Here is a 115,287-nt window from a genome sequence, read left to right as displayed (position 1 = left end):
ATGTAAAGTGTTTTGCACTTGGGGTGATCATTCAGATAACTGACAAATAAAACATTTTAGAGAATTTTACCTGGGCCTCGTCCTCTGCTGGGGCACTTTTCTGTCAAACAGAAGAGAGAACTCAGTAAGAATCAGTGAATTAGAGGGAGAAAAAACACTCTGAGAGCCAACTATTAACTTGGACCAAAACTTCAAACATGGACCAAAACTTTAAACACAGAAAACCAAACTTTAAACAGAACAAAGCCTTAGGCAATGCACGAAAAAGAACACTTCACAAACGTACATCACATATCTAAATCAACATTAAAAAAACAACAATAAGTACAATCGTATGGCAGGCAACTACTGTAAGGTACAGGCCTAGTGGGACTTTCCTAAAGACTTCAAACCAAACAACTGACTTGGACACAGTGCAAATTTCCATCCACACCAACACTGGCATTGTCATCCGAACAACAGCACGGCTAAAAAAGGGAAGATAGGAACCATCCGAAGAAGGAAAGAGGAATACACCAAAACAACAGAGATAGTTAAACGTCCTACAAATTAAAGGGGACAGACGTATTAATGGAGGACAGGTAGATAGGTTAGTATGGAGTCCAGGGTTGCAGAGGAAAAGTCAAGGACAACAGGAACTTCGTTTAAATCAAAAATGTTGAGAGGAGTGAGGAGGTGCAGAAGGAGCAGGAGGAGGAGGAGGAAGGTAATGGTAGAATGAGGAGATGTTACAGGAGGAGAACACACAGTGCAGTAAGATGCTGGGAATCAAGCTAAATTCTGAGGAGCCAGTTACACTCTCTTCTTCATCTTCTTGTTCTTCCTCTCCTTCCTCTTCCTCCTCTTCTTCTTCTTCTTCTTCCTCTTCATCTCCCTCTTCTTCGGCCGCGTCCTCCTCTTCTCCTTTCTCCTCTTCTTGGACCTCCTCCCCATCTTCCGCTACCTCCTGTTCTCCTTCTCCCGTGGCCTCCTCCTCTGAGTGTGCCTCTCCATTGCGCTCCTCTGCAGGGATCTCTCTTTTCTAAAACAAACAGAACAGTGAGCCACCCAGAAAAACAGAATCTCCAAACACCTGGATGAAAAGACAAAAAAAACTCAAGGCATTGTGTACACTCCTTCAGAGAAAAATGCGGTTACTTTTTCCTCAAAGTGGGAGGGGGGAGGGGGGCATTTTAAATGAGTTGAGACGACATGTGATTCCAATGTGCTGTGGAACAGGAGTTTAAAGGGCAGCATGCAGTTGAATAGGACATGAATGGTATGCTATAATAAAAACAATGAGTGCCTAAAAAAAGGACCATATTATTTCAAGCCAGGAGCAACTTCTAATGTGATAACTGTATCTACTCAGCAAATGTGAGGAAAACAGTTGTGATTCCCACTATATATTGTTCTCCTAAAGAACAAGAAGAACAAGTAATCCTGTAAAGTACGAATGCAGAAGCATCAATAAAGGTAAATATAAACCAGGAGCTACTGAATGGAAAATAAATTGCAGAGCTTTTACATTTGAGAGGAAAGAACAAATGCATCTGGTTCACCATGTTAAATGATTAACGGGTAAATGTTTGTTCAAAACTGAAAAACAGCAATGGACCCATTAAAATTCAACATACTCGCAAATGAAGTCTCTTTGGGGTTTTTTTTTTTCTACTATTAACAAACAAACATGCTATGGAAAATATGTACTCTCTTAAAATATGATAAATAAACACATTGTTATTTTTTAAAAAAAACAACCCCACATATATGTTGAGCAAAGCTGCTTAAGAAGTCAACTACATGTGAGAGAAAAAGCATGCAACTAAATCTATGTTAGCACCGACTAAACAGATTAAGACAATGAATATGAGGTTAATGGTCTCTGGAAACAAGCAGGATTATACAGGTGAAGCAACGTATGGGATGGAAAAACCACAACGTGAAGATAGGGGGTCAGAAAACTATTACTGTTGTCTCATCATCAGGCTGTTCCTCGGCGTGAGTCCCGTTCTCTAAGATCACCTCTTTCTCGGCCTCTCGCGCTTCCTGCATCGAGAGAGGTTGACTGCTTTAACATGACGTCAAGTTTGTTTTTGTTTTTTTTTCTCATTGAAATAAACTACGGAACATTAGAAAACTGGGAATAAGAAGTCAGCACGGTCTCCGTGGATACACTGTAAAAAAAACCAAAGTGTTCAGTTCTAAATGATCGTTTTCGAGGTAATCTGTGACGTTACCTCATCAAGTTTGATCCTTTCATAAATACATTCAAAACAACGTGAATACTCAGGGAGATGAAAAAAATTGCAACATTTAATTATTATATGCTTATTTAACCAACATAAATTACAATCTTAATTATTAAGTTTAATCAAAAACCACTGCGTTTCAAAAACAAACAAACACGCGGTAGTAAAAAAAGCCAACCTTAGACCCTGGTGGAGGGGGCAGACCCAAAAAGGCGTACACCTGGTTGTCCTCTTTTGCATTAAAGAATGTTTCATAATCCTGCAAAAACCAAAACACAAAAATCAAACCCCTACAATATGAATGTCGCTCACCTCCCTCTCCTCTCCCCAAAAAGTAAATCTTTCCCCCTCAACTTGAGCATTAAGATTTGTGCACTTCAGTTCCCACTGTGATTCTCACGCTCTTCATCAACTTACAACTAGATTAAAGTCACAAACAATGACGCTTGCATTCTACCCAGAAAGTTCTATCCTTCATCTAACCATATGAGTATATTCTTGACTGATCTGGGGTCTGTTAATAAATGTAGCTCTGAGATTAATTATGATTAACTATGATATTAGGGGTCTCCGGAGCACTCACCCCGCAGTAGCTCTCTTCGTTGAAGATTTGAGGAGGAAGTGGAATACCGTTGGTGGGTTTCTTCTCTTCGGGGACGTTTTCCCTCATCCACATACGGTTCTCCTCGTTGGAGGCGATGTCAAACTGTGTGAAGTCGATCTTAAGGGCTTCGAGAAAGCCTAGAACATCCTGCTGTTTCTTTTTGATCTGGCAAAAAAAAAAGGGACAGATGTACATATTACGAACACAGGTCCGCTTGATGAAGTTATTTAAGAGCTTAAAGTATGAAAAATGCATGTAGTACAACATTCTGACAGATTCAATTACTAATTCATTCTAAAGTTATAAATCACTGGACTGTAAAGGGGCATCACTGACAAAGTAATAACAGAATGTAGATTTAAGAATGAAATTAAAAAAAATTAAGATGAAGAAAATAGTGTGGTCATTCTGCACAGGTAATTGTACTGAATTAATTTAGTCTAATCTTGTCATTTCTGGAGAGTTCTGGAGTTAGGGACGCCTGCTCCTCTTAAGCAAAATGCTGGTGCAGGTTTGGAATGTGATCTCACGACAGCCGAGATATATAAGGAAACTGGCATGATACTGCTACACTGGCTTTGTTAAAGCATAAAATGGTAAGAAAAACAGTTCAGTTAGCGTTATTAAGAAGTTTTGCTTGTTGAAGAGACAGTTGTTTATGTATCGAAGGTTTAGTATAAAATACTCCACTAAATTTAGCGTGAGTTTATAAATACAGGCAACAGATTACAAAAATAAGTCAAAACAGGAGAAAACTTATTAAATCTTGCTTACCGCTGTTGAACCCGATGAAGAGGCGAGAAAGACTTTGATAACCATTTTGAGAAGCTGTGAAAACGTAAGTGAAATATAACAATTGGGTTAAGTTCTTAAAGACACAGCAAACCTCCCCCTTGGCTGGAGCGCACAGTGCATTGCATAGAGAGCACCAACCACACCATCACGGCTATTTTTGGCCCCAAACTTCTCAACTTGGCGGGATTGGTGGGTTTGGCCGAAAGGGTTTTGAAGTGACCAAATGATTGGCAGTTTCAGCTGTCTGTCGGGGGCACCAAGTTAGTCTGCGGTGACTTGCATATAAGGACGGGAGTAGTGGCTGAACAACATGTTGAACCGTGTTCAACTGTACTGAAACGGCAAGCAATAGTGTAACGGTGCACAAATAAACCATGCCCGATGTTTTACGACACAACAAAGAAACGAAAATAATTATGGTTCATCGTTGGCGATTTTGTTACGTCTTGACGGCATTCCCACCAGAGCTCTAAACATTAACGGGTATTTCATTTTATCGCTGGAATATGCCTTGAATCGGTTTGCATAAGAAATTGTAGTTGACACCCCAGTAAGAATTTACCCTTGTCCTGATGCATTCACAAGGCAGCTTCACCTCACGCACAAACATCACCAACTACAGTTCCCATAGATCATTTCGATGATAACGCGTTGCATGTCTCTAAGGTAACCAAATATATAAGTTTTTAAACTGCAACGAAGTATTCGAGACAGTTAGCTTACTTTGAAACTATATGAGAGACAAGTTTCCTCCAGTTGCACTTAAACTGACTGACCGACTATTCAGGTAGGAATACGACTGAACCGAAGATATATATAATTACCACAACTAATTGTTTAATAATAATAATAATACTACTACTACTAATAATAAAGTAATATAGCAAGACAAATTAGCTGGCTTGCTACTTAGTTAATTTAGCATATTTGTCCATTTTTAATGACTTAATTTTATTTGTAGACTAACTGGAGGTCTAATAGTTAACTAGCGCTCTCCCGTTTAGTTGTCTCCTATTTACCGATTTTACTTTTGTCGAATACTCGTGCCAGAACTACGCATTAACCATCGCTTGCATGTGTAAAGCGGAGACACAGAATTTTGGTCAGTTCATCTTAATTTTGACAAAAGATGCTTTTTTTGTTTTGTTTTCGGGAAAATTACAGATATGCCCTTAGGGCTCCTGCGCACAAGTTATGAAAACCTAGCGGATTCTTATCCTGATGGGGGCGAAGGAGATGGAAAAAGTTGTTATACTGAGTCCAGCAGTTCCTCAGATGAATCCGATCAGTCCAGAAAAACTCATCAGAACAGATCTGAAATAGACAGCCAACGGGGGTCAAATAGGTCTTCAACCCATTCAGAGTATGAAGATGACTTTGAAGACGAAACTTTTACCGACCGGTTGACCTCGAAAGCTTCTTCGACGCCTCTTCATCTTCGCAAGAAGTCATTTCAAAGAAGATTTAAAGCAAACACGAGTAAAGGTAAGTGAATATAAGATAACAGAACAGTGACTGGAATATGTTGTGTTGTTAACGTTAGTTGTGTTGAACATCGTTTTACATCGTTTGGAATGTAAACAAAGAAGCACGACAGTTATTGTAGGTGTAGCATTTCTAAAGGGACTTGCAAGACTAAAACCTTATAGTCGGATGGTGTATTTTACTAAAAGGTCGCTATGTAAATGCAAACATTTTGTGGTGGTTCAAAATAAACTGAGCATGTATTTTTGACAGACTGCAAAGTCTTATATGGTGTTTGGCACAGCAGAAGTCCAGGACTTGCTTAACTTCCATTTTCCTCTCATCCAAGCTCACATTAAGACCTGCCTGCGGCACCCGCAGAACAAGAACAGCCACTGGACCGGTCGTAGAGCCCCTCCCTTTGCCCCTGTCAAACGCCCAGAGGGACCCAGACAGCGCATCACCTCTGCACATAGGCACCGCGTCAACGAGCTCAGTAACCAGGTATGGGAGCTGAAGCAGCTGCTGACTGGGGCTTCCAGGGAGAACCAGCTGCTGCGACGTATCCAGAGTCGCCATGTGGTGGCGCTGAAACACTTCCAGGACTCTCAGGCTGCTCTGCCGCAGATCCTGCAGAAGCACGACAACGAGGTGCGCGCTCTGCGTGAATGTCTGCACAAGGCTCAGTTCCACAAGCACGCGCTGACCATCAGGCTGCGCGACACGGAGGACAGACTGATGCACACCAAAGACGCCGTACAGAAACTGCAGCTTCTCAGCCAAGACCGCAACTTGGGGGAGAGGGAAGAACTGGCCCAGCAGCTCGGTTTGATCAGCGCAGAGCTGGAGAGAAAGACTAAGAGGATCCAGGTAGCAGACAGGACGTAATCAGACAGGGGTTTTCAACCTGCGGGGCCTGTCCCCCGGGGGGTGGGGGTGGGGGTGGGAGGCGAGCACCTGTCAAGGGGAGGTGCAAGATTTTTTAGGCGCCAACCGGCAAGTGCAATGAAAAAGGTGGGGGAGGTGGAGCACGATTTCAAACCGAGACAAAGTGTGGGGGCACATGTCGAAAGAGGTTGAAAAACCACTGATCTAAAAGATAGTATTTTTTTGCTCTTAATGCTGCCGACAGGTATGTCAGTCGATTGGATTTGAGTCTGTAGGTTTTGAAACTGACCCTAAATATTGATCTCTTTATGTTTTTTCATGTTCCTTTTGTCCTTGTGCAAACAACCCCATTACAGGGAAGTCAGTTATTGACTGACTGTATAAGTTACATATAACCACATGACTGGTGATTATTCAGTTCCCAAATCAGAGAACTTACACCGTACAAAAGACAGCATCAACAAAGAATCACGGGGCAGGGGGGAATTAGGCCAGATTTACTGGTTTCTCCTTTTGTTCGTTCGTTTTTTTTTTTGTTGGTTTGTTTTTTGTATCAGGACTTGGAGAGGAACCTTGAACTGAGCACGGCATCCTTTTATCGCCAAATAAACGCTGAATCCCGGAAGACGTTGGAGGCTCGTGACATGTCCAGATCACTCCAAGAACACATAAGGCAGTTAAATCAAAAAATCAAAGTAAAGAGTTCCCACCTTAATGTTACATTCAAAATGTATTGCCTTTTGGTTTTCATTCGTTTTAAGCATGAGTACAGTTGGAAATCCTTCGAACTCACTTAGAATAGACCATACGCCTTAATGGTGCTAAACTGCACTGTTTTATTCGTTTAATTTTGTTTGGAAATTATGTCTGTTGATGCACTGCCACTATTTCCTGTGATACAGGAGAAAGAGAGAGAACTGGAGAGTCATTTTATCTATTCCCATAGAATTCCAAAAGACTTTGCCAAAAGAGGTACGCAGAAAAGCTGTTGTCCTGTCATTTCATAAAGAAATCCTGTTGATGGCCTTTTTTTTTTTTTTTTTTTTTTTCCAATAACATGTTATATATTGTGTCACTCAACTCCAAGGAAAAACAGACAGCAAATCGGTTCAGACAGGGACGCCATCGCCTCTACCTGTTGAGGGGCCGACGCATTCGCTGGAACTCCAAAAGCAGTACGACAGCAACGAGGATTCAGTGACGGAGCTGGACCAGAAAGGAAGCGCAGAAACTGCAGTTTGTATCTTTTGTGTCACGGGTGTTCCCTGCCCTTGAAACACTAGTGAGTTTTATGACAGGATGTGATCTTCGGCCCCCCGACGGCCTCTGTAAATGCTGTTTTTTGTTTTGCAGGAGAGTCTTGCTGTTTGTTTCCCCGACACACAAGATGACAGAGAAAATGACAATGAGCAGGAGTTGAGTTATGGTCATGACTCTGTTAAGGAAACAACCGCAGGTAGGGATCAAAATGTGTCATAATGTACACTACTACTGTCTGAGGTTAACTGGCTCTTCAGTTAACCTAGAGGAGGTCCTATTATTTGCATCATGTTTCTAGGTGACCGTAGACCATAGCAACCGGCATGCTAAAAAAAACAAACAAAAAAAAAAACAGAAAAAGAATAAAAACTTGGATACTGTAATGTCCGGCACAGTAAAATGAATGTTCAAACTATGGTTTTATCAAGCCTAAGGAAACTCGCGCTATGACATACACTGTGTGGGTTTGTTCCCTGTACAGGGATTTTAAGCCTCGTCCTAGATTAAATCACAGTCACTATGGATAAGCGATAAGCCTCTGATAAGCGATTCATGTGATGTCTTTGATTAGAAGAATGTAGTGATGGTGAAGAGGAATGTCATAGTGTGACTGAGGGAGTAACAGAGCAAACAGGTTGTGCTGAGATTGAGCAGACGTTGCCAGAGAAGAAGGAGACAAGCTTGGGAGACTTCTTTGGAGACCCTCCTAAAACGAACAAAAGTCCCAAGCCTCTAGTCAGAACCAGAAGGCAGTACACGTTCAAACAGACCATTCAGAACCTACACTGCGGGAGACCTGCCTACGCTCCACGGGGTCAGAACTTTACAGGGACCCGCCGAAAGTCGATGACCAGTCAGGGTAAGACGGCGGACCAGGACACCAGCGTGTACGACCCGTTCTTCACAGGGGATGATGGGAACGCGACCAGACAAGAGTCTGACCCTGTGGAGGAGCTGATCAATAATAAGAAGGTTAATCTGATGAAAGAACTTTTTGGCCAAGTCAAGATTTTTGACCAGGTACCTCAGGAGAAGAATGTACTTCATACTGAAAGCTCAGATCTGGACCACAATCCTTCCTGTCACAAAGGTCATAAGACAATAACCCGTCAGGATAAGGCAGCAGACCTGGTCACCGGCGTGTATGACCCGCCTTTCACAGGGGATGCTGGGAAAACGACCAGACAAGGGAGTGAGCCCGTGGAAGTTAATAGTAAGAAGAGTAGTCTGATGAAAGAACTTTTCGGGCTAGTCAAGATTTTTGACCAATCGGCTAAGGAGAAGGATGTCCCTCACACGTAAAAGCTCATCTCTGGACCATAGTTCCTCTTCGCAAAGAGGAAACACAAACTCAAGTCTGACTGCAAAGGAGAACTCATTCATCATTTTAGACTCATAACTAATAGCTGGAAAGACACAGAGATGCATAAAGTCACAACGATTAGACTGACTAAATGTTACGTTTTACCACTGCCTGTCACTGAGGTCTGTTTTATGGTTTGAAATTATATCGTATTAAATGTTTTATTTGCAACGTAAAACCCGAGTGTTTGGAAGGATTTTGCCCTACAAGCAGCGTATCCCAGATTTACAACTGCAAGTAGATATTCTGGTTATTTTAAGGAGCAGGAAAGGTCAAATGTTAATTTGGTGTTATGAGGAAATGCTTTTGAGTTTTGCTTTCTGGTTGGGTCCAGAGAGCTTGAGCCTGAAGCAACAAGAGTTAGATAATAAAATAATGTTTTAAGAGCAACTGTGGACCATTTTCCTGAACATACCATTTCTTTCTGAAAGTACACACTGTGGTCACATTTATCCCTTCTGAAACTTAAGTTTAAAGTTATAAATGATCTCAACACGCTGTCGGTTTGCATGGATTAAAACAGTACGTTCAGACCCATGATCTTAATCGTGTTTTAAAGAAAATATGTTTAAACTTATGAATAAATGTGTGATTCAGTGTCAGATAAAATTACTCAGCCGAGGGTGACTATCACTGCATATTCATCAGATTTATCAACGGCTACATTACAGTGTATTTACTGGCAGGTTCACTCTGTGGTTAGTGACGGCTTCGCTAAGATAAGCAGAGTGGATAGTTTGGGATTTTGACCTATTTGAGGAGTCACACAACGCTTTAAAGGTGCAAAGTTTTGAGTGCTTTCCACTGACCACGTGAAATATGGTGAAATTGTATTGATTTGTTTTTCCAAGACTTGAAATAAGGAAAGAATAAGGAAACAAGAACATTTGGAAGTATCTGTTGAGTATGTCCCAATGATCATTATTCATCTTAAAGCACGGACAGACTGTGTGATTCGTCCCCCTATGTCATAATGGGGGGGGGGGGGGGGGGGGGGGGTTTGCTAGAGGAAAGAACCAGAACAGAGACACTTTCTTTCTTAATTTATTTGCTTTCTTCACTGGCATTAAAAAAAAAAAAAAAGTATGTACCCAAAAACAATTACATTACAACCATGAGTAAACAAACAAATAACAACAATAAACCATGACAACTGACTTCTTCGGTCATCTACTGCAAGGACTGAATTTACAAGTCCTTCAGTAAAAACATTTCAATCTCAACCCCTGTAAACAGGTGTGAAGGGGCAAAGAAACACTCATTTCAATGCTATCTAGATCATCACACACAAAAAACATTATTCTCCACTTGGTCGAATACGAAAGCTTCCTCTCTAGTGCTGAAGGTACGTGCACGTGCTATGTAGTATTGAAAGGTAAGTGGTAATACGGATTTTATGCTCTGTGTCTCAGGTGTCCCGCGGCTTTCATTTCAAATGTTCAACTACTGGGCTCACGAAACATTACACTAAAATAACACCAGTCACGTGAGCATTTGCAGACGTTGTGTTCGACAAAGCAGCATAAATTAAACCTCTTGAAAGTGCAGGAACTGACTAAAAAAAAAAACCGAGTTGTTCGACAAAATGTTTCGTTCACGTACGTAATAACATCCGATGCTGGAAAAGAGATATACAAGCACTAAACTGACCGGTTCACCGACCTCACAATGTATAACGGTACGAGGTAGATAACCGCTCAGCTGAAATGTTGTAATACTGGATGAATGAGTAGTGCTAAATTCAGTTTAGCTTATAGCATGAAGACCAATCGCTACCACTTTGTTACAGACCACCAACCAGCACGTTATTCCAACACCACCTGAAAAACACAAGAGTTGAGAGAATTTGACATCATCAACCTTACACGCATTTCTTAACACTATCTTTACATTCATTCATTTACGTGCTTTGGGTTTTAAACACAAATGGCACACTATGAAAAAAAGAAAAAAAAAGCGAAGTTTCACTGGTTAAAGAATATAAACAATTTGACCTTAGGCACCAAAATGATGACCGCATGTGCTATTCTTAAATTATATACTGGCAGATATCTGCAGAAAGCGAAAAGGGAAGCGGGCTATTGCTGTTGCATGAGAGAAGGTTTGTCTTGGGTCAGTTGACATTTCCTCAAGTCATAGGGTCTGTTGTGTACAAATAACGCACACAGGGGGATCCAGTTCTTTTACTATGTTCATTTTAAATATTTACTCTACCCTCACTTGCAAGTAGACTTCAAATTCCAGTCAAGAAAAAAAAAAAATCACACTTTACCTGCAACACCAGATGGGAAAGCCACCAGTCGCTCCAGTGGGGCAATCCACTTACTGGGCACAACTGTGACTGGATCGGCGTAGTACTTCCAAATGAGAGAGATCATCAATGCCGCCTAGCCACAGTTCAACACAAACGTAACATTAATCTCCAGCTGTCACAAAGTACAACAGTGCTAACGCACCGCGGAACAGGGTTGTGCTGTTAAACCTCAATGCAAATCATTGTAATATTAGAAGACGATAATATTAGAAGACAAATTCTAAAACGCTGTGTTTTATCTTACCTGGAGAATGTAAAAAACTATATTCACGATCCACTTCATTTTGGCTTGTTGAGCAGTTCTTGACTTAACTGTTAAGAAAATATAAAAAGGGATCATAAAAGTCCGACCCACTCCATTTCGGTTTTATGACAAAGGCTTTGATTAACTGCTCTGCAGTACTCGGTCAGAGGTGGTGCAAGTAACTTGGCAATGTATTTCACAGACCAGCATCTGAAACAATACTGTCGTCTATATACTGGATTGTTTATCTGCTTATACAGTTGGAGAAACAGGAAACTCTTTCCTCAACCCCATAACAGAGGAAATTATATAGTTCCTTGATATTTCCTTATCTTTAAATGAACCAAGCGATCTTCTACAGAGTAGAACACGCTGATGCATTTTTAGCTGTGTTCAACACTTATGCAACATCTGTTCACGGATATGAGAAAATGTGTATATTTTCTGGATGGCAAAAAATAATTTCTGTCTGAATTAACACTGATAAATAACAATGTTCCTATATGTTACACTTGCTTGTCCTCATACTTTAAAATTTTTTTTAAAAAAAAAATGCTTTTTCTCACTTTTGCAAAAGGTTCAAGAGACCACCATGGGTGATGCATTTGGATAGGGTAACCTAATCTAGTAACATTTAACTATGCTAGTAATGTCAATAAGTGTATTTTGGTCTGTCTGAAATGTCTGGAGGGTCGTGTTAATGCTTGTTTAAGAACGGCAGGAGTCGGGACAGGGGTGTTAATTCAAGGGCGATTAAACGGCTTAGTGAGTGAGGGATCTCTGTGTAGTAAGAAGCACCCTGCAGTCGAGAAAGTGGCTATGGGCCTGTCCTCTTTAAGTACTCCCTAAAATTTAAGATATAATTATGTTTTTCTTAAAGTAGAACCCCTTAATTTTGCTGCTCAAGGACTTAACGATGATTTTCCACATTTGAATCAGGTGTGCCGGCTTGACTACTCGCAGAGAGGTTTTGGAAGACGTCTCGGTCTCACACGGACGCACTCTTGTAACGTACGGGGCGGTTTCCTCTTGTCGCTATAGGCTTGTAATGGCTGTCCTATGGCTGAGGATGAGAGACAGCAACAGACAGCAGCTGTGCATGGGGGGCCCCCCCACGAACACTAGGGCTGTTATCTGAGACCCACCTGCCACTTTCCACACTTGGCACATGTGATGTGCCAGTTCTCCATGAAAAAGAAAAAAAAAACAACAACTAAAGAGAAACACAGAACCGTTAAGTAAACTTTTGTTTTCCCGCCCTGTTTTGCCTCATTCGTAATCACGAGAGAAGCTGTAAAACGAAGTGGCTTTGAAACAAAACCAGTGATAAAACTGACTTTCATGTGCCCCTTCCACCTCATTTAAGGTGTCGTGATGAGTGCACATGGTGTTAAGACACTTGTAAAGAAATAAACAAAAGGGAGAGGCCAACAATCTTGTCACTAAGCCAACACGCAACTTGCGTGTGAATGCATTCTAGTTTTGTCACAAAGTCTCCTGCAACATGTTTTAAGACCGTGAATTTGAGGGTGCTTAAAATTCAAATGTAGGTGTGAATTAAAATATCTTTGTGTCTTTGTTTAAATTTCTGCTTCGAGTTCCGAAAGTTTATTCCTCTTTTTTCCTGATTCCTTGTAGTGTTGATTGTGCTTCATTGCTCCTCCAGGAGATATTAGAAATGACACAACAGGGTGTGTAGGTATTCAGATAAAAACATGTTAAGTCTAGGTTTAGGTAACTTGCTGTTGTCACCAGTTAGAATAATTAAACATAATTTAACTATTCTAACATTTTGCCATAGATTTGACACAATTTACTGAACACTGAGTTTCTCATATCATCTGTGGTAGATGTATGACACCCAATAAACACGGAGGGGAGCACAATCAAGAGGTCATCTCGTTATCTGTAGTTGAATGGTGGTAATTTTGTGAGAGCGCTCCTAACCGCCCATAACCAAATGTGGCAGGTACTAAACGATTTTTTTTTTATCTGTTGTCTTATGTGTCACTCTACAGTATCTATACCATAAGGAGCTTATTTTTATCAATTCGCCATAAACCTGTCTTACCGTGAGTCTTCAATTTGTCTGTCATTTTGTTGATCTTACGCTCCAGTCGAGCGTACCTGGCAAACTCATCCATCATGCTGATGGAAGATAGCTCCATCCTCATATTCTGGATCTCTGTCCTCATCTCCATTTCTTGTTCTGCATCTTTCTGAATGATCTTTGATAGCTTAGATTACAAAGAAATCATGGGAAGACAAGAGAAAGAACAAAAGTACACGTCGTCTTTAGTGTGTCATTCTTAATCGGTATTTAGGAAATCATCGTGCTTCGCACATAAATACTCTTGTGACTGTGATCCTGTGACAATTTTAGGTTGAACAGCAACAGACTTCAGCTAGTGGGCATTCGTTTGAGCATAGTCAATGGGGTTCGCTGTCTTAACGTTCTTTTTCCCCCCTCAGTAGTTCAACACTATCGCCTGTAACAGAGAAAAAGGCTAATGGAATAGCTACATTACTTTGACCAACAAGCCAGAAGTAGACTGCGAGCCCTGTGTTGCATAAGTCAATACATTTCGCAGTCAATTTGCAATTCGCACAGTTGGAGGTTGGGTGGTGGTCAAAAAGCCTTGCTATTGTTCACACGTGTTAGGTTAGAGAGTACAGAGAGTTCTAATAAACATCTGGCTAGCTGACTAGCTAATGCTGTCGTCACAGACAGGGCGACATACGATTTGGGAGTTAAAACAGACTATTCTCACGCAGACTTTTGACGCCATTATATCCCCGTGAACTAAAAATCGAATTTAGAATATTACTTACAAATGAAGAAATAGAAGGTAACAGTGTTTTGACGAGATTGCACAAAAAGACTGAGCTCAGTACCAGGAACCAATTGTAGCCGGCAGCCATTTTCTCTGTTTATCAACGTGGTCATAGTGTAACCAGTGGGGTAGACCCTCAATAAACTGCCAGTTCTTTTATTATAACACGATGTCCGTCACTTGTTCTTAATTTAAATCTGAAAACTTGTTTATGTATTCTTATAACGTTGCAAAAGAGACATTTATGAAGATATGGATGAGGCTAATTTTTGAAGGGGGCGTGTACGCGTGCACGGTATTTGCAACAGAGGACATGCTTTCCTCGAAAGATAAGTGAGTTCAATCGAATTTAACAACAGATATAGTGCACATCTGTGTGCAGATAGTCGCCCTTTACAAAGTAAACTCAAACCCAAATTGATTGACGTCCTGACCTATCCATACAGGTATTTGCTTTGATTTGAAAATGTGTTGCCAGGACCTTTAAGCCAATCAATTCCACAAAGGGGCGGAGAAGTAGGTTGCCCGTCAGGTTGGTGGTATAATGAATAGAATATAGAAAGGGGGGATCCAATCCGGTTTCAGCTAGTTTCTGTTCCGATAGAACATTTATCCTAGCAGCACTGTGTTCAAAGGTACTCTTTGAATTCTACTAACACATAGCTACAACACAGTCTATCCGCTTCTGCAGAATTTTTCTCGTTTCGCATTAAAAAACCTACAAACTAAGCAGTCATGCCGAAAAGAAACAAAGTAAGTTCAACTACAACGTACTCATAATTATTTTTTGCATCTTTTTTCTGTTTTCATAATTCAGTTTATTTACTAAAGTACTAAAATGCATGTGCATGCCCAGCGTAAAGCATAATAAAATTGGATACATTGTTGCACGTATCTGTGAGGTGGCTTCTTTCGTAACACTGTGTTGTGCTTGGAACTGGCGCGTTTTTACTTGGAGCGGTGGAATATTTTGCTGAATTGGTTTTACTTGCTGTTACCATGCATGTGCACGAGAATAACAGTAGACGTTATATGTGTTATCTATCTATGTGTAATTTCCCTCTCGCATGGAATCTGAATGTGCTGAGCAACGAGACCAGACAAAGGGGTGTAACCCTCTAAAGACTACACGGTTCTACTAAGGAAAGCAGTAGTGACATACACTGTGTAGCATACGCTCCGCTTTACCGAAAAATCCATATAGTTAAATACGGTTCACTGTACTTTGTTTACGTAGTGAGTTAGAGAAAATCTCCAACTTCTGAGTTAGCAGGTTGGAAAACTGCATGTGTGCAGTCATGTGCATTGAAGCGCAACTGTTACTGCGCGACTCCATATGGTTCTTGGAGAGGAGAGTATAGACTTGGGGTGTCATGGCTGCCCTTGTTCTAAAGATGTGAATCTATATCATGCTACAACCCAGAAACACCCCCTTGTTACTTTTCGAGAGAGTGGGGCTTTGAAAAACGTTTAAATTGATCTTCAAATTGTTTTGAACTGAGTGAACTCTGTCACTGGTAAACTGTGGTAATTGTTTTCGGTTTACTGCTCTAAATAATATCTTATGCAACTATCGTGTGTTTTCTATATGTTAACACTGCGTCACCGTAAATTCCGCGGATCTGTACGTTCTGTAACCGTTTTGAAAGTCGCTCCGGTATCTTGTATCAAATTCGAGTAAATGGCGGGAAGACATTGTATAAAGGTTGACGTAGCAGTGTATGCTTTCATGTATCAAATCCCCGTGAATTGCTCGTGAATGAATGCTGTCCGGAGAGGCGGAGCTGCTATTCCCCTCCTCTCTGTATACAAAACTACTTAATTCCAGGTAGTTGCTGGGCAGTAATGATGCTTAGAAATTTGTTTTAATTTAGATACATAAATGGCTTTGGGGGGCAGTATCTCTATGGTCACACTTGGTAGTCCTTATGTACAGTGACTGGGGCTACCAAACCGCCGTTCCCCTCCCCCACACAGACTTGGAATTACATAATTCCCCGTAACTCAGGGGGGTGGTGGGTACAACAGCGAACCCCTCCCCCTAATATTACACACCCACCCGTTTATTTAGATGGCTAACAGCTTTTTGCCCTTTTTTTTTTTCTCCCCAGGCAAACAATGACACTGAGGCAGTTGAGGTTGGTATAGATGTTACACTTTTTTTTTTTTAATCATAATTTTTTTGGTCATTTAATATTTTGAATGACCTGTTTGTGATCCACTGTCCACTGGTATTTATTGCACTTCTCTTTACCCCACCCCCACCTTTCCACAGCCCAAGAGGAGGTCGGAGAGACTCCAAGCCGTAAGTTCACAATTGTTCCTTATGTCCCTGTTTATACATGAATACATACGGTTCTCTTAATATTTCATGTAATGAATAAAAACACACACATATGTTCCATGCTTTTAGAGGACAATCAGATGTTGACAGAATTTGATGCTGCATTTGAAAAAAAACTTACAGGATATGAATAATTAAACAAAGTTGAGTTCCAGTTTGTGAACATTTTGTTCTTTTTTAAAAAAAAATTTTATCATGCTCTCTGGCTGTCATCCTCTAATAAATGTTTCAACTTCATTTATTCACAGAAACCACAGCCAAAGTCGGAGCCAAAGCCAAAGGTACATTAGTCTTAAAAGAAAGATAATGAGGCTATGGTTGTTTATTATTTAAAAAAATGACCTTATTTCTTTTTTTTTTTTTTTCTGTCGTCACCTTTTTGAGGTTCATTTCTGACTCTTTTTTTTTCTTTTTTTAATTGTCTGAAATGCCCAAGATTGTAAGGAAAAAAAAATAACAACAAAAAGAGTTTGTTTACGTAGCATACCAATCAAGCACACATCCTGAGTGTCAGTGTTTTCCCCTTAGCAAAAGGCCCCTCCCAAGCAGAAGAAGGTGAAGGAGGTAGAGAAGGCGAAGCCTGAAGAAAAGAAAGAAGAGACCAACCCTGAGCCAGAAGTAGAGAAGGAAGCAGAACAGGAAGAGGCTCCAGCTGAGAATGGAGAGACTAAAGCTGAAGAGGTAACGTGCATGTGAATTTCACAACGTGTTTCACAAGATTTATACTAATGCAGCACTAAATAAGAAAACGAGTCAACCTGTGTGAACCCTCCGACCGTAACAGAGAGCGATTATACACGCTTTAGTTCTACTCCTACAGTTTTTTGGGTTTTTGTTTTTTTTTTTTTAAAGAGTTCATAATAGTCCTAGAACAAGTTACATTCTGATTGGATGTTCAGGTGCATGGTCCAGGAGTAGTTGTAATCTTTGTCTTGGGGGAGAGAAGAAACAACTATGTATGCATTCGGGGGGGGGGGGGGGGGGGGGGGGTTGTTTGGCTGAATTTGTTGGGATCTGTCAGTTAACTGAAGCATCTCTGTTTCTCCCCCTGTTTAGGAGGCACCAGCTGCAGAAGAGCCTGGACAGAAAGAAGAGGAAGAGGAGGAAGAGGAAGAGGAGGAAGCAGCGGCAGAATAACATCACCATGGTCTTCACCAGAGCTCCCCATACCTCTTTTCTTGTACAATGCAGAGGAATATTTTTTATCAACTATTTTCTAAAAATGCAGGTTTTTTTAGTAGTTCGATAATAGAAACACATTTTATAGAAAATTTAATGAGAAAAAAAAAACGCCTTAGGAGAGGGAATTCGCCACACCCCACACTTTATATCTCCTAACGTGGGGTGACGGCTGTGAAACGATCAGTGATGTTTTTTTTTTTTTTTTTTTCTTTTTTTGTTTTTCTTTGTTGTTTTTTTCTTCCTAATTTTTTTTTTTTTTTTAAAAAAAAAAAAACTCTGTTTTGTTTTCAAAGAGGGACAGGTGTGGGCCAGGTTGCAAGATTGATAACATGCAGTTTATGGTGCCATTTTAAAGATTCTGTGACTTAAAACTTTTTGGAGAGCTTGCCTGAGTGACTAACATTCCATAGGCTTATATGAGGGACTTGTGTATGTAACCTGTATTGTATGGGAATTTGGGGGTTCTATACGATAATGTGTTGTTTTATTGTTTATGACGGGGGTGGGTTGGGGGTTAACTGTTTGTAAGCTGTGTTAAATTTTTTTTTTTTCTCCATGCTGTTTTGATGAGTCAGCAGCTTTGATTAATCATCCTGCTCACTAGATCTGGATCATACTACAGGCCTGTGCATTACAAGTAAAGGGTTGTGTCTCTGTTTGGTGATAGCATTGCAATAACATTTTTTGATAGCTGCTGAAAAAATAAGGTTTTTCATAATTTCTATATGCAGTAATGTTATGGTACTTTATAAGGATGGGAAAAAATGGACTCGTGTTTTTAGCAAAGCTAATAGCACGAAATACATTACAGTGTTAAACTTACTGGTTGTAGGTGAACTCAATGAGCAAATGACTGTAATTCCTTTCATGTGATCATGCCAGAAGTAGCAATATTTTCACAGGTTTTTTTGTTTTTTTTTTTGTTTTTTGTTAAGTACAAATGTACAGTTTCTGTTTTTATTTTTCTTTTGTAGCTGTATCTGTGTAATGATTGGTATGACATACCAGTAAAATGGATGTAATTTCTCCTGAGTGGTTTTCATTGTGGTGGAGATCTTCCTCTACGTACGCCGCTGTTTTACAGACTATAAATTAGCTCGAAAAATAAGTAGCTTCAACCTCAGTGCACAAACAAGGCAGCTGGGTCAGTTAAGACTATCGCTTTGGTTGGACGATTTTACGATGCAGTAATTACAAGACATTTCACATCTTCAACCCCAAAAAAAGAAAAAAGATTTGCATCAGCTCTATTCTAAACACTGTTGCTATTACATTCCAAAGAAAAGTAAAGAAAAAGACAAAAGTCACACTTTTTTTAAAAAAAAACAATGTTTTGGAACAAACAGCTCCAGTGAAATTTATGTAACCATCCTCATCAGGTACAAATATGCGATTTAGCAACAGTGGTCATTATGAGTCCAAATAGTCTGTTCCATGTGTTATGATGAAATATTTTCCCATTCTTAGCCTTGCATTCAAGCTGTGTCACAGTAGTTGGAGGGCTATTAACTGACCATAATCCTTGACTGTCTTAATCCTTAACAGACTACCTGCCGACATAGTCAGTTTAGAACAATACCAAAGGCTTGTCCTATGGATAATTGTCCTGTTGAAAGTTGACCAGCTGCTGGTCTTAAAACGACAGAGGGGAACTTTCCCCTTCATAGCATGCAATATTTATTCCTCATTCTTTCTTGACAATCGTCCCAATCGTTCTTGATTTACAGTATTCTGACAACATGATATGAGACTGTAATGACTGGGTTGGGTCTTTGGTTTACACAGAACACACTATTTTAGGCTTAGAATTCAACTTGGGTCTTTTGAGGGTATGGTGACCTTTTTTTTCAGATTTGTTTAATGTAATAGCAATGATCAGTAAATAGACCAGTGATGTTAAGATTGTACTGAATGGATCTGTACACAGAACACATTATGTTAGGCTTAGAATTCAACTTGGGTCTTGTCATGGCTTTTGAGGGTATGGAGACCTTTTTTTTTTCAGATTCATTTAACGTAATAGCGATGATCAGTAAATAGACCAGTGATGTTAAGCTTGCGCTGAATGGATCTGTTCGCTTATCTGAAAGTGATTTGATATCAGAGAAGAATGTGTGAAAAGTTCAAATTTCTAACACAGTGGAAAAGTTTTTTTTTTTTTTTTTTAAATCTTTTCAACATCATAGTGTTCCACTCTCCACTATGAATTTGATGACCATTTAGACTGTTTTACATGTCCCTGAACATAGTAGTTCTTCTCTTGTCCAGTCTCTTCATATTTACTCTCACACTGAACGCACGTGACAAAATGCAACAGGATGTCACAAGCCAAGTGTTGAGAAGTCCTTTGAATTCTAATGGAATCACTTTGGAAAGGACGTGCTATTGATTAAAGTGTACACCTCAGTGTCTCTGTGTACTGCTGAAGCGACGCGTGCCTCCTGCAATGAAGTAATCTGAATTTAAAAGGATGGCCGATAAAATGTACATTATTTATGTTGATCTGCATGTAATACTACTGGCGACTGAAATTGACTGAAGGTCTAAATTCTCACATAGAGGTGTTGGTTGGTCAGTAGTCAGTATTTTATTCCCACATTCCTCAAGACAGATATGCACAAACAGAAAAAAAAACAAACAAACAGACAGAAAAACAGTATAATTCTTTATAAAACAGAACAAAGAGTGGGTCAACTGCTGCATGCAAAGACCAATATTACTATGCACTGGACATTCACTATCATTTAGAAATGGGCTTCTCTTCATAAGCTTTATCCGTAAACAGTAAGGAAACACGTTTATATATGTATGGATTATACACACACACAAACACACATATACATACATATATATGCATGTATGTGTGTGTGTGTGTGTGTGTATATATATATATATATATATATATACACACACACACACATTGTTTGCTTATTGTGGCAATCATAACTTCATTTAATGACATATTCAAGGTAACCTGAGGTTCGTGTAAATTCTTTCACTCACAGATCAAAGCCAGATTTGTCTGTAAACCGAGTACAATTTAGTAAAGTGCAGGTTTGAACATATGACCAAATGTACATTGCCTAAAAAAGATCAAACATTGTCTACTACAGATGAATAACTCGATAAAATCTTCCAAAGCGAGACAACAATGGCTTAATGAACGCATAAAAGAAGCTCAACACAACAACAGAGAACAGAAGAACGTCGCCATAATGTGTGACGTCACTAACAAGACATTCTGCTTGGTCATTTTACGAACAATCATTCCCTTTCGCAAGGAGACATTTCACCGAAGCTTAAAAAAATCACCGTCATTAATTTTGTTCAACAAATCTTTATTAATTCGACCTATCTTTTTAAAAAAACGCCTTTCTTTTGTTACACGATTGGAGGAAGAAGTTACTCCTTCCCCACCCCCTATTTCCTCTGCTCTGGCGGAAGTTACTTTCTGAGCCGAGGCCTCATCCTTCCAATGGCGACAGAAAACTGGCTGAATAGAAAGCGGGAGCAATCGTGGAGGGGGTCCGAACCGTGCAAGCGAAATTAAATAAATATATCAACGTCTAACTAGACATAAAGTTAGTCTCAAAATTTCAGACAAAGTGAATTATGGCCGATTCGGCGGCCAAAAATGGGACTATTTCGCCCCTAGAATCAGGTAAGGCGCAAAAAGTAACCTTAGCAACATACTTGTTTAGAATTAACGATGTTACACTTTGTTTAATATCAGTCACGTTTTCATAACCGTTTCCTTATATGAACTTACAGAGCTCTACTACTTAATTTCTCGCTTTTTGACAACGGGTCCTTGTCGGAGAGCGGCGGAGGTAAGCTGTTGTGTATCGAGACTTACATTTGTATTGTGTCAAAAATCTTGGTCAGTTGTTTGTGCACAATCAACTGAGACATCAATTTTAATCTGTTGCAGGTTCTTGTTAGTGAGCTGGAGGAATATCAGGTGTGTGTACGTCCGTGAGTTATTTCGCAACGAAGTGTTTGCTGCCTTAGCACAAATCCCGGTTGGATCGTTACATGAAATTGGTCATATTAATCACCTGATTCTACTTTTTAGTATCTTTATGGGAACACGTTTTTATTTTTCAGTATTGCAATTTAAGAAACTTGATTTGTGTTGATATTTCTGCCCTTCAGTGCTGTTGTTAATTCTGTGCCAATACTTTTTTTTTGCAGCTTCTTCCACGTAGACTGGACTGGCTTGGAAATGAGCATCCAAGAGCATACGAAGAATTGGTAAGTGTGATTGTTCATTATTTCAGCCTTATAATTGATTTATATGCCTTGTGTGTACATTATTGTAGTGTGGCTATATACAATGAGCTGAAACTCTTTATTCGCGTGTACAATCTTAATTTAGTTGTCTTTGTATTTGTGTAAATAATCATAGCTATTTTATTTGACACGAATCTATTAATTTATGGATCTGAGGAGAGAAAGTGTGTTGCGGAAATGTATTTGACGTCCGTGGCTTATTATTTAGTGTTGTATTGCAGATAGGGTGGGGACTTAGGGTTGTGGCTACGTCATACTGTCTCGACCGACCAATCCATTGTCTAGGAAAGCTGTAGACTTTTTATTTTGCTTGTGACCTGCGTTGTGATTGGCTGCTGTAGGAAATTGTTTTGCATGAACTGTTTTGCTTTCAACCACGGGGAACAGGCTAATGTCTTTCAAGCTGGAAGAACATGAATAGTTTAGAAGCTAGCTGTTGGTCCGGAGTTTACGCTATATTCCATATTTGATCAAGCATATGACCGATCTTAAAATAACGAAACTAAAACATGAAGGTTATGTTGAGTGAAGGGAACACTTAACCCCCGTCGATTGTTGTGGTATTGCTGTCTAATGACACGAACGTTCCTCCTGTCTTGTGACGGTTGAGGTGAAGCACACGTTGTACACTCTTATTTCAAGTAAAATAGCCAAAGGTATTACAACAAAATCTCAATAATTTGGCATTGTTCCGTTCTCCCGTAGGTCGCTGCCAACAGACATATTGCACCAAACCACTTACTGCAGATATGCAAACAGTTCGGCCCAATTCTGGACAAAGAGTTACCGTCTGGTGTGTCGGGTGTCCATTCTCTCTTGGGCACAGGCAGACACTCCTTGCTGCGCACATCAAAAGGTTATGCTCACAAGTCTCTCTTATTGTTTTTACTATTAAAAGTCGTAATCTCTGTTTTCAAACCTGTTGATTAAAAAGGGGGGGTAAAAAAACGTTTTAACATAATTTTGTACCGTTCTTGTCAAGACTGTGGCAGTGTTCAGTGGAAAGGTTCCACCTTTGCTGCACTTCATCGAGGAAGACCACCTGAGAGGCCTTTAAAATGCAGGGATGCCCCAAATTTAGGTGAGCCCTCCACTGGCTCACTGTCGTTTGAATTCGCGTTGACTTCTGTTGGTTATTGTTTTCTGTAGTGTTTTTAAATATACTGATAGCATTTACACAAGTAGTGAAGAAAGTATAACCTTGGCTGTGTAGCTAATGGCTTTGGAGAATTGACTCCTGTCCAGAAAATAAAAGAAGCTTTCCCTGTGAGACCGAATTGTCACAACATTGAACAATTTCAGTACGGAATTCGGTGGTGATTAATGTTTCGTATGATTCAGACTCGGTTCCTTCCTTGTTCTCTGAAAGTGTGTCTCAAACTCACTGAGTTGCTGTCTTTGGTCTTAGTGGAGGTGGTGCGTGGCAGAGAGCTGACAGGAACTCAGAGGTTGAGCTTCGTCAACCCTTTCAGCAACTATCAGCACATGAAACTGCACAGGAGGATCCTGGGTCATCTCTCTGCCGTTTACTGCATCGCCTTCGACCGCACCGGCCTCAGGATTTTTACGGTGAGTCTTTAAACCCGCCGCCTCGGAACCGACGGCGTGGGCCCCCCCGAGAGCTGTTGGATCTGTCTTCAGTCCAGTGTTGTGGGAATCATAGCCGTCTTAATTTAACGCGTGTCCTGGTGTTACCTTCATCTCTGGCATCATCGCAGCTTTCTCAGGAAATGGAGTGTGGACGTTATCTGATTGATTTTTCTTTTTTTTCTTTGCCTACGTGTCAAACTGCAGGGTTCGGATGATGCGTTGGTGAAGATCTGGTCGTCCTTTGACGGCAGGCTTCACTCCACCTTGCGGGGCCACTCGGCCGAGATATCTGACCTCGCGGTGAACTTTGAGAACACTCTGATCGCAGCCGGCAGCTGTGACAAAACCATCCGAGTGTGGTGCCTTCGTACCTGTGCCCCTGTGGCTGTGCTGCAGAACCACAGTGGCTCCATTACCTCTTTACAGGTACGTTTTTGTATCTGTCTGTCTCCTTCTGTCTGTCTTTCTCTCTCTCTGTTCATCAGTCTCTCTCTCTGTCTACATCTCTTTCACTTTCTCCCAGCCTGTCTCTGTTTGTCTCTCTCTGTCTGTCCAAATCTCTCTCTCTCTCTCTCTCTCTCTCTCTCTCTCTCTCTCTCTCTCTCTCCCACCCTATCTCTGGTCCTCCCTCGTTCTCCCTCCCTCCCTCCCTCTCTCTCTCTCAAAGGGTTCTTGGCACCTGTGCATTGCATTAAGGGGGTGGATTTGGGAATGTCACTAAGCAGTGGGCTGTCAGATGAGTGCATACCAGTTCGCTTGTGTTTCTACTCTCGACGCATCTATATCAATGAAAATAAACGATTTCATTCTTTGTATGTACGGTTTTCCCTTATTATGATTAGCGTACGTTGGGATGACTTTGATGAACCTTGTGGGGTTTTTATTTTATTGTTGTTGTTTTTACGATTTGTAAATGTATTCCTTGGAACAGGACTGCACAGCCACCAAATTAATTTATTTTCTGTGTTCAGTTCTCTCCTTTTGCCAAGGGCTCAAAAAGATACATGGTCTCCACAGGAACTGATGCCACTGTCTGTTTCTGGCAATGGGACGTGAGTGATATGAAATTCAGGTGAGCGTTTTTAAGTCTCTCTTTGGCCAGTGCCTTCTCCAAAGTCCCCCCCCCCCCCCGCCATGAAGCAATAAATGTTGTGAATGCATCATTTTAACACACAGTACATATTATATTCAGAACTCAGGCTCTGAGATTATTTTAACCTTGTTAAAGGTAGAAAGAAAGTGACTTTTTTTTTTTTTCTTTTTAACGTACTGAAGTGAACGTCCACATAAGTTTAACGAGAGACCCAGACCCGGCGTGCAGACGCTTTGCTCGTCGTTCAGTCCCGGTAAGACAGCGGAAACGAATACCCGTTTCACAAAATTTAATTTAAGGTGTTTGAATTATATTTGGGATTTACAGAAAAAAAAAATCATCTCTTTACCCTTCACCCTGCGCCATTTAAACCACGGTGAGAAAGAAAACAGCGAACGGTGATCGCTGTTTTCTTTGTGCGAATGTTTCGGTTTTGCTAAACGTGCACATGTTTAAAAACCTTCGCTTTACCCCAGGTGGCATGTTCCTGGCGACGGGAAGCACGGATCACATGATCAGGATATATTACCTGGGCTCTGGAAGCCCCGAGAAAGTGTCTGAGCTGGATGAACACACTGTAAGATTCCCCCACTTTAAAATCCCAATCAACGCATCTTAATATTCACCACTCAGCTGTGGAATACGCTATAACACTGCACATGACGTTCTGGTTGGTTGGTCTTTTCAAAAGGTTGTCTTGATTCATTTTATTCTTACTTTTTTTTTTTTTTTTTGTCTGTGGTTTTCTTTAGGACAAAGTTGACAGTATCCAGTTCTGCCACTCTGGAGAAAGGTTCGTAGCTCTTTTCAAATTTTCAGTTGTCATCGAGTCCATTGCAGAAGTCAAGAGGTGTAGACATTTTGTGTACCGAACACAGATGTCAGGTGAAACAAAAATGGTCTTTCACTGACTCTCTTAGGGCACAAATACACTGACTGTAAGTCCTGATAATAACTTTTGCAATCTCTCTCTCTCTCTGTCTGTCTCTCTCTCTCTCTCTCTCTCTGTCTCTCTCTCTCTGTCTGTCTCTCTCTCTCAGGTTTGTGAGTGGCAGTCGAGATGGTACCGCTCGCATTTGGAAGCTGCACCAGAGGCAGCAGTGGAGGAGCCTGCTGCTCGAAATGTCTGCCACGCTGCCAGGGTGAGGAGACTGACTCTTCACGCCTTTTTTTTTTTTTTTTACGTCCTGTTATTACAAGGCCCGAACCGTATCTTACAGGCTTATCTGTTCTCTGCTCGACCCTCTTCCAGGTCTGAGGCTTCAACGGAGGAGGATAGCTTCTTCAAACCCAAGGTTACCATGGTTTCCTGGGATCGCCATGACAACACAGTCATCACTGCTGTCAACAATCATCTTCTCAAAGTGTGGAACTCCTACACAGGACAGCTGTTACATATCTTGAAAGTAAGAGGCGCTCATTCATTGCTGCAGTACGCGGAGACCGCGTTGCTAAGGGTTGCTGCTAAATTTGGTACGCGCTTTCCCGGTCCGTTCCCTTTAAGTCTCTCCTCCCACTGCGTTTGGGTTTGAGCCAAGTAGCATCCGATGATTCTCCCGACCAAGGGACCGATGTTCAGACGAAAAGTTTTACCCGGTGTGCTTGTGCCGAACTGAAGCGGTATTATTGAGAATATGGAGATCTGTTGGAATGGATTGGGAAACCCAGGTCCAACTACAGTAATGTTCATTCGTTTAGCAGATGGTTTTGACATTTTTTATTGTGAGATTAACGAAGCCGCGCGAGAAGTGTAGCGCTCGCGGGTGCATCCGAAAGGACGGTAGCCCACCGCCTCAGAGTTCTGGGTTCATATCCGGGTCTCTTTGGCGCATTCAGCTCTTCCAGGCGTCTGTACAAATACAATTGGTTGCGTAGGGTTTTGAGTGCCCGTCACTGCATCAGCAACTTGCGCTGATTGGTCGGTCAGATCAGCTAGGTGGGCTGATCTGAGAGGGACAGCGTGGACCTATGAGCATATGATGGATTCCCTGATAAAGGGCAAACTTAAGAGGTTGTGAAAACAAAGAGGACAAATCATCAAGTGCTAACAAACGCACATTAAGCTATATGAGGGTAACAACACAGTCTCTCAATGTCCTCAACACTCTCTTCATTATGTTTACTTTGTGATTATGGGGAGATTTGCAGCCTGGTGAAAAGACACGGCTGGTGACTCCATGCGTATGGGAGGCAACGCGTGGGAGTCTGCACTCCTCCCTGGACAGCATGGAGGTTGTGTAAGTTACCAGAAAGGAGGTCCAAGGGAGTTGGTGACAATTGAATTTTAGTGAAATAGGAAAAATGCAAAAAAAAAAAAAAAAAAAGCAATGTTAATTACGTATGTTTGTGTGAAAATGTCTGCTGTATGCTCAGATAGATTGTTACCTATCTGAGCTATTTTTTCATGACTATCCCCATAACCGTGAAATAAAGACAGTGAATTTAGTGTTGAGGACATTGAGTGCATGTCTGTGTCATAAGTTGGCCCTCTATAACTATAACGTGTGAGGGTCATCCCTCTGTTCGAGGCAATGACTTGTTCTCTGTGCTCACGAAACCCTTTCAGTTTGAGACAGGAGACACACGTGTCTTGCGTGTCGTTTTGAACACGGCCGTGACGGTCTTGCTGAGCGGTTGTGGTTGTTCCGCAGGGCCACGAGGCGGAGGTTTTCGTGTTGGAGCCCCACCCGTTCGACCCCAGGGTCATGCTGTCGGCCGGGCACGACGGAAACGTCTTCATCTGGGACCTCGTCAAAGGAACCAAGATTCAGCATTACTTTAACATGGTACAGTATATAAAGTTCACTCCCCCGCCCCGTAACCGCCGGTAACGAAACGAAAAACTCGAAGTGGATAAGAGTCTAAGGGTTGATGCATATGAACTGTTGTTGGGTGCTGCTTTGCAGCTGCATGTCCGGTGCACTTTAGTGCACCTGTGAATTTTTTTTGCCGTCTTATCTTTGCAGCGTAAAAAAAAAACCGGTAAGACAGGTGTCCAAAAGAAAGAAAAAAAAACAAACAGTTTGGATGGTGTGCAGTCACGTCTTCATTCTTTTCTGGCCAAATCTTAAACATCCTGTCTCGATCCGTCAGTGCGCTTTGAAAGGAAACGCGCCGTATTCCGGACGCATGTTTTAACGTCCCCGTCCTCTGGACGGGCCCGAGGTCGTGGCTTCGCCCCGGCGTTTTAGGTGCTTTGCGCGTAACGAGCTGAATTCTGCTGTGTGCCACAGATTGAAGGGCAGGGACACGGCGCCGTATTCGACTGTAAGTTCACCCCTGACGGTCAGCGCTTTGCCTGCACGGACTCGCACGGTCATCTCCTCATATGCGGCTTTGGAAGCTCTAAGCCGTATGAAAAGGTGGGTTTGCAAGATCTTACGATTTCTGCATTCATCCAATTGTGCCCCCCCCCCCTTTTTTTTTTTTTTTCCCCCCAGTGCTAAACCTCTCCAGGCCAGACATTCTGAATGTAATTGTACCTGCTCTGTTGTCTGTGTGAAACAAACTCTTGGAGCAATCACTGTCTCTGGCTCCTTGTGTTTTTCTTTTCCCCTTACGCTGAAGGCTTTAGTTCACCAAACATTAACCAGCCAGCTTTTCCGCCTAAGTCCGAAGTATTTCAATCTCTCGCCCTCATCTGGGAATTGTTAACAGATTAAAGGGACCAAGAAAAGATACTCGGGAAGAGCCCTGCGCTGTCCACTGATTAATCCGGAATGTTTTTTTTTTTTTTTTTTCCCTCCTCCCCCTCCCTCAGCTTCCAGATCAGGTGTTTTTCCACACAGACTACCGGCCGCTGATCCGCGACGCCAACGGTTTCGTGCTGGATGAGCAGACGCAGCAGGCGCCCCACCTCATGCCCCCGCCCTTCCTGGTGGACGTGGACGGGAATCCGCATCCCCCGAAGTACCAGAGGCTGGTCCCCGGTCGAGAGAACATCGCAGCCGAACACCTGGTCCCTCAGCTGGGATACATCGCCACTAGTGAGACCTCAGTCTTCCGATTTGCTTTTCGCTCTCTGTTTCATGAGTGGGGGACGGGTTAGGAGTATGAACACGCGCTGGTGTGTCCTTACACTACAACAAAGTGACACCAACCAATAATATTCGTTTTATCCTCAGTTAGGAATTCCGTTATCTGGACTTACAGCGTGATTCTGACTCTGCTGTGCACATGTGTATTTGTAATCAGTGTCGTTTTTTTTTTATGTTGACGGCGCTGTGTGAGCATTATATGCGTGTGTACAGATGTGTTTGTAATCTGTGTACAGGTTTCCTGTCGACCACACCGAGTGAGCATTGTGTGTGTGTGTGTGTGTGTGTGTGTGTCCTCTCAGGTGACGGAGAGGTGGTGGAGCAGGTGATCAGTCAGCAGCAGCCCGTGGAGAGCGAGGAGGCGTCGGCGAGACATAACGCTCTGGACAACGCCATCCGTCGCCTCCAGGAACAACAGGACAGGGTGGCGGGCATACAGGGACCCGCCGCCCCGGGCGGGGTCCCCGTTCCCGGGACCCCTCGACGAGGTAACCGCCCCCCCCCCCAACCCCCCCCCAATGAGAGCACAGCTCCATCTTCACCACGATTAAACGCCGTTACATACAAAACGCGATGAGAAGTTATAATGCACCCATAGAGATTACACAACAGCGAAATGTGGTATCACACATGGATGAAAAGGACAAAAATTAGGCCAAAAAAAGTGCCTTTTTGGTGTTGTTCATTTAATGCTATTACTAACACTCTGACTCTCTCTCTCTCTCTCTGTCTCTCTTCTCTTGGGGATGAAGTGTCGGTGAATGACAGAGCAGAGGTGCAGTCGCCCCCTAACGTGGGGCTGCGGAGAAGCGGACAGGTCGAGGGCGTGCGTCAGATGCACCAGAACGCGCCGCGCAGTCAGATGGCCACCGAGAGAGACCTCCAGGCCTGGAGGCGGCGCGTGGTCGTTCCGGAACTCTCTTCCTCTGCCTACAGGTTAGATAAAACCGGTCACTGGAAAGCACTGCGTCTTGTTCATTGTTGTGGGGGGGGGGACAACAACAACAACTTGAACATGTGATTAAAACTCGTCCCCCAGGGCACAAGAAACGCTTAGGACTGCAAAGGGTGAGGAGGAGGTCGCTTTTTACAGTGCCAAGAAACGCAGGGTGACCAATGGATCATTCAGAGTAAGATTAATCAATTCTATCAATATTATTGTTTTGGGGTTTTTTTTTGTTTTTTTTTGTTTTACAGTCATCAGCTTTTCATTGTAATTTGATGGAAAGACGAACTGAGAAGAGGTACTTAATTAAATGACCTGGGTCAATTTAAAGAATGGCTTTGTTCTCTCTCTCTCTCTCTCTCTCTCTCTCTCTCTCTCTCTCCCCCGCCCTGTCTCTCTCTCTCTCTCTCTCTCTCCCTCTCTCTCCCCCGCCCTGTCTCTCTCTCTCTCTCTCTCTCTCTCTCTCTCTCTTTCTCTCTCTCTCCCTCTCTCCCTCTCCCTCCCTGTCTCTCTCTCTCTCTCTCTCTCTCTCTCTCATTCCCTCTCTCTGGAACCCCAGGATGACTCTGATGATGATGGGCCATGTATCAAACGCACACAGTCTCGGAAAAGGCAGAGAATCTTCCAGAGCAGGGACACCGAGGACCTCATCGAGTTTTCCTGCGAGGAAGGAGAGGAGACTGCCACCTCAGAGGTCGGGGGGAAAAAGTTCACTTTTTATTTAGGGCGTCATCACGTTTTAGCTTGTTTTGTTTGTTGTTGCTGTGTACGTGTAAATGCTGTCTGACAATGAGATGATTTTATCCATTCAGGACAATGAAATGGAGGACAGCGAAATCGATTCATCGAACGAAGAGGAATGGAAGAGTGACAGTTCAAGGTACAGACAACCCCGGAGTTTACAGCTCTGAAAACATAAACATAAACACAAACACAGACCTTATTGGAGAGACACACTACGGTTCTGCAGAGATTCCCCTAACGTTTTATTAACGTTTTCTTTCTGCAATCGTAGCGAAGCGTCCAGCGAGTACTCTGACTGGACGGCCGACGCCGGCATCAACCTCCAGCCCTCCAGTCCACTGTCTTCCCGAAGGCGCGCACGGCGCCAGATAAGCAGCTCGGAGGAGGACGAGGAGGAGGAGGAAGAAGAGGAAGAAGCCATGGAGGAGGAGACGGCGCAAGAGGAGGTACAGACTCCTAAGCCTCGGAAGCAGAAAAAGAAGGCCAAGAGTAAAACGCCCAAGGTGAGCGACATCCTTTCGTTCGTGAAGATCTGCTTGTGTGAGAATTACAATTCTTCAACTGCTTTTAAAGAGATTTTGCTGATCTCACAGTGCTTTTTATTTATTTTGACACACTTCTCTCAAATATATGGTCTTGTACTGCTTTAAATAATGGTTTTAATTTAGTTTATGCTGTTTTGTTTAATTTTTATTTATTATTCTAAGAATGTTGGACAGTAATACTTTGTATGAAACAGATCTGTAAACTATCAGTTGATGTTCATAGGGTTTTTTTTTTTTTTTTTTTTTTTGTCTGCGACGGCTAATTTTTTGACATCTCAAAACAGCGGCCCAAACCCAGGCCCTCCATCAACAGAGAGGTGTCGAACGAGTTCAGACCTCCCCCCTGGATCACCGACGTCTTTCCCAGAAAGTCTCCGTTTGTCCCTCAGATGGGTGATGAAGTAGGTCCCCCTGCTGTCTTTTTTGTCTTTTTTTGAGGGCTGGGTCAGGCGGGCTCTGGGATTGGGGGTAGGGGTCTGTACGAGTAGCCTCAATACGACTGGATACGATCTCCGGATTGCTCTTGGCAGGTGATCTACTTCCGTCAAGGTCACGAGGCCTACGTGGAGGCGGTGAGGAGGACAAACTTGTATCCCATCAACCTGGACAAACAGCCATGGAGGAGAATGGACCTGAGAGTAAGCATCTGGGGTTAGAGCTAAAAACCCGAAAAGCAAAGAGGGCATCACACACCACCCTGTCACACATTTTCTTTCCTCATCAACATGTTTGTGATATTTGCCATGCAACTGTTCACTTTTGACCTCGTAGAAAACTACAGTGTGTATGTGAGCTGTTCTTTTTTTTTTTTTTTTTTTATCCTTGATTAAAAGAAAACATTTTGGAATTCTCCTCCACATATAGATTTTTAATGTTCATATTATCCAGCTACAAAACCGTTGATATTCCCTGTACTAATCCATACATTATGTATGGGCTTAGACTAATGCCTCTCCTATTCCTGATACTCAAAGACCCTGTTTTTGCAATGGAGAATGAGTTGTCATCATTTGTATTGTGTTTTTTTTGTTTGTTTGTTAGGACCAAGAGTATGTCATGATAACTGGGATCAAATATGAGGTGTCCCCGCCCACGCTCTGCTGTTTGAAACTGACCCAAATTGACCCCGGCACGAGGAAAATCACCAACCGATCGTTCTCTGTCAAGTAAGACATGTGACGCATTTAATCAAAGTGACGTTTTATTCATGTTTGAAAAGTTCTCCGTGTCATGTTGAAGTGGGCTGGTGAAACAACAAAAAATCATCATATATGTGATATGGTTTTTTTTTCTTTTTCTTTTTTTTTTTTTTTTTAAGGTACCATGATATGCCAGATGTGATTGACTTCCTGGTGCTGAAGCAGAGTTATGATGAGGCGTGTAGCAGAGTCTGGCAGCCAAGTAAGTTTCCACTCTCATCAGCTCATAATTAGCTCCAGTCTGTGGGTCTGAAATAAAAAACGATTTGGGATAGCTGACTAAAAACCGCGAATGTTGTCGCAGACGATCGTTTCCGGTCGATAATCGACGACGCCTGGTGGTTCGGGACCATCGTGTGCCAGGAGCCGTATCAGCTGGAGTATCCCGACAGCCATTTCCAATGCATCAAAGTCAAGTAAGAGCGAATCAGGAACCGTGGTTCCGATAAGGAATACCCGCCGTTTGCTTTCAGCCTGTGCTTTTACGCGCGAGACTCTGTGATTCTCACAGCGATGTTCTCTGTGCAGATGGGACAACGGGGAAATGGAGAGACTGAGTCCGTGGGACGTGGAGCTGATTCCGGAAGATGGTATAAGCATCTAACTCGGATGTTATTCCACGCCGTTAAAAGGGGACATTGAATTGTTCGCTTTTTAAGGGTTTTTCCGTCTTCTGTGTATTGACACTGAGTCCTCATTCACACAAGTTATAGGTGAAACGTGTTGTTGGAAAGGCACAATATCAGAGAGTTGGGTTTGTTTTGCAGTAGAAGCTCATTAAGCACGAGACAGCCGTCAGACTCAGCCCATAATAATTGCCTGTAGAAAGTGTATGGGCGTCGCTACGGTTTTCACTCGAGGAAAATCATATTCCGTGCATTTTTCAGATTTTCCGGCACTTGTCTCTCTGTTGACAGCTCAACAGCCGGAGACGGTGGGTGGAGGGGTGCCAGTCACGCCTGATGAGATGAATGAGCTGATGTATAAACCTCAGGATGGAGAATGGGGCACACGGAGCAGAGATGAAGAGTGTGCCCGCATCATCGCTGGCATAGACCAGTTGATCAGCGTCGGTAAGCCCGCAACGTTAATAATTCTTCAATTTTGATAATACATTATTATTATTATTATTATAATCATTATTTATATCAAATTTATAGGTATAGTAGGTAAAAGTTTACATAATCTGTGTGGAGTTCTGTTTACTGTGGCTTGCTGTCATTCAGTTGAATTAATTGCCTGGAACCATAAAGCAACTGGCCTCAAGTTTCATTTATTGCTTTTATGTTTTTGTTTGCCTCGGGATCATGTACCTCCTCATCTATCAGTGCTTTACTGCTCAAATGTCGTTCAAAAAGGAATCATCAGAAATCAGAGAGATCACTCCCTCCTTTGTTTTTCCCCTCGACAGATATTGCCGCACCTTTCTCCGGTCCGGTGGACCTGACCCAGTATCCCACGTACTGCACGATTATCGCTTACCCCACTGACCTGGGCACCATCAGAATGAGACTGATACACAAGTTCTACAGGTTGGTTTTTTGAAACCTCACTTTGTTCAGATCCACTGTTTCTATTCGACATCTCCGGGCTTCCTAACACATTTCATTCCTTTCAACTCGAATCCAAGTTCTAACAAATACCCCTGTGAATTGTCAGTCGATAAGACCTTTAAAAAACGTAGAGTCAAGAATGCTAGTTTGGAGTCTGAGCAAACAGAGCTTATGTCAAAGGACATCCAAATAGCTGTTTGGAGAAAAATAGTTTTCATGTTACGTTTATTTGGACGGGATCTAATGGAACAATGACCTGCTAAACGTGTCCCATCTTATTGACAGGAGGCTCTCCGCTCTCGTTTGGGATGCTCGATACATCGTACACAACGCCAGGACCTTTAACGAGCCACGGAGCAAGATCGCACATTCAGCCAAACTCATAACGGATGTCCTCCTCAAATTTATCAAGTATGTTTTTATGACTGCATTTCACAAGATGGCTTTACCGTTCCAACTCTTGCTCCTACATCTATTAGTTTTGTCTTAACTACTCTTTCGTTTCTCTCTCATTACCAGTAAACCCGGCTGTACAGACATTATGGACATCTATAATGCTGTAGAAAACATGGAGTACTCTGAGGATGAGGTACGTCGCACTTTTCAGCGGTTCATTTCGGTCTACTCTAGTTAAAGACATACTCCATTCATTTTAATTTTGGACTTGCTGCCTCTATGTAACCCTGACATCGATCTCTCGTTCAGGATCTGGACGACGCAGACGGACCGGGCACCTCATCTACTCACAGACTACATCAGGTAACCGGAGAAACAGCATGTCGTCAGAGTCTGCGTACGGTTCCGTTGAGATGGAAACGTTCCTGAGAGAGAGCTGCTAAGACGTTGCGAATGTCTCATTTACCTCCCCTTTTTTCCTCGCTCCAGCCCGCTGTGGACGTCGTCCAGGACAGGGACTCGTGGAAGGATGAGTGTAAACGGTTGCTGGACTACATGTTCGACTGCGAGGACTCGGAGCCGTTCCGTCAGCCCGTCGATCTGACCGAATATCCGGTGAGACAGCCGCGAGGGGGAGGCTGTAACATTTAGAGCGTCGCGTCTGCCGTCAGAATTCAGAACCAAGCCCGAGAGAGTGTTCGCGGAATCGTTCCGAGTTCTGACAGTAGAATCTGGGGGGGGGGGGGGTGTCTTATCAGGTTTCACTAAAGCCTTTTCAGAGATGCACACTATTCTTAAGTGTTGAGTTCTGTGTTGCTCTTCATGAGATTAATTTGACTGATATGACTTAATCAGGACCTGGATGACTCGGATGTATCAGATTGGTCAGATGGGTATTCGTCAGACTCAGAGGCGTCAGACAGTGACTTGTCTGGATGTAGTCAGGTAGTCAGCATGCTGGTACTCAATCAGTAAAGCAGGTATTGTTCTTAGAGAAATAACAGGACTTTCAAACATGGAACCATTAGAAATGGAATCCTACCTAAAATGGGAAAAGCTCAAGACTTATCCCAGGTGCTGTTGGATTCCTGGTTTAATTAGAGAAGTAGGTGACAAACAGTTTTAGGCTGGGTACCATTGATGGTGTGAAATCTGCCTCATCTTAAAAGAAGTCAGACGTGACTTTTTTTTTCTTTTTTTTTTGGCCGGTGCTGTCTTTTTTTGCAGGACTACTTGGACATCATTGATACTCCAATGGACTTGGATATGATCAGAAAGGGACTTGAAGAAGATCGCTATGACAACCCCATAGATCTTTGCAAAGACACCAGACTGATCTTTGCTAATGCGAAAGCCTACACGCCAAACAAACGCTCAAAGGTAATCTCTCCCTCTCTCTCCCCAAATTTTGCATATTTATGTTACCATCCCTGCAGCCCATTGTTAACAGTATTTTGTATTTTTTTTAATCAGATTTATCAGTGACGAATCCCACTTTTTGTTTCACGTTTCTGTCTGCCAGATTTACAGCATGACCCTGCGCATGTCGGCGTTTTTCGAGGAGCGAATCAGGAAAATCATATCAAACTATAAGACTGCTGTCAAAAATAGCATGAAGCTACGACGCAGCCAGAGGTTTAGGAAGAAACTGATGTACCAGGAGCCCTCTGCGCCCAGCCATCAATCCACAAGGTGTGTGTTTTTTGTTGTTTTTTTTGTTTGTTTGTTTTCTTAGATTCCTTGTTTCACAGGCCTGTCTGTGACCGTTACGCGTTTCGTTTAAGCCGGGGCTCGTCGCTCTCTTTCTGCCCCCCCCCGTTTATTTTCCAGTCAAAAGAGAGCTGCTGCTGCTGCTAAAACTCAGGAAAAAGCGGAAACATCTACAACCAAATCTACCTCGGCCAAAGTGTCTGCGCCCGAGCGCTCCAGCAGGAGACGGGCCAACCGTCGCAACGCTGCCCACACGTCCGTGGACGCCTCGTCTGGCTCAGACGAAGGCTCCGCTAAAGCCATGCTATCCACATCTGGTAACAGCTCTCAGAAAAGACCACCTTGTTGTCTTGTGATGGTTTTTCTAAGCTCGTCGCCCTTCAAGAGATGTTCGTTTCTTTCCCCGCTTGCTGAATGTTTCTCGTTTTTGTTTTTTGTCCCCCCCCCCCCCGCTCTCTCGCGCCTCCAGAATCTGACGACGAAAGCGAGGTGTCGGGAAGTCATTCGGAGGACGAGAAACAGCCCACCTCCTCCCGCCGTCACCTCAGACGGGAAACGAGAGCAGTGAGGAGAGCCACGAGGACCCGAGCTGCAAAGACGAGGGGTTACGGTAAGGCTTAGATGGTCTAACCTCCCTGACCGACCGTCCACAGTACAGTATCTGCTGTGATGTGACATTAACTGGGTTTTTCTTGTTGTTGTTGTTTTTTTTTACCTGCGGGGTTTTTTAGTGACGGAGAGCAAAAGTGAAAACGAGTCGTCCAGTGAAAATGAAGAATCCGAGGATTCCGGTAAAGCTTCCACTTCTTCCAAACGGACCTACCCGAGCAGAACGCAGAACAGATCCACGAGACTGACCAGAAACTCTGCCCACGAACGGAAGAAAACAGGTAAATACAAAGACGAAGCTGTGTGAAAATCCTGCGGCAAAATTGAACAGGAACCGAACAAAAGAATTTAACGTAAAGATACAGCAGTCTGAAACAGGATGCCAGAACAGGTTTTATGGGACTGAGTTTTACTGAGCTGTTTGATTGGACCGTCATGTTCGGATTCGGTTTGAATTAACAGAGTTCTGTAATTCATGGGGCTGAGAATAGCATTCGGTTGTTGCTTTGTTTCAGAGAGCCACGCCCAGGTGAACGGGCATGGCCGGGCGCGGCGCCTGGAGCGGCGTCGTGCGCGTCGCGGCATAAGCTCGGACCAGGAGCCCTCTCTGGAGTCCGAGACAAAAGACGAAGGTGAGGACGAGGAGGAGGAAGAAGAAGAGGATGAAGAGTCAGTCAGCCGCAGACCCCTGGCCCGCAGGACCGCCAGGATGGCCGTCAATAAAATGAAGCTCCTGGAAGTTTCCGAGGAGGAGGATGACGACGACGACGACGACGACGCTTCGGACTCGGACGCCAGCGGACCGTGCAAACCTTCCCCGGTGTCTGAGAGCAGCTCTGGCTCCGATGAAGAGACTTCACCGCGGGGTAGGTTGACGTCACTCGTGGTTGCTGACTGCGAGTGCGAAGTTAATAGCTTCAGGTTGAGGCATCCTTATAATGGTCCGGTTAGGCTGACACATTTTGTCATCCGTGTTCGTCATCCGTTTACTGGACTATTGCAACGTGCCGTACTTACTGTCGTATAGTTCATCTTCAGTGTTCTGCCACAAAGAATGTACAGCACCTCGGTAATGTTGATCGTTGCAAAGTTTGTTGGAAGATCTCTCGTGTTTCTTATGTCTCTCCGTTCTTTCCACTTCCAGAGAATTCTCCTCGTGTCAACGGTCACAGCCATGAGGGTTTCCAAGGAAGGGGCTCAAGGAAGAGCGACGAGAACTCTGATCGGGAGGAAAGTGCCGGAGAAAATCTGGGAGGGGGCGAGGACGAAGATGACGAGGAGCCCGTGGTCAGAAGAAAGCTGGTCAGGAAGACCGCGAAAGCCGCCGTGACTAAAATGAAAATCCTGAACAGCAGTGACGTGGATGAAGCGGAGAGCCAGCCGCGGAGCAGACGGCCCAAATATCCGCCGAGCGGGCCGGACACCTCGAAGAGCTCCGACGAGGAGAAGGAGGGTTCTGTTGTCCAAAAGCACCCACATCGCAACGGGAGAAAAATGGAGAACAGAAAGCCCAAAGGCACTGATAAGGGGAGCAGGTCACCATCAAACAGTCAAGAGGAAACATCTGCTACAAGGAGACACATCCACAAAAAGACCCCCAGGTCACCTTTGACCACTCAAGAGTCAGATGAAGTCAGTGACGTTCCTGAAAAACCAGGTGCTCAGAGAAACAGAGTAGTGTCTGAGGAGGATGAGGAGGAAGATGAAGAGGAACAAAGCGACAGCCAGGATGAGGGTGTCGGAAACAGGAAAAAAATGTCGTTGCGAAACAAGGACGAATCCAGGCGAACCGGCAGATCGCGGAAGAGGAGATCGGACGCATCCGATTCGGAGAGCGAAGAGGAGGAAAAAGAGTCGAGGAGCAGACGCAAGAAAAAACGGTCGGCCTCCTCGGAGGAGTGGCAGCAGAGCGAGGAGTCGGAAAAGGACAGGAAAGTGCATCCCAGGAGGAGACCCTGCCTGAGGGCGCTTCCCAAAAAGAAATACATCTCGGACGACTCCGAGGAAGACCTTGACTTGGGCGATCCGTCGAGAAATGGAAAGGGCAGTGCTAGCTCAGCGGAAAACAGACCTCAACGTGGTGCTAGAAAATCCTCAGGTGTTTCAAAGCCCTCGTCCAAACGGAAACGCGACAGGTCTTCGGATTCCGAGAACGGTGACAGTGGACAGGAGAGTCGGAGCAGCGCCGAGAGCGAGTGTGATAGGCCTAGCAAAAAGGACAAAAAAAAGCACTCCAGGCATTTCGGAAGGTCTTCCGACTCAGAGAGTGACTCTGGGAATAGGAAAAAAACGGAAAACGGGCGACCGCGCCGCAGGCAGGTCGAAGACTCGGAGAAAGAGAACTCGAGAGCCTTGCGTCAGAGGGGAACACGTAAACGCAGGCGGGACGAAAGCAGCGAAGACAACACCACGGCCGAGAGCGAATCTGGATCGGAGTCGGAGCAGTTTTCCAGCTCAGGGTCACGGAGTAGTCCAAAGAGAAGGCGAACCACGAGGAGGCAAAGGGACAAATCCGCCTCCGACATGGACAGCGATGCTTCGTACCACAAGTCTCGAAGGGCCACGCAGATCCGGACGAGGAATCGCGGAAAGCGGACTGTGACATACCACGACAGTGAATGAAGGAACCGGGGCGGTCGAGTCAGGTTTTTACACAAGAGACACTAACTGGAAACCTTGAAAGACTCTTGATTGTCTCCCAAAAAAAAACAAAAAAAAAACAAAAAAAAAAGGTAGTAGCACTGGAGTCCTCGAAAAATACTGTGAACCTACTTCATTCAGGGATATTTATATTTTCTATGAAAAAAAAAACAAAAAACAGTGAAATAAAACGAAACAAATAAACAAAAAAAAGAAAAAAAAAAAAAAAAACAAGAATACAAAATTGATTTATTGAGCAAAGATGAAATGTGTTTGAACTACTGGTTTGGCTGTTCAAACCAGCCCCATACTGTTTCTGTGATTTTGGCCAGCAGGAAAGACTGTTTGGAAAAGCATTGTCTGCCTGGGTGCTATCTTAATACCTCCCGTTTAATCAAGCATATTTTTGCTGGCTTGCACTAAAAGGCACACTGTACCGAGGTATTTCATACACTAGTTCTGCATTAGATACTCAGGGGTCAACTAAGTTTACCATAATCTCAGACTTGCAGTTTTCTTTTCCTTATTCTTCCCTTTCTTTCTTTCTTTCTTTCTTTTTTTTCCTGAAATTACTGAGATCTTAGAGCAATGAATTGATCCTTTTTTTTTTTTCCAGAATGGTTGTGCAAGTTCAAGCACGCTCACTAAGGCAAACCTGTTATCACCCTCTCACAACGGCACTCCTCTGTCCACGCCACGTTAAAAAAATATGTATTGTCTTTGTGGTTATAGATCGTTATGATGAGCCAAACTGTACAAGAATTTTGCTCTCTTCCCATTTTTTTTTTTTTTAATTTGACATTTTCTATTTGTGTTTTTTGATTGTTGTAAATATCTTATGTGAACAAGGCATCTTTTCTTGAGTTTTTTTTGAGAATCACCATGTAGCAAAGTATATTTAAATTTCTATCGGTCAAGCATTATTTTTTGTTTGTTTTCTCTCTCACTCTCTTTTTTTTTTTTTTTTATATTTGTTCGCAATGCATTTGTCTTGCCATATACTGCGAATTGGTACCTATTTGCTAAGTACATGAAATTGAATTTAGTACTTGCTGCAAAAATACTGTGATTTCTCATATTGGGAAGACGTTTTAGTGATCTGAGTTATGTATTTTCAGTATTAATTTCTTTTTCTGAGTTAACTTATGTGAACTGCAATTTTGAAACAGCAAATAACGTTGGGGTTTTTTTTGTTGTTGGGGTTTTTTTTTTTGTTTGTTTTTTTGTACCCAGTTTATGAATCTAGTTGTGTGTGTGTGTGTGTGTGTGTGTGCAGAAATCTTGAAAAACAAAATTTGACATTTTTGCTCAATGTCTCTTTTTCATACAGCCTTCTCTTTAATACAACAGATTTCACAAATGCTGTGTAGCATACTATTTTTTTTTTGTTTGTTTGTTTTGTTTTTGTTTTTGTTTTGTTTTTGTTTTTTAAATGAGAGGGATACGTTTCTGATAAATAAAGTACTGTTTCATGGGTGAAATAAATCCATCGCGTTTGGTTCAGTGTTTTTCTGCTGGTAATTTACTATTATGTCCTATGAATGTAAATTACATTTCATCTTTCTCACTCAGTGGAATCACACACAGGGTGATCCTTCATCTACTCAAAATGCCTCAGTCTAACTAATAACAGCACTAATGATTTTGGCCTAATATTGATTTTAATAAGGACAAACACTATTCGTAACATTCAGAATACTAGGGTAAAATAAAATTGTCTGTAAATTAACAAAATGAAAACATCTGAGGGGATGTATGAAAGCAGAAGAATGACTTGGCAGTAACTGCTGCACACTGTGAAGTGCAACTTAGCGAAAGCTCAACCCATCAGCATCACTTCAGTTAAACCACATTTAATCTTGTACGATTCGTTCTTTTCTTGAGGGCGAATTGCGAAAGAAAGTCCACGTTCTCATTACACACAGAATAATTCATAAGCGGGTTGTGCGTTAATCCTCGTGTTGATGTCAGTGTGTGAAATTCAGCACAGACACATCCGTTTACAGGTTACATCGGATACAGTGTCCACTGGGTAGCAGTAAAATTAACAAAGCACATCTTACATGGAAAAACACACACACACACACAGAGCTCTATAGTGAAATAAAAGACATTCGCATTCAGAAATAAACTGTCGGGTGCTAAATTAACGCGTCGTGCTCAGCATAGCCAACGTTCAACGCACAGGCATTTGACAGACTGACCTACGCAGTCATTCAAATGTCACCCTCTACTGATAATCTGACAGCGCTGAGTAATGTGTACACCTGATACACACATGATACCAGCTCTCGTGTTATTGGTTTCTACACGAGATGGCCTATAAGGTTTCACTTCAGTGCAACACAGCCGGACATACACAAGGTAAGTCATGCTCTCTTCCATGAAACTGAGGAGTTTAATATATAGTTTTTGAACTTTAATTTAGAATGTACATTCAGGTCGTGAACACAAATGACTTAAAAGTATGACTTGTCATCATCTGAGTATATATATACATATATATATAGAGAGAGAGAGAGAGAGAGAGAGCGAGAGAGAAACACTATGTGTGCACAAGGGATTTTAATCATTATTCTCATTGTGAAGCGAATTATGGAATTCAGATTAGGATCAGATTCAAATTCGTTTTATCAGTTTTGCCAACCAAATTTTTTCTGTCACTGTCTTACATTTTTATTATTGTTTCAGTTTCACACAAACAACAAGCAAACCTATTTGTGTAGGTGTCTAGCCTAATGGACAGAGAAGGTGAGCGGTGGAGCAAACTGGATATGACGACAGAAATTCAACCTGAGTCATCTAGAATTTTCTTTACAGTTTTTCTTTCTTTTTTACCTATTTGTCCCCTCAGGTCCTTTCCTTGATGATGCGTATGCCTATGGGTTATCAAGAGCTTTGATCAAGGTGGCTCCACCAGCCACCGTGGGTTTATTTTCAAACTGCACAAACCGCACTGAGGCACTACTTAAAAAAATAAAACGTGAGTCCTAATTCACACCTGCAAGAGGCTTTCTGCAATAAAACAATACTTTGAAATTGCAGGGGTCTACCTAAAAAAGCTTCCAACTTTTTGTTAAAGTTTTGTTCCGGCTTACATTTTCATTCATTCATTCATTCATTCATTTGTTCATTCCTTCATTCGTTCATTCATTCACTCATTCATTCATTCATTCATTCATTCATTCATTCATTCATTCATTTTCTAAGCCGCTCATCCTAATTAGGGTCATGAGGTGCTTGAGCCTATCCCAGCGCTCATTGCGCAAAGGGCAGGGAAACACCCTGGACAGGTTGCCAGTCCATCGCAGGAGGCATTCTCAATTTATCCGATTTGGTCATTTTAAGCATGTGACCGATCAAAAGCACAGTTTTGTCGCCGTCAACCTGCGACTGCTTGTTTTTGACCAAAGTGACAGCTAAAACCTTCTCGTCCTATGACCAGGAGACTTACATCATCTTTTGCAATCCTTTTCTGCAAATCTAGATTACATGAACAGCGAGGCTGAGTGGAGAGACAACAAATACAGGAAGGACAAACCCTGCCCGTCGTTCCTAAGGTCCCTACTCCTCTTTCTTCGCATCGTTTTCTACCGGCCGGTATGGGGTGAGGAAGAGGAGTACATGAGGAAGAGAGTGAGGTGGATCTTCGTGCGTTTCAGCGCCTGGCACTATGCGGGCAGCGATAAACTCTGGGCTGGACTCGTCATCCGACTCTTCAAGGCCATTCAAAAAGATTTTGGGGAGTTATTCCTGAGTGTGTACAAGGCTACTCAGCATCCTTACTCAAAGAAGGTGCAGGTCGGAGTAAAATCCAACTGGAAGGTCAGAAAGTTCCTCTGTGTTCCTCTCTGGCTTGTCGTTGTCATTGCTGTGGCTTTAAGCGTCGCGGCGAGTATTGTGCTTTACCGTTCCGGCTTTCAAATCAAAACCGAGGGCAAATTAACGTGGACCACCTTTATGGAATCGACGGCCATCGGGATACTGGGACTGCCGTCTGTCGTCATGGTTCGTTTCTTTTATCACATCTTGAAAAATTTGTTTTATGACCAGGTTCAGAGCGTCATGAAAAAAATGAACTGCACAGCTGTGAGTGACCAGTTGGGTTTCATGAGTAAAGTAAAGAAAGAGGTGACCATTCTGGTAGATTTCATTCACTTCATGGAGGTTTTTGAGAAGAGGAAAATACGTGTGGTGCTGGAGGTGACCCATTTGGACCGCTGCAGCCCAGACAAGGTGATTCAAACCTTGGAGGCCATGAATATCCTCGTAGCTGGAGAGAACATACCTTTCGTGTCCATCTTGGCAGTGGATCCTAGAGTTATGGTGAGCTGCGTGGAGAGCTCGTTCTGGTATCGCGGATCGAAAGAAAGCGGTTACGATTTTCTGAACCAGATGGTCACGCTGCCCTTCAGCGTACCCGAAATGTGCACCGAATCCAAGCGCAGGGTTTTTGAATCACTTGTGAAAAGTCATTTGGAGATATTAAGCCCCGAAAGTGGGGGCACGAAGCTCATCAAACGTAAAGGGAAAACGGATCAGACCATCGAACTTGAAACGGGCAAGAAACGTGATGAGAGCACAGTTCCGTTCATCAGCAAAAGCGACTCCGGGACTCTAGAAAAGGATCTGAACTGGGAAATGTGGGCTAATAAGGTCAAAGAGCTTACAAAGGAGGCTTTGGAAACGGTGTACTCGGCAGAAAAACCTCTGCACGGGTATCTGCGCGGGAGCTCCATGCACATGAGGAGAATCATCAATTCTGTTCGGGTGTCGGTCATTGTCTTGGAGGCCCTACACGGAGGAAGGTCTTCGGCACAGGACATCGCCGCCTGGGTGGTGCTGGCGAACCTCTGGCCTTGCCGTCTAAGCTGGATCCTTCAGTGCCTGGAAGATCATCAGCAGAAAGCAGACATAGATCCCGAAGTCCAGGAGACGGCTCTTGCGAAGCCCTTGTGGGATATTTTCCAGGAGTCGAGTCTGGAGCTGCACGCCCTCAGAAGTCAGCTGGAATCGGTTCTGGCGCAGGACGGAGATCCAGAACTTTTTGAGAAGTTTCTCAGAGTGGACTTCAGGTTCACCGTAAGGGATGTCAGGAGGTTCACATTCTGCACTATCAACCTTGATCACTCCATCAGGCATGAACTGGCACGGGTTCGAGAGGGTTCCAGTTTAAAAGTCGAAAATGGACCCGAGGCCCGTCGGCAACGGGCTGGACCAACTGCCTACATGAGCACAGATGACATTTGCAAAGAGGTAAACGTTTCTGCAAATAAGAAAAACTCTACATATTTTTTAAAAATTTATTTGCTCGTTTTTCTGAAATTGTCAAAATTGTGCTGAAACAACATTTGTAACTGGCATAATTTTTCCACAATATTATGTAGTCCTATAGTGTATCACTGGATATTTGGAGGTCGATACAAAATCAATTATTTCTCACGTTTTTTAAGATGGAGAAGCTGAATATCCCTGTGAGATGTCAGCAGCTTCTGACGGAGAATCGACTTGATGGAGCAGCACTGGTTAACAGAGACAGTAACGAGATTCGTCAAATCCTTCAGATGACGCCAAGAGAATGGATGACATTCCACAAACATTTTCTGGGAGACATATCTGCCTCTACACGATAGAGACATTCACATAGTTAAATGAAAATGAGGAGTAAAAGTCTCCCAGAAACCAAAGACAATTAGGCTTGGAGTTAAAGGGTTATCTTGATGTTATAATTTTTTCCCCCCAAGTTGGAATGTACACAAATAAAACTCTTAAAATTCACTCACTGAATTTTTACTTTTATACGTGATGGAGAGTTCACCGTTGATAGCATCTGAAGATCCTCCGTTCCCACGATAAATAAACTACTATTTTAATGTAAAAGACACTCAGACATCTTGCTTGAAGAATCGATTAAAGTAAATACCTAAAGGTATTCATTCTGCGTGTTCTGTACGTGCACACCTCTGAAGTTGGGGTGAAAAAAATCATTAAAAACTACCTTACGCGCCCTCTACAGGTAGTGCTGAATATCTGTCAGTACACAACTGCCATATTGATTAGCTAGAATATCGTGCGCAGATTCGCGCCAGCAAGATGACTGCTTTGCTAAATAAATCAGCTTTTATATATATTTTCGTAAGTAAAAACAGATGTAAGTATGTAAGTATTATGTCATTTATAAAACAATAAGTATGCAAAATTGAAAGCTGGAAATTGAAACCAATATAATTTTCATGGCGAAAGTGCGTTTACACATTTGCAAATTATGTCGGACCTGAAGAATCCAAACACATGTACAGTTGGTCGAAGTTGTTGCATAGACGTCTCGTGAATTACAGTTTGTGCGAACGCATGAGTATATCTAATATTTATCTGTGTCGTGGCAACTTCGCAATAGAGTGTTACTCCACAGTCGCTACTCTTGTCGAAAACCTTATCAGTTTATCCGTTTAGTATGACCGTCAAGATGTCTCTTTCGATAAACTAGCTCGTTATCACAATGTTCAGATTATCTGAATTATAATGTACGTTACTTAAATGTTAAACTGTACGTTACTTAAATGTTAAACTGTTACTTAAAGAGGTGACTTTGAACTGTTGCCATCATTTCTAGCAAACATGTCCGTCTGTAAACAGTTATTTTGTGTGCTGAAGCACCGGCAGACATTGACTTTTTGTAGAAGGGTCACTACCTGGTCACCGGTTGGAGCTGCATTCAATGCCAAAGCTCAAAGAAGACTGGACCTGTTTGAAAAAAAAGTGGTACGTGTTATGGACTGTACTATTTTCATTGGGCAACGTAGCTGTGTTTTGCATCTCTGTCCTAAATGATGTAAACAAAATCAAATAATCCCTAATCCGTTTACTGAAGATGTTTGTTGTGTCCTCCCACAGGGCTTGTTTGGTGTACCAGAATTAACCTCTACGGCAGGTTTTGAAGTTATTCAAGAAAGAGCACTCAGAGAAACAGAGCAGTTGGTAGAGAAAGCATGCAACAGTCCCCCAGGGGTCGTTACCGTGGAGACCTTTGACAAGCTTTCAGACAGCTTGTGCAGGGTGGCCGACTTGGTAAAAAAAAAAAAATGTCTGACGTATTCTTATGAGCTGTTCTACAGTGGTGTTTTACTTGCCTGATGTGTTTTTTATGGCGATGTTCATTCAGGCTGACTTCGTCAAGGTGGCACATCCAGACGAGTCGTTTCGTGAAGCAGCAGAGAGGACCTGCATAAGTATTGGCACTATGGTGGAGAAGTATGCATATCCATTGAAAAGTTAACTTGAGAACCAATTTGAGTTATAAAAGGCAAATTTTAATTGCATGTTGTTTTGCAGGTTGAACACTAATGTAGATCTGTGCAGAAGCCTTAAGAATCTGTTGGATAATAAAGAGATTATGGCAAAATTGGATCCAGAGACAAGGTATGGTCCTAGAAAACGACTAAGAGGACCAGCTGTTCTCAGTAATGTTTTTGTGGCAAATACTTGTGATAAACCAACAAGTTGGTATAAAATGGCTTTTTCATAAGCTTAGTATAGGCTTTTACAAAATCAAAGTGTGCAAACCAGAAAATGATACTGAATTTTAAATATTTTTTTTCCGTGTGTGTCTTTGGTGCTCAGGAGAGTGGCAGAACTGTTCATGTTTGACTTTGAAATAAGTGGAATTCATCTGGATGAGAAACAGGTCAGCAGTGTATTTTACTGCATAACATCCTCTTTTATCTGCCCTAATCCTCATCATTATCAATTTTTCAACACGTGCACATTAGCAGGATTTGTACCTGTCCGCTAGATCGCGGGTCGGCTCACCAGACTGGTGTCAAATCCGACTCCAGTTCAAATTCCAAGACCTGAATTGGAATCAGCAATCAGTTCTCAGTTAAGTTCTTAATCGATTCCGACCCCGTTAGCATCAGATTTATACGACCTCCCCTTTTCTTTGTCCTTTTACTCGTCTTTACAGAGGAAAGATGCTGTCAACCTGAACGTTCAACTCTTGGATCTGAACAACCAGTTTCTCATGGGCAGTCACCTCCCAAACAGAATAGAGAAAAGAGCTATACCCGACCACATACATCAGCACTTCACCAGGGAGGGCAAGTACCTTCAGATCGGAGGCTTACATGCCGAATCCCCGGACGATCTGGTACGATCGCGCTTATTTACAGTAAACACGTTTTCATTTGTTATGATCACTTTATGGTTGGACTCCACAGCGTGTTGCAAAATACAATTAATGAGCATGTCCTCCGAATACACCCCATCGTATGTATTCTTCATTGCTATTGGTTCAGAATGATTGATTACACGTTTTTGTTTTTTTTCCTGCCTCTCGTTTGACTGTGTGTTTGTCTTTTTTTTTTTTTTTTAGGTTCGAGAAGTTGCATATAAGATTTTCCTCTACCCAAACAGCCATCTTATGGACACCCTGGACAAGCTGCTGTCATGTCGGGACAAACTGGCCCGACTGGTCGGCTATGAGTCCTACGCTCACAGGGCACTGAAAGGAACCATCGCCAAAAGTCCAGGTATAACATAAACCCACAGTGGGACGTTTACAGTACACATACAGAACTGGATTTGGTCAGATCTTATCTGTTGCTGCCGTGAGTCTGTGACTTAGTTGTGACGTTGTCCGTTCGCTTTATTTCTGCTCGCAGAAAATGTCATGAAGTTCTTGCAACTTCTAACAGAGAAGCTCTCAGACAGGTTGGTTTGATTTTTTTTTTCACCGTAAGCTAAGAATGAAACCAAGCCACTGTGGCCATTTAACAAAGTATTGCGATGCCAACAGTACACTGTACCAGAGTTACATTATTACTATCATATTAATCATAGTAAATTTTGGTAACTTCTTTGTGTATCTGCCTTTTGGACTTTTTTGTAAAGGGTTGTCATTACTCTCTCTCACCACAAGGTGTCACTGTAAACTTTGAATATTAGGGCCAGTGATCATGGATGTTCTTGATTTGTAGAAGTTAGTAACAGTTTGTTATCAGTCATGATTGATGCACTGTCCTGATTCTGTCACCACAAAAACAACAGAAAGATGCATTTTACTTCATTTTTCGATCCTGATATTTTCGTTTTCCCTGGTTAAAGTGTGACATCCTCACATGGCAGTATACAGATTGAGGTATACAGACTTTTTTATTTTCCCAGAACAGCAAAAGATTTTGACATGATGAGAGACATGAAAGCCAAACTCAACCCCAGAAATGCAGTGAGTATTACCAGTCCCTTAATCTTGTATTCCAAGACTTGCATCAAGATCTGCACGCTAATACACATTGCTTATAATCAAGAAGCAATGAGCATTGTCTACAGGAAATTCATTTCATATATACGACATATGTAGTATTGATGGGTATTTTTTCCGTTTAAGGAACTGATGCCGTGGGATCATCCATATTTCAGCGGCGTGATACGAGCTGAGAGGTGAGAAGCCAAAGCGAGATCGAGGTCTGAACAACGAAACGATGAATCTTCTGTTTTATATAATCTAACGTGCGTATAGATTAAATTAGAGCGGTCGACAACGCGCTGAAAACAATGTAAACAAACAGAAAGGACCGCCCTGGCCGCTCATAAGGGTTTCATTTACTTAAAAACACTTTTAAATGTGTATGATTTCCCCCTTCGTCAAGCGCCCCCCCCTCGTTCTGTTTTGACGCGGTCGCGGGCAGCAGCAAACAGGGTTGATTTTTATTTAATGTATTTTGGTTGATTCTCGTTAAGTTCCGGCAGCGGGTGGAAGTATGGTAGCATAGCATTTTACTCCACGTGCAAAGGTGGCACGGCCGGCACGAAGCGTTCACACGTCTCGAATGTCGCGGCCTCCGCTCGCCCACCCAGGTGGATCCCCAGACTGCTCTATAAGAATAGAGACACGTATGTATGGGGTGAATATCTGTCCCAAATCAAAGAGGAAAGAACAGATTGGAAGGGGGGGGGGGGGGGGGGGGAATCTGAAATATCCATTGAATACAGTCATTCAGACTTTAATGAACTGTACTGTGTGGTTGTTGTTGTTTTTTTTTGGAGACTTGGCAGGCTGATAAAAGCAGCTGAAGTCTATTTGAACACAATTCCTCCTCTGTTTCAGCCTGACTGTGCATGGCTGCTGCTGATTTGGTGTGCTGAGCTGTGTTGTGTCTCTTGGCTTTTTTTTTTTTTTCTAAAGCTTTTTATTTCATTGGTGGTTGCTCTAAGAATGGGCTTTTCGCGTGCTTAATTTGCTTTGATAATTGTGGTCACTCGTGTTTTTTATGTTAAGAAATTGAAGGTGTCTGTTTGAAATACCAAGATGTTGAATCACTTATGAAGTGTTCCAACTACTGAAATGTTGAATACTGAACTGCTCAGTTTCCAACAACATGTGAACTGAATGAGTTTTACTAATGACGTTATGCTGAATCAAAATATCACTGTTTCAGAACAGGGGAGCAGGTCCAGGTAAATGTGTTGATAATCCGGTTAGATTTGTTGGCAGTCTAACGTCTCATTGGGAGCTATTTTGAAGAGAGGAGATGTTCTTCAGTTCGCTCGTTCTGTCGCAGAGACACTAAACAGACATTCAGGGTCTACAGGGAAACTTTATGGGAAAAGTCTTTCGTCTGTGAAATATTACTTTTTAATGCCACAGTTTTTTTTTTCTCTCGTCGTGGTTCTGCGGCGTGTTATGAACGAATGCAGTGTTTAATGTAACGGTACATTTCGGTAACGCATACAAGCTGTTCGCTTATTCTCTGCCTTCATTTTTTAAAGTGCAGTTATTCACTCAAATGATAAAAACTTTAAGATATGTTGTTCAGAATCGGAACTTTTCTGAAAGCTTGGTCATCAGAGTTTGGGCTCGGTTGTCTCCAACACCAGCCAAGTCATGATTTTCGAAGGTTTTTCCACAGATGTTTTTACGGGTTCTGTTGAAGATCCATCACTTGCATCGCTTGAAATGTATCCTTTTTTTTTGAGCAGCACTGTCCTTCTTTCAACCACATTATTAGAAATCCTCCTCTCTGAGTCCAAACAATCATCATTTTAATAGTTATTCTTTGACTGCATGATTTTCAGCCCCCGTCGCTGTCAGTGTGTCTTCGTAGTGTTTTTTTTTTTTTTTTACCGGTCTTCCTTAATGAACTTCCCTTCCTCTCTATCTATCATTATAGACTTAGCATCGCTGCCAGACGCACTGGGGAGCTTTTTAAACAGGGAGTTTTGCGCCAGCTGTTACTGGTCTTGCGGGGACGCAGGCCTGTTTCCACCACAGGCTTTTTGGCAGGGCGTTTTTAGTCTGAACGCTGGAAGCTGTGGAAGAGTTCTCTAGTCGTTTTTTTTTTTTTGTACTTCACCGTCTTCTTCGAATGAGAGCATTATTTCCGAATCGTTTTAAAACAACGCCGGTCTCATTTCAGAGGTCGTTATATTTGAGATGTTAGCATTGTTTTTGACGTTTTTAACTGTCACAGTCTGAATGAGGCACATTTGTTCACATTAATACATCGTAAAATGTTGTGTTTCTGGGAAAACAAATGCATAAAGTAGTATGTTAGGCCCGCCAGAGTTAGAGCTTTAATTTTTTTCTGGGAATTGTTTTCCGTCCGTATGCCCCGTAAAAGCCAGGAAATGAAGGATGTCTCTGAAGAATTCTTTTTGAGTCTCGGGAGAATTCTTGCCCAGCTAGCGATGAGGGATGTGTTTCACCCTCAGCGTGTGTAGTTGCAGATTTTTTTCCGGCTTAGAATGTCTTTTTAATGTACTGACGAATTTAGTTAATGATGTGGTTACACCACGAATTTGCCCGTCCACCACTCTTAGAGTAAACTATCGCCTCTTTTGGTTTCAGTCTTAAGCCGTTCTGTTATTACCAACTGTCGTGTGTAACTCAAAAACAGATTATCTGTCCCATGCGCTGGCAGTTTGACCCACAATGTCTCCCTGTTCTCGGCTTTGTCTAATCATCGTAATCGACCTCGTTAATCTTGTCTTTGAACCACAAGAAAGGAAATGAGGTTTTTGCCATTTTTAATTAAAGCTAAGTGACGTCGGAGGCCATGCCTTGGAGGCAGTGCAGCAGTGAGTAGCTCTTTCTGTAGGAGGAAAGAGAGAGAGAGTAATTTCACAGAGATTGACAGAGCCTCGCAGACAAACTACTAAACACTCGCCTTTTCTCTTTCATGTTTACGTTCTCAAAGGTGGACATGCCCAATCCAAGCGCACGGTAGCTTTAAAGTTGAGGCAAAAGAACAGCATTTTTGGAATACTTACAGCTTTGCCTTCTAAACCAAGGTTACCCACTGAAGAACTCTTTGCAGTCTGTCGATACCTTGACATGTCCTAGCTCAACGCTGGGAGTAATACAATCCAGCACTTGGTTGTAACGATTCCTTTACGTATGTTAGTTTGACAGTTTGCTTCCCACTTGAAAGTGGGAAAGTCATCTTTTCACTAAATTTATAATTTCAATTTTATTATTATCTAGATTTCGCCGTTTTTTTTTTGTAATTTTGACCTCTGACTCCAATCTGACCTCTCTCCGCCCTGCCTATGAGAGACAGCGTCCATCTAGTCACATTATATATGATGGCGTAAATGAAAATGCTAACAGAAGATCTTAACATCTAGTACGTTATGATAATAAATTAGTGTTAAACAGGCTAAATTGTAAGACCCTGTGTTCTACGAAGCTTCCTGTAACATTCTCGTAACGTGTGTTACTGTGCACAGGTTTAACATTGAGCCGAGCCTGTATAGCCCGTATTTCTCTCTGGGAGCCTGTATGGAGGGTCTGAACAGTCTTTTCTCTCAGCTCTTTGGGGTCTCCCTGCTGGCCGAACACCCCAGTGCGGGGGAACTGTGGAGCGATGATGTTCGCAAACTGGTAAGAGCTCAGCTCCAAAACTTTCACTACGCACGAGAAAATAGACTTTTAGCCAGGAGTGGCTGACAAAGGAGACATCTCTCCTTGGCTTTCTCTCATGTGAGTGCTTGGAAGGGGGCAAACATGTTTCAAAAGACAAAACTAGAAAAAAAAAAAAAAAAGCAAAAAGAGGTTCAGTAGTTTGTTTTTTTTTCAGTGTTGGTAGACACTTTCTGACTAATCAAACCTAAGGCAATACGCACAACTTTGGCAAAGTGCACAGGGCCAGTGCTTTCGCATTGAACTGTAAGTCACACTAAAATCATTGCTCCATTCACCACAGTGTTGTAGCCATTTCTCGTTAGCTGAGGGCCGTCTGAGTGACGAGGTGATGAGGGTATGAGGTTGTCTTTCTGTCTGCACTCTAGGCCGTGGTTCATGAGTCTGAAGGCCTGCTGGGTTACATCTACTGTGACTTTTTCCAGCGCCCCGACAAACCGCACCAGGTAAGGCAGGATTAAACACACAGCCCTCCCCGTCTTCTCTGGTACCCCAGGGGGTCCAGTAGAATTATCTGCTTATTTTCGCCCGTTCCTGTATGAATAGAAAAAGATCCGATTTAAAAATAACTCTCTCCTAATATGCAGTTGATGATATACCGGTGCTGCAGTATGTGATGAGATGTATAACAAATACATCCCTCACAATCACTCTGTCTAGCATATAGCGAAAACAGCTAATGCTTCACACACAAAAACCCTGTGTAGATCTCTCTCTCTCTCTCTCTCTCCCACTCTTTCTCGCTCTCTCTTCCTCTCTTTCTCTCTCTCTCACTCTCTCTCTTTCTCTCTCTCTCTCTCTTCCTCTCTTTCTTCCTCTCTTTCTCTCTCTCTCTCTCTCTTCCTCTCTCTCTCTCTCTCTCTCTCTTCTTCTCTCTCTCTCTCTCTCTCTCTCTCTCTGTCTCTCTCTCTCTTCTTCTCTTTCCCTCTCTCTCTCTCTCCTCTCGCACTTCAGAAACACTGTGGACTCTTTCTCCATCATGCCTGAGTGTCTCGTATGCTCTTGTCTAACCAGGACTGTCACTTCACCATCCGTGGAGGGCGGCTAGCGGAGGACGGGCAGTACCAGCTCCCCGTGGTTGTTCTCATGCTGTCCCTCCCCCACCCGACCCCCAGCGCTCCTACCCTCCTCACCCCGGGCATGATGGAAAACCTGTTCCACGAAATGGGTCACGCCATGCACTCCATGTTGGGACGCACACGCTACCAGCACGTGACTGGTAACGTCTGTGGTGTTTTTGTTTTTTGGGGGGGGGGGGGGGGTGTTAAATTATTATTTTTTTATTATTATTTATTTTTTTATTTTTTTTTAATGACGGGTTGAGCAATGCCAATTTTGTGGTGAGCAAGAGACTCGTGACCAAGAACAGGATCATCTGACGCCGACTTGTTTATGACAGGTCCTGGCGATTAAAATGCGTAATTAAGTTGTAATTGGGCTGTCAGTTCTGTTTGGTTTTTTGGCTCATTTCTAGCACTTGGGGCAAACAATGTGCAATCCAATTCATTACAGATATGTGGGGGGGTGGGGGTGGGGGGTATGCAAATTTCATCACGTGCAGAAATACGAAGGAAAAAAAAAAAAAACCAAATCCAAAATAAAAGCATTATATCAATTTTTAATGTTTCTCTTTGCTCGTTAAAACATCGAGTGGTTATTTTTATAACGATTTAATTTTTTTTCAGTAATACATGCCATACAAGACTCAATCCATCAACCTTCAAAGAAATGTCAGGCTCATTCTTGTCTGTGTTATTTCCATTACTCAACGTAGCAATTACTTTTTAATTTAATAGCATTGTTTTTGCCTTGTCTGCGGATTTTGAATTAGTCTGACTGTGTAAAGACTTGTAAATGTTTATACTAAACATGTTTTGCCCCCCAGGGACGAGATGCGCCACGGATTTTGCCGAGGTTCCCTCCATTCTGATGGAATACTTCGCCATGGATTACCGCGTGGTCAACCAGTTTGCCCGTCATTACCAGACTGGACAGGTACACAGAGTGTCTGTCCGTCTCTCAAAAAAGACTGGGCTCCTTTTCTGTCAGTGTCACTTACTGAGGTACCAAGCAGATGAATATCAGGAACCAGACCAATTAACAAGCCCAACTGGTTATAATGGTAAAAATATGATGAACTGGGAATAATATGATAAACAGCGCTTGATCTTCACTGTGATTATTATCTAAAAAAAAAAAAAATTGCTGAATATTTCATCCTTCAATTGAAGATGTCCTGCTGGAACTGAATAACAGATATGTTAGTGACTCACAGGACGGGAGGTATGGAACTAAGCCTCCAGAACTAAGCCTTACAATTCACACAAACCTGTGTGTGTGTGTGTGTGTGTGTGTGTGTGTTTGTGTGTGTGTGTGTGTGTGTGTTTGTGTGTGTGTGTGTGTGTTTGTGTTTTATCTCTTTTCATTCCCCCCTCTCCTCTAACGTCTCGCAGCCTCTGCCGCAGAGCATGGTGGCGCGTCTGTGCGAGTCGAAGAAGGTCTGCGGAGCAGCTGACACTCAGCTCCAGGTACCGTCAGCCCTCACACAGGGCCTCATATACAGTCTCTAATAAACATTTACAAACACTCCAGCGTCTAAAGCAAGCATGCCGCCCCACACAAATAGTCTTTGACCCAGGTGCAAGAACGCTAAACGGCGGCTTGACAGAGCTTAGCCCTTTCAAAGACACGCCGCGCCGCGAGATGCGTGCAGCGCCGAGATAAACTCAGAAAGCGAATGCTTTTTTTTTTTTTTTTTCTAATTTGTCCTCTGTTGTCGGTGATTTCATGGAAGCAAATTTACCTGTACGAACAGAGAGGAGTTGCTTTAAACACAAGGGAGGGATTCAAACATAGAACACATCGTTTTTAGATGTTAACCTTCCTCTCGTCCAGTTCCCTTCAGCGTACGTGAGCGCAAGTGCGCGGCATGCGGTTTGTCTGTGTTTTATATTACGTTGGTTCGTCCAGAACTTTCCATTCTGCTCAGCGACTCAATCATTTCAAATAAGGTATCATAAATGCAGAGTGGAAAAACGTCTTCGTGCTGTACGGTCTGAATGCCGAATATTACAACGAGCGTGGAGCCTTCGCTACATCAACGCTCTGTCTTTTTTTTCTTTTTATTGTTTTTTTTTTCTTTTTTATGATATAGCATTGACTAACATCCACAAATCTGCCCTGTGGTTTTAAAACAGGTTTTCTATGCAGCCCTCGATCAGATGTATCACGGGAGGCCCCAGAACCGATCGACGAGCGACGTCCTGAAGGAAGCGCAGCAGACATTTTACGGTCTTCCATACATTCCGAACACAGTAAGTGCTGACAGGTTTGATCGGCGATGTTCTGCTCCGAGCGTCAACGGGAAGTGGCGCTGTGACTTCTCCTCTGGTTTTCTTTTGTGCCGTTTCCTGCGTCGAAATGTGCTGGTGGCCGTCGGACCTGGAATTGTATGCTCAGTTACAGCGGCCGAGGTCAAATTCACTCCCCGTCTAATCTTTAATTACACCTTGTCGTCTCTCGTCCCCCGTCTCTGTTTCCCAAGCCCGAGGAAAAAAAAGAAAAAAAAAAGAAAAAGAAAAACACGGCAAAACCACAGCAAGGTCTGTTTTTTTTTTTTTTGTTCTTTCCACTCATCTTCAACTGTGGTTTTATATCTCTAACCTAAGCACAGCACCGTTTAAAGGATTAAATCTTTTTTTTTTTTGCTCTCTTTCTTCTGGAGGCCTGCTAAAATAACAAAGCAGAGGAATACTTTGAATGAATACTCCCCGGGGGAAATATTTGAAACTCTTCTTTCTGGAGTCATTTAAAGAAAAAGGAGGTATTGGGACGGGAGGTGGGGGGGGGGGGGGGGCTTATGTGCTCCTGCAGCTGTGTGTTGTGTGGCGAGGAATACAGAGCCTGCCGAGAAAGAAGTCGGGGGTGGGGTGGGGGGGGGGGGGGGGGGGGGGGGCGGGGGAGGAGAGGAATCGAAAACACATATTTTATTCCGGAATGGCTTTCATGAAACCATTCATCCTGGCCTGTAATTATCTGGAGCCATTGGGAATTTGGGAACTGGGCCTCCCCAGTACTAAATATTCTCCCCTCTCTCTTTAATTGGTCCAGCCATGATGCCTTTACCGGCTCCTAAATCACTCTCTCCCCCTGTTTTATCCGTTTCTTTTTTGTTTTGTTTTTTTTGCTCCTGCTCTCCAGAGTGCGGTTCAGAGTACATCTGTACACTTCCCTCTCTTTGTGATGCATTTTTCTGACATTATAAAATGCAAACTGGACACACTTTTTATTAACAACAACGGCAACAACAAAAAAAAAACATTTGAAATAAAACACTATACATTTTTTTTTAAACAACCCTGGACGGTCACAACTTTACTTGGGGTCGTAGGAAGAAAAAACGACCGATAAACGTTTTAGCCCTGGTTGTACCGAGTTCGACAGCCGTGTCCGCACAGAGTGAGGCAGCAGCTGTGTAGCACACGGACCAGACGGAAACCCTTGTGCTCTTGCTTATATTTGGGAGAAACCAGCAAAATATCGCATTCCACTGACTGTTTTGCTTTTCTATGAAAGTTATGAGAATTTCAAAAAAAAGAGAGATTAAACTTGGCTTGAAGGATTGAAGTTTTAACGCTGAAATTCATCATAGTCTTGAATCAAATGCTGCTAGGGAGACCGAAGACTGAACTGCGTTCCTCCTGTTGGTAGCGATATGGAATGAGAAATAATGCATTTAATTCGATTTTTTATAATTTGTCACGTTTCTGTTTAAGTGTGCGGTTCCCTAGTAACCGTCACCTGGATTCACAGGTTCTCAAAAGCCTTAAGGAAAGCACCAAGTCAAACTCCAGTACGAGGTCTCACGCTCCACCAGTCTCAAGTATCTAAAACCAGCGATTTCACGCTGTCAGTCACAGGCCCCGGAGCTCAATTACCGTCGCTATGGAGAGCACCCGGGGCACTTGTCCCCGGCCGTCCTACTGTTTTTGCTTCCGCGTCTCGGCCGCGCCGCGCCGGAGTGCCGTTTAGCCTTATTAAAGCCATTAGGCGGCAGATGAGGCCCGTCACACTGACAGTTAGCGGTTAAAGCCTGTTTCACGCCACCGCCTCGCGCCACCCCCCCCCCCCCCCCCCCCAACCCGTGCCGCCTCCACGCCGCTGTTTAAATAAACCCCCGGGCTTCACAAACACAGTCCTCTCCTTCAGTCAGTGCCACTTAAAGCCCCGTTATGAATCATAGGCTCCGTCTGTCCCGGTGTAAATCTGCCTTCTCTCAGGATGGACTGTTTGGCATTAAACCGTCTTCTCGGTATCAGGTCTGGTATTAGAGAAAGAAAACCTTACCAAGCGCTGCAGAGCTCCTGAGGGTCTGGAAGGTGTAGCTAGGCTCTGATGTTTAGTCACTTCACACTTTGTCGTCATGTGATTTCTGTATATGTAAATTAAAATTGGCCCATCGTTTAGACAGGCAAGTGTCTGTCTGCCTGTGCCCCCCCCCCCAACCGCCCCCCCCCCCCTCAGATATTGTTGAACATTTGAGCTTTTAAATTTTTCAATTCCACGTCTTTGTGTTAGGTTAAAACACGAAGAACCAAATTTACATTCAATGAGACATTTGAGCTTTTAAATTTTTCCATTCCACGTCTTTGTGTTAGGTTAAAACACGAAGAACCAAATTTACATTCAATGAGACGAAAAGCCATTGTTTTACATTTACATTTCAAAATATTAAAAGGAAGTGCCTAGTACTCAGATGACGTCAAAACATGAATCACGCTCATGAAAGGCACTAGTCGTGTGAAGAACAGAATGAAAGTCCTGTCACTCGTGTGTGTGTGTGTATGGTGAGACTCATATCTGTAGAACATCATATCATATGACAGCAGAAGAGATTCAAAGACGTCTTAAAAGCCAACATGAAGAATTGTCACATCGACATCAGCAACTGGGAAACAAATTCCAAGGACAGGAAACTCTGGCAAACCATCGTCAGAGAAGGAACAGCAACATTCGAGGCCAACAGATGCACAGAATTAGAGGAAAAGAGAAGAAAACGGAAAGAGATCCGCGATCCGCCCTCTGGAACTGCTTGTCCTGAATGCGAAAGGACGTTCAAAGCCAAGATTGGACTCATAAGCCGCCTGAGAGTCAACAAATAGACCAACAGAACGAAGACCATCATCCTAGACCTCAAGGGATAGCCAAGATGACGACATATGATTAGTGTATCATATGAAATCTGAGTATAGTTGGACAGCCCATTGGTTATGTATATGAGTATTGATTTTGGTTTTGATGATGACGTAGACTTTGAGACTACTGTTACGGTTTCCTGATGAAGTTCGCTGGTGAACTCAATTCTCCAGAGAATCTCACTGGCCTGTGACGTTGAGAATTGGCTTGGAACGGTCTCCGTGGCTACACCTAATCACTCTCCTGTGGCCTCTCTCTCTTTCTCTCTCTCTTTCTGTGCAGGCATGGCAACTGAGATTCAGCCACCTGATTGGTTACGGGGCAAAGTACTATTCCTACCTGTTGTCACGAGCAGTGGCCTCCATGGTGTGGAAGCAGTGCTTCCATAAAGACCCTTTAAACAGGTGAGTGAGAGTGCAAAGACTTTCAACACAAACTAGTGACCCTTTGACCTTAGGCTGAACAGAAGCCCACACACACACACACACACACACACACACACACCCCTTTACTTATGAATCATAGAAGTTCCCTTGGTTAGAACGTACAAAACGCGCATTTGCTCAAATGTCCGTCGTTTTAGAAAGTAACAGAGTGAAGCAGGCGAAGACAAAGCAAAATCTGTAACAGTAACGTTTTTTTTTTTTTTTTTTTCTGCCTTGTGCTGCTTTGATCACTGACGTAATGTTTTTGGGGTTGTATTAAACCTAAAATTCTGACTGCTGTTGTGTTTAATAGACCAGACACTCGGTTGTTGAGTTTTGTAATAGTGCTCCACCCTTAGCCAGTTACAGATGTTACACTATTAGACATTACATGCGTCCTTTTTCTCAGCCGGTGAATCAACAGGAAATTTGGCTTAACCGGTTTCTCAAAGCCGTGTCTTGTTGAGGTGTTCCTTGAGACTGAACACAACGTTAATTTGAGATGAACGCTAGCTTTGGCGGGCAGGCGGGCGGATATCTCTGCGTGCTTGTCACCAGCCGATCCATTCGAGACGCCACCAGCAGTTCTTTGTTTAAGATTCACCCTCATTGTAATTGTAGTGAATCAGGTTCTCCATCATCACACTTCTCAACGTCTTAACACCTGGCCCTTGCCGAAGCTCTTGTTTGACTGTCAGTGTATTGTGTAGGAGAGTGGTGTAGACTTTCACCACAGGTTGTCGGTGTGGAATGGTGGTAGTAACGTAAACTTTTTTTGTGTGTGTGTGTGTGTGTGTGTGTCTCTAAGGGAAACTGGAGAGCGCTATCGTAGGGAGATGCTGGCGCATGGGGGTGGAAAGGAGCCCCTGCTCATGGTCGAAGGTAAGCAGTCGCTCTCTTGTCTCTCTCCCTCATTCTTCTCTCTCTCTCACGTGCAAAAAAGGAATTCGGAGTTTGAGTCTTCTGACTCGTTATCTCCAGAGCCGTAGCGTTTACAGATGGCAGGCGTAACGGATAGGTCAGCGATGAGCTGAATTACAGGAGCCAGGTGAAAAGGAGAAAGGACAACGCACTGTTTCTAGGCAGTGATGTGCAGGCAGTGATGTGCAGGCAGTAATGTGAAGGCAGTGATGTGAAGGCAGTGATGTGAAGGCAGTGATGTGCAGGCAGTGATGTGCAGGCAGTGATGTGAAGGCAGTAATGTGAAGGCAGTAATGTGCAGGCAGTGATGTGCAGGCAGTAATGTGCAGGCAGTAATGTGAAGGCAGTAATGTGAAGGCAGTAATGTGCAGGCCTTGTAGCACTGGGCCTGTGAGTTGATGTCTTGGCTCTCCACAGCTGTGTCATGCATACACACTCCCAATCAGGAAAGGAGCCTTTGGAGGAGCTGTTTTGTTTTTTTTGGGGGGGGGGGGGTGTTTCATAATAAGGCTTTTTAGATGTGAACGCACCTGCTGGTACTCCTACATGTCACTTCGCTAGACCCGACCTTGTCTTGGTCTCTGCAGAAACCCAACCGCAACAAAACCACATCTCAGAGGTCCTATATGTTTCTGAGCCAAATTCGCCTCTCTCTCTCTCTCTCTTTTCCCGTGCAACAGATGAGTGAACAGGGCTCTTTGGTTTCACTGTGCGTGCTGGGTACCAAGGCATATAGGGGAATCAAAGCCACCCCTAGAGAGATTCAGATGCCTTTGGCTTCGGCTGCTCACCTATATCTGGCCAGCCCCCAGGTGCTCACCTATATCTGGCCAGCCCCCAGGTGCTCAGGTGCTGAAAACCAAGGGTATTGGGGGGGGGGGGGGATTAGATGGCGGTGGGGTGAGTGAATAGTGACGGGCTGACGGGCGCGCTGACTGAAGGCCTGTGTTCGACAGCCATCGCCCGCATAGAGGCGGCTTTCATCAGCCGACTCTTTCCCATGGACTTTCACCTCGCTGTCCGCGGAGAGTCCGAGTCAGGACAATGAGATGCCCGGGCACCTGGACCCTGTCCCACTACTGTAGGGAGAGAGAGAGAGAGTTACTGTTGGTTAAAAGTATGTTTTTCTTTTTTGCTTTTTTTTGCTTTTCTTTCTTTCTTCTCTTTCTTCTGCAGAGGTTCAGTTTCAAGGTGATTTGTGACGGTTTTGAGGGTGGCAGAGTTGTTGGAGTTTTAAACAGACGGTCATTGTTTCGATTAGATTTCAAAAAAAAAAAGAAGAAGAAGAAGAAGATGATTGGTCAGAATGGGCGTGTTGTAACGTTTTATTGCAGTAAACAGAGGTCGAGAATACAGACACTCAATAATGTGCGTATCGCCTGACTCATGTTATGATCGGAGGAGAATAGAGAAGCGGTGAATGGCAGCGACGTAGCTTTGAAAGAATTCGTTTTTTTGTGTGTTTCTATTGAATGGTAGGGATTCAGATGGTTGGTGTAGGCAACTGTCCAGGCCTCTAACAAGCCCGGTCGGAGTCAGAGCACAGTTTGCTGTGTGCGGGCTGCTCGGATTCAACCTTTTGTCCGACGTTGTCATCACTTCACACAGTCGGATCTTTAAAACCATTGAATCCGTTTCGGGGGAAGAACGGCAACGCGGCTTACGCCGCTGAACTCCCAATTGAGCGGAACAATGTCACGTTCATTTCAAATAAACGAAAATATTTACCGTTCTTTAATGTTAAGCCATTAATAACTTCCTCAGTCTGTAATTCTATGGACCTTGCCTGTTTTTTTTTTCTTTTCTTTTCTTTTCTTTTCTTTTCTTTTCTTTTCTTTTGTGCGATGCCGTCATCCCCCTGCGCCTTCCCTGCGTTATTTTGAGCTTTTCAGACTGGTTTGCTTCAATATGGTAAATTATAGGTGCAGTCACAGGCTGCCGGGGGGGGGTAGACCAGGAGGTCGTTGCATACATCTCTTGACTTGTTTCAAATGGTTTTAAATGGAAAAGCAGAAGTAGAAGGGGAAACCAGAAACCTTTTTGTTTTTTTTTTGTTTTTTGTAGGGCTGCAGGGTAGGTATGTATAATTAGGCCGTTAAAAGTTGCTCAGCCCATGATAATAAAAGGAAATATTTAAGCATCAATAGGAATGACTTCACATAACGTCTGGGTGCAGTTATGATCCGCGTTATAAAGCGGCGTACGGGTGCCGCAGGTCGTAGGAGAAGCAGACGAGTGGAGAACTTTTAGAAATAGTGCAAAATAAATGTTAGCTCTGGTTGGTTTCTGTTCTGTCAGTATATCAGGTTCTTTTGTATGTTCAGAGGACTGTGTAAAACGCTGTCTGTTTCTGGCCAGATTTTCAACTGTTTAGGGTTCAAAGTCCCAAATTGCAGGGAAACCCCCAAAGACAGAAAAAAAAACAGTGGGATAATAGAGAATAAATTATTTTCAGAAACACGCACGCACACACACACACACTTACTTTGATGTAGTTTTATAGAGAGGTGTCTCCCCGGGAGCCATCATTAACCTTTGAATGCCCCGAGCTGTCGACCCATAGACCAATCATAAAGATAGCCATCTTTCCCTCTCCCTCACCAGATAAATATCACTGTCTACAGTTGAGAAAACATATCTAACTTTTCTGACTTCCAAGACATTATGTTTATCGTCTTCAGTTTGCTGTGACTTGTTGGCTTTTCGACGAACCACAAACAGTCGTTCCATTCCTACGACAGACAAAGCGGTACGAACGCGAAAAAAGTCGGGTCGGTCCTCTAGAGAAGCCGCCGCGTTTGTGTCGGTTAACGGCGATGTGAGCATAACCGAACTCCCTGCTCTGATGAACTGCCTGTTTTGTTTTGTTTTGTGTTGTTTTGTTTCCCCCCCCCCCCCCCTCTCCGTGAATGTTTCGAGCAGGACCGTGCCGTTCTTCGGGAGTTTTTGCGTGTCATTTTAAGAGCGTTGTGCAATTACCTGCAGAAATCACACATTCCTGTGCAGGGCAATTTTTTTTTTCTTTTCTTTTTTCCCAGGGAGGGGATTAATCCCAGGTGAGGCAATACACAATCGCTCCAATTTGTACCTTTACCAGCCATGTTTAAGCTTTAAAGCTCAGAGTTATGTTGGCTAATGTTTAGAGTATGAAGCTGTTCAGACGTAGGAGACGAGATCAAATGCCCTGTTCTTTTTTTTTTTTTTTCTTCTCCATTTCTTTTTCTTAAATTGACTTCAGTTCTCTTTCTGAAAACCTTCTGGTGAATAATGGAAGTTTAAACAAAAGATCAAACCGAAATCCTCCCAATGACTAATGGAAGAATTAAAAACAAGAAAAGACTGAGGGTGAGGAATTGAACTTGACAGCAGTATCCACTGTGTGCAATGCTGTGTTTGTTTCACAGTGAATGTTGTTGTTTTTTTTTTTCTTTTTTTTTTTTTTTTTGCTCCACTGTACTAGCTGCCAAAAAACACTACTGTGATTTGTGTATGCAGCTGTCAATTATCTTGGCCATTTGAAAACCCCACCCAGTAACCCAAGAGAGTGATTACAGAGAGGAATTTTGTTGTTGTTGTTGTTGTTGTTGGGTTTTTTTTTAATTCACAGCCTATCTGGCAGTGAGTTTGTGAACCTTTTTTTTTTTTTTTTTTTTTGGCTCTTTGTTCTGGTACAGTTGGCCCACTCTTTCACACATGAATTTGGGGGAAATGATTTCTCTTTTTTTTTTTTTTTTGTTTTTTTGTTTTTTTTGGGGGGGGGCTGTTAATTTTCCATCGTCCAACGTAGAGTTAGCCAAAATAATACAGTACTCTCTTTTTTTTTTTTTTAACTTAAGCCTTATGCTTTATCCTCTTTGCTGCATTTCAAGCGAACTCAACGTTTGATGTGCTTGTGTAAACGTCTGGTCGCTCACTTCATCGGTCACTGGTGCCTGATGCCTTGGAGCTTGGGACAAAAACTTTGAGGGTTTGGAATTTTTTTTTTTTTTTGCTCGTTTGGTTAAATATTCATACAGAAGAATGTTTGTTTAAAGAAAGAGAAAAATGAATCTCATCTGTGCTGTATCCTAAATCCCTTTTGAGGCAAAGGCAGGAAATTGCGGTCATTAAGAGAAAGTGATAGTGAGAGAGCAAGACAGCGTGTTTCTGGATGCAGCTCAGCTGCGTGAAGCTCTTCACTGGATTCAAAGCCGAACCGTCACCGCGGTGGGATTCATCACATGGTCACGAACGCCAGTGGTCTTTTTTTCTCAGTTCTCAGTGTGTGTGTGTGTGTTTCGCATGAATTAGAACAACCCTGTAGGTAGGTCGTTCTAACCAATGCTAAATTCTTCATCGATTAAACCATTATTCAGCCCTTTCCGTACTAAAGACACCACCCAGGCATTGGTTTTATGGGTTTTTCCACTCAGTATTATCCCCATCAGTCCGTTTGTCTGTGTCATTTGGGGTTTTTTTGTTCCAGTGTGTGTCTTTTCCATATTTTGGCAGGAGAGCCGTGTGTTCAGGTGTTGGGAAGGACTGGTTAAAAACGTAATGGGCCCTCTGTGGCCTGGGGATAGGGTGCGACTGAACTAAGCCCAGCTCTTATTCATTTACCGATCCGTACCAGCCAGGCTCATACAGGCCACGCCGCATCCATACCTCCCTCAGCCCCGTGAGGAAACATGGCAACAGTCTGGAAATTAGCGGCACTGTGCTGTTGGTGGCATGGGTTTTTTTTTTGTAAGAAATCCCACTGTCTTAATTATTCATCTGTGGATCTGGTGAGTTTCTGGCTGACGATTCTGGTGGCTGTAGACCAGTTTCTGTACAGTTGTCTCCATTTGCTTCAACTCAGGTGTTTGTTTTTTTTGTTTTGTTTTGTTTTGTTTTTTAAATACAGGTCAGGTTTCATTTGTTTCAGGGAAAGTGTGTTCAGCAAGTAGCCTTGGAGTGAGTGAGTGAATGTGTGAGTGAGTGTGTGAATCAGTGTGTGTGTGAGTGTGTGTTTCTATCTGTCTGTGTGTTTAGGCTCTTTTGGTTTTTGAGGTCTTTTTGTAAATGACTTCAATTGTGAGAGAGTTGCTGTGAGTGTCTTGCCGTCTGTGTCTGTGCATGCAGGTTTTGATATGCGTCTGGCTGTGTGCGTGCGTGTGTGTGTGTGTGGTGGAGGTGACCCATACAGGAAAGAGGGGGTGGGGGAAGAGTTCATATTTACATTGGCAGCTCTACAAGGGGAAATGATCTGACTTCAAAGTCAGAGTGCAGTGGAATTGTAAAATGAGTGTGCTCAGAGTTCAGGAGGTTCCAGACTGACTCCAAAAACGCACACACACACACACACACATACATGCATATTCCTAGTAAAGCAGACATACCAGTTAGCAGCAAGTGCCGTTCATTTGCCTAGACAATATACCTTTATTTGAGCCGGAATGTACGTCTGTGTGGAAGTGCGTGCGCGTGTGTGTGTGCGTGTCTGTGTCTTGGCACATAGGTACACTTACGTAGACATACATACAGATATTGTGTTTTTTTTTTGTTTTTTTTTTAACAGCCGACATGAATGCACCGCAGTAACATGATGCACAGACATGAATCAAAGATAGAAAGTTAGTTTTGCATGCGGAGTGAGTGATATCACTCATGTTCTGTGTCTTGTGCAGGCATGCTGCAGAAACAACCCACCGTGGAGGATTTTGTGGACGCTCTGGTGTCTGATCTGGATCCAGACTTTGAGACTTTCATCATGGACTCGGAGGGTTGAACTAACACGATTGTGTATCGCCCTTGGCAACCTTTCACTTTTAACCCAACTTTCAAGTTTCCCAAGAAGCATTTTTTTTTTGTACAGGTGCTGCTCACTGGTTAGAGATCACAGTTTGACTTTTGTGCTTTACTGTCCTACAAGACGGCTCAAACGTAAACTGGATTTATTTTTCTACTGTATGTCTGCTTAAAAACCTACAGTGGATTAATGTCTTTTTTTTTTTTTTTACAGAAATGGTAAGGTTTACTTAGGTATAATTATTGTGAAAGGAATTTCTTTTCTTTTTTTTTTTTTTTTGCCTTGAAATCTGTATTTCTTCATTTGTCAAAATATCGTAAAAATGATGTTAAATACGGATATGTGTTGTATGTAAACTTGTCTGTGAGATTTTCTTCTGTTCACATAGTATCAGGATACACAAGCACAACACTTTCCGTTTGAACTTCTTTCAGATTGGTTTTAATGGTGAGGAAATATTACAGTTCCTTCAATCACACTAAAATGAGATGCCGTCAGTTTTAGTAAGAAATTGATAAAACAGAAACGTACAGTTTCTTGGCAAAATGCTTTGTAGCTCCATTCACTAATAACACTATTATGTAACAATATTTTCTAAGAGTTTATTTACAAACATGGGGCGAAAAAGTCTAAATTCAAATGTATCAATAGAGTGCAAGTGCACATCAACCATAATGACTGAAATGTAAGCAATGATTGATATTTAATAAGCAATATCTACATTATAAAAATATTGGATTTCTATTTGCTATAGTACAATATCTACAACAAAGCAGGCATCAGGTATCAGACAATCCTCGTGGTATTTTCTTGTTCAGTTTTCGTTTGGATTCCCTGTCAAGTGGACCATACCACAATGATAATCTCATTCGGTGTTCTTCAATGTTAATGGCTAAAATTCATCAGTAACTGTTCTCAATATTTAACCGTTAAAACATTTTTAAATGTCCGTTTCCATAAACGGATAAAAGTGTTTCATATTAACGTATGGTTTTCATTTTGTTTCCTTTTTTTTTCTGCTTTTAGAGCAGATCTGAGACATCCATAAGCCTGGATACATATTTATAGAGGGCTTCCTTCTATACTTATCAGTGACTGACCGAGTCGCACCGGTCTGTCTGGCACTGTTTTCAGCTTTCTTCACACACAGTCTCACGGTCACTTCAGGTTTTTTTTTTTTATTCAGTCAGTCGAAGCTTCTGCTTTTTGTCTTGTTTTTCCTTATGTAGTCCCAACAGATTAGTGACTGAGTGCTAGTGGATCAGAGGCTACTGGGGGGGGGGGGGGGGGGGGATGTCGCACTTTTTCAGAGCTTGTGTGAGGGCTATCTCAGAGAAGGTTCTTCTTCTCTGTCTTCATGCTCAGGGTAGTTCATCGAGACAAACTCTTACCAGGTCGGCTAACCAGGTCAACCTGAGGAAGGGAGAGAGGAATTACAAAAACACGGATGTTAAAAGGCCTCTGAGTTGTGTTCTGAAAACCAAAAAATTACAGTAAAATATCTAAAGGAGCTAGGGGGAAAACCTAAGATGATCTAAAATGAGTTTATCAGATGAATATAAAGGTTACGTGGCATGTGTCGGGTGGTCCATCTGAAGCTAAAAGAACGTTCCAGAACGAGCCACATCTTACTCCCTTTAACTCGTTAACAACACAACTCAGCTTATGCTGTTTCAGCTGAAACTTTCAACTCCACTCCAGTGTAAAGAATGACCTTTCTGTTTGGAAATACAGACACACAATTCACGTACCCACGTTGTATCGGCGCTGGCAAGCTTTGTGTTAAACATATGACACTTTAAAAAAAAAAAAAATCCGTCCTCTAAATAACTTTGCAGTCCTTTTCCAACCAAAGAAAAGAAAAAGTTCATATCCGCCCTGTTTTCTAGGTCAACATAAGAGCGGTTCTGCTCTGCTTATGCGGCTGACAACAGTCCGATGATTTAACGCACTCAAAAAGGTCCTTTTATGTCTTCAAAGGAAATTGAATAATTTGTTGCTTTCATGTACGACGTTTCTCCAAGGGCTCTTTGTTTCCTGAGATTGCCAATGTTTACACATGCCTTCCTCCTTTCTTGACACTAAAGAGTCTTGTTTGTAGATTGCTCATTTGCTTTGGCTCCTGCAAACCCAGCTACACACTCTTTCCATGAGCCACCATATTAACGGAACAGCAATGAAATACCCTCTTCATTGAATGATGCCCCCCCCCCATGTAACCCTGGTAACAACTGGGACAATTGGACTGAAACTGTGCATGGGTCTTGAGTCCACGTCCCTGAGGTGAGGTGTGAGGTTCACCAAATCATCTTGTTATTGCTTTAAAGATGCTATCAGGTCCACCTGGGTTAAGGAACTAACAGAAATGTCCAGGACATACACCCTGTATGTAAGGAATTCAGTTTCACAAGCCTGTTTCAAAGACACCTTTTCTTAAAAGGTCAAAGCAACTTAAAACAAAAACTTATATGCTCATGTTAGCGGAGCCAAGAATACCAGTTTGGGAAACACTGAAATCGGACCGTCACTCACCTTCCAAGGTGGGGAGCTCTTCCTTTGAATGAAATGCATTGTCTGGCAGACTGCTGCTGACGACCTCTTGATTCTCTTTGGTCTGGTCAATGGAGAGACCTGTATGGTGAGCGTGACCCTGCCTTGACGCCTGGTCCTCCTCAGTAGGAGAAGAAGAAGAAGAAGAGGAGGCGGTCCTCTTTGTGTGTTCTTGGAGACCATCGGAGTTCTGGATGAGCGGCCAATTCTCGGTTAACTCACTGGATAGAGGTTCTGGATGAGTTCCCAGATCTGCTTGGCTACTCCCCACAGAAGGGCTCGTGTGTCTAGGGGGCAGAAATGTAGGCCATGTCACAGTAAATCTCTCCCCAGGATCCAACCATTCTTCAAAGTCATGTGGGGTTTTTTTTTTTTTAATTGTATACCCACTACATGCTGGCATCATTCATATACACATCTTTGTCTTTGTGGCATTTTTTTGGTGTACATTAGAAGAGATGGTTATGGTTTTTCAACTTAAATGCTGGATTTTGACATCTTGATGCCGACAATGAAAACACTCCCTTTTTTGTTCCTTTAATTTCCTATTTTTCTTTTAAAGTACAAACGGAGCAATACAATCTCAGGTGACGTTTTGGCAAAACCAAAGGCATTTGTCTGAAACGCTGGGTGTGTTTGTACAGGTGTATTTGTCATTCAGAAGCAAATGAAAAATAATAGAGACAGAACAAAAAAAAAAAAAACGTTTCTTTTATGTGTGCATCCACCACTGTTTACTTTATGTAATCTTTTGAGAGAGGCCATTTCGTCTTCAATCTGAGTAGAAGCAACTTTTGACTTCATTTTAACATTATTCAAAACACTTCAAAACGTTTTGCAAGGAAAGGACATGGCTGAATGAAAACCACTTTAAATATCAGTCTAAAATAGAGTGTCATATGGTGTAACTTCACTCACTCTTTGTTGAGAGAGTTCTGAGATTGGAAGGGGCTGTTGTCTCCACTCCGACCAATACTACAAGTGTCATCGCAGCACAGGGAGGGAATCAAGTGCACAGGACCTGAAAGAGAACCTGTGTTTGAGTTGTCTACAGTACTGCTTCGAAATTTGTTGACACAAGGCATATGATACATACAGGACGACAAAATGAATCTGTAATATCCAGTGAGTTGCTAACACAGCTAAACAGTAAAAACTTTAGTTTTTTTTTAGGATGATCTGTGTTACGCCCTAGCATCTTCAGCCAATTCGCTATGGAAACTGTAGCTGGAAATGCTTTTCCACATGTAGAATTACGCTACATCTCCAACAGGGGAGGGACCGGAAAACAAACGACGCTCCACAGTTTGCTATATCCACCTCGGGTTACTGTAGCTAAGGACCGAACCTATCCACGCATCTGACCTGGACCGTGGGGACAGTGGCAGCAGGGTCGCTGGGAAAACTCGAGGGCTCTGTGTCGATCCAGGCAGGACAATTCCGCTCCATTATACGGACCATCTGGAGACCTCAGGGATCCTGCAGGACGTAGCATGGTTTTTTAGGGGGTTTTTTTTCCAAAGAGGAGACAATGCCGGCGCGGTATTTCTTTCATAAAATAACACTGACAAGACAATACGGAAAGGAAGGAAGTGTTATTTACCCCCGGGCTTCTTCTCCAGGAGCTGTCTCTTGCAGTAGATGACGCAGAGGATGAGCAAGGCCAGCAGGACAGTGGCCAAAGCGCTGCAGATGACCGCGGCCAGGGCCATGTCACGGGGGCTGGTCACAGTGGACGGAATGGGGACCAGGTTTACACGTCCGCTGCCTGAGAACAAAACACACACAGACTGCATCTGAGTAAACGAGGGCCGAGTGAATTCTCAGGGAACCTTTCGACCCCGGCGACCTTTCCAATCTATACTTCCTCGGCCTCGGCTAATCTTAACAGACTATCCAAGCTCAGCAGACTTTATAAACCCCGGAAGCTTAGCTAATTATACCATCCACCCTTGGCTAACTGCATTGACCATTCAAGCCTTGGTTAACTTTTTGGACCATCTAGCCTAAGCTATATACGAGGATCATCCAACTGTGGCTAACTTCTATGTGGCGTTTCAGTCTTTGAGATGTCAAAAAAGGTTTCTCTCAGTACATGGTGCTACACAAAATTTTGTATTCCAATGACATGCTTATTAACGCAATATACAAAAGACAACTGTTGTTAGACCAACTCGATAAGACTGTTCTCTAAGTCTCAGAGGGTTAACTGACTGTATAAAGTCTAATACATCTGGACCGGGTAGAATGTCATTAAGGGCACAGATGGCGCATTATCAACGCTTAGGCATTTTTTGGTGCTGTCCGAGAATATCTCTCAACACGTGCGCAGTTCTTGAACTGTAAAACGATGCACAGTAGATGCCGTCGTCGCGCGATGTTTCCAACAGTCTAATCCCGAGAAGCCAAATAAATCAACTTCTCGCACTACTAAAGCGTTCAGGATTCGGTTCATGAATGCGAGTCCCATATTTCACACCTTCTGTAAATCACTCCACATAATTCTCTCCCGCCCCCCTCCCCAAGGTTTTGTGTTTCACCTTCTCATGTATTTTACTGTTAGCTGTCCCACCCTCACCCAGTTATGACCAAGAATATGCTCCATGGAAACAGTTCAGTTCAAAGGAAATATGCCTTGGGGGTGGGGTGGCCACATTCCCTGCCTGCCAATCATTTTTCACCCTTCCTAGCCCAAGGCAGTCAGGGCCTTCAGTTGCCAGTCGGACACCACTGTTATTAGGTGTCTAATTGAGGCGGTGAGCAGTCAGTCTGGTGTTTGAAGCCAGACAGGGAATGTATATTGATGCTGAGAAAACAGCTGCCACTCTCTCTGTTAGACCCTAAGGATGTCTAACGCCACTGTCTACAATAAATAATGCCCCTTCTTCTCCACAACAACACAGACTTCAAAAAGTCTCTTTCGCAAGGTCTAAACTAACTTTTTTTCTTTTTTTTTTTTTCTTTAAACCTACCTTGGCCTACTGAGGACGCCTACAGACTGTGAGCTTTCAGGAATCTTATAAGTTTATTGCAAGCCACACTGTGCCACACGGATGTAGTAAACCTGGCTACAAGATCAAGTTTGACTGTATGATGGTAACACCTGCTGAATCGTAAGCTACGATGCAAGTCAATATATAAGAATAAAACGTAATCAGCGTTAGTAGATGTAGCGCTGGTAGTTAGTTGGTCAGCAGACGCAGGTCGTAGCAGCAGTCACATTGTGAGATGGTCATTCTAAATTTCTGACACTGTCAGAATTTTGTCTCAGGCTATCTTTGGTCACAGGACCGTGATGACAGCCATCTTTGAACCTCTCTCACAGTGCGACATAGAACCACCGCTTTGGACCCACGACCAAATACATCACCACGTTTTGTCATCTTTCGTCTGGGACAACCCAAAATCTCACAGTGTATAACTGACTTTTTGTGTTAAGGCAGGTAAGTCGATTTGTGCAATTCTAACAATTTTGAAAGTCACTAGATTTCTTTTTTTTTTTTTTTCATTTTCATATCATGCAAGAGACAGCTTGGTTGCCATTAGCTCTTGAGAGATATTAAAACCACACTGCTGTAGGCAATATTTGATAGCTATCAAGAGCACTGAACTGGATGACAGCCACTTTTGTCTTATAAATTAGGCTGTCAAAGGGAAACATGTTTTAGTATTCAAAATTGCAGGTAGAATTAAATTAAAAATCATTTAAGTTAGGCATTTGAGTTATCCTGACCTCACATATCTACAACGCTGCGATATAGCAATAAAGACACAAAATGTCGGTCTCTTTGTCCGTGATCATTTACTCAGTCATGAGAGCAGATGATAGATTCTTGCAGGTGTTGTCGCTTTTCTTGTTTATGCAACAGTTTAGGAAGTGAAATGTAAACAGTCTGCACACAAAGAATGACAGATCATAGTGACCAGTCCCCAAAGAGAGAAAGGGATTATTCAAAAAGTTCACGAAACAAACAACAATTTTTTTAAAAGTCTTTTCAAGCAAGCAAAACCACATCTTGTTTGCTTTCTTCTGCATTAATCATAAAACAAATTTGGGTTTGGCCTTTTCAAATTCAAGTACTCTTTGTTAGACAATGTAAACATCGCTTTAGGCCTTAATGGGAATTTTTTTTATATATATTCCGTACATATGAGATATGGGCATTTATGCATTCCATTTAAAGAAGGTTAACCAAAAAAAAAGGAAAAAAGCTTTTAGAATGGGCTTGTCCTCAAGGAACTAAATATAGAGTTGATGGTAAACAACACACTATCAAGATTTTAAAAGCATACATGTTTCCATAAGTGAGAAGACACATCTGGTATGTCAGTTAATATGAGTCGGTGCCTTTGGTTAATAAAGACTGTGACATGAGATATGTATGTTCTTTGACTTTCCTCAAAGAGATATCATAGAATAACTGACAAGATAATCGCTTACTTAATACTCTCTAAAGTCCACATCCATACAGACACACATTGGAAGGACTGAAATTAAAAATGCAATGAATGTTTTTGTGTGTAATTGTGTGTGTGTGAGAGTGAGAGAGAGAGAGAGAGACACACACACACAGAGAGAGAGAGAGATACTAAAAAAAATTATTCTCTTCTGTTCCTGGCAACAGAGTTCTTTAAAATGTTGCTAAGTGCACGCCTATTAAACCGGCATAGCAGGGGCCTCGGTCGAAGCCGTTATGTCTCAGTGCTAGCAAATACGACCCAGCTGTTAGTCCTTCTGATGCCGTGTTCCAGACCAAAACGGTTCCCCCCTCTTATCTCCCTCTCACAGCTGCAGCAAACACAGACAAAAGGGGCCGGCCCATTGAACAGATCTCACCTGCTGATCTTATCGTATACCCGCGCACTCTCTGCCAATAGACTGCACCTTTTGATCTACGTGCGAGGCTTGTTGACTCTGAGGAATGCCTCAAACTCAAACTCAAACTCGCGGCCTTGTGCTTGACGCTCGACAGAGTCACGGTCGCCACGGTAACTTCGAAGAGCCTGACATTCCTCTCGCTAAAACTACACGACAGATCTGTTGTCTTGAAAAAAAAAAAATCTAATCAAATCAAATAAAAGCGTATATGAGATATCTTTAAGCGCGTATAGTTTTGGAAAAGCATATTGTTTACCAGCCCCCTTATTTCGCAGCTTGGGTCATAACTGTGTACAACCTGTCATTTAGCTAAGCAATAAAAACATATTCGTGTGGACAAACCTGGGTTAGACGGAATTAGTCACGAGTCGCTGATTGCCGGGTTTGCGACGAAAATTGTTCGGCAGAGAGGAATTTGAGGAAGTTGTCGACTTATTTTCAAAATAACTTCAAGCAACTTAATGGTCCATTGAGGAAGTCCACGTTATTTCATGTGATGTAATATAACATCAATGGAAGAAGCCATTGAAATAGTTCCCTATTTTATCTGGACATCATTGTCATTGTATTAATACTACAGTTTATCATTAAAAAAAAAAAAACTGATACGCAAGTCCATGTTAAAAGTAAGGGATAGATATTCACACATTTCAAAGAGCCTGATAAAATTCCTTTCAGCTGTCATAAACTCCAACAAAGACAGTTGATAACCCTTTGGAAGAACTTTATCTGTGTCACAGCAACACTGAGAAGTGTAGCAATTTCTTTTAGTATAGCAATTTCTAACGTGGAAACTGTGAAATGGGTACCTTAAAATGACAAAGCCTTACAATATTTTTATTAATTAAAAAAAAAACAGCTCATGATGTTCTTCAACAGACAGGTTAGCATTTTAGGCTTGTACTTCGGTTGCTATGGTGCTGAATCCTGACTTAAAACCTAAGAACTTAAGTACACGGAATGTAAAAGTCAAAGGCAATAAAAAAAGGTCAAACATTAGCTCTCACGACAATGTCCAAATACCAAACCAACATCTGCAGGCTCCAATGATTCCTTCATAAACCGGGCTAATGGGAGTTAGCTATCACATAGCCCCGATGAGACAGGCCAAAGTAAACAGCGAATGAAACACATTAGGATAACCAGAAGAACCCACAAAAAAAAAAAAAAAAACTTTCTTGGTTTTCTTTCTCTTTTTTTTTTTCTTTCCCTCCCTTCGTCTTGCCCAACAAACGGGCCGTGTGGGATACGTTAAGATTTACAGCTCGCTCTGACGGAGGCCTCCATGCACAGCTGTGAGTTTGCCCCAGGCTGGTGTGGAGCTATTAAAATGATCTGCCCTTTAAGTTTTCACCACCGTGTACCAGATAACACTGGGGATGAAGAGGTAGAGACTCTCTCTCAGACATTTGGATGTGTTCCACAGTGAATCCAGCTTTGCTCTCTAGACACACAATGGGGACATTCTGTTTTGTCGTCCTCTGAGATTAGTGGTGTAAGACCGGTGGTTTGCATATGACAGGAAATGTATGTGCATTTATGCACACAGCCACGCAGTACTCTTGTGCGTGCATAGACACACACACACGGACACCGACACACACACACGCACACATACACGCACATATACACACACACGCACACATACACATACAGACAGACACACAGCCATACACAGAAAGTAACACTAATTAGTCTCAGTCCAAAACACGATTAATCAGAAGGTATGCTTGCCCTGTGTGAGCCGCTCCTACATCGAAACCCCTACTGTTACAATCCAGACAAAAAGTGAACCGTACAATGTTTACAGATTTTCCAATTAGCCCCTTGATACATCTGAGGTACCTTACAAAAGACTACTATACCTGGTTTCTCCCCTCTGTCTGTCTCCCTCCATCTTTTCTGTCTCTCTCACACACACACACATACTCCAGCAGACCTTCACAAGAACCAGCTGCTCGCATCACAAGTATCAGAAAGTCATATTTCATTATGAAAACTAGACATGAGCTCTGTTTCAGAGCCTAAAACCACAAGAATATTCGCCACTGCATGCGACCCCATTGGAGAGGAGACTAATTAGACATCCTGAGCTTAATCCATGGTTTAAAAGCATTCCCATCCCTCATTCCTGTCTGTGAGTAGAGACTCTCTGGTGGAAGTGGGGTGCCATGGTAACAGACTGTGGCATTCAAAGGTAATGAACAATCCGTCGCATTATTCCCACCTTCATCTCCATTTCATAGCGTGATACCTGATCAGATAACGGATCCGGCTAAAGATAATTCATAATCTTCTGAGGCGAATTATCTGGAAAGTGTGAAATGTTCATCCGTAATGTAAATTACGAGAAGTTAAACGTGGGGGAGGGTATTTATTTAGTCAGAGGAGTCAGGAATTAGGAGTACTTTCGCACCCTCTGCTACGTTACGGATCGGACCGCGTCATGTTAGACCTTTTATCTGCTCGTAAAAATCCTTTGTGGGTTGGGTTTGAACGAGTCTCTCTGTCTCTGAACTGAACACTCTCTGTCCATTAAAGGTCATGGAGCTCAAAATTTTGAGTATTTTTGACAGTCATTGCCTGTAGGACTCCAGTCTAGCTCCAATGATCTTTTTTGGTAGACCTCTCTGCACTGCAATGTGACACGCGTGCTAAAGTACGAAAAAAGACTTCACCGGCTGTTGCTTTTTTTTTACTAATCAGACACACAGGAGATTCACTGTTTGAATTAAAGCACTGGTAAAGCACTTGAAGGTAACGTCATGAGAGAAACACTTACAGTGAGGCTCATATGGAGGGGGTGGGTCCCCACATGGGATGCACTCCATATCCTGGAATCCACTTAATTTCGTCTTTCGGTAAAACCTGTTGCCGAAAGAAAAAAGAAAGAGTAGAAATGGTTATTACCAAACATGAGGTAAAATACAAAAAAAACAAAACAAAAAAAAACAAACATCTCAATCTTTTAGAACATATCATTTGTCAAAGTCGCTTCATGAAGTTAAAAAAAAGTTATTTTCTAAGGAGATGCATAAAAAGAGATGCCAGTGATAAGTGTCTGGAATATGAAAAAAGCATATTTGGAGGAGTTGCCCTGAGCTGACTTGCAGGCTGTTGCCAAAGCTCTTAATTAAGGGTAATCAAAAGTAATTAAATGACGTACTTGTGAAGAGGGTAATATACCTCTGGGGTGAACTCCTAACATACATACTGGGGTGAACTGAGTTAAGAAAGCCAATTTTTTTTTTTTTTTTTATAACCCCACCCTTACGATCCTTTAGGAGCATGTCTGGACTGTCTCATAACACGCCCCCCCCCACCCCCCACCCCCTGTGAAGTTCACCTTAAACTTGTCCTGGGGGTGGGGGGGTGGGGGGCTGCTACCACGGTAGTGAGAAAGTAAATCGAAAGGTGGATCTAATAAAGGTTTGCTGGAGTTTTACTACTTTAGCACTAAAAGCGGGGGCACGGGCAGATAATCATGGGAACCGATCCATTAAGGAGGCGAACAAACCATTCTCTGGATGTTTGCCCGTGTCCTCAAATGAAGATGCTAATTTTAACCATTTTAAGAGCGCCAAAAAAAATAGCGGGTGGGAAGCACACCACAAACAATGAGTTGGAAGGGCGCAAAAGGGTTGTCAGCTAATGTCATAAGCAAATTGTGTTTTTCAAAAAGATTGATTTGTGTTTCTGGAATATTCTGAGGCTGTGTAATCTTAACCACATACCACATACAGTAGATGGGTGAAAACCACATAAAAACTGCTGTTACAGTAGGAAGAAGAAGCCATCGGAGTCTGTCAGACATCAGAGAATGTCTGTTATCTGTGTTTGTTTTGTTTTTTTTTCAAATGCCATTCAAAGGCTGCTTATGATTACGATTATTATCATAATTATTATTATTCTTCACGCACAGTTGTTCTTAAGGATGGAATTTATCCTCTCCTTTTATATAGCTTCTCTCAGTCGGTCTGTTTGACTCTGAGTTCAAACACACTTTTACTGCTTATTGTGTATGTCTCTCACGTTAGACTTATGCTAGTTAGGAAATGACTTGAGCAAGACTTGGATTGTTTCGTGCGCGCAAATTAGCGGTTGTGTTTTTAGTGCTCTTAGTAACCCTAATGCTCCTTTAATGTAGTGCTAAATTTCCACAACAACAACAACAACAACAGCAACAGCAGTAGCAAACGTGATCCAGCTTTTATGCTTAATATTTAAATCCAAAGAGAGGTAACGTCAGCATTAGAGGTAGATTATGGTATTTCCTCAGGGGTGCGCCTCTGAGAGCAGAGGGCTGCCTAGCTAAAAGTGGACTTGGATTAGCTGGGTCAGGTGTTTTAGTGCAAGCCTACATCATAACACTGGAGTTTTGAAGGTCTAGTCTGGAACTGGTCTGGATAAACAGTGTTCAAAAACCAGATTCTGGTGACGTGGCTGGTCCCTCGTTTTTAACTTACCCTGGTAGACAGTCACCACACACTGCGTTGGTGGTGGTGGAGCAGTTTCCCCTCTGAAAGCGGTTGAGGAGGGCACAATCCAGACACAGCTTGCATTTCTGCAGGCTGCGGTCCTCCTTGAAGCGGCTGGCTCTGCAGGGCACACATCGGGCATCCTCTCCGTAACCAAAGCCACATTCCTGCCGGGATTAACAGCAGATATCCCACTGGTGAGGGAGGGAGAGAGAGAGAGCGAGGAGGAGCGGACTAAAGAGGGAGCCAACGTGGCCTAAAAAGAGGAGCTGCTGTAGAAAAAAAAAAGGAAAAAAAAATAATTATCCTGGGGTGTGCTGGGGCCTGAGTCAAACAAAAAGGCCGGTTCTTTTCAGAGTCCATCTTACACAGGCAATAATCTCTCTGACTCTCACTAGATCAATGGGTCGCCTTCCGCTCTGGGCCACGAGAATGGCTCGAATTTGAATGATAAAGGCCCACAGGGACGCCCATTGTCGTTTTATAGTGAGTTTATAGCCCAGTTTTTTTTTTGTCCCTAAGCTGCTCCATAGGCAGCAAGAAGGAGGTTTTTTTTTTTCCCCCCACTGCATATAGTGAGATGAGCTAAACAAGCTCCGTCGTCCCAGAGAAGGCGAGTGAATCAGAGGCCAGTGCAAGATGGAGAAGAGTTTAGACTCTATTACAGGGACCATCTCCTCAAAATTTTCCATTTTAAACCTGATGCTAATTCCCCACTACCCCTTCACAGCGGCCCTGACGTACACGGTGGGCTCCTATATACAGTTTCACAGACTGACTGCTGAAAAGAGGCTTGAAAGTTAAATCATAGTCAACCAACAATACACTGCCATTTCAAGTCACATAATCTGTTGAATGGAGTAGGCTCATCCACAATGCTTCTATAACATGTGAGATGGAGTACCTTTGTATGCATTCATTCATATATAACTGACGAGAGGAGGTTTTTTTTTTTTGTTTTTTTTTTGAACGGTTCAGAGACACAAGTCACGAGTGGGGAAGGAACCATTCGGACCAGACACTCACTTGAGCGAAGTTTATTACAAACACATGCAGAGGGAAAATAAAAAAAGTTCAGTGAGCGAGAGAGAGAGAGAGAGAGAGAGAGAGTGTTCCTGACCTCAACAGACTTTGCACAAAGAAACAGACAAAACAACTTATCTTTCGAACGCCACGTGATGCTAACGGAGCATTCCGGCACATTCTAGATCAAGCACATCGTGCCTGCTTGTCGTCTCCCGGGTGATGATGGTGCTCTGCTCCAGCAGGACCCACACTGATATACTGCCTACAGTTGTCTAGACCAATCAGAAACAGGTTCTTCCAACAGAAAAGACATGAGTCCATACACGTTCATTTGACTTCGCTGCCTAAACCGCTCGACTAGCAATTAGTACCCAAATGATCAGGCATCTACCCAGCCATCCATGTTCAGAGCGGTGAAATTGGCCAGAAACCCACTCCGAATTTAAAACCGGGGGCGCCTTCAGTACATCACTACAAACGCAATGGAATCCCAGAGGTAGGTGGGATTGGCTACTATAAAATAATTTAGCCTTTGCTGACTGTATTACCTGTGTTTATAACAGGTCACAAAAAAAGTATCGTCCACCAAGAGACTGTCGTTTGAGCCGAAAGAATAAAACCCGTGTTAGTGTCATTTTTACAGACTCTGTATGGGAAATCAAATCTCTGTAAGACTGTGTATAAGACTCAAAACCCAATGGCAAATAGGATAGTCGTCCTAAATCTCAGATTCAGGCTTAGGGAGAATTCCCACCGCCACTGAACAATAAGTGACAACACCCTCTGCATTGTTCCCTAAATACAGCACTGTTTCCTTTTTTAAAGATACGCCACAGAGAAGAGCGTATGATTACCAGGGATTGTTTTCCTCATGCGTGTGCGTACACACACACACACACACTGTTCATACAATACTAAGGGATCATTTTCCACAGACAAACATATCAATGGAGGACAAACGTATATAAGGTCTTCTGGCTGTGGGCAATGGAGTCGTATGGAGAGAGGTAACATGAGACTTTCTGAAATTTTATCACAAACTAAAAACTGAGAATCTAGTTACCTTAGGGGACACAAAAAAAAAGATAAGAAATATGATACACACACACACACACACACACACACACAAAAAAAAAAAACCTCATAAAAAAGTAATATCAGAGCCAAATGTTTGTCTGCGGTCATAATTGCCAAAATGACAGAGCTTATTCTTAAACTGTAATAACTAGAATTTCTCGCGAAAGCGTCCAACTTTGATTCGCCGTATCGGGTTTGTTTGTAACCTGAAGCAACGCAAACTTTTCCAAGCTCCGATTCTGAAGCAGAATTCCTTAAGTGCTCTTGAATTAGGATCAGTGAAAACTGTTTTTTAACCACAGGCGCTTGTACTTAACCGAACAATACTAAGGGCCTTTGATGGGGCTCCAGCACCCCACAGACTATAATCAGTTTGGAGCACGTTTTGCATATTTCATTCGTTCTACAGCGATTTTAAGGCTTCAAGTGCCTGGGAACTCAGCACAGATGTGCACAGCTTTCACAAAGCTCCCATCTCCCTATCCTATCTTCTGTCCAACTCTTAAAAAAAACAACAAAAAAACAATTCAACTTTCAAACATTCAGTTGAAGGTGGGTGGGGGGGGTGGGGGGGGGGAGACACTCACAATTCTCAATTAACACTGGGTTTTCCCAGGACATCGTTTTTGGGTTTTTTTTGTAGCCCTGAAAAACTCCAAGCGCGATAGGAAAGAGTTCTGCAGAGGGGCTCTCTACAGTTATATAAACTTTGACAATGCCCAGTCTCTCCAGTTAATCTGGGTTTCCAATGGTGGTACATTTACACTGCATTAGACAGCGTTCTATCCCAGTGAAAATAAATGATCATTTTTGGAATGACATCACTCAGTATGTCGCATTGTCTTGAGCAGCTGTCTCTCCCCCCCTACCCCCCCCACCCCACCCCGTGAAACCGCTGTTGCCACCCTCTGTTCCCACAGCGCCGACTCCGATCGGGGGGTAACTTGTATATCATTAGCGTTGAAGGTCAGCTTCAAACAGGGGAAGCTTCTCTCCTCACCCGTGTCCTGTTTCACAGCCTGGGCACTCACTCCTGTGTCTGAATGTAGGCACGGATTACCAGAACTAAGAGGCAATGACAACGGCCCTTCACAGAGACGGGAGCAGAACATAAGGAATTGGGAGGGTTTTTTTTTTTTTGGTCCAAATGCATTCAACGCTTCGGTTTTGGCTCTCTCAGCCCGGTCCGTCCTCACACGGAGCAGGGTAGTGCAGAATGGCAGCTGTTGTTGCCTGCGCCCCCATATAAGGCATTTCTCTCCAGCAGGGCATGAAGGCCAACAGTGGAAAGGAAGGGGAAAAAAAAAGGGGGATGACAAACAACAAAGAAAGAGGAAATAAAAGAAGCAAGGCCTGCTTCTCCCTCTCTCTCTCTCTCTCTCTCTCTCTCCCTCTCTCTCTCTCTCTCTTTGAAGGCATCTTGCCATTCCTGGGAAGAGAATCAACAGCTGAGTTTGAGAGAGTCTGAAACTGAAGAAGACCGGAGACCCCTGGGTTTGTCTTTTGGAGCATGCAGTTAGGGCTCTGTGCAGAACGGTTTAAAATGCTTGGACAGTGCCTTTGGCTTCCACATGAAGGGCCCCAGCGAGGGTTCATCTCCAGAAAAAAAAAACCAAAAAAAAAAAAAAACGGCATGGAATACGCTCGTGTGGTTCGGTTTTATAACACAGAGACGCTGTGCTAAAACCAGCATAAGAAGCAGAGAAAATAAATTTGGATATCTCTTGGGTTCTATGGTTGTTCTGATCACATCTGTTTTTCACAGGCTTGGTGTTCATAAACAGTACAGGAGTATTGTTACAAAAACTCAACTCCAGCATCCACGAAAATAGGAAAAACATCACCCACTGACTATTCAAAGGCGCGTGTGTAATAGGTACTACATATTGTACCTTTAGTGTGCATCTTGCCTAAGCTATATACACTGTTGAATTTCCATTCGCTTCTATTAAGGAAAACTGGTTAGTTTCGTAAAGTATTTTCATCATGAGATTTTTGATGGATTTAAAGACATCACACAAAGCTCCCATCTACTGTGCAGAGTCTTGTCTAACAGGCAAGCTCAAAACCAGTACCTGCAAGTACGATTTTACCTCTATCTCCAGATCAAGTTTTGGTAAGAATGCCAAGTAAAACAGCAATGAGAGAGACCAGTAGAGCAGAGAGTTGGATGAATCTGAAGCAAGTTCAGACACAGAAGTGTTTTGGAGTCCTCTTATCCAGTAAATAGCAGGACCACACCACGTTCAGACCCATCTTGTATTACTCAAGACTGAAACCCCAGTTCAACCTCTTTGTCTCCAGATAGTAGAATAGGACACTATTATCCAGGTATGGAGAGAGATGTTTCCCCTCTAATTTACTCAACAGGCGGTTACATTCATAAAATGACCCATTTAAATGTACTGTAACATTTTAGCGTGTTATAACTTCAATGCAATTCAATGCACTACAACAACTACAGCTGTCATATACAAAATGGAGATATGAAGCAATAGAAAGCCCCACGTGACATGCATATTTTATGATATATTTTCCACGACTTACATAAGAAAATATAACATCAAGACAAAACATCTTTACAGGCTGAAGTATCTACGGCCAAGGATTCTGTGAGAGCGGGCATTACGCAATCGTAATCTGTGCATCTGAATAAGGGCAAGTTTAAAAAAAAAAAAAAAAAAAAAAAAAAAAAACAGCAAACAGACAGTCATGTACAGGTCTCAGCTGTCGCCTGAATGGAAAAAGCTATTTTAAAAAATCCAGAGACATTTCCTTGTTGGTGTCTACTGATATTATGTGTCATTACACAGCACATGGTTCAGGACAATAATCTCATTGTTTCTAATAGGGGAAAAAAACTGTTCTAAAGAATAACTGTAATTATAGAAGGAAATCTTTTAAGTTTGGGGCGGGGGGGGGGGGGGGGGGGGGGGGTGTTGGGGAATCACGTCCAAAAACTTACATCCTTTGACTGTCTCCGCAGAGGCTGACTGTCTAAAGGAATAAGCAAACATCTCAACCAAGCAAGCAAATAAGCGCACTACAGAGACACCACAAAGGCACTACACACACAACACAAATTCTCAGCTGCTTTTGATGTTCTCAGCGCTAAGTGGGAAGGTCAATCAGGAGAAGGTAAAACAGCTCCATATGGCCTCTCAAGCAGAAAGCCAAACGCTGTATGACTTCTGCGCGTTTTTTTTTTTTTTTTTTTTCCCTCCGATACGGCACGTCGCTAGCGCTCGCTCGCAAACGGCGGCAAATCATTGACCATAGCTGTGGGGCTTCTGACATTAATTGGCCAAAAAACATCAGGTGCACAGCAGCAAATCGCTGATAAGTGCATGTTTTTTGGCGCTCCGTGATGAAAGCTAACCTGATGGAAATGCACGTGCAGGACAGATGTTCACGACCGTAAATTATACTTAAACGTATCTCTGTTCACCTGGGAGTGCATTTCTGCTATATAATGATTTTCCACACTGAAGACAGAACCAAGCTTTAAAAAAACCACAGCGGATGTATAAAACCACACTACAGCTCTCATTTCGGAAAGCAATAACTCACGTAGATTATGCCTCCCTCACTGGAGAGGCCATACCACAGCGTGTAAACTCTCAGACAAACAATAGGAGACATTGAGCAACAGAAAGTCAGAAGTATGGGTGTAGCTGATTAGAGCGTGTCCAAAACTTCGGCATAAGGGAGGAATGCTTTATTCTCTTTCTTCATGAAACAGAGGAAGCAATAAATAGTAGGATAAGACAGACTATTCAAAACACTGGTATCTTTTCAGGTCGCGACCTTAGAAAGTGTGCTGTTTTCTTTCTTTTTTTCCCCTTTCTTTCATTCTTTCTTTCTTTCGTATTCATCTGTTTATTTTAGCTTTAAGTATGGACTTCCCATTTCTTGATTAATTTGAAGTCAACAGAATCAAGTGTATCATTTGTAAACTCTGGCTAACCTATGAATTTAATATATTACACATATCCCCACAAGCCAGGATCATAGCTGATCTGAAATACACACAGAACACAAATGAACTATAGAAAGGACAAGATCAGTGTCAGATTACTCACTAAATCACCCCATTGGCCTTATTTAGAGTCAAACAAAAGTTAAAGAAAAAAAAAAAAAAGGAAGATATTTTGTTTATGTATTCAACATTTCACACTGCTGGTAAATGGTTTGAAAGAATAACTTTGCCTTAGACTCAAATTGGGCTGTTGGCTCCATGGTCAACAGAGACTCTGATAAAAGGTGCCAAACCTTGGATAGTTCTTGTCCAGCGTCGCACTGCTTGCAGGGTATACAGTTGCCGAACTGATCCTTATACTCTTGCTCTCGGCATTCCCTCTTCTCCTCGGCAATTATGGGAACCTGAGAGGGACATTAAACATGCTCACCGAGAGTTAAGGGTTCCAGGGTTTCATCACAGGTTTGTCAAAGGAATAACGTGACAGTGTTAAAACTGTTAGGGGATGCTTTGGAGACAGTGACTCCATCCGTTCGATATCCTGATGTTTGGTCAAGCGTAGGCACAGGTTGCACAATATATTACTCCAGTGGCAACTGGCAGCAGTGGCTATTTGCATCATTCTGAAGGTATCAGAACAGAAGACACTGTAAACCTGATTAACAGAGTCCCAGAGACTCGCTAAAGTTCAGCCAACTTTAGAGGAAGTGGAGGTTATCATCAATGACATTAAAACCCACAAAACGATACTGTTTTCTTGAGTAAATTGTTGGCTAACCTCTAGAAGATTCATTGTAATTCGTGTAGAGAACAGAGAAAAGCAAAGGAACTCACCAGAAAAACACTGAGGAATAATAACTCCAGACAGAGAAACCAGGTGTGCTGGTCCATCTTGCTGGATATTCCCACGTTCACTGTGATCTGAATCAAGTCAAATTGAAGAAATATTGAAACCCAGAGGCAAGTTAAATCTTGAACAGCAATACACAGAACACGGATGGAAATATTGTTAAGTAGTCCTTTTACTGTTATAAACCCTAAAGCTCAGCTCAAAAGCTCCCAAAGCCAAAAGCTGAGGATCTTCTACCTTATCTAACCACCAACTAACCAAGACCATAAACCATATATGTATGTGTGTGTGTGTTTTAAAGGTAATCACTACCTGTAGACATCAGTTCTCTCCGGATAACATGAGTTCTCAACAAACAATAATATGTAGTTAGTAGCGAGTCTGATGCGCCGGATTCACTCCATAACCTTCATTAAGACGGCATGATGAAAAACATTTGAGAAACTGATGTAATTTGCATTAAATGAGTTGCATGGACTGCATCTGATGCTATTGATTACTAAGACCACGTTGATTACTAAGACCACGGACACGGCCGCCTCGTATTCTTGCACTATAAGGTAGTAGTTGACATAATCTGAATAACAGTAGGACAAACTGACATGTGAACCTCTGAATTTTCATATGCACCTGATACATGACTTCTCTCTAAGTCCCACACAAAATAATACTTTATGTAACCAGCAGTTGTGAAACTATTTAGAAGGGACCGTGTTGCACGAAAGCAGGATTTGAATGAACGCTGGCTTCTCAAAGCAGAAAGGCAAGAGTTTCGTGATTTCATATGAACGCACTGCATCAAACAGCCGACACCTACAGAGACCCACTTTGCAAGTTAAAGTAGTTAAAGTAGTTATATCGATTTTTATACAGAACTATAGACTAGGACCAAAACAAGTACACAACGTTAAATCCAATCGTTCACTCTTAACCAAAAGCGTATATTTCATCAAAATCAAAGAAAAAAAGGACTAAACATCTCTTTGCAGTTTCGTTGCTCTCTTACCAAGTTAAAAAAAAATACTTCGCCTTCAAAAACCTCCTCCGCTTCTGTGGTAAAAGTGGTTCAGAAATCTTCTGTTTTCAGACTTGCATTGCACTGCGTCTGCTGTGCTGTTCCCCAGTGTAACTCTGGACAATCCACAGAATCGAGGACAAAGTCAGCGTTCAGATCAAAGGCAGGGGATAGTTGCGGTCTAAAGCTTGTAATCGGATCTGTGATCAGCATGTACATCAAAGCGTCAGCTACAAAAGCAGTTTAACCAGGTAACGTGCCATAATCATTCACCCATTAAGCGTTATATTTCTATTACATATTCAAAAGAGATCCTTAGATGCAAAAATTTTAAAAAACAGCCTTGACAAAGTTCCAGAGCGTCCTAACCATTCTCAACTTGCGCTCGACGAGAAAAATGAAACCGCCTCCCCTTGTGTGATCCTCGTACTGCTGAGTGCGTTTTCCTAGCTCGTCGTTTGATGCGAGAGTTCGTGTTTCGGTTCACAACACAGCCCTCAAAATTCCCTTTCATCTCAATGAGTTGCAGACGGCTTGACGTCACCCATTTGCGTTTGGATTGGTTAGACTGTCTATCAGCAACCTTGGGCCAAACTTTGCTTCAGACAATCACGCAAACACGTTTCATATAATGTTCAGCTGAGGAAGAGCATTGACAAGTAGCTACATATGTGTATATGTTGCTGCAACAGTTTGTAGGAAAAACGGAGATAAATGGCAATGAATTGGTTCGTTTGAAAATAAGAGTTCAACTCCAGATTCAATATTTTATAGGCTAAATCTATGTTTTCAAAATACCCTGGATGCAAAGTAGATTCTTACTGGCTACGCTGTTGTATCTATAGATATAGCAGTTTCATGACACTGCAATTCACATCTAACGCAATCTACACAAAAAACCTCTTCATGTTTACTGTAACAGGTGTAGGTATTTTTTTTTGTTGTTGTTGTTAATTTGTTGTTTGTTTGTGTGTGTGTGTGTGTGTTTCTGAAGATTCTTGACTTCCTGAAAAGGGATGAGATGTGAAACAGCTTTACAGGAATAAACAGCTGAGGAAAGTTATAAAGTTAACATTTTATCTGAAAAGGTTGTTATGCGAAAAATTAAATATATTGATTTATTTCACAAGCTGAAGAGATAAGTTTACCGCTACTAAAAAATTAGAGAATAACAAAACATGGACAAAACATTAGTCCTTGCAGAGACACTAATGTATCAAATATTTTAGGCTTTTAGTAAAAATAGGTCGAGCGGCAAAACTCACACGCCGTAAAACAGCTAGGCCTAATATGTACTGGAAAAATATAGCTGTTAATCTCCTTCTCCGTATAATTTAAGGTCTCATTGAACGTTAACAGTCTAATTCATTTTAAGGGATTTACTACCCCCTGCCGGTCGTTATTGTGTGTAGCATGTTAAGATGGAGATGCAACTCTGGCCTCCGCGCTGAAAATTAGGTTAAGTGATGACAGGATCTCGCATTTGTATCCATATTGTCATGTTAGCAGTAAAATATAAATACACGAACTATGTTAATGTTTATAAGTAGACGTTTCTTTATAATGAATTGTATCTTAAACTATTAGTGTAACTTGTGAAAACACATTGAAAAAAAACCTGCATCTCTACGCTACTGTTGAAGGATATGCGACTATTTGCTTTAATCAAAAAGCCCCTTGGATAGGTAAGCTTGCTGCTTTACAATGCTGGGTGTATCTGCATGGGAACATTTCTACCAATACCATAGTCTCATATTCTGCTCAGCATCCTTGTCCCCATCTAAATTCTGAACTTCTGCAAGCAGAGACGTCCACGTGGTCTCCTGAACTTTTCTGCAACTGGTGAATCTGGTTTAGCAATAGGTCAGGGGTTGTTGGTTCTTATGCTGTAAGATTGATTAAAGCAAAAAAAAAAAAAAATCCTCTCTATGGATAACCTTTTATTGTTATGAACTGCTATGAAATGCATACTTCCCATGGACACGATGAACCTTCTTTAGGACATGAATGTGCTTCTAGACGTACTTTTTTTTTTTTTTAAATCTGCAATAAATCCTTGCGGTAAACAGTTTTTTTTTTGTGCTTATAGTATTAAATTCGTTAAATGTTTGCTGGTTTTTGTTTTTTTTTAAAGGTAGATTTCTGGGCAGTTCTGCTACATTTCTGTGAGCTCTACTACACTTCTGTGCTGAGCTGGCCTCCCGAGTTGGATATCCTCTCTACAGCTTTAAGAACAGTGTGATGTTCTCTGCAGCACTGAACATGCCGTGTGCTGCTGTGGAGGTGGAGGTAAGACGCAAACACTTCCCTCGGTACAACATTATTTCTGTTTGAATAATGTGCTGTAAGTTAGCGGGCCATGGTCATTAGGACCGGTTATACGTCCTGGAAACATTGCATATTTCCTACATCACTGGAGACTGCAACATGCGCAAGAAGAGATGAGAGGACCTATTGAGCAGTTTTCGTTGCACCAGAGGGGATGCCACTGAACAGACACGCGCGGGGCTGCACGGTAAGTGTGCCTCTATCGACTTACTGCGGCAATAGATTTTTTTTTCCAGAGATCACAAGGCGTTCCCCTGTCAATGTGTCCCAGGAAACATGTTTGATAATTCTACAGTTTGCTAACATATTCAGTTCATTGATAATTAGCGCCTCATGGGCGTAAATTCCTGGAGAAAAAAAACCCTCAGTTCTTCGTTTTGGCCGTTCGGTGACTTTACTGTTATGATGACCAAGACGATAAAACGTAAACTAGTGGGTAAAAATGGTGCGAAAGTGCTGAGTCCTTGACTAAAGGTTGGGTGATGTCATATCGTCATGTGTTGGCACCTATTCCACTGCGCCAGAGACGGGATAGTCCGCTACTGAAAACCAGTTTACCTGCAAGTACAACTGTGATTGATATTCAAATGGGTTTACGTCAGCTGGATGTGTTTTGGAACGACAGTGATCCGTGTTTAAATAACCCTCTTACGGATGAATGGTGCCCATGAAGTGGGAGGCAAAAATGCCAGTCATGCGTAAATAATTTCACCTCTGTGTTCTTGATTAAATGTAAATATTATCACGCGCTTCATCCAGAATTGCGGTTTGTAGTTAAGTTTAACTTTTCAAAAACTGTTTTGTTGGTTTACTCGAGAATTTAATCTATGTTTTATCATTTATATCCATTGCTTATTTCAGATACTTTATTTTTCCTTATAAAAGAGGAATAGAACGCTAACACTATCAAATGACCTTTGATGTTTTTGGAATCGAAGCGACAGCTGCCTGGTCCTCAGTGCTGCAATACGATGATCCCACAGATCTATAATCTCAGCACTCAAGACTACAACTACCAGCATTCAAAGCGGTCTCTCGCCATCAGACCAAAAGCCGCAACTACACTATCACATGAACTGAAACATTATTAGAAACGCCAGCTTTGAAGGAATTAGGATAGCACGGGGGAAGTGATTTTTGGCTTTGTTTACGAATATCCTTTTTTCACTTACAGAACCGCGGAAAACATTTGAAACTCAGTGAGAAGGTTGGAGTGGTACGGTATGAATGTCTGGACATCACAGAAGAAGGTAACCTAATACTGGGATAGCGGACAACTTATTACACAGCATTGCTAGCCTTAAGGAGGCGGGTCCAAGAGGAAAATACGTTTAAATAAAGCCTATTACAACAACACCATGGGCTGATACCAGCTGATTTACTCCGAATGAATCGAAACAAGATAAAAAGATAAAATGAAGTCAAAGGCTGAAGGATTTTATTTAAGTAAATAACGGTTCGCCTGCTGCGGCAAACTGCTCTCTCTCCGGGAGGAGTGTTCCAACGCTCAGTGTACAGTCGAGCAATCGAATGAATGTATATGCAAGCGCATAATAGAGAGAACTTGGCCGAAGAGCGATGACAGCCAATCACGACCCATGGTAAGTTATATTTAAACATGACAGAGCACGTTCTTAAATCAAAACACTCGATCATAAAGCCAACACAGAATAGTAAGAAGTGAGAGAATGGGTGTTTGTGTCCGGAGTTTGCCTATCTATAGCTTCCTTGGCACTAAATTGTGACCCGAGTTATTGAAATTATAATGGAGTGTTAGGCTTTCATCACAGTTTTACACTGCAGTGTGAATTCGCCACCAATCATCTCTTTATAATCACAAAAACTTTCACGGGTACTTAGCAACACTCTTAGGTCCTTTCTGTGAGAAATACTAAGTATCTGTTACTTCTGGGGCAATATCGATGCGTCTGCTACATTGTCCTCACACTGCTTAGCGAGCAGCCCACTTGCATCCTTAGAAGGCCCCACCCATCGTCAAGTGTACGGTACAGCTGTACACAGCTTACACTGTCCCAGGGGTAGTAACATTTCTCCTATCTGCTTGACAACAAGCGAACTCGACAAAAATGACTGTCTTATCTAGGACCCAGTGAGGATGACGAGGTGCTGGACAGGATATAACAGAAACAGCGTGAACATGGCCAGAACAACAACAACAACAACAGCAACAACAACAATAATAATAATAATAATAATAATAGTAGTAGTAGTAGTAGTAATAACAACAACAACAACAACAATAATAATAATATTACATACATACATACACATGCTCACATACAAACATGCATGTATACATACAGACACACATAAATAAATAAAAGTTCAAAGCACTCTACACATTCTAATGCTCAGAAGGAGGTTTAGTGTTGTCTTTAAGGTTGCAGTGGATTTTGGTTTTGATGACAAAAATGATTCTTTCAAAAGTTAGTGTGTTTATTGGTGGATTTAAGTATGTCCCGACTGTTCCTCCTAGAACAACATGTACAATCAAAATGAATGTAATGCAGTTTCCATCTGCCTTAAAACTGCAAAGCCATAAAACGTACTTGCACAGTAGAATTGCCCTTTCCACTGCAACACAATCTAATATGTCACTGATTTTCATGTGCAGTTCACATACAATTAATATAACACTGTTTATCTATCCATCCATTCATTGTAAAAATCCTTCATTCTGTTGTATTTAAGTTCTTCTTCCTGACTTACTGATAGGTATTCTCTCAGTCATGACCAGACATCATCTATAACAACACCTGTCACATGTCTTCATGTATAAAACAAGCCCTGATAGGCTCTGTCATGTTATTTTTCTTTCTTGAGCTTATACATACATTACATACATGTTGTGTGGCTCCACTTGATAAGGGAGTGCACAGTAAGTTTCTTCTGCGTGTTTTTTAGGTTGCCGTGTGTGACAGTCTGTCATGAATATTTAGGCTGGAGGGTCTTCCAGGTTACCGAGTCTACAGCGGTGAGGCACATTAAACAACTTATCCATCAAGAGACGGACTTCCCTGTTGCTGAGCAACAGCTGGTCCACAATGGAAAAGTGGTAAGTATGATACTGCGTTCTTGGTCTGTGTAACGTTATAGTTGACACTCGTAGGCACATTAGTGACATTAGGGATTTTGTTAGTCTTATGTATTTGATGTGTGATTCGGCACATGAATTTATTTTTTTTTTGTGTGTGTGTGTGTGTGGGATAAAACATGGCAGATTGGACCAAACATTTAGTCCTAATGCTAAAACAATGATGTCACAACTTGTTCCGTAGCACACAAGTTATCTTAAGCCTTCTCCGTAAAATCTGCCCTCAGAACAACCCAGAGTCCTCACAGTGTCAGTATGCTTTGTTATGTGTAACAGTGTGTTTCTTTTGTGACACTGTAACACTGAATTTTTCCTCATCACTCTTGGTTTAGTTCTGGATATCACAAAACATCACATAGCTATGCCGTGTGTGAAGTGAGGTGTTTAAATAAACAGGTCATTTCCTCAAATCGTCTTAACCATTTAAATGATATCATAGCACACCACAGTAGTTGACCCGTGTGACTGTGAACAACACACCCAAATATTCCGTTTTAGAACCCCCCCCCCCCACCCCCCCAATAATAAAGTGATTTAAAGGCTTTCCTGTTGCCAGTTCCGAGTAAATGTGGTCCATTGTGTTGTCATTTGCAGCCTGTCCAGGGTAGGAACTCATGACATGCAAGTTTCTAGAGCTGCGTGCTCTGTTCGCTGTTAGTTTCATACTGCCTAGTTTGTTTGTGTGTGCTGCGCTCATTTTATAAGTTATGAAGTTTGTCGTGTTTGTGTGTGTATATGTGTGTGTGTATGGGGGGGGGGGTCAAACCTCACTTTTTTCCCCCTTGCAACTATCCCTTTTTTTGTCATTTGAACAAACAACATTTTTCTTTACATGTTTCTCAGAGAGTTTTTAAGCATGTAATAAATAACATTATAATATTTTTTTTTATTCGTCTCTGGTTACTTTTAGGCACACCCATATCGCTCTGGACTAATAGTGATGAGAGAGTTCATCTTGATCTGTTCTCACTGTTCAATAATTTCTTTTTGAGAAACTAGAGTCACAGCATGTGATTGATTATTTAGTTAGTTAGTTTGTTTGTTTGTTTGTTTGTTTGTTTTTTTGCCTCAACACACAAGCCTTAGAGGAACAAGTGGCTTATGAAATACTTATCAACAAAGGGCCCTTGGCTTGAGTCTTCCACTTAAGTCAGTGTATTTCGTGTTATCAGTCTTAGTAAAACAATAATATCATTGAATTCGGTGGCCTTCTTGTTTAGAGCTAAAGCAAGAGGGGTGAATCACTATTTTGAAGGACTTAAACAAGGAGGCATCTGTTACTGATGGGAAAAAAAAAAAACATAACTTTTATTTATTTTTTTGTTTTGCTGACTAATGTGTGAATGTTGTTTCGCATTGATTTTTGACTCTTTGGTGCAGTGTTATGATCGCAGAATTTGATTAGTGTTTAATATATCAGTTTCTTTCTAGAAAATTAGCAGACCTTATTTTTTTTTTACCATAATTCTGGTATAGCTACATTTATCAAAGATTATAATCAAATTTGCCAGCCTCAGTGTGTCGTATTAGGGTTACTTGGCTTTAAATTTAGATTTATGACTCTGACTAATCAAATAAATATCAGCAAATAAAACTGTAATACAAATGTTGTTTACAGATTTTTTTTTATTATTATTGTTATTATTTTTAAAGGAACTTGTTTTATCTTTACATGATCATGTTTGCAAAAATTTAAGGACACACAGGCCAAACTGTCTTAAATTTCTCCCGCTGTTGGTCACGACCAGACTAGACCCCACATTATCTTGTGAGGTCCTATTGGAAATATCTAGTCTGAATGAAAGTAACAGGTGGGTTGGAACTCATCGACCCGTCTTAACGTCAGTTTCAGAAAATAGCCGCACGCAAGCCGGTTCTCTGAACTGATTTGACCAGTCAGAGACCCCACGCGGACCATGGGCCTCTCAAATTCAGAAGGCACAGATGCGTTCAGGGAAATCTTGTAGCGGTTGAGATTCTTCTGTGCTAACAGCTTCACTTTATTGGATAATAAACCGGGTTATGTAGAGCGTTGGCAGGTGTCCAGCGTCTCTAATAAGGTCAGGAATGCATCGCTTTTGGTGATTTCTGTTATAGATGCTGAGACAAGTTTGATGCCCCCCTCTCTCACAGCTAAGACATTCTTAACATTTATGCCCAAAGCCAAGACATTAACTCTTTAAGAATGGAGAGAATCTATATGTATACGAACAGCGCTTTACAAGAAAATAAAATACGTTTCACTCACAACTTGTTCATGTCAAACCTTCAGCATTACTATTCATCTCTTAACAAGATTAAAAAAAAAAAAAGATTTAGAAACCTATTTTCATCATTTCGTTTGCTGTTTGTACTTGTTTTCTCTCTATTTTAGTATTTATTTATTTAGGGTTTTTTAAAAATTTATTTGTTTATTTGTTGATTTTTGCTTTTTTGTTGATCTGTGTAAAGCAATTCGTTGTCATGCCAGCTGTTTTAAGGGAGGACGCACTGCATTCTGACCAATGATGAACAAGACCACAGCAGCTAGTTATAAAAACTTTGAAGCGTGGACAGTCAGGAGCTGCTCTGTAGCTACCTAGTTTTTAAAATGATCACTAGTTGCCACCGATCACCTTTAAAGACCCTTAGATCTGGTTAAGTACTGCATCAGCAGCAGCAATACGTTTGCCAGTGTTTCACACAAGCATTATTGACTTATGATTATAATTAATGTATTCACTGATTAGTCCACTGAGTGGTCTGATGGGGGGTGGGGCATTGCGGGGTCTTTAATCAGGCAGGGTTTGCATATGGCAGAACTGCTGAGTGCAGTGTATGAGTTAGCAGAACCAGGTTTTCACTTTGGTGTGTCAATGACAGCATTCTCAGCCCTGGCTCGCTTCCAATACCAGTATCGATCTTGGAAGAGGGAAGAGGCAGTTTTCTTATCGTAAAGACTCTTAGGTAATAACTCTGCCTTCAGCTTATGCTCTGGCTATATAATAAAATCCCAATGCAGGACATTTTGTGTGTTTGTTTTAAATGGATGTTTTTTCGAAGGGAGTTTTGGGGGGGGGGGGGTGTGTTTCTTCAGTATTTTGCGGTTAGTCACAGATTGAATGCATGTCATTTCTGTAGATTTTGGCTGAGTGCCTTCTCCTTCTCCTCTTGACCTGTTTGAACTAGTTTTAATTCTGAGAATTCTGCCTTTATGTATTTCCTTGGGTTATCATTAAAGGCTGTGACACACTGCCTTGGGAATGACTGAAGTCCAGAGATATTACTAATCTCAAACAGCCACTCACGGGCATCCATCTTTCAGACATGACCCTAAATTCTCATCTGTGTACTAAAACAGTATTAATAAACAACAGGCAGACACAGACATATGCACGCGCATATTTGCACATACACGCATACACGGACTCATTGGAGGTGTGTCTTTTCGGATGTGCTGAATTCATAGAATGGTCTTGGACTAAAAAGAGAGAGCAGCAAGCTTTCTTGCTCCATTTGGGATTTTACCAGAGTGTCTGATTCTGTCCACGTTTGTCACTGTAAACAAAGGGAATAAAGGAGGTAATACATCTCATAGGCCTTTTTGATTTTGAGAGGTGATTTCCTAGCCGTTCGTGATTTTTTTTTTTCTTTTAATTGCATTTAGTCATGGCCGCTATATGATTACCTGTGTTTATTGTTTCTTTTTTATCCGTTCAGCTGCATGACAGAGTTCAGATTGGAACCTTGGTACCCAGAGGGACTCGTGAGGTACCCATGACGCTGAATGGACGAGGCCTCAGGGGGGGAGGTAGGAATAAATACTGATACACATGCTTAGATAGATAGATAGATAGATAGACAGACAGACAGACAGACAGACAGACAGATAGATAGATAGATAGACAGACAGATAGATAGATAGATAGATAGATAGATAGATAGATAGATAGATAGATAGATAGATAGATAGATAGATAGATAAACTAAGATTATAGGACTAATTTGTTTAAGAGTCACCCAAACCTTTTCTCAGTTTATTTGTATGGATCAGAATGTTAACAGTTCATTTTATTTTTGCTTTTTCTCCCCAAACGTGTAGAGACTGAGCATCTGGACGGTATCTAATACGTGCTTCTGCAGTTTTGCCTTTTGAACCTACTTTAGTCTATCTATAATAATAATAATAATAGTGATAATAATAATAATACAAGTTTATTCAGAGCCCAATATCACTCTTTATAGTCTCAAAGGGCCTTACATGTCCATAAAAAAGTCAAATCAAAATTATACTGTCCATAAGTTAGACAAAATATATAAGTCTTTAGTCTGGTTTTAAAAGTATGAAGAGAGTTTGTCTAATTTCTATCTATCTATCTATCTATCTATCTATCTATCTATCTATCTATCTATCTATCTATCTATCTATCTATCTATCTATCTATCTATCTATCTATCTATCTATCTACCTGCCTATCTATTTCAGAAATGTAATCTTATGATTTTTGCTACCTCACAGGGAGGTTTGGCCAAACCACACCACCGCTGGTTGAGTTTTTGAAAGACATTCTTCGTCGCTATCCTGAAGGGGGTCAGATTTTAAAGGTAAAGCATTATCAACTTCATCTGGATGCCTAAAAGTGATATTTTGCCATTAGATCAGTTCCCAGTGTTGCACACAGATGGTGAACTGTAGATCTTTTGTAGATGTTTGATTTGTACTTACCTAACTGTTTACTAACTGTCACCAGGACCGAAAAATTAAAACTAATCTCATGATCATGTGACACCCCCTAGCCCAAACGACAGTTTATTGGAAGCTCTAATCCTTTTTCATCGGTTGAATTTCACCAACTGGGAATCTTCCAAAAAATTATGACCAAAGATCACAGTTGGACAATTACGCAATCTGTTAAGGTCAACTCTTTAAATAGCTTGCATATGCCGGCTTGTTTCGCTGACAATGTGTACTTATCTCGTAAGCTCCATTTATATCACGCTCTCTTGAGAAGCTAGATTTGCCATATTGCCAAGCCAGGCCCAATGAGATAGAGGCCAGTGTGATGCAATGCATATACCCTTTGAACTGAGCACCACATTTCCACAAATCACACTAGCCCCTTTCATACACTGGACGCTGTTGGACTCTATAGAAGTTCAAATGTAATATACTCCTTGAACAGCGCATAGGGCTGTGTTGTTTGCTCTTTTGTTGTTGTTGTTGTTCTTCTTCTTCTTCTTCCTCCTCTTCTTCTTCTTCTTCTTCTTCTTCTACTTCCTCTTATCCTCCACATTCTCTTCATTTAGGGATTTTAATAGATCAAAGTATTGTATTGGGTTAAAAGCCGGTAAGCTGGCATTGATGTACACCCCCCTAAAATGCCTCATGTATTTTGATGTTTATTTCATGTAGGAACTGATCCAAAATGCTGAGGATGCTGGAGCTACAGAGGTTAAGTTTATGTACGATGAGACAGAATATGGCGTGGAGTCGCTGTGGTCTCACGATATGGCCCAGTATCAGGGTAAGGGAAATGCCAGTCATTTTTACTTGCACATACTTCCTGTCAGAGCCCATAGGATGCTAATGTATATTAAACAAGATTACTAGAAGTATTATGCTTTTCAGTATCTTTGCTGAAGCTGAAATAATTGTTGAAATGCGTTGAAAATAATGGTTTATTGTACACATTGTGTCTTGAGGTTGTTTAAATGTTTTGTTTTGTAATATTAGGTACAGCACTGTATGTGTACAATGATGCAGTCTTCACACCAGAGGACTGGAGTGGCATTCAGGAGATTGCAAGAAGCAGAAAGAGGGATGATCCCTTGAAAGTTGGAAGATTTGGAATTGGATTTAACTCTGTGTACCACATAACAGGTATGGCTTTTAGATACTTTTTCCACTAACATTGTCAGTTATTATTGATAAAGTGACAATGCATTTACCAGCGTATGAATGAATGAGTCACTCTTTAAAAACATTGCTCTATAATTTTACATATTAAACACTTTAATAAACATATGTGAGAGACATTTAAACATATTTCTTTTGTTGGAACACATGTGAGTAATAATTTAATTTCATCTCCCTCCATTGGATGTGCACGCTAAAACAGATAAAGAAATAATTTATGGGTACAGCAAATAACACACCAAAATAAACCTAAAATCATTTTTAAATATAATCTTATGAGTGCTCTTGCATTAATGATTTTTACCTCCTCTCAAACCTTGCAGATGTTCCGAGCATATTCAGTGGAGATCAAATTGGAATGCTGGACCCACACCAGACTCTGTTTGGAGTGCATGAATCAGGTCAATGCTGGAATCTGAAGTCCGATATAAAGGAGATTACGGAGCTTCATGATCAGTTTGCCCCGTACTTTGGCCTGTTTGGAAGCTCTGAGAAGACCATTAAAGATGGCAACTTTCCAGGAACGCTTTTCCGCTTCCCCCTCCGCATGAAGCCCTCGCAGCTTAGCAGCAATATCTATAACAAAGAGAAGGTTCTGGAGCTTTTTGAGTCCTTCAAGGCTGACGCTGACACCGTGCTGCTCTTCCTCAAGAGCGTTCAGAAAGTCTCGTTGCACATTCGTGAGTCGGATGGCACGGAAAGAATGCTGTTTCAAGTAACAGCAGGTGAGAACCCCGAGCAGAAGTTAGAACGTCCCAGCTCGTTGAAGACCCTGGCCCTTGCCATTGACAGCTACAGCAATGGAGTGCTGAGTGATTCGGTCACTTGTGCCACCTATCAGGCCATCATCGAGGTACAGGATGAAACTGCCAAGGAGACACAGAAAATGACTTGGCTGGTCTGTAATGGCGTCAGCGGACGGGGCATGTGTGCCGAGCTTGATTCCCTCGCAGACGACCTGAAGTTCATCCCCATCATTGGCATCGCCCTACCCCTCAGCCTCGTCGACGAAGACGAGGGGCGAACTTCCAGCTTCTCAGGGCGCGCCTTCTGTTTCCTCCCGCTTCCCTTGGGCGAGGAGAGCACTACAGGGTTGCCTGTACATGTCAGTGGGTTCTTTGGCCTGACGGACAACCGAAGAAGCATCAAATGGAGGGAGGTGGACCAGTGGAGGGACCCAGCTGCCCTGTGGAATGAACTCCTCATTGTCACAGTGATCCCCAAGATCTACTTCACCCTCATTATGGAGACCATCAAACGCATCCAGACCAAGAAGGACCAAGACTTCCCTCTTTCACCTAGAGGAACGTACAGAGCATGGCCAGATCCCAATAGGATCCGTCCACGCTGGAAACCCATACTGGAACCACTCTTCCATGATCTGCTCCAACAGCCCGTCATATATACACTGGACAGCAGCTGGGTCCAAGTGGATGAAGCTGTGTTTTCAGAACTGGACCCCAGAGAGGACTGTGCAGAGACAGTAACCAAATACCTCCAGAGCTCAGGGATGCAGCTGGCTCAAGTACCTGCTGCCACTGATGCAGTCCTGACCACTTATGTGACCAAGCCAGGGAGCCTGAAGAAAGTGACCCCTGCTTTCGTGAGGCAGACGCTTAGAAAAACTAAACACAAAGGCTCGTCCCAGGAGAAGCTCCTGCTGCTGCAGTTCATCCTGAGTGATGCCTGTTACAGTGACCTTATTGGACTTGAGCTGCTGCCTTTGCAAGACGAGACGTTCATTGCATTCTCCTCATCTGTAAGTGACAAGGATGCTGTGTATATTGCCTCTGAGGAGTATCCCAGGTATGATATTCAATAATCATTAAAAATCATGTCCTATCACCTTTTTGTCAGCGTCATTTTTATGCATTTCTACTACTTCATCTGAACCTTTTCAAAGAATACGTTTGAACTACATTTTATTTGTGTGAAAGTAAACTGGAGTGTTCTCATTGCATTATGCACTCTGGATTTTCAATAAAATAATTGAACGTCCTGTTTTTCACCAGGTCGCTTTACCCTGGACTGGAGGGAAGGTTTATACTGGAAAGCATCAACCCTTGGGTCATGAACAGACTGAAGGAAGCTGCCAGGAGCAGAGGTAAGTGATCTTAGTTAAAGTGTGCAGCTATATCATTCATATTTGAGAACGTAAATAAAGATAAAGGACATTCCTAGTCTTTGGAGTGGAGTGTGAAACCTAGTTCTGAAATAATTTACTGCGGTGCATAATTTGACAGATGGAAGATTCAGCTCTGAGCCTTACATTCCAGTAACCTCTATCAGATCCTGGACATGCTCTTGCTCGTACCCAACCTAGCGCGTGCCAAGGGGGAGATTTGCCTGTCTGAGAAAATATGCTGAATTTACAAACTCGGGCATTATATTCTTAGGCCCAGACAGAGCGGAACTGAGAACACGGAGCCAGTGTTCATGCCCTCTGGTCTCCATCGAGTTATTTTAAGTATAAAATCCAAAGATGGCTTTGTTTGTTACATCCTTTTCAGCTGACACTGGATGCAGAGGAGTTTTGCTTTATCTCTGTCAAGTGGTCTAGAAATTTTTGAACTCACAGTGGGGTCAAGTGTTGGTAGGAAGCATTGTCAGAACATTTCCATTGATTTTGTTGCAAAGTTTCACCACAGGGTCACCTTTAACCTAATTTCACTGTCATAATGTTATTAGGCCTGTGAGGATGGATTGAAATTTCAGTAGCTAGAAATTTAAATCCATCCTTAAAATCCCTCTTTTTTTAATTTTCCCCATCTCATTGCATTTTTCTTCCTTTTACATTAGTTTGTTTTCTTTCAAACCTTCTGACCTTTCTGACCGTTTTCATCCTTGATTTTGAATTGAATTTCAGTTCAGCAATTTCTCTGGGGTTGTTCGGGTAAGTCCTTTTATTTGTGTTCTGCCTGTAGGATTGCCTGTAGGACTGCCTGTAGTACAAAAGTATACCCTCAAAATCACTAATCACAGCTTGGCAGTGTTGTGTTATTTCTATACATGGTTCATTGCGATGGAAGAACATCAGTTTAATCTAGCAAGTCTCCATAGGACTTAACAATAAAAGAATTTTATTTTAAATAATTTGCGTAGTCTTTTCTACTATTTTCACTCTCTGTACCAGCACAAATGAGTGACACAGGTGATACATATATTAATCTCTCGGTCATAAATAGACAGTACACTAGGATATGATCAATGTCATATTCCATATAGTGCATTTTAAAACTCCATCATAAACCCAAATCACTGTTGAGGTGCAAGCCTTATTCAACTGTGTATTGGTGATAACATCAATCTGTTAGGCTCAGATGTCTTTCAGATATCCAGCAAGTGTCTAAACAAGGTAATGGGTTTGCTTTTCCCTTTGAAAAATAGAGAGGAGTTTGCATAATGTGTTATGCTGTGTGTAAAGGGAATACAATTATTCATAAATATTTACAGCATGTTAACCATGCTAATCAGGGCTACGTGTGTTTTGTTTGTTTTGTTCTTATTCTCATAAATCTTATCTATAGCTAACCAGAAACTTTGAATTTAGTATCCTGTGTGGGCTGTGATTGCACTTGGCTTGGGTGTACTGACTGATTGTGTGCTCCTGTGTTAACCCCTTGTTTTAATTTAAAACACCTTCCTGTGAATTTGCAATTTCAGTTCAATTCACAATTCAAGCTCAGTTTAATGAATCAGTAGAATGTAACCCCCCCCCCCCCCCCCCCCCCACCTCCACCTTCCTCTCCTTCGCTAGAAGTGATATTTTACAGCTTTAAGCAATATCCATAAAATATTCTCTGAGAATATTCATGTAAATGTCACTGGGTCAAAAATGATTCCTTGGTTGTCTGAAAGCAAATGCAGTTTCCACAGCACCCAGAGGATATAAGGATATAATATATAAGGTGAAATACGTTACATATTAAATTGATGTGGATCAACACGTGTTCCTACCATCCTGTATTGCATCATAGAGTTACAGAAAAAATATTCAAGTGCTCAGCCAGTGCTACAGAATATTTGAGGGTATTCCAAAGTCTAGTAAAAGATTGTGAGAACAGTCTCTAGCATTTAAATTAGTCATTAATAAATTCATTTGCTACTTTTTGCATTAGCTATATATTTTCAGATAGTCGCTGCATGCCTTTATAAGCACTATTCTCTCAGGCTTGTGTGAAAAAGGTCAATGTATTAAAAGCGAAAATTAACACTCGAATTTTGTTGTTGTTGTTCTTTTGTTGTTGTTATTTTTAGGGAGACCCTGCACTCAGGTTCAAGTGATAACTCCTGAGAGATCTGCACGTCTCATAAAGGAAATCTTAACAACAGCTTGGCCATCTAGAGACTTTGCTGTCCAGTGGATCCCAGGCAATCAAGAAATGAAGCATCCTACTGTATCATGGTTAAAAATGGTCTGGAAGCATTTGTATATTTATTTTGCTGATGACCTCAGTACTTTTGAAGATATGCCTTTGATCCCAAATGTGCCACTGAATGATGGTGTCGACTCCTTGGAGCTGCTCCGTCTAAAAACTCCGTCCCCCATAATTCTTGCAAATGAAGAGGAGGGCCCTCTTTCGGAAAGCTTGCTTGAGGTCATTAAGAAGATTGGAGGAGTCTTTTTGAACAAGCTAGATCCATGCTTGCAGCACCCACTGCTGAAGAGCTACATCCATCAGTCATCTCCAAGCACCCTCTTGCAAATAATGGACAGGTGTTCAACCCAGAGATTAGCTAGTCAAGTGTCATCCCTTTCTGTCAAACAAAAGCTTGCCCTGAGAGAATTCCTAGCCGGGTTGTCAGATGTCACTGAGAAAGAGAAACGTATCATCCAGGATCTGTCCATCTTTGAGAAAGTGGGAGCATACTCTGATAAAGGCACGCCAACATTTACCTCACTGAAAGGCGCGAGAGCTCTACACCATACTGCCAAGCACCCACAAGATGTTAAGTTATCCATTAACGTTGTTGTCAGCAATGACGAGGCCACTATTCGTCTAATCAAGCTGTTGAATGTGGAGCAGGTGGGAAGCACCGAATGTTTAAAGGTGATCATTCAAGACATAGAGAAAGGTTCCTACAACAAAGAGGAGGTTGCCAAAATCATGCTCTGGGTCCTAACCCATTTGTCATTCCTCAAGAATGAAAACAAAGATGTGATTGGTTGGCTGTCCTCTCTAAAATTCATTTACACTTCTTCAGGAAAACCTCTTGCACCCACAGATCTCTTTGATCCTGAGCTGGAAATTTTGCAAAATCTTTTCTACATGGAGGAGAAGACAAGGTTTCCCCCAAGCAACTACACATCATCTCCTGATATTATCCATTCTTTGAGACTGTTAGGACTCAAAAATGAAGTGCAGCTCAGTGAAAAAGATGTACTACAAGTAGCAAAGAAAATTGAGGAATTACAAGAAAGTAGTAAACCAGACTGGGACTCTCTCTTGGCAAAAGCAAAAACACTCTTGACCATACTGAACAAGCAAACAAAGCTTGTAAAGTCTGCAGAGGCCCAAGCAGCCTTACAGAAATTGAAATGGGTACCAGTTTGCAAAGACAGACCACTGAATTACCCAAAGTCTCTTGCCTGGAAGGGAGATTCTTGTAATATCTGCTCCCTCTCAGAAATGTGTGATATATCTTCTGCTGTGCTGGTGGGTTCCTCTGTAGCTCTAGTGGAACGCACATCTGCTGGCATGAAAAAAGCTCTCAAGTTATCTTTAGAGCCCCAAGTTGATCAAGTTCTGCAGCATCTGAAAGCAGTGAATGACTGGCACAGATCCCAGGCATTTACCACAGAGGATTGGTATCAGTTCCAGCAGATTCTTTTTGAAATATATGAATTCATGCAAGCCCACTTGGAAGATGCTAGAGAAGCAATGAAGTCACTGCCTTTTGATTGGGTATGGACAGGCAAAACATTTGCATCACCTGCACACACAGTTCTGAAACCCATACCTGATCTGGACTTACAACCCTATTTGTACTCATTACCAAGGACTATTGCAAAGTTCCATAAACTTTTCCAGTTTTGTGGGTCTGTTGATGAGGTTGTCCCCAGCCATGTGTTTCAAGTGGTTGACATAATTAGGCAGAGGAGTGAACAGGAAATGACCAAAGAGGAGAGTAAGCACAACCTGCTCCTCTTGATCAACATCTTGCGCTGGCTGTACAACAGTCAAATATCAGTAGATATTGACATGCATGTGCCAATCCTTTGCTACAAGGATCCAAGCAAACTGGTCATGAAGCCTATTCATGAATGCACCTATTGTGACATAAAAGTAGATGATCTGAATGACCTACTGGAAGATGTTTCAGAGCCAATCATCCTTGTCCATGATGACATACCCATGAAAACTGCGGAATGGTTGAAAGTTCCATGTCTGAGCACAAGACTGATAAACCCGGAGAACCTTGGCTTTGAACAGTCCGGTCAAAGAGAACCTTTAACTGTCAGAATAAAGAACATCTTGGAAGAGTATCCATCTGTCTCTGATATTTTCAAAGAGCTTCTGCAGAATGCCGACGATGCTAACGCCACTGAATGCAGCTTCCTGATTGACATGCGAAAGAATCTGGACATTCGTGAGAACTTACTAGACCCTGGCATGATGGTCTGTCACGGCCCCTCTCTGTGGTCATTCAACAATTCTGTTTTCTCTGACACCGACTTTCAGAACATAACAAGATTGGGTGGGTCTATGAAAAGATGCGAAGCAGATAAAGTTGGCAAATTTGGGCTAGGGTTCAACTCAGTGTATCATGTGACTGACATTCCCATTATACTGAGCAGAGAATTCATGATCATGTTCGACCCCAACATCAACCACATCAGCAAGCATATCCGAGACAAGTCAAATCCAGGCATTAAGATCAATTGGAGTAAACAGCAGAAACGCCTGAGGAAGTTTCCCAACCAGTTCAAACCTTTCATCAATGTCTTCAATTGTAAGCTTCCACTGTCAGAAGAATCCCCATACAAGTATGATGGGACCCTCTTCAGGCTTCCATTCAGAACAGAACAAGAGGCATCAGTGAGTGAAATCAGCAGCATGTACTACAATACCACAGACATCTACTCTCTTGTTGATGAGTTCAGCATCTGTGGCCACCGGCTCATTATTTTCACACAGCATGTTGGCACAATGGTTCTGAAATATCTGAAATATGAGGAGCCGAATCCTGCTGCTGCACAGGATGTTGTAACTATAAACAAGAGTGTCTGGTCTTCCAAAGCCTCGTATGGACCCCTCAGCATTCTGAAGTCTGCTGCCAAAGTCATGAAAAAAGTGGCATCCACTAACAGAGTGCCAGCTGAGGTTCCTAAGTCTGGCTGCATCATAAGAATCGCGGTGGAGGAGTTCCACAACGTCTTTAGACGCATCGTTGATCTCCAGTCTCCTTTGTTCAGAGGTTCTGATGAGGATCCTTCATCATACTTTGAAATGGCTTCTAAAGCGGGGACTCCACCCAGGAGACTCACTGATGAAATGCCCCAAAAGGGAATGGATCTCACAAACTGGCTAATCTGTTCATGTATGGATGTAGGTGAAGCTCTGAAGTTCTCCCTGAGTGAAAGTGGGAAGCGGCTGGGGTTAGTCCCATGTGGTGGTGTAGCTGTGTTGCTGTCTGAAGAAGAAAACAGAAAATGGACAGTGAAGACAAACGCCAATCCAATTGGAGAGGTGTTCTGCTACTTGCCTCTCAGAATTAAAACTGGCTTACCTGTACATATTAATGGCTGTTTTGCTGTTACATCAAATCGGAAAGAGATATGGAAAACAGACACAAAAGGACAGTGGAACTCCATCTTCATGAGGCATGTGATTGTCAAGGCGTACTTGGCAGCACTTAATATGCTGCGATCTATGGCAGAAAGTGGAGAACTTCTTGATTACAGCTACTATGCTGCCTGGCCTGATCCGGGAGTTGTACATGACGACTTCAATTTGATCAGCCAGGGAGTGTATCAGGAAATAGCCAAAGGGGGTGATGATGATCAGGCAAAAGTCTTCTCAGATGGCAAAACATGGGTGTCAATCAAGTGCGTCAGATTCCTAGATGATTCACTGCTCTGTAGACCTGATATTGGATCTGCTGCCTTCAAGATTTTCCTAAAATACCTCAGAAAGTGTGGCTCTCAAGACCTCTGTGCTGTTGAGCTTCCAGAATGGGTCAAGGAAGGCTTTGATGATGCCGGCTGTAAAGGGAAATTGATGGAGAACACACTAACAGAGAAGCAGTTCTTCTCAGATGTATTCCTCCCCCATATCCAGGACATAGACAAGGATCTGCGTGACCCTCTAATGCAGTATGTTTTAAATGAAAAATTAGAGGACTTTGCACCCATTCTCAGAGAGACTCCTTGCATCCCATCTTCTGGTCCCTCACACAAATTAGTTCTGCCATCTCGACTTATTCATCCAGAGGGAAGAGTAGCCAAACTGTACAGTAGTGATGATGGAAGGTTTCCCGAAGGAACTCTTAGAGACTATCTGAATCCGGTTTGCTTGGTCAAGTTAGTACAGTTGGGTATGGTAAAGGATGACCTCTCTTGGGAAGATTTGATTGAGCGTGCTGAGTCTGTCTTGGCTCTTAATGAAACAGACCACACAGCTGCATGCCAGAGGAGCAGTATAGTACTCAGTCTTGTTGACGAGAAGCTAAAAATGAGAGATTTGGAAGCAAAGGAATACATGGAAAAATTGCAAGGCATCAAGTTTCTTCCATTTCTGACAAAACCCGCTGGCTTCTCATTACCGTGGCACGGGAACAACTTCCCTCAATCAACCATGTTTTCAGCAACAGAACTTTTCATCACTGACCATCAGGACACTGTATGCTTGATGAAGCCCATCTTGAATGAGAACTCACCATCTTTTAAAGGATGTGGTCCAATCACACTGGCTGTAAAAGATTTCCTGGGTTTGATCAAGAAGCCATCTGTTACACTAGTAATCAGCCAGCTTAAAGAACTTTCTAAGTCGTTTGATGGAGTTACGCTATATCAAGAAAACATAACCAATGCCTGCTACAAGTTTCTACATGAAGAAATGTTGCAAGATGAAACAGCAAAAAAAGAGATTATGGAGGAGCTGAAAACTTTCTGCTCAATTCTAGTGGAGAACACATATGTTGATCCAGCAAAGGTTGCATTTCACCTCAACTTTGATGCAGCACCATATCTCTACCAACTACCAAACAAGTACAGAAACAGCTGCCGTGAGCTCTTTGAAAATGTGGGTGTTCAGCCGAGTTTCACTGTGGAAAACTTTTCAGCCGTTCTTGAAAAGATGAAAAATGACTGTGGGAGAAAGCCTCTCACCGAAGAGAACTTTCAACTCTGTCGCAGAATCATCAGTGAAGGAATATGGAGTTTGATCAGAGACAAAAATCAGGAGTTCTGCCAGTCCACATATGGAGAGATACTCCTGCCTGACAGCAATTTCACACTGCAACCATCAAAGTCATTGTGCTACAATGACTGCCCATGGATCAAAGTAAGGGACACCACAGTTAAATACTGCCATGGTGATATTCCCCGAGAAGTAGCAGTCAAATTAGGGGCAGTTCCCAAACGCCACAAAGCCTTGGAGCGGTATGCTTCCAATATCTGCTTCACCACTCTAGGAAGTGAGTTTGGCCAAAAAGAAAAATTGACAAGCAGAATTAAAAGTATCCTGAATGCTTACCCATCAGAGAAGGAGATGCTGAAAGAGCTCCTTCAGAATGCAGATGATGCTAAAGCCACAGAAATATATTTTGTATTTGACCCAAGGGTCCACCCCACTAACAGAATATTTGATGACAAATGGGTTCCAATGCAGGGACCATCACTTTGTGTCTACAACAACCAGCCTTTCACAGAAGATGACATCAGAGGAATCCAAAATCTTGGAAGAGGCACGAAAGAGGCAAATCCAGGTAAAACTGGCCAATACGGCATTGGATTCAACTCTGTGTATCACATCACTGACTGCCCATCTTTCATCTCAAATAATGACATTCTGTGCATCTTTGATCCACATGCCCGCTATGCTCCTGGTGCAACATCTGGTAGTCCTGGCAGAATGTTCAGAGATTTGGACTCAGATTTCAGGTCTCAGTTCTCTGATGTCCTGAATTTGTACCTGGGATCTCATTTCAGACTTGAACGATCCACAATGTTCAGGTTTCCAATTCGTTCTACAGACATGGCAAAAATTTCGGAAATTAGCTCTGTACCTGCCTCAGACAGAATGGTCCAAAATCTCTTGGACAAATTACGAACAGATGGTGTAGAACTCCTCATGTTTTTGAATCACATGGAAAAAATTTCCATTTGTGAAATCGAGAGTGGAACAGGAGACCTGAAAACACTCTACTCCGTGACAGCAAAAATCACAGATGGTGATCGCTTGAAACGCAAGCAATTTCATGCCTCTGTGGTGGATAGCGTGACCAAAAAGAAACAGCTTCCCCAAATTCCAGTCCAGCAGATAACATATACAATGGACATTGAAGATTCAGATGGAAACTTGACAACCTGGCTAGTATGCAACCGCTCTGGGTTCTCTGACATGGAAAAAGTCTCCAAGAGTGTGATTTCAGCCCACAAAAATGAAGACATAACGCTTTTTCCACGTGGAGGGGTCGCTGCATGCATCAGCCACAACTACAAAAAACCTCATCGAGCTTTCTGCTTTCTCCCTCTCTCACTGGAGACAGGCTTGCCCTTTCATGTGAATGGGCATTTTGCCTTAGATTCTGCCAGGCGAAACCTGTGGAGGGATGACAATGGAGTAGGGGTGAGGAGTGACTGGAACAACAATCTCATGACAGCTCTCATTGCTCCAGCTTACGTCGAGCTGTTGATTCAGCTGAAACGGCGGATCTTCCAAGGACCTGATCCCACAATGACTATAATACAGGGAACTCCAATTCACCTTGTCAAAGACACATTGAGAAAGTTCTTGTTTTTCTTTCCTGTAAACAGGCTAGACATTCAGCCAGACTGGTACTGTCTTGTGAAGGCAGTTTATAATTGCATTCATATAGACCTGAAAAGATTGCTCCCTGTTGTCAGAGCACCACATGTTGACAACACAGATATACACTCAGCCATTTACATCTCGTGGGTCAACACATCCACTTCAGCTAAAAGCCGAGCGTTCTTTGACAATCTGTTGCAAGATGAATTGCAGCATCTCAAGAACACAGAATACAACATTACCACACGCAAATCTGTGGCAGAAAATGTATTCAGACTTAAAGCTATGCTCTTGGATATTGGCTTCAACTTAGTACACAGTTGTGATGAGACTGCTAGCCTGTATTTTTGCCTGACAGATGCAGGTATTCCAGTGAGCTACGTAACACCAGAGGATGTGCGAAATTTTCTCCTGACATTTTCATCACCAGACACATCCTGCCATGTCGGGAAACTGCCCTGTCGACTACAGCAGTCTAATTTCAAGCTCTTCCACAGTCTCAAGCTTCTGGTCGATTACTGCTTCAAAGACATTGAGGAAGATGAGATCAGAATAGAGGGGCTACCATTACTGATGACAATGGACAACATTTTGCAAGTGTTTGATTCCAAGCGACCTAAGTTTCTCACCACACATCACGACCTGATCTCGTCCAGGAAAGAGATGTTCATGCACACTCTATACATGAGATACAGCAACATCCTACTCAAAGCTGGTGTAGCAAAAGTGTTTGACATTAGCAGCTTTGGAGACCTATTGGGATCGGTCCTACCACGGGAGTACCGAACAAGGACTTCTGTGAAGTGGAGGGAAAATTACGCAAGTGAATCTTGGCTGAAAAGTGCATGGCATTTTATCAGTGAGAACATTGCCAGCAAAGAGGCAGACATGAAACCTAACTTTGAGACAGTGCTTGACATTCTAAAAGACTGGGCATTACTGCCAGGAATCAAATTCATGGTGTCCAGCAACAAACTGGTTGTGCCAGAGCATGATGTTTTGCTACCTCTCAGCTTAAGTTACGTAGCTATCTTCCCCAATGGACAAAACGACAAGGTCTTTCATACACTCATGAAAGGGGGTTGCATTCAACTTGCAGTCCACAAAATATGCACCAAAGAGAATCCTGTTTGGCCCATGCTGGGTCAGCACACGGCAAATATAGACAATCCGTCCAGCATCCTCAAAGCTGTCGAGTACATGATTCAGACTTCAGCCTTCAAAACAGGAAGCTTGACAGACAAAGACATGGAAGCGCTGCTGTTGTACTTCAACTGCAATTTGACAAATTTGTCTGCCGATGATGTGCAAAGTTTGAAATTGCTCCCTTGCTACCAAGCAGTCAGTGGGCGATACATCAGCATTGCAAACTTTGGGTCTTGCTACGTCCTAACTAAAAGCATCCCCTCCACTGATATGGAAAAGTGGGCACATACAACATCTTCTGCCTTTCTTGTGGACAACCCACAGCTGAAGGAACTCTACAGTTTCCTTGGGTGCACCCCAATTGATGACCTTGAAGTCTACCTCAAGCACCTCCTTCCGAAATTTGACATTCTCTCACATGATGGCAAAATTCAACACCTCATATATCTGAAGGAGAGGCTTTTAGCAATGGACGAGTCCTGTGGGATAAAGGATCAGCTTTATGAAAAACTGGAAGGTCTGTCCTTTATTTATGATTCCACAAACAGATTGAAACCTGCGAAAACCTTTTTTGATCATACGGTGAAAGTTTTTGAGGTCATGCTCCCAGCAAAATCATTCATCCCCAGTGAATTTTTTAAGAGAATTGAACAAGTGTCAAAGCCCAAAAATGGGGCCTCCTTTTTGCCCTCGTGGATCACGTTCCTACGTAACATAGGTTTGAAACATGTCATATCTCAGCAGCAAATTCTCCAGTTTGCAAAAGAGGTAAGCATCAAAGCTCAGACAGAGAACTGGTCTAAGGAAAAAGTGCAAGTCGTTGTTGACGTTCTGCTTAACCACATTTTCTGCGAGAGGACAGATCTTTTTGAGGGAGCCTTTCTGAAAGAGCTGTCAATGATTCCTTTCCTGTGTCCAGAGCGTGCACCACCGGAGCTCATCCGACTTCATGCTCAGTATCAAGAGGTGAAGGGCAATCTCCCTCTAATTCGCTTCAGTGGGTCTCAAGTCAACCCAAAGTTCAAACAAACTGACATCATGCAATTGCTCTGGACATCATGTCCCATCCTTCCAGAAAAGGCTACCCCGGCAAGTATAAAAGACCAAGAGGGAAGCACACTTGTAGGCCAAGAACAGCTCGACCAAGTGTTAACCATGTTAAATGTCAACTTGGATCCACCATTGGACAAAGTTATTAGCAACTGCAAAAACATATGCAGCATATCAAACCTGGACGACGACACAGTCAAAACCAGAAATAAAGTCTTAAGGAGCATTTATGAGTTTCTCAATGCTGACAAGAGGGAATTTCGTTATCAGTTACGAGGGGTGGCCTTTGTTATGGTTGAGGAGGGGTGGAAACTGCTGAAACCAGAAGAAGTTGTAATAAATTTGGATAATGAAGCTGACTTCAAACCATACTTATACAAGCTTCCCCTTGAACTTGGTACCTTCCACCAGCTGTTCAAGCAGCTGGGAACAGAGGATATTGTGTCCACAAAACAGTATGTTGAAGTGCTGTGCCGCATATACAGAAACTCAGAAGGCAAGCAGCTTGACCCAAATGAAATGAGAACTGTGAAGAGAGCGGTCTCAGGGCTTTTCAAAAGTCTCCAGAATGACCCAGTCCAGGTACGCAAAGATCTCGAGGGCCTTAGAGATTTGACTTTTTACTTGCCAAGTCACGATGGTCGACTGGCAAAATCTAACAGTTTAGTGTTTGACGACGCCCCACATTACAAGAGTAGAATACAGGGTAATGTTGGTGTTCAGATGCTAGTGGACATGAGCCAGTGTTACCTTGGCAAAGACCATGCCTTCCACACAAAACTGATCATGCTTCTGCCCCAGAAACTGAGACCTAGACTCCTTAGTAGCATATTGGAGGAGCAGCTTGATGAAGAATCTCCAAAAATGTGCCAATTCGGAGCCCTTTGTTCACTTCAGGGTCGGCTTCAGCTGCTGCTCTCGTCTGAGCAGTTTATCACAGGACTTATACGAATAATGAAGCATGAGAACGACAATGCATACATGGTCAATGAGGAGAAAGCAATCAGACTGTGCAAAGCTTTATGTGAAGGCTTAAAGGTGTCCTGCTTTGAGAAGCTTCAGACAACTTTGCGTGTCAAAGGCAGTAGTCCTATCCCACACAGCCGGAGTGAAACTCTGGCCTTCTTGAAAAGGTATGGGACAGCAGTTATTCACCTCTACATTCAACATTCAGACAGTAAAGATATCAACTTTCTTCTTGCCCTGGCAATGACCCTGAAGTCTGCAACAGACAATCTGATTTCTGACACTTCATATCTCATTGCTATGCTGGGTTGTAATGATATCTACAGAATCACAGAGAAGCTAGACAACCTTGGGGTAAAGTATGACTCTACTGAACCCTCAAAACTTGAGCTTCCTCTTCCAGGTACTCCTATACCAGCAGAGATACATCACATACTCCTTATGGATCCAATGAATGTGTTCTACCCTGGAGAGTATGTTGGGTATCTGGTTGACTCAGAGGGAGGAGACATATATGGATCCTACCAGCCAACTTATACATATGCCATCATTGTTCAAGAAGTGGAGAGGGAAGAGGAGGACAATCTAAGTTTCCTCGGAAAGTGCTTCCAAATTGACATTGGATACAGTGAATACAAAATCGTCAGCTCCCTTGATTTGTACAAATTCTCCAGACAAGACGAAAGTACTAACATTCGCGGTGAGGTTCCAACAACTCCGACAAGCCCCTTAGACAGTCACTTACCTGGCCCACGAATGGTGCCACCTATATTCTCTGGAAAGGAAAATCACAGAGCTCCACCAACAAAACTCTCCCCCAAAAAGATCAAACTCAATGCTTTACCAGACATTTTGAAAGAGGTGACTTCGGTGGTAGAGCAGGCGTGGAAACTGTCCGAAACTGAAAGAAAAAAGACCATTCGACGTTTATACCTCAAGTGGCACCCTGACAAAAATGCAGAGAATCTCGACATTGCCACAGAGGTCTTCAAACACTTGCAGAATGAGATAAGCCGAATGGAGAAACAGTCTCAGGCAGAGCAGACTACAGACAGAGCGTCGAGGAGGACCTTCTCTGCGTCTTCCACGCGTTTCCAGTCGGAGAAGTTCTCATTTCAAAGATTTTATACATCTTGGAACCAAGAAGCAACAAGCCATAAGTCTGAGAGACAGCACTTTAGGGAACGGTTTACTAGCCATACAGGTACGACACACTCCAATCGTTTCTTTGTTCCCCCATCATTCAAATCAGTTGGCAACCCTGTGGAGGCACGAAGGTGGCTGAGACAGGCAAGAGCCAACTTCTCCGCTGCAAGAAACGACCTGCATAAAAATGCTAATGAGTGGGTGTGCTTTAAGTGCTACCTGGCCACAAAGTTGGCACTGATTGCTGCTGACTATGCAGTTCGGGGGAAGTCTGACAAAGACGTGAAGCCCACTGCCCTTGCTCAGAAAGTGGAGGAATACAACTCCCATCTAGCTGGGCTGGCTAATGACGTCAACATCCTTGAGGGCTACGGTGTGGACAGTCTGAGAACTCGCTATCCTGACCTTTTGCCCTTTCCTCAGATTCCAAACGACAGGTACACTTCGGAGGTGGCGGTTAGAGTGATGGAATGCACAGCTCGGATAATCATCAGACTTGAAACATTTGTACAGCAGAAAATATGACTATATCCATTCTGTGTAGTATACATTATTCAAAGTCAATCTGCAATGTTTTGCATTGATCCTGTAAATGAAAAAAACCCCAAACAAACAAACAGACAAACAAACAAAAAAACAAACAAAAACCCCCAAAAAACAAGATAAAATACAATGGCTGTGTGCAATATAGATGATTATTGACTGACTGAAAGTGTATTCATTAGCTGACAGCTTAAATGTACAGTGGCAGATCTGGTACTGTAGCCAATGCTTACTACTCAGCTGTTTTGCTCAACTTCAAAAAAAAAAAAAAAGATGCCTGAGCCCCATGTAGTGTATTCTTTTCTGAAAACAACAGTGACCTACAGTGAGCATTCAGAGTACATTCAGTGCAAAATCCCAGCAATACTTTTTTTAAACCAAAGTCTTGTGTTTATTATGTTTGCCCTGTATAAAAAAAAGAAGATGCTGCTTTTTTACTGTATCTTTTTTCTAGAAATCTATTTTTTTTTCCTGTCACGGTTAACTAATTGACTGTATATGTATATATTAGCATGAGTTTGCTCTGCACCTCTGCGTATAGAACGCTAGTGTGACTACTGAACGTTAAGGCCCTTTGTCATCAATATTATGCATCAATAGTAAGATATTCATCACTAGATTGATCTCTTGATCACAAGTCTGGCAGAGACTTGTAGGAATAGAGAGTCATTGTGAAGCCGGGTGTACCATGGTAATTAATCAACCAACAACTCCTGTAATGCTTGTCTGGAGTATGCAAATACATTAGGCAACTGAAGCCTTCTTTTTCTTCTTTTTTTTTTTTTAATGGTATCAGACAATTGTAACTGAATCTCTTACTGGGCCGTTAGACTGTGAAGGGGTATGATGCAGCGTGAATGCGTGTTTAGTTTAATGCTTATGTGTTCATATGTTTTGTCACATTGTCATTATGCAAGTTTGTAATCATTATTATAATCATTATTATTTATGTTGAGTCTTGGTGGTAAGAGTTGGAATTTGCTTAACAAATACGGTTGGGTCACAGCGTTTCTTTGTTGTTTTATATACAAGCACTTCTGCAAGAGTAATTGAAACTGAACTTTGTTGAAATGCCAAAGCATTTGCCATTATTACTCATTATATATTACCCATTAGTAGAAGCATACCAGCTATAAACATTGACTGCTTTCTGAACTGACCCTTGATCATTACATGAGCAGTCCTTTCACGTATGAAACGCAAAATGCCAACTGTTTTTTATTTTTTATTAAGTTTAATGTTCTAAATTTCCTCCCGGGTTTTCTCTGGTCTTTTCGTAAGAGCAACAGAGACGAAGGTCCAGCGGTGCTCAGTGTGTTTTGTCTACACCATGGTTTTTTTGTTTTTTTTTTCATTTCTATGTTTTCTTTTATGAAAATTTTATGGGAATTAAACCCTAACACTGACTACTACATTGATTTGTTTGGTTATCCTGTACATGTGTTTATTTAAAATGCAATGATTCTTAGTGTACATGTCTTACTACAAAAATCCTGAAGTTTGCAGTTGCCGGGAATATTGGTCATCTATCCAATCAATCTTAATGACATTACGCTGTTTATCTCCTGTTCCTCCGCACAGTGCCATAGCTCCAATAAATTCCCAGAGTACATTGTGTTCTTGTTTGTCTGGTTTCAGAGTTGTGAAGATAGAAATTTAAACTGACTGAATCCAATACAGTTTGTGCGCTGAGAATCCATCACCTGAAATCTGTTACACAGTGCCCTCTAGTGGTAAATAACTGAAACGTTAGTTCTTAAAAAAAAAATTAAGACGTTATATATGAAAAATACAATCAATACAATGATTAGACCAAAAGTGCAGAGTCCCTCACTGGCACAGATTTATAGGCCCTAAATTGTCATAATTTAATAATATTGTCTTGTATATATTGTCAGTCCAAATGATAAAGCAGGGAACATGAGACTGTAGTTTGAACAAAACATTGCTATGACCAGTGCTAAAACCTGAACTCGAACCAGCCCTGTATAACTAGCATGCAGAATCAAAGCAAGATCAATATGCACGTATTGAATGGTGACCTTTGTAATGTTTCAAAGACAAATGTAATCTAATAAATGACTGGCCTTACATTTGGTATGATCGCAAGTTATTAACTTGAACTCATGAGTTGAAAGGTAATTTTTCTTGCAATTTTCAAAGATATTGATCTAATAGTCACCACTGTGTTGTCATCCCCTATGTGTTAGTGAACAGTGATGTTTTGACAGGGTAACAGTCAAATAGTCATCACACAGAAAATGTAAGGAACACTTTTTATTCACACTAACAGTTCTGGGTAAAACACCACAGCATCTAACTAAGAATTTCTTGCACAAAATACACACATTGTGTAAGTTTCCATAAATTCATTTGTGGTTTAATTTAAAAAAAAAAAAAAAGAGAAAGAAACAAAGAAAGGAAGAAAGAAAGAAAAGGAAGAACCAGAGAAAAGAAAAGAACAGAAAAGAAAAAAAGAAAAGAAAGGAAAAGACTAAAACAGACTAAGTTGACCAGAGCTTAATCAAAGATCACACTTTGATAGTCTAGAATGTTATGATATGATACAATGTGTATTATAAACTGACATGGTAACATCAATATAATTACAACATATACACAATACTTCTCCCAAGTAGTTCTTTTTAAATGTAAACAGAGCATATTAGTTTTTTTGAATGCTTTTGAAGGACAGGTCATGTTTACCTAGGTGACGTCAACGATACGCTTATTTATTTTTTGTGTCGACACAAACAGAGATTTTGTATGGCTCTACATTAAAAAGAACATTGTTCTATATTTTTTATTTTGACTGACAACTATTTAATCTAAACAAAAATTTTGTTATTGCACCTCAAAATTATATTGCATAGGATGTAAGCTGTTAACCAGCTCCTTTAGCCCAGCCTTAAACTGAAAAATAAAAAATGAAAAATTACAGAAATGGCTTGGATCATCTTTAAAAAAGTGCATTTCCGTCATAGACTGAAGTAGCTGATGATGTTGATGTTGGACCAAACTTATGTGTACTGCAATTAATTTCAGAGAGGAACAAAAAGAGATGCACTTTATTAGGCATCGCATTCAAGATCTTGGATAATCGTAAACCGATGTTGGCTAAATCTGTCCTTATGTGGTAGTGTTTAAATCTAAAAAAAA

The 115,287-nt window shown here is 42.2% G+C and overlaps 9 protein-coding genes across 9 annotated transcripts in view; 6 read left to right on the top strand and 3 right to left on the bottom strand.

Annotated features, from left to right (window-relative positions):
• Positions 1-3,654, bottom strand: part of sh3bgr (SH3 domain binding glutamate-rich protein) — a 9,608-nt gene extending 5,954 nt beyond the window's left edge. The window contains exons 1-6 of the mRNA XM_030777970.1: positions 3,610-3,654; positions 2,815-3,000; positions 2,410-2,490; positions 1,951-2,028; positions 923-1,021; positions 799-874 (exon numbers count right to left, since the gene is read on the bottom strand). Of these exons, the coding sequence (XP_030633830.1) occupies positions 799-874; positions 923-1,021; positions 1,951-2,028; positions 2,410-2,490; positions 2,815-3,000; positions 3,610-3,654 (565 nt within the window). The remainder of the gene's footprint in view (positions 1-798; positions 875-922; positions 1,022-1,950; positions 2,029-2,409; positions 2,491-2,814; positions 3,001-3,609) is intronic.
• A 1,728-nt stretch (positions 3,655-5,382) lies between these two features.
• On the top strand, positions 5,383-8,544 carry LOC115814999 (lebercilin-like protein). The gene is made up of 6 exons (XM_030777968.1): positions 5,383-5,964; positions 6,540-6,677; positions 6,885-6,954; positions 7,070-7,218; positions 7,336-7,438; positions 7,814-8,544. The coding sequence occupies exons 1-6, from the start codon at positions 5,383-5,385 to the stop codon at positions 8,542-8,544; spliced, it is 1,773 nt and encodes a 590-aa protein (XP_030633828.1).
• A 1,175-nt stretch (positions 8,545-9,719) lies between these two features.
• On the bottom strand, positions 9,720-14,085 carry get1 (guided entry of tail-anchored proteins factor 1). Its single transcript, XM_030776455.1, has 5 exons — positions 13,996-14,085; positions 13,235-13,400; positions 11,164-11,231; positions 10,878-10,992; positions 9,720-10,425 (listed from the first exon to the last, which is right to left on the bottom strand). The coding sequence occupies exons 1-5, from the start codon at positions 14,083-14,085 to the stop codon at positions 10,352-10,354; spliced, it is 513 nt and encodes a 170-aa protein (XP_030632315.1). The 3' UTR covers positions 9,720-10,351.
• Positions 14,086-14,622: 537 nt separating this feature from the next.
• hmgn1a (high mobility group nucleosome binding domain 1a) lies at positions 14,623-17,712 on the top strand. Its single transcript, XM_030778549.1, has 6 exons — positions 14,623-14,750; positions 16,109-16,135; positions 16,273-16,302; positions 16,590-16,622; positions 16,870-17,022; positions 17,398-17,712. The coding sequence occupies exons 1-6, from the start codon at positions 14,733-14,735 to the stop codon at positions 17,476-17,478; spliced, it is 342 nt and encodes a 113-aa protein (XP_030634409.1). The 5' UTR covers positions 14,623-14,732; the 3' UTR covers positions 17,479-17,712.
• Positions 17,713-21,135: 3,423 nt separating this feature from the next.
• On the top strand, positions 21,136-38,920 carry brwd1 (bromodomain and WD repeat domain containing 1). The gene is made up of 42 exons (XM_030776757.1): positions 21,136-21,184; positions 21,295-21,353; positions 21,455-21,484; positions 21,718-21,777; positions 22,522-22,672; positions 22,799-22,897; positions 23,225-23,385; positions 23,611-23,832; positions 24,378-24,478; positions 24,682-24,752; positions 24,976-25,076; positions 25,252-25,292; positions 25,540-25,641; positions 25,752-25,905; positions 27,151-27,285; positions 27,733-27,861; positions 28,260-28,485; positions 28,839-29,024; positions 29,289-29,472; positions 29,576-29,666; positions 30,042-30,176; positions 30,295-30,362; positions 30,498-30,729; positions 31,056-31,172; positions 31,302-31,409; positions 31,813-31,937; positions 32,090-32,172; positions 32,275-32,386; positions 32,499-32,560; positions 32,888-33,043; positions 33,382-33,502; positions 33,809-33,934; positions 34,043-34,112; positions 34,229-34,282; positions 34,409-34,534; positions 35,147-35,299; positions 35,442-35,611; positions 35,750-35,946; positions 36,099-36,233; positions 36,361-36,519; positions 36,754-37,104; positions 37,383-38,920. Exons 1-42 carry the CDS (start codon positions 21,136-21,138, stop codon positions 38,858-38,860), a joined length of 6,690 nt encoding a protein of 2,229 aa, XP_030632617.1. The 3' UTR covers positions 38,861-38,920.
• A 3,450-nt stretch (positions 38,921-42,370) lies between these two features.
• On the top strand, positions 42,371-44,511 carry LOC115814998 (NTPase KAP family P-loop domain-containing protein 1-like). The gene is made up of 2 exons (XM_030777967.1): positions 42,371-44,134; positions 44,332-44,511. The coding sequence occupies exons 1-2, from the start codon at positions 42,371-42,373 to the stop codon at positions 44,509-44,511; spliced, it is 1,944 nt and encodes a 647-aa protein (XP_030633827.1).
• Positions 44,512-45,496: 985 nt separating this feature from the next.
• On the top strand, positions 45,497-65,415 carry mipepa (mitochondrial intermediate peptidase a). Its single transcript, XM_030777098.1, has 19 exons — positions 45,497-45,640; positions 45,773-45,946; positions 46,041-46,129; positions 46,211-46,297; positions 46,499-46,562; positions 46,842-47,024; positions 47,250-47,406; positions 47,539-47,587; positions 48,041-48,101; positions 48,264-48,316; positions 51,605-51,758; positions 52,166-52,243; positions 52,812-53,016; positions 53,683-53,792; positions 54,251-54,325; positions 54,995-55,111; positions 58,275-58,396; positions 59,226-59,299; positions 64,987-65,415. The coding sequence occupies exons 1-19, from the start codon at positions 45,497-45,499 to the stop codon at positions 65,085-65,087; spliced, it is 2,097 nt and encodes a 698-aa protein (XP_030632958.1). The 3' UTR covers positions 65,088-65,415.
• Positions 65,416-66,516: 1,101 nt separating this feature from the next.
• Positions 66,517-83,988, bottom strand: tnfrsf19 (tumor necrosis factor receptor superfamily, member 19). The gene is given in 9 exon segments (XM_030777966.1): positions 66,517-66,521; positions 67,641-67,945; positions 68,577-68,691; positions 69,024-69,137; positions 69,262-69,426; positions 75,320-75,405; positions 77,004-77,182; positions 83,391-83,522; positions 83,932-83,988. Coding segments are annotated over 9 exon segments (1,158 nt in total).
• Positions 83,989-95,811: 11,823 nt separating this feature from the next.
• Positions 95,812-112,158, top strand: sacs (sacsin molecular chaperone). Its single transcript, XM_030777749.1, has 5 exons — positions 95,812-95,909; positions 96,119-96,265; positions 96,625-98,107; positions 98,314-98,405; positions 100,559-112,158. The coding sequence occupies exons 1-5, from the start codon at positions 95,846-95,848 to the stop codon at positions 112,108-112,110; spliced, it is 13,338 nt and encodes a 4,445-aa protein (XP_030633609.1). The 5' UTR covers positions 95,812-95,845; the 3' UTR covers positions 112,111-112,158.
• The last annotated feature ends 3,129 nt before the right edge of the window (positions 112,159-115,287 follow it).

Source organism: Chanos chanos, chromosome 6, assembly GCF_902362185.1.
Source record: "Chanos chanos chromosome 6, fChaCha1.1, whole genome shotgun sequence".
In the NCBI taxonomy this organism is placed as follows: Eukaryota; Metazoa; Chordata; class Actinopteri; order Gonorynchiformes; family Chanidae; genus Chanos; species Chanos chanos.
The sequence above is the reverse complement of the archived record's forward strand: the minus strand, read 5'-3'. Positions and strand labels throughout refer to the sequence as shown.

Coding starts and splice junctions, on each gene's coding strand:
- LOC115814999 (XM_030777968.1), top strand. CDS start 5,383: ATGGTGTTTGGCACAGCAGAAGTCCAGGACTTGCTTAACTTCCATTTT. Junction 6,678..6,884: donor AGTTAAATCAAAAAATCAAA/GTAAAGAGTTCC, acceptor CCTGTGATACAG/GAGAAAGAGAGAGAACTGGA. Junction 6,955..7,069: donor AAAAGACTTTGCCAAAAGAG/GTACGCAGAAAA, acceptor CTCAACTCCAAG/GAAAAACAGACAGCAAATCG.
- get1 (XM_030776455.1), bottom strand. CDS start 14,085: ATGGCTGCCGGCTACAATTGGTTCCTGGTACTGAGCTCAGTCTTTTTG. Junction 10,993..11,163: donor TAGTTTTTTACATTCTCCAG/GTAAGATAAAAC, acceptor AACTGTGGCTAG/GCGGCATTGATGATCTCTCT. Junction 10,426..10,877: donor TTTCCCATCTGGTGTTGCAG/GTAAAGTGTGAT, acceptor TGTGTTTTTCAG/GTGGTGTTGGAATAACGTGC.
- brwd1 (XM_030776757.1), top strand. CDS start 21,136: ATGGCCGATTCGGCGGCCAAAAATGGGACTATTTCGCCCCTAGAATCA. Junction 22,673..22,798: donor CTTGCTGCGCACATCAAAAG/GTTATGCTCACA, acceptor GTTCTTGTCAAG/ACTGTGGCAGTGTTCAGTGG. Junction 33,503..33,808: donor CTGATACACAAGTTCTACAG/GTTGGTTTTTTG, acceptor TCTTATTGACAG/GAGGCTCTCCGCTCTCGTTT.
- LOC115814998 (XM_030777967.1), top strand. CDS start 42,371: ATGAACAGCGAGGCTGAGTGGAGAGACAACAAATACAGGAAGGACAAA. Junction 44,135..44,331: donor CAGATGACATTTGCAAAGAG/GTAAACGTTTCT, acceptor ACGTTTTTTAAG/ATGGAGAAGCTGAATATCCC.
- mipepa (XM_030777098.1), top strand. CDS start 45,497: ATGTCCGTCTGTAAACAGTTATTTTGTGTGCTGAAGCACCGGCAGACA. Junction 46,130..46,210: donor ATTGGCACTATGGTGGAGAA/GTATGCATATCC, acceptor GTTGTTTTGCAG/GTTGAACACTAATGTAGATC. Junction 54,326..54,994: donor CAGCTGACACTCAGCTCCAG/GTACCGTCAGCC, acceptor GTTTTAAAACAG/GTTTTCTATGCAGCCCTCGA.
- hmgn1a (XM_030778549.1), top strand. Junction 16,303..16,589: donor GGTCGGAGAGACTCCAAGCC/GTAAGTTCACAA, acceptor ATTTATTCACAG/AAACCACAGCCAAAGTCGGA. Junction 17,023..17,397: donor GAGAGACTAAAGCTGAAGAG/GTAACGTGCATG, acceptor CCCCCTGTTTAG/GAGGCACCAGCTGCAGAAGA.
- sacs (XM_030777749.1), top strand. CDS start 95,846: ATGTACGATGAGACAGAATATGGCGTGGAGTCGCTGTGGTCTCACGAT. Junction 96,266..96,624: donor CTCTGTGTACCACATAACAG/GTATGGCTTTTA, acceptor CAAACCTTGCAG/ATGTTCCGAGCATATTCAGT. Junction 98,108..98,313: donor GCCTCTGAGGAGTATCCCAG/GTATGATATTCA, acceptor GTTTTTCACCAG/GTCGCTTTACCCTGGACTGG.